Consider the following 137889-nt stretch of genomic DNA (forward strand, 5'->3'; position numbering starts at 1 on the left):
CTCTGCCACTGAGCTACAACCCCAGCCCTAAGACTAGGTACTATGGATGGTGTACAACCTTATGAGTGTAGTGGAAAAAAAAAAAACTGAACTGTACACTTTTCATCATTTCTAAATTACAATTTAGAAAAGGTATGTTTAAAAGTGGAACAGTGGTTTTACCTGGTGCCCCAGATGGTAAAGCAGGCAGTAGGCATTAGGCAAATAAGTAGACAAATGAGTGAACAGGGAACAAGTGGTGGAATGACTGACAGCTGAAACTGACCCTCTCCTATCTGCTTCATGGCGGTCATCACGCCCAGGTGTGTACACACACACACACACACACACACACACGGAGGCCAAGCCCAAGATGAAGACATCCCATGACAGGAACCACAAACCTACCCCGACACAGGCTGGCTCTGTGCCTCCTCTTCCCTCACCCCTCCAGGGAAGAGACACCTAAATGTGACTGGTGATCTCACTCTCCATCTCTCCAACCAGACTAGACTCTACAAGGGCAGGGACCTTGCCTTTCTCTTTCCATACCACACCAAAAAGTCTAGCGCATGGCAGGCACTTAGTGACGATGTGAAAGGAGACCCAGTGCACCCTAAGAAGGATGGAAGTCACACCAACCTCAAGTTCACACCTCTGTGGTACTCAGAGGCTTAGAGAAGCCTTCAAAGATGTGGAAGCTTCTAAGCCCTCCTCCCAAAGACAGGGATGTTGAGGGCTTACGCAGACTAGGGTGAGGGACACTTAGGGCCTAGGGTCATGGGTTATGTCCCCTCAAACATTCTCCCACCCTCCACACCTCCAAACCAGACCTCCGGGCCCCTGGAGCTCATGCAACATCTGGGCAAGGTCCTCCCCAGTGCCATGACCTCCTTGCCAATCTCAGGACATGGAGGGTGGTGGCAGCACAGCAGGGAACTGCTCCAGCAGAAAAGCTCTATCATCTGCTTTTGAAATGCACCTCAGGCCAGAACTACTGGCAGCACAGGTTTTACAAATGAGCCACAGCCTCTTTGGGACCCACAACTCCCTCAAAGCATAAGCACCACCAGCAGTCCCCACTGAGTTCAGGTAGCAGGGTCAAGGGTTAAGGGTTGGAGAGGGGTCCAGGATCCCATGGGGTGGCCTGGTCCTCCTCTACCTCAATGATCAGGTGCTCTTCCAGATACACAGGCACTGCATTAACCACTAACACAGGTGGGAAGTCAGCCTCCCGTGCCACACACACACAATCAGAGGCACAGAGTACCCACACCACTCTACCTGCTCACATCCTACAAGGCCACCTGTTATGAGGGGAACTGTTCCCACACCTAGCCCCTGCACATCCTGACCAACTAGCAAAGCGGGAGGGGGCACCTCCAATTTGAACCTTACTATGCCCTCAAGATGCCTGGCACTGGGAATCAGGATACAATCAAAGTGAGCACCCCCATACCTAGGCCAGACTGGGCCAAGGGAGGAAGAGCTGCCAACAGTGGCCGGCCAGGAGTGCTGCGTCTGGAGATAGGAGGCATGACCGTTCTCTGTGTCTAGCCAACTGAGAAAACTCCCAGCAACCAAGCAGATCTGCTGGTAGAAATTTTCAGAGTGGTTGTGCAGGGAGGGTCTGAGCAAGTGAAGGATACAGCATGAACAACAGGAGAGGAATGTAATTAGCAAGACAGAGGCTGGAGCAGTTGCTGTGTAGCCAATGTGGCTCAGTGCCTGGCCAGCAACAGGTGGCTCCTCCATCAGAAGGTATTCCTTCCCTCATGGCAAACTTCTGCAGAAACTGAGAAACTTCTGCAGTTCTACTAGGCAAGTTGACAAGGAGGAATATCCACCCTCTAAACCTCAACAAAGGAGTACACTGGAGCCCTCTACATATGTGTGTATATGCACTGGCTATCATATGTGCTCAGAAGTCTTTTGTTTTAAATTTATTTTTATTGGAAACAAATGGGATACATGTTGTTTCTGTTTGTACATGGAGTGACAGCATACCATTTGCATAATCATATGTGCTCAGAAGTCTTAAAAACACCAGCTGGACATGGTGATTCTCACCTGTAATCCCAGCTATTCAGAAAGTTGAAGTAGGATGATCGCGAATTCAAGGTCAGGCTGGTAAACTTAGTAAGACTGTCTCAAAATAAAAAAATAAATAAATAAAATTTCATTTTTTTTTTTTTAGGAGTCGGGAGAGTGCGAGGGAAAGGCGACCCGGTGGCCGCTGGGACTTGGGGGTGGGGGGTGGGGGGACAAGCTAATGATCCCAGGGAAAGAAATTGAAAAAGGACGCCAACTCTCCTTTATAAGTTCCTGTATGCCCCCTGAATTTTCTTTGTAATGGTCATGTGTTACCATTGCAACATCACACAATATAGTTTCTGGATCTGGTTGGTGGGTATTGCTGGGAGGTAAAGTGGTTGTCTAACCCACCAGCACCTCAAAGGAAAAAAAAATTTTTTTGTTTTGCTTTGTTTTTTGTTTCAATGCCAAATGAAATACGTCAGGGCTCAACCGAGCAGCCCCACCTCTCCCACCTTCGGTACACCTCCCCGAGAAGAGCACTCTAAAGTTACAGCGAGAAACGGACTCCAGGCAGTGGAAACAGCACGGGCAAAGGACAGGTGGCCAGGGCAACCTTGCGGGACTTGGCAGGTCTGACTCGGCGTGTGCGAGGACGCTCGCACTCCATGGACCGAGGGACAAGCGCGTAGGCGCAGTAGGAACGGGGCCCCAGGGGCTGCGGAAACTATGGACTCCTCATGACGCTAAGACCCGCTCCCGGAAGCCGAGTGGGAAAGCCAGCGGGCTGTGCGCACAGGCCCTCGGCCACGCTCCTCCGCCACCTCGCGGGTCTGCACGCACCCACGTGGAGGCGTGACCAGACGCCACACCCGCGAAGGAACCGCTTCCGGGGCAGGCCCCGTCCTGCCCGCCGGACTCCAAGTCCCAGCGGCCACCGGGTCGCCTTTCCCTCGCACTCTCCGACTCCTAGGGAGCTCGCGGTCTTCTCCGCCCCGCCACCGCACCGAGCTCTCTAGACGCCTCTGGCCGCCCCGCCCCGGTACTCGCCGCCCCTTGGGAGCCACGCGGACCGACCCCGACGCAACGGAACAAGACAGACTTCCCTGAGGGCAAGGACCCGGAGCTTCCAGCCGCTTCACAAGACACTTCCGTCGCTGTGTCCTCCCCACCCCGCTGCTTGCGCGCGAGGCGGACCACGGCTGGTTGTCCCACGCGAGCGCGCAGACTGGTGGGGCGGGGAGCGGCCCGACCTGCCGTATTTCTCCGACAGCCGCGCGAGCTGGCGGCGAGAGGCGCTGGAAGCAGGCTGCGAGCTTTCTCTGCCTGACGTGGTCTTCGTGGGGCGCCGGGCCACCTCGCGCGGGGCTACACCACCGCCCTCGAGGCTGGAGTTGGAGAGGAGTTGCTGGGATGGGTGGTGCTTGGACCTGCAAGAGGGCGCTGATGGAGCGAGCCCTGGACTTTCCGCGGTGCGTTTGTCAAGCGCGGTGTGCAAACCCTGGAGCTTGGAGAAAATGAGTCTTGGAACTTTATGGACCGACATCTGCGTCCTCACTTCCACGCATGCTCGTGTGGCGGCGTGGCTTTCGCATGCTGGACTGTCACCGGCGGCTGTGCCCAATGACCGCTGTTTCCCCTCCTCCTCCACCTTTTGGGACTTAGTGCGATCCCTCCTTCTGCCCTTCTGGATTTGGCTGGTTCCCTGCCCCATTCACCTGCTGTACTGACAGCAGTACAATATCACCCACACTGGTCATAATTTGTTCAATGAATTAATACAATCACCAGGGTCCTAAGAAAACCTCTTTCCCTTCTTAGCCATCCCTCTTGCCAGAAAAGCAGAGTCCTCAACTGACCTTTCTCTCAGTAAGGCCGGGTGCTCAAGCCCCTCCCTTGTCACCAGGCCCATCACTGGGTGTTAGCTGGGACAGAAGAGGCAGGAATCCTTCCTCCCATCTTTATTTCTTATATGCACATAGACACACACACAAGCCTCTCTGGCTTATACACCTGAGCACAAAGACAACATCTCTTAATATCTGGGTGGCCCATCTGGTGTATCTGCAAAGTCAAGCAGACACCCCAAGGTGTCCACTGTTACAGAGCAAGGCCAGAATAAACTGAAATAAGAGGAAATGAGACTGTCCAGGAGGCCTGTCCCTCAGAGTTGGAGCTATGAATCTGGACTTTGGGAAGAAGCTGGGCTGCAACCAATGCACTGAGGGCTGACCTTTGGCCACTAAGTCCCCAGAAGTGGGTTAGGATGGAACTTCCCATGTAGTGGAGACCATTCATCACAAGACTCAGCAGCAAAGATGGTAGAGGCCATGACAGACCAAGGAAGTTATTCCCTGGTATCAAACGCACAATAAGGTGAAGGGTGAACAAGTGCCCCTAGGCTTGGTCAGAAGGTGGGTAGCAAAGACCTTAGATAAAAGAGAGCATGAAAGCCAGAATGGGCAGGATGGAAAGTGATCAGGGAGATGCAGCGTGCACAGAACCCTCATCTGAAGTTTTCTGTCAAGTGTTACAACAGCAGGGAGTGAGAGGTCAGGGTGGCACATGGAAGAGGTGGGTCTGGGCCCTGGCCCCTACCTTACCCCTCATGAAAGGCCTCATTGATAGAAACCATTGCAAGTACAGGGTGTGCCTCTTATGAGTGGCACTTGTGGGCCCTGCAGCCCACCCACTTAGGGAGCATCCTCTTTCTGTTCCCCATGCCTGGTGTTATGTATGAGTCACTGAGGAAAGCTGTAGGACATGATCTAAGAACCATGGAGAAGAAGAGGCAGTGTTTGCTCTCCGGAAACATCACCAGGCAGAGTTCATTAAGGAAGCCCCAACTCAAAATCATACAGAACAACTACAGAGGTCTGTCCTGGGGCTGTGCTCTAAGCCATTTACCCATCTTCTGCAGGCCCCTCCTGTAGTGAGGATAGGCTTCCTTTGAACTCCCTTGCTGCCACCATCATAGGACCTCCTGAGGATGCAGCTACCTAAATCTGCTGTCCCCTGTCAGTACAGCTCCTGGAGATGGGCAGAAATTCTGTGGACATCCCAGGACATACAGACTGCACTCCCAGTTGGGATCATTCTCTACAAGGACCTGAAGGCCAGCAGCAAGGTAGGACAAGGCCAGGGCCAGGTGCTTATGGCTCAGCACTACCACACCAGCTTCCTCAATCCCTGTACCCTCTGTGAGCTCTGGCTCTGGTTTTCTGGAAAACAGACCTTTCCTCTCCTCCCAGGGCAGCCTAGAGCTGCTAGCATCCCTATCCTCTGAGTCCTAGGGTATCCTGCAGGCAAGCAGGCAACATCAACCTCAGCCACATCCCCAAGCCCCACATGGCTGACTAGCACCACAGTGCTGTGGCAGAGCCAGGAATGATATCAGGCTCAGGGATACCAGCAGGCACACTGAGGGCAGAGCTTCCTTCAAGTGCTGTTCATAGTAGTGTGCTGCAGTTCTGCCCAGGCCTTAGCAGTGTTGTCCACTGTGGTATTGACAGTATAGCTGTGCCAAAACTTCCATGCATAGGGTTGGTCTTCACCAGCTGTCTCCTGGATTACCTAAGCATGAAGCATAGGTAATAGGCCTTGAAGGCAGCAGCGATAACCTGGTTCATGAGCTGGATTGGAATTGAGGTGTTCTTGGGCAAGAACTCAACACGCATATGAGCCAAGAGGCCACCCAGGAGTGCAAGGTGGCAAGGTACACCATCCAGGAGCAGTAGGGCATGGCTGCTCTCCACGGTGGGGCAGAAGCATCCAGTGAACCATTCCTGGAAGGTGCTGGGAGTCAGCCAGTAATAATGGTTGGAGTGCCAGACCACAGGCAGGTTGGCCTTGCAGCAGCCCTTGAGGAAGTGCAGATTTTCCAAGGGATACAGCAGCAGGGGCTTTAGCTTGAAATCAGAAGCACTGCCACTCAGTAGCAAAGTTAGATGATTTTAGAGGTCTTGGGCCCAGGCTCAGAGACCCTCTAATGCCAGCAGCATGCACTCAGGTAGTTGCTTCCAGAACAGGCCTGTCTTATCCACATTGAAGACCCGGGTTTGTGAGTAGCAGCCCTCCTCCAGGATGGTGTATAACTAGGGGTTATCAGGCAGCAACCTGGGTGGTCAGCTATGATAGGCTCATCACCTGACAGCAGCACATTGTGGCATGCTTCAAAGTGGGCAAGCCAGCCATTGCTGGCCCCAAAGGTCTCAGTCTGAGCACTGTTGCCCTGCTCTACTGAAGCTATGCAAAAAGCTGGTGTGCCTTGTCCTGGATAAGCAACACGCTGACAGGCAAGTTCTGCTGTCTCTGCTCCTCAGTTCACAAGCTGGCTGTCCATATGACCCATTGCCACACCCCAGCAGTGGGTCAGCTGCATGGCGCTGACTGGAGTGGCCACCTGAGAACTGGCCCAGATTCTATCTTTGTTCACATAGACAGAGGCAACAGTGAAGGTGGCCAGCCCCAGGGCCCGGGCAGTCTATCAGCTTCTCAGCCTCCTCAAACTTCTGCAGCACCTCCACCTTCACATATATTGTGGTAGACTTCTGATTCCTTTTGGCACTGCCTTTTCTGACACCTGTAGGTAAGCGGCTGCCTTCATTTCGCCTCCCTGTGCCATGTGCTTCAGCGAGTTCTCTTCTCCCTGCCTGGCCCCAGCAGCTGCTGTAGTGCCCACAGTGGTAGCCCCTTGCCCTCTCTTGCCACACTCCTCCACCTGTAAGAAGGAAACACAGGAGCTTTAATGTGTGACACATACCTGGCCTTCCCACACTCACACAGACCACCAGCCCTGCCAACCACTGCTCCAGCAGCACACCCAGCCTCTTCTCTCTTCTGCTAGAAACACTGCAAACTCACTTCTCAGCCTTCTTATGACCCAGAGAGAGGTCTTCTGGGGGACCTTGCTTTCTTCTCCCATTGATGGAGGGGGTATAGGAACCTCTTGCAACCCCAAGGGAAAGGCAAGAGAGTTGGGAGACCCTAAACCACCTACAAGACACAGGTGAGCCTCTTGTCTCCACATTTCTCACTCAGAAACATCAAAGGTCAGTGTGGGAGAAGGGCATCTAAAAATGCCTAGATCCTCATCCCAGGAACCTATAAATTACCTTACATGATAAAAGGAACTTTTAAATTTTGTAAATTAATAATCCCAAAATAGGGGGATTATCTTGGGTTATCCAGGTGGCCCCTAAATGTAATCACAGGGGTCCTAAATAAGACACCAGGAATATTTAACCAATGAAGCCTAGAGCCTCAAGGAACTAGCCTTGCTGATAGCTTGATTTTAGTTTAGTGAGAACCACTTCGATATTCTGACTGCCAAGACACTAAGAAAGCTGTGTTGTTTTAAGACACTAAATTTGTAGTAATTTGTTACAGCAATCATTGGAAATTAACACAGAAGGGAACCTCCCAAAACACCTTAGAGTTTGTGCTGTGAGAGAATGGTGGTCCTCCACATGACAGCCAGAGTGACTCAGCAAGACAAGCTAGATCCTGTCCGTCCTCTGGTAGGCCCTCCCAGGCCTCCCACCCCTGGGAGTAAAGTCACCCTTGCATTGGGTTCCTGTGGCATCAAAGCCCTCTTGTCTCCTTCGCTCACTCCTGACCAAGGCCAAAGTTCTTCCCGTTATCTGCATAGCTCGTTCCCCCATCTGTTGCAGGTGTCCTGTTCTAATGTATCCTGATCAGAGAGGTCCTACCCCTTATATTCACTGAGCCTTCTGTAGTGACTCCAGGCCCTTGGCACTTAGCAGGTACCTAGTAGCCATGTTAAACAGAATATTAAATAAAGTACCGTGAGTGGTGGGAGGCCATTTCAGTTTCTCACCCTGTCCCTTTTGCATTCTGAACACTTTGACCCTAGCACCAGATCAAAACTAGATTTTTTTTCCCCAAGTAGTACTGGGTATTGAATACAGGGGCGCTCTACCACAGAATTATATACGCTGCCCCCTTTTCATTTTATTTTCAGACAGATTGAGTTGCTGAGGCTGGCCTCAAACTTGCAGTCCTCCTAGTTCAGTCTCCAAAGTGGCTGAAATTACAGGGGTTCACCATCATCCCCAGAAAAACACTGAAAATTTAAAGGAGTATAAAGGAATGGCTAGAGCACCCAGGACAGTCCCCAAAACCAAAAGTCTGGGGAGTCAGTGGACCTGAGGAAGGCTCCTGCCTGTGTAACAGGGGTCCACTTCATGCTTTTGGCATAACCCTTGCTGTTCTGCCGCTGCCGCTTACTTTTAAACTGACTGTTTTGGTTTGGTTTGGTTTTCTCTTCTCCCTCTCCCCTTCCCCTTCCCTAACCTTGGGGGTAGCAAGATACCCTTCTTCCCATACTAGGCTGCATTATCTGTCCTTGAGCAAACCCATACCACAGCAGTGGAGTAATTCATACTTCAGGGATGGCACCAGAATACCTAAAAAACTGACAAGTGAATTACAGCCCCTAACAGGGCACACCTAGAATGTAGTCTTTGAATCACCTCTAAAAATCCTCTGTTGCCGTACTTAGTGGTGCATGCCTGAAATCCCAGCAATCGGGGAGGCTAAGGCAGAAGGATCGCAGGTTTAAAGCCAGTCTCATCAACTTAGCAAGGCCCTAAGCAACTTATTGAGATCCTGTCTCAAAATAAAATTAAATTTAATTAGGTTTTTAAAAAACGGTCAAGGATGTGGCTCAGTGGTTAAGTGTCCTGCGTTTACTACCAGATACAAAAAAAAAAAACCTCTCTGTTCCCAGAGGGGCAGAGTCACCTCCTCTGGAACAGGAGTCCCTGTGTTTTGCCTATGCTAGAAAAATCAATAAAACTTATTTTTCCTTTTTTCTCAAAATCCTGTCATTATTGAATTGGTTTTGGGGACAAGGACAGAGCTTTTGGTAACACTTGAAAGAGGCCTCATTCCTTCTGTCTTCTGCATCCATGCCTTTGCCTGTTCACGCCAATTTTAAATTAATGTGCTCATTTCCTCCCTCCCTTTCTGGAGTAGCTGCCCAAGCCCCCTTGATGTTCAAGGTCTGAGTGGAAGCTGTATCTCCGAGGACCTAGGAGCCTGTGGCCACCAAGCAGGTACCTGCAGTGGTGGCTTAAGCAGGAGATCTGCCAGCCCAGGATGCTCAGGGGAAGCAGCTGGTCACCCCAGCCTCCCTGCCTCCTTCCTCTCCAGGCTTTGCCTTGGTTTCTCCACCCTGGCTGTCCTTCCAGAACAGGCTCCCTGCAGACTGTCAATGTTTATCTGTAGGACTCTGGGGGAAGGAGGTAAGCCAAGGGGCCAGGTAGCAAGACCCACCCACCCCACACCTCTACCCCATCCTACCCCCATCCTACCCCCAACACCTACAAACACAACTCTCAGGGAGCATCAGAAAAGTTACAAACAGAATTCTCAGGGAGCACCTGTCAGAAACTCAGAGGAACTAGTGGTTCCTAGATGGAAAGAACAAATAAATATTGACACAAAAGCACAAAATCAGACACAAAACTGCTTAGTGACCTACCCTGGGATACACAGGACAGAAAGCATTTGCAGTCTTTCAGCTTTTTACAAGTTAGTCTCTAATGAACAACCTCTAGACCTTTACCAAAAGAGTTATGTGAAGGGTTGTTGTGTCTAGGGAGTCAGATTTCTGAAAGTGGGCTAAGCAGTTAATGCTAGGGAACTTAGGGCTCCCAGTTGTCTTTTTGTCTCTCTCTTTTTTTTTTTGTACCAGGGATTGAACCCAGGTGCTCTTTACCCACTGAGCTACATCCACAGCCCTTCTTATTTCCTATTTTGATACAGGGTCTCCCTAAACTGCTTAGGCCCTCTCTGAATTGCTGAGGCTGGCCTTGAACTTGTGATCCTCCTGCCTCAGTCTTCCACAGCACCTGACTTGCTATCATCTTTTTCCCAGTCTTTGAAAACTGTCAATCCATCTTACTGTATCTCTAATTTCTGTCCCTTTCTTCCTTCTTGTTTGCTCTGTACTCCTGTACATCTCTTGAGTCTGGATGTCATGTCTGCACTTTATTTTTGGAGCATGATATTTATTTAGGTAGTTGAGTTCGTTTTGACAAATGTCATAACTGCATGGAATCTGATTTCAATCCCTGTTTCTCACCCCTTCCCTAGCATGTGGGTGTGACAAAGAGAACGTTCAGTGGTCCATTTTCAGAATATAGTATTTAGCCTAAAATGTTTACATTGGGATGTAAGACAGCTGGAGGGGACAGTAGAATGGAAAATTAACAAGCATGTTAACACCAGAGTGAAAAATTCATAGCCCCTTGACAAACCGGAGATGTCAAGAAAGGGGCATGCCTGACCAATAAAGATAAACTTCATAGGTGCATATCCTAGAAAGGCCTTCCCCCAATTAGAGAACAAAGGAAGGTGGGAAGAAGGACTAAAAGTGTATTTCTTTAAAGGTGTAATTTAGGCAAAGTTCGGGAAGATTGTGCACCCCATAGTACTCAACACTGAGGAACTGTGAGGAAGAACCTTGCGCTCTGGGGGATAAAATGCTGATTGTACCAGCTCTGGGGTGTGCCTGCTTCCCCAGATACTGATCTTGCACGATTGTCGCTTTTTGCTATGCTTGTGTCTCTTAGGCCATTCTTGGGTTGGGACAGGTGAGCGTGTTTCTCACGGTCTGCCCTTGTCTCTTTGTCTCCCTGTCTCTCTTACCTCCATCCTTTTCTGATCATTCAACCTGGTGCTAACTGTTCTGACGCACTGTCTCCCAGGCCCTGATTCTCTGACCCTCTCCAATTAGGAGAAATTCCTCTTTTACTCATACCCATGTTGCTGTTCACTTACTTCCACTGTCTCTCCTCAAGTCGAGCATCTGTCCTCGCAGTCTCTGGGTCTCCCTTCCCTGTTCCCGCGCGTCTTTGTGTCTGTCTCTCCTCACTCTCGTCATATCCCGGCCCCAGTCCCCTCCTACATCCTCATCCCACCAGCCCTAAGGCCTTTCAAACGCACGCCGCTCTGGCTGTTGCCCTGGAGACGGCCAGGTGTATCCCTGGTTACCATGGATAACCCACCCACCATCCAAGAGTACAAAAGCGCCTCATGGCGCTGCGCACGCGCACACAGAGGCCCTGCCGACTACATCCCCCAGAAAGCACCGCGCTGAGCCTCTCCCCATTCCGAGGTCTGCGAGGTGGGGGAGGGGAGCCCCTCCCGGCAGAGGGTTGCCATGGAAACGGTGAGGCTGACGGCGTCCTAGTGAGGGCCGTGATTGGTGCAGAACCCTGCAAATCCCGGGAGGACCCACAGAGAATTGACGAAAATGTGGTGGGGGGCATGCGCGATCTGGAGGGCGGTACCGCCGTTCGTTGCCCCCCGAGAAGCTTACGCACGTCAACGGAGGCCGGACGCCTGGATTCGAGGCGGAGAGTGTGGGAAGAGACGACCAGGAGTGCGACTTCATTACTGCTGCCACCACTATCCCCAGGGGACGGGAAGAGGGAGTAGAAATCCGGGCGAGGGTGGAGGAAGGGCGAGGAGGGCTCGCGCTGTGCGCGGAGCATTCTGGGAGACGTAGTCTCGCCGAAGACGGGGAGGACGGCGACTGCGCATGCTCAGGAGCGCGGAGCGGCCCGCAGAGCGCTGAGGTGAGGGGGGTGGGGCTTCTCAACCTGCAAGGCTCGGGAGGAGACGGGGCGGGGCATGGTCTCGGGGGTTCTAGATATCTACCGTGACAGGGAGTGCAGGGCAGGCATCCGAGCACCCCCTGGGCGGCCCCTGCGCTGAGGCCTGTCAATCACCGTTCACTGTGACAGGCTCTGGGAGCCCTCGCTCCCGGTTGCCATGGCGGCGCCAGGACCTGCCTTGGCACCCCAGAGCGGATGTTGCCCGCTTAGACTGCTGGGAAATGTATTTCCGGAGCCTCCCCAGGGACTTACCGGCTCCAAGAAGACCCAAGTTTATTTCAGGGTTTCAGGTTTACTTGGAACTTTTAAGAAGCCGAGATTTGACCCACGGGATAAGGCGGCCCTCAAAATCTGTACCACCCACGGGATGACTGGGACAACAGCCCGTTAATAAACTCAGATTTTCACAAAGCCCCAACTGCAAAAGGAGCATCTGGAGCGGGGAGGCCAGCCTCGTTTGCAGATGGGGAAAACTGCGGTTCAGAGAGGCACAGCGACCTGAAGTCAGAATCTTGGACCTTCCTTGCATGCTCCTGGTCTGGTGGCCTGGGAGCTTTTGTGGGCCTTAAGAAGTTCCCCAATCATCTCCCAGCCCCACTTAAATCAGGGTGCTGATCTGCCTGCCATGCTGAGTTGGGCTCTGGTGATAGAGCTGAATAGGGGAAGGGTGGTGCCTGGGAGCCATTCCACACAATGACTGAATAGGTTGAGCCAGGGGACCAGGTGGAGCAAGGCTGCCACCTGGAACCAAACCAGGAGGAGTATGATGTTGGGGACCCTAGTGAGGGGCCAAATATGAGAGAGACTGAGGTGAGAGAGCAGACAATACAGTGAGGGGCTGGCTTTGGGTCAAGTAGAGTAGAAAGTAGTGGTGTTGATGCCTAGGTGGTAGGTGGCATAGACACCATCCACCACGTAGAGGGAGAGCTGCAGGCAGGAATGGGTTGCTTGTTTAGAAGAAGAACAGGGTTATCTGGGCACAGTGGTGCACACCTGAAATCCCAATGACTTCAGAAGCTAAGAGAACAGGATTGCAAGTTCAAGGCCAGTCTTAGCAACTTATCAAGACCCTTTCTCAAAAAAAAAAAAAAGGGGGGCTGGGGGGTAGGTCAGTGAGCAACCCTGGGTTGAATCCCCAGTACCAACACTAAAAGAAAAGGAGAAAGGCAGGGTTGGTTAGAGAGGGGTATCTTTTAGGCCTAAAAAGCAGGCTGTTTTTGGAAGAGGTGGGCTACCAAAGCTTCTGCACAGACCCAGCTAGAGAGAAGTCCTGGGGAACAAGTGACTCATCAGGGCTCCCAGCCCAACAGGTACCTGGAGAGTGACCTGCCTGTTGTACCTCAGTTTCCTCATCTGCCTTCCAGGTGGAACAGGTCTGAGGATCAAACAGCACAGTATACCATAGGTACTCAATAAGTGTCCACTGTCATTTCTCCAAGTTCATCCTGTTACTTCCCTAGGGACAGATACTGGCCTGGGAGACGTGACCTGGTGCTCCTGATGAGACCCACTGTGCTGGGCTCCCCAGGCCACATACCCCCAGAAGACGAGGAACCTGTCATGGTGAAGTTAGAGGACTCTGAGGAGGAAGGGGAAGCTACCCTGTGGGACCCAGGCCCTGAGGCTGCACACCTGCGCTTCCGCTGCTTCCGCTATGAGGAGGCAATGGGTCCACGAGAGGCCCTGGCCCAGCTCCGTGAGCTGTGTCGCCAATGGCTACAGCCAGAAGTGCACTCCAAGGAGCAGATGTTGGAGCTCTTAGTGCTGGAACAGTTCCTGGGTGCACTGCCCCCTGAGATCCAGGCCCATGTACAGGAACAGCGGCCAGGTAACCCCGAAGAGGCCGCCGCCTTGGTCGACAGGCTTCGCTGGGAACTGGGCGGGCCTCGGAGATGGGTGAGTCGGTGACCCTGAATGGAGGGTCAGAGCTGGAGCATTGTCCAGCTCTGCCTCATTTTAGGGGTGCTGTGCTTGGTCAGACCCCACAACCCTTTGTGGTAAGGTAGTGGCCACCTGTGTGAGGCTGCTCAGGACAGGGTGTGTTCTCACCAGTTCATTCCAACATCACCTGGAGTCCTGCATCACGTAGATATGTGGGCTATAGGGCAAGGGGAGAGAGGGAGGGTACCAGGCAGCCCTGAGTATAATACAAGCACCTGTAGATTGTGCTTTTCCTCCCTGCTCAGGTCCAGGGGAGGTAGGACCCTAGAGGACCTAGTCAGTAGATCTGACTAGAAAGATCTCTGGGGGTTCTGCAATGGAGTGTGTGCCCATGAACTCCAGGTTGTGCCCAGTCCCACTTTGCTTGATGGGGACATCTCCCCAGGTCACAGTCAAGGTGCAGGGCCAGGAGGTCCTGTCAGAGAAGACGGAGCCCCCCAGTTTCCAGCCTCTACCTCAAACCAAGCCTGAACCTCCAGAGCCTGGGCCTGAGATGCCCCCCAGGGCAGTGCAGGAGTTGCCGCTGGGCCTTCAAGTGAAAGAGGAGCCAGAGGTTACAGAGGATCCAGGTGAGGCCAGGCAGGGTGGGCAAGGCTGACTGGGTGAGGGGGAAGGGGTTTCCTGGCCTAGCCGTCTGAAGTCCACTTGGCCAGGTCCCTCCTAGATGGAATGGTTCCCATGTGCCATTGGCCCCGACTGCCACCAGCCAAGTTCCCCTCCAGCACAGCCAGCATTGTTGCTGTCCAGCAAGCCAAGCTTGACTGCCATAGCTGCATTTCCACAGCTGTCTCCCAGATGCAGCAGACTTTTAGGGTTTCCCTGTGTAAGAGATATATGGAGGGCTGGGGAGATAGCTCAGCTGGTAGAGTGCTTGCCTCACAAGTACAAGGCCCTGAGTTCGATCCCCAGTACCAAAAAAAAAAAAAAAAAAACAAACAAACAAAAAAAAGAGATATATGGATTCACTCCCCATGAGGTCCACTGAGGGATAGCCACTGGTGGCTGGGGAGCAGGCTGGTGTGTAGGCGGGTGCTGCTGCTGAGGAAAGACCCTGCATTGCTAAGGATGTGCCCTCCCATTCACCTCCCAAGGAGGGTACCTGAGCCAGCTATCCCCAGTCCACCATTCCTCTGTGGACCTTGTACAGCCCCTCACATACACATTCACACACATACACATGACCATTCTGCCCCTGGCTCACACAGGGGGACAGTCACAGACCTAGCCCGCTTTATCCCACTGTGGCTTCACCACTGGTTTTCTAGGGTTCCCTGCCTCATCCCACTCACAAGCAGGCACTCAGCTGCCCCCCGCTCCCTAACCCAAGCCCATGCACAGGCCCTCCCCTGCCTGAATCCTGGCACCTGCAAGAAGGGCAGTAGGGTGGGAAATCCCTTGGGCTACCTGACCTACTCTTTCTTCCTAGAGTTCCTGCAGTCTGAGCCTCTACCTGCTGCCCAAAAGGCTGCACCCACCCTCCTACCTAAGGAGGCTCAGGTGAGCCCTACACAGGACATGACCCATTCCCTGCCCTAGAAGCCTCAGGGGGTGGGTGTCAGGTCCCTCTCCAAGCTGGGCACAGGTGAGCAGTGACCACTGTGGTTTCAGGCCTATGGGACAGCGCTGGACCATGCCTCTCCTCGCAGTGAGACTGGGCCTGAAGGGTCCTCATGGAGGGAGCACCCTGGGGCTCTGTGGCATGATGAAGCTGAGGGCATCTTTTCGCCAGGTGAGTGAGACAGGACATGGTGGGGCTGGGTCCTCCTCATGGTCCACTATATCCATCAGCCCCACCCCTGGCCATACTCAGACAGCCTTCTCCAGTGTTCCCCCTCCCCATTCTCTAGACTATCCTTTCCAGTGTTCAACCTGCTCTACATCTTCTGCCCTCACTGACCCCACAGCTCTTCCAACTTCTGCTCCTTAAAATCACAAAACCTGCTGAGATGGAGCCTCAGCGTGTGTTCCCACACCCACATCTCCTAGTCCTGGCATCCTAGATGATCTCCAGACTCAAGGCTTGCCTCCTGCTGCTCCAGCAACAGGGAAGAGAGCAGGTTAGCAGACAGGACAGGAGGGACCTTTGCACAGTACAGGGATCCAGCAAGGACACACCAGGAGCCTACCCAATCCCTCTTTCTTGGCGTACTTCCTTGTGTGATTTTCTTATCTCTTCACTCCAGTTTTCCATCCCTTTGCCCTTCTGCTTTATTTGTGAAATTTTCTTACTTATATCTTCCAGATATTCTGTTGCGATTTTAGTGGCTACCTATTGTTCCATCAGTTGTCACATCTTTCTTTATTTCTGTGAGGACAATAACTTGTTTTTTAAAACTTTCTTTTACCAGTATGGTCTCTTTCCCTTCCAAATTGTTTGCTTACATTTAAGATAGGGAGAACACAGATTTAGCTAGCAGCTCTGAGCAAAAGGGTGAGGGGCTTATGGGTTGTAGCAGGCAGGGCTGGGAGGGAGGCTGGGGTTGTGGCTCAGTGGTAGAGCATTTGGCACTGGCTTCGATCCAGGTATTGTATCCTTCTACAACTAAAAAAGTTTTCAAGGGGCTGGGAGGGATGGGGGGCTTACTCCCTAAGAAGAGCCACTTCTTGGGGATATGATTATGTGTCAGGAATATGAGTAGATGCATTGAGAGATCCACAGGACAGTCTGGTTGGGCCACTCCCTGCTGTTAGCATCCTTGGTTTCTTCCTGAGTCCTCATTCATCCCCCTGCTTGCAGTGCTGCTGGAGATGATAACGTCTTAGCACTTCATCCTCCTGCCTGTCTTAGTGTGGTCCTCCCACCTCCAACACAGCCTCATGCCAGGATGCGAGAAGGATCCAGGAAACAGTCATGGCAGTGCACGCTGTTGGCCCAGAATCTGTGCAGACAGCCCACAGCAGCAGCATGACTGGTATCCCACTCCTTCGCCTGCAGCCAGAAGAACCTGGTATCTCCAACTCCAGAACTTTTAGAAGCTTCTTTGGAGACCAGTTTGGTTTTTCTCAACATATTATTTTTCCCACCACTAGCTTTTCCAGTCTGCTGCAGTTACCATTTGCCTATCTTTCCAGAGCAGAAAATGTCAAATGTTTGTTTGTTTACATCTCTCTTGGACTTTATGTCTTTAAAAAAAAAAAAGCTAAAATAGGCAGGCACAGTGGTGGCACGTGCCTGTGATCCTAGCAACTCAGAAACTAAGACAGGAGGACTGCAAGTTTGAGGGCAGCCTGGACAACTTAGCAAGGCCCCATCTCAAAAATTAAAAAAAAAAAAAAAAAAAGAAAGAAACTGAGGCAGGAGGATCGCAGGTTCAAAGCCAGCCTCAGCAACTTAGTGAGGCACTTAGCAACTCAGCAAGACCCTTTCTCTAAATAAAAGGTAAAAAAGGACTGGGGATGTAGCTTAAGGGTTAAGTGCCCTGGCTTCAATCCCTAGTACCAAAGAGGGGTAAATAAAGCTAAAACAAAAAGAACTTTCTTGTACTCTTTTCTTTTTTTCCAGCACTGGAAATTGAACCCAGGGATGCTGTACCACTAAGCTACACACCCAGCTCTTTGTTGTTTTTTATTTTGAAACAGGGTCTCATTAGGTTGCCAAGACTGGCCTTGAACTTGGGATCTTCCTGACTCAGCCTCCTTAGTCACTGGAATTAAAGGCATGCACCACTGTGCCCAGTTTCTGCTGTTGCTTTTTATCAATTAGGATTCTAGCTGGGTACGCCTATAATCCCAGCAACTTCAGAGGCTGAGGCAGGAGGATCAAAAGTTTGAGGCCATCCTCAGCAACTTGGCAAGACCTTCAGCAATTCAGTGAGACCCTGTCTCAAAATTAAAAAATAATAATAAATATCTGGGGATGTGGCTCAGGTTAAGCACCCCTGGGTTCAATCCCCAGTATCAAAAAGCAAACCAATAAATAAGGATTATAACTCACTCTTTATTCCTAATATCCTTGTTTCATGGATGCTGATCCCTCCTTTTGAGGATTTGGAAATACTCATAGTATCCTTTCCAAACAGGCCAGTTAGCTGTTTCCTCAGGTGTGAGTTCTCCCACTGGTTGGCCTTCCCTCTGAGCTTCTTGTTTCCCCAACTTTAAGCATCATCCTAGGTGAGGGGCTGCTAAAAGGCCCATCATAACCTTGAAGTAGAAGGATCACCTGGGACCTGGACCATTCAAACACCTCTGCCTGCAGCCCAGCCAAAAGCAAGCAGCTATTCCTGGCCAGGTTGGTGAGTAGACAACTAACCCAGCCCATATCCACAAGCCAGCTGCATGATGAAGCCTGGCTTCAGTCCAAAGGTCTCCACAGCCTTAGGGCTTCTTTAGAGTTGACCACACCAGGGTGTTTCATTTCATTTTTAAAAAGTCACACTATATTGCCCAGGCTAACCTCAAACTCTGGGCTCCAGCAATACTCCTGCCTCAGCCTCCCAACTAGTTGGGACCACAGGGTACACCACTATGCCCAGCTAAACCAGGCTCTTGATTCCTGAATCTCACCAACTCCCTTTCTTGCTTCAGTACTGCCCAAGATATTTTTTTTCCATGCCAGATGGGAAATAGGCCAACATCATAACTATGTTTGAAGGAGGCATATCTCATACAATGGCATGAAAACCCAATCAACACGTTTATGAACCACAAAAGACTCTTCCCAAAATAGTTTTAAAGCCCTTCTTTCATTTTGTCTGTATTTTTGGACATTGGAGAAGAAAATAGCATACAGCACATGCCATTTCTGCTGCTCCAGCCTTTAGCTGCTCTACCTAGTGCTGGACTGTGCTGCATGGCTGACCACTTCTTCTTGCTCAAACCTCTTTCTCCTAATTCACAGTCTCTCTTGTCTGGGACTGTCTCAGCGCTGCCTCAGACTCCTGGCTAGTTCCTTCTTTGTAGCCCATTCTCCAGCAGCAGTGCCTGCAGACAACCAACTCTTAGCTTCAGCCACGGATTCCTTGTGGCCTCTTTGGTACTCCTCTCAGGCCTCTCAGCTGCTTCCCTTGTCCCCCCACTGTGCCCCTTTTGGCAGCCAGAGAGTTCTTTTTCTTTTCCTTTTCCTTTTTTTCCTTGGGTCTTATCATCATGAGAATATTTTGAGTAGTTAATGCATTCACATATTAGAAAATTCAAAAGGTCCAAGAGAGCATACAGAGGACTGCTCCCCAAGAGCCAACATTACCAGTTTCTTATGTGTCCTTCCAGAAAGTTTCTGTATGCCAAGGAGCAAACACATATATAGTCACGTGCCACATAATGATGTTTTGGGCTACCTGAACCACAAATCCAGTGATCTTATAAGGCTATATTGCTTACTGGAGTTAGGGAAGTAGCTCAGTGATAGAGCATGTGCTTAGCATACATGATACGCTGGGTTCAGTACACACACACACACACACACACACACAGATTATATTGCCTTTTAACATCACTGATATTCACACAACAAAATCACTTAAACAATACTTTTCTCAGAACCATTCTGAGAAACAGTTAAGCAACACATGATTGTACAGGCACATGCTCACTTTCCTTCTTTAAAACACATGAGGGAAAAAGAAAAAAAATTAAACACACATGGCCAGTCATGGTGGGACACACCTGTAATCCCGCTGACTTGGGAGGCTGAGGCAGGAAGATTTCAAGTTCAAGGCCAGCCTGGGTAATTTAGGAGAACCCTATCTCAGAAAGGTCTGGAGATGTAGCTCACTGGTAAAGAGCCCCTGGGTTCAATCCCTAGCACAGAAGAGGGAATGGGAAGAAAGAAAAGCAAAAAATCGCAAATAGCTTATTTCCACCTATTCCACACTTGGCATTGCCCACTTCAACAAACAGCAGGGGGCACCCTAGGTCTTTGAATAACACATAGAACCCCACTGTGGCTCACTGGACACACCATTCTTTGTCCATCCAGGTTCTTACCAGCATTCCTTTGAGCTGTTTTTCATTTTAACTCTGAAAAACCTTGTACATAGGTAATTTAGCACAGGCAGGAACGCAACTGTTGGAGAACTGTCTAAAAGTAGAATTACTAGGGCAAAGTGTGGGACATTTGCTGTTTTGGTGCATTTTTTCAGTGACTCACCAGTCGTGCATATGAACTCTTGAGTTCCTGCATTGAGAATGTGGGAATGGTGGATGAATTCAGCCCTACTGTGCATTTTTTGTGGGGGATACTACATGTCTTATGGGGTTTATTATTCACATTCCTTGACCATATGTCTGTCAAGTCATTAGTCTTTCTTGTTGATTTATTGAAGCTCTTTACTGAGGAAGTTTATTAGCCTTTTGCCTCTGAAGAGTTTTTCAGTTTGTTTTGACTCTGTATTGGTTTTTGCTGATTTCCTTTGATGCATTCTAATCTCTCTGATGCTTATTTGAGGGCTTACTAGTTTTCCATCACACACTCTAATGCTCACCACTCTGTCTTCTTAATTTAACCTCCAGCTTCCCCTTTATCCAGCCCACGCCTCTCAGTTGCCTTTGCTGACACCTCCTCCCTCACTCAGTCTCTTATCCCTGGATTGTTCACACCCTGGCTGGGACCTACTTCTCTCCTCCATAAGACAGGCCTGTGTTCATCAAATACAGGCACAGGGCTCTGTATGCCCTGTGTATACTCCACGCTCACGTTTCACCAAAGCATGCATGAAGTCTCTTTCTCCTGTGTGCCACAGACAATTCAAGCCAGACACATACAATCCCCAGACCAAAGTTCAGGAGCTTCCCTGCCAGGTCTCCCATCCTTTCCGGTTGGCTCCTCCCAGTCTCTACATGGAAGAGCCCATTACTGTCTACCTAGACAGTGCAAGGGCTGCCTGCCCCACTGTTGCCCTAGGGCCCTTCCAGAACCAAGCTTTTCTTTTTTTTTTTTTTTTTTTTTTTTTTTTTTTTTTTCCTGCTTAAGTCAAGCCTGGAAAGCCTTTTCACATAGCCCAGTCTCTTCTTATTCTGGCCTCTGTCCTGTTGTCACCTCGGGGAACCTACACAGATAGAATCCCTGCTTCCACCTTGTCACCTGCCTGCTTCTTTGGTCTGTTTCAAGCCTCTTCTCTAGTTCACACGGGGTACCCAGGGCTGAAATGGGTTTGGGCAGAGAGGACACTCTCACAAATGAGTGGATCCCCCCCCCCCCCCCGCCCCGTGCAGGGTTTACGTTCCAGATGGATGGTATCTCCACAGAGCCAGGTACTATGAGCACCCACCTCCACCTCCCCTGGGATTTGGGTGTGGCCGGCCTCTCCAGCCGAATGGACCCGCCCTCCCGCGAAGGTGGCTTCGTGCATGCAGTTGTGCTCCCCAGCGACCAGGGAAGTGAGCTAGACCCCACCCCAGAGGATCTCCGTCCTGGCATGGGACCTGCGCTAGTCGCTGCCCGCTGGCGCGCCCCAAGGGGCCGCAGCCGGGGCCGAGGCCGCCCCAGCACTGGGGCCGGGGCAGTGCGGGGCGGCCGTTGCGATGTGTGCGATAAGGTGTTCAGCCAGCGCAGCAACCTGCTGAGGCACCAGAAGATCCACACGGGCGAGCGGCCATTTGTGTGTGGCGAGTGTGGCCGCAGCTTTAGCCGCAGCTCACACCTGCTGCGCCACCAACTCACGCACACCGAGGAGCGGCCATTCGTGTGCTGTGACTGTGGCCAGGGCTTCTTGCGCAGCGCACGGCTGGAGGAGCACCGGCGAGTTCACACTGGGGAGCAGCCCTTTCGCTGTGCTGAGTGCGGCCAGAGCTTCCGGCAGCGCTCCAACCTGCTGCAACACCAGCGCATCCACGGCGACCCCCCAGGCCCAGGCTCTGCGCCCCCTGCCCCTCTTGGCGCACCAGAACCCCCAGGTCCTTTCCCATGCAGTGAGTGCTGCGAGAGCTTCACACACCGCGCGGTGCTGCTAGAGCACCAGGCGGTACACACAGGTGACAAGTCCTTCGGCTGCGTAGAATGCGGCGAGCGCTTTGGGCGCCGCTCGGTACTGCTGCAGCACCGGCGCGTGCACAGTGGCGAGCGACCCTTTGCCTGCGCTGAGTGCGGTCAGAGCTTCCGGCAGCGCTCCAACCTCACGCAGCATCGGCGCATCCACACTGGAGAGCGGCCCTTCGCATGCGCCGAGTGCGGCAAAACTTTCCGCCAGAGGCCCACGCTCACACAGCACTTGCGTGTGCACACTGGTGAGAAGCCCTTTGCCTGTCCGGAGTGTGGCCAGCGCTTCAGCCAGCGACTCAAGCTCACTCGCCACCAGAGGACACACACTGGCGAGAAGCCCTACCACTGCGGTGAATGCGGCCTGGGTTTCACGCAAGTCTCACGGCTTACCGAGCACCAGCGAATCCACACGGGCGAGCGGCCCTTTGCCTGCCCTGAGTGTGGCCAGAGCTTCCGGCAGCACGCCAACCTCACCCAGCACCGACGCATCCACACAGGTGAGCGGCCCTACGCGTGCCCCGAGTGTGGCAAGGCCTTCCGCCAGCGGCCCACACTCACGCAGCACCTTCGCACCCACCGGCGAGAGAAGCCCTTTGCTTGCCAGGACTGCGGCCGGCGCTTCCACCAAAGCACCAAGCTCATCCAGCACCAGCGGGTCCACAGCGCTGAGTAGCTCCAGCCACACACTCACTGCCTAGGAAAACACATACCTCACAGGGCTGTTGTGAGGCCAGCGGTGGCATAGGAGCAACAAGGCCCGACCAGGGCCTGGCCGCCAGTAGGTGCTTAAGAAAAAGTGGGCTGCCGGCATGATGGTGCACACCTGTAATCTAGCTAGTTGGGAGGAGGCAGTAGGATCAAGTTCAAGGCCTGCCTGAGGGCTGGGGATGTAGTTCAGTGGTAAAGAGCCCCTGAGTTTAATCCCCAGTACCAAATAAATAAATAATAAACAGTAGACAGCCATTGGTCTGCCCATTCAGTACCTCTGCACCTGTGCATCCCTCTCTGCTCACCTCCACTCCTGTGCTGGTACACTCCTGCTGCCTCTGCATGCTCCTGTAAAGGCCATGCCTCCCCTATTCCTGAGGTGGCTCCCAAGGCAGGCGCCTCCTGTGGGATAGCCCCTGCACAGTGCCTCTGGCTACACAGTGGGAACACCCAGCAGCAGGTCAGGCAGAGTGACCATGGGTAGTAGCTCTTAATCTCCCAGACCCACAGAGGAGAAAATGTTCTCTGTACGCATCTACCATACAATGCCTGATCGTCCAACAGGGTCTGGGCCAGGACAGCCACAGCAAATGTTTTAACAGAGCTGCTAACAGGTATGAAGTGATTGATGGTGACTGTAGAAGGTAGTCAGGCTCAAGGAGAGGTGGTCCTTGTGGCCTTCTCAGACTCCCGAGTGGAGTCCCAGCACTTCTGACAGCTATCAGCCCAGGATTCATCCTGCTAGGGTTCACCAGGGCTCATTGCCACACACCCAGCTCCCTTGGTGGGTGGCAATGAGCCTGGACTGTGATGTGTGACACCTGTACACCCAGGATTATCAGATGCAGCAAAATTAGCAATTGGCAGGCCAGATCCTACCTGAGGACACATTTCTGAGATTCCTTTATACTTTGGAAGCCCTTTCCTAGATTTGAAAGCCAGAAAGTTTTACCCTGAAATTCAGATGTTTCAAAATTTACCTATTCCCATGTTTACAACCATAGTACTGAGTGGAGAATTCTGTGGGAGGGACTCCACCTAGTGTGGAAAGCACAGACTATAGGCCCAGGGCCAGTTCCTCCATCCTCTGGTGATAATGTTCCAATCACTCCAGCCACAGGAGTGGTTCCTCCCACTTTGGTCCTGTGCACAGCCCCACAAGGCTCCCCAACACTGGAAAGCACCGATCAGGAATGCATTCAGTGGGGACTGGGGATGTAGCCCAGTAGTAGACCATTTGCCTAGCATGCACACAGCCTTGGGTTCAACCCAAAGGGAAGGAGGGAGGGTAAGAGAAATAAAATGTGCATTCAGTGGCAAGTCACAGAAAATGTAGCTGACAGCAGTTTTCATGATAGGGACAGACACTGAAGGTGCACATTCAGAACCCTGCAGTCTTCAGACCTGACACTCCAATACCTTGTGCCATTGCCTCTTGCCCTAGCCAACTCATTGGCCAAGCCCTTGACAGAGCCCCTCCCCGACACCCCCACTGGTGGGTGCCTTGGGTGCAGGTGACATGTTGCAGCATGATCCAGTTTATGCCTAAGTCCCAGTCATGGTCTCACTCTGGGCATGTGTCAGCCTGGCTTTGGCATGGATTTCTGGGAACACGAGCTTGAGGCCTATGTGTCCAAGCCTTTACAGGGGCATAGCTCTACTTTTCCCTGCTACCCTAAGTCATCTTGACCTTCAAAACTGGGACCCTGGCCTCAGGGAAAGCGTATAAGCTAACCCGAACCAGAGGCCACTCTTATGACACAATGAGGCATCACCTGTCCCTATAAGGACACTAACTGTCCCCTCCAACAACCAAAGACCATGGGCAGAATTCAGATCCAAAGAGTTATGACTGGACCCTGCGCAGGCAAATGCTGCCATACTGTCAGCAGGGCCGAGGGCCAGAACAGAACAGCTCAGCTCCACACAGCCACAGCCATAAGAACAATCTGGGAAAGAAGTCCAAAAAGCCCTAGCCAGTGGGAACAGTGATAAAATGCCTGGCCTGCCTGTTCCTGCGTCAGCAGCTGGCCACACTGTTCACTCACAAGCCCAGCACTGCTCCTGTCAGTGCTGCATCCATGCAGTTAGTTTCACCCCAGCCCCCCATCCCACCTCCTTCTCCACTCCTCAGCACTGCCGAGCCTGTTCATTCTGACCTAGGAACCTACAGCCTCCCTTCCCTGCCTGCTCCTGCCCACTCCTGCCCCTTCTCCAAGAGACTTGTCTTCCAAGCTCCCAGAAGCTACAGTAACACCCAAAGTTGCACACACAGCCCAGATCCTGGCTTCAGTTCAACCATCCCCTTCTCCCTGGTCTGGACCCTAGGATAGCATTCTTCCCATGTTGTTGCAGGATTGATGGCCCTCCACTGGATGGTGAGACGCGAAGTTAGAGACCATACAAGTCCAGCTTTGGCTAATTCAGCATCATCTTTCTCCGAGACTATACACCATTACTAGGTAGGTCATCAGTAGATATGCTTCAACAACTAATTGGAGGATGATCACATGAACCAGGCTGGCCAATAAGAACCACCCAGAGACTCAGACCAACTCTTGTGAGGAAATGGTCTCTTTGAAAATAATCAGCAGACAGCAGGGTGGCTAACAATGGTGAATATGAAAGGAGAATAGGGGAGAGAGAGAGGGAAAGGAAGAGGAAGAGAGAAATACTGAGTCTGGAGGGGCCTTCTGAGTCCCAAAACCAGCCATGAGAAGCCTGAGGAAGCTGAGACAGAGTAGAAGTCCTGCTGGCACCAAACCCAAGCTGTCCGAGCGTCCATTCGTGCCCCCCAAGCTCTCCAACACTCAACTCTCAAGGCAAAGGCAAAAAAGGATGCTGAGGGTGTTTGACTGGGTCAACCAGAGGGCTGGGGGAGCGACTCCACTGAGGTGAGGGCTGCGGGTCGGTTCGGCAGGATCGTGCTGTCAGGCGGTGGAGGGCCAAGGAGCACACAGGCCTGACATCCCCCAGGCGGCGCCACCGGGTTTCCTTGGTGACGGCCGGAAGTCGCTGACTAGCCGGGCGCCATTTCCTCCCGCCCTCCGAAGCAGGCTGAGCTGTGATTGGGTCCGAGGTGACCATGCCCACAAGGAACCCGAGAGCCGTGGGGCGGTACCGAGGCGGCGGTGAACCTCTGCCGGTCCCCGGCGAGCCGAGAGTGTCCCATCCCCCAGTGTCCACCCTGGACTGTAAGCCTCCACGGTGCTCACCACTCTGTGGCACGATACAAGTTTGCTTAAGAGACAGGGTGTCGCTATGTCGCCCAAACTGGGCCATAACTTTGATCCCTCCTGCCTCAGTCTCCGAACAGTACGAGTTTTCTGTTAGTTTACCTCAATCGAATTTCCGAGAGGGGAATCTTTGGATTTGCCTTAGGATACTGAGGGTGCTCGACCCTGCACCCTCTGAGTAATGCCCCTGGCCTCGCCCAGGTTCTGTTTTTGTCTGTGACCTCTGGGGGCAAGGATCTACTCTGATCCACTCCTGTTGCGCACCGCTTGAATGCAAAATTAAGTGGACCCACGGAGACCCAAGGGGAAAGCACCTGCCCCACTCAAAGATGGCGACAAGCATCACTTCCTGTCCGGCCGAACGAGGGTCCCAGGAAGTGAGTCCGGGACCGCGGAATCGTCACCTTCACGAACGGAAATACCCGAGCCTAGCCGAAAAAGCCCGAACCCCAAACCCCATCGCTGAGCAACGAAGGCTGCAGGAGCTGCGCAGGCGCACAGCGCAGGCCCGGCAACAAGAGCCGAAGCGGGCAGGCGGCGGAAATATCCGAAGCCGTGGGCGCCGGAGGCCGTTGCCAACCTCCGCGCCAAAGCCGTGGCTACCGCGGAAGCCGAGCCTCCTCCGGTACACGGCTACCGCCACCGTGGCTGCCGCTTCCTCCTTCCATCCCGAGCCGCAATCCCTTGCGGGGGGAGCGAATAAGCGGTGACCCGCAGGACCTGGAAGCCTGGCATCTGCAGCTGCAGCTGGGCCTCGGAAGACCTGAGCGGGCAAGGGGGAGGAGGGAGCGGCCGGGAGAAGGTGGGGCGGGGCCGAACGGGCCCGAGAATAGCCGAGTCTGCCCGAGCGCAACCGAGCGAGACCGAGGCGCTGAGCCAGGCCAGAGCCGGACTACGGGAGCCGAGGCGGGCCGCGCGGTGGGCGCGGAGCAGCGCGGCAGGCCGGGCGGGCGGCGGCAGCAGCAGCAGCGGAGGAGGCCGCGGCAGCGGGTCCGAGGAGCGGAAGCGGCGCGGACGGCGGCGGGGGGCCGGGTGGCCGGGGTCCCGGGCCCCGCGGCAGCGGCAGCGGCGGCGGCGGCAGGATGATCAAGCTGTTCTCGCTGAAGCAGCAGAAGAAGGAGGAGGAGTCGGCCGGCGGCACCAAGGGCAGCAGCAAGAAGGCGTCGGCGGCGCAGCTGCGGATCCAGAAGGGTATTGGTCGGGAGATGGGGGTTGGGGCCGGGGGGTCGGAGGACAAGGCCTGGGGTCGGGTAATGAGGGAGTCAGGAATGGGGAAATGCGATCACCGAGGGCCAGGGATGGTGGGCCGCGGATGTGGAGTGTCGGAGGTCAGGACTGAGGACCGATGCCGAAAGGGGAGTCGGGGTAAGGCGGCCACCGGGGAGGGTCACGTAAGGCATCCGGTAGCGGGGGCTTGGGATGTTCCGAAGGCCCGACGTCTAGTATCAGGGCCCTGGAATCTGAGTTTTGGGTGGGGGTGCGGGGGCTCCGGAGTCTGGAGTTCAGACCGGAACTTGGGCTTGGGCTGAAGGTCCAGAGGGATAGTGGGCACGGAGACCTGGGGAAAGGAGTGAGAGACGGTTTAGTGTTTTATGCTGGGATCATAGGGAATCTGAGTCAGAAAAGGGCCCCAGACTCATGGGTTTGGGGGTTAGAGAGCACTTTGGGGTTTGTGGTGACAGGTGGAGCTGGAAGTGATAGTAGGTGTCGGAGACTAAAGAGGGGAAATTTAGGCTATCATCCTGGGAATCTCAAGAGTCAGAGGGAGTGTGAAGGTGAGGACTTGAGAGTGTGAGGGTCAGATGGGAACCTGAGTTTGAGATGAGGAGAGAGGGGTGTTTGATGCAGAGGAAATGATTTAGGGTATGGGTCCTTGAGTTTGGGTGCATGGGTGAACACTGGAGAGTGCAAGCAGCGACTGGGGGAGGAGCCTGTGGTTAGGATGTTCAGAGGCTGTTAGACGCCAGGGCTTTGAGAATATGGGCCACATGAGAGTGGAGTCACTTGGGAACTGAGTTGGGGGTACTTGGGACTGTGGATTTAGTAGAATTAGGGTTCACCTTGGCCCAGGAAGTGGGACAGTTAAAGATGCATATTTGGAGTGTGCTGTGTATCCAGAAGAGCCCACCTGGAGACTGGAACAGAGAGCAGAGAATATGGAATGGGTTAGAGGTGAGGTGTGGAGCATAGCCCATGACAGAGCCCACAGAGGTCAGTGATGAATCCATCAGGGCTCTTCTGACACCTGTCCAGAGGTCCCTCCTTTCTCTCACGTGCCTCTTTCTTCCTTCTTCTCCCTCTCTCTGGCCTCTTTCTCTGCTGCCCAAATGCAGACATAAACGAGCTGAACCTGCCCAAGACCTGTGACATCAGCTTCTCAGACCCTGACGACCTCCTCAACTTCAAGCTGGTTATCTGTCCTGATGAGGTAAGTGTGGTCCCACTTGTACTGGCCAGACTCCTAAGAACAGAGCAAGAGAAGGGGGACCTTGGCTCTGCAGGATGGGGCCCTACCACCTTCTCTTTTCCCTCCCAGGGCTTCTACAAGAGTGGGAAGTTTGTGTTCAGTTTTAAGGTGAGTCCCAAATGGGCAGAGGTAGCTACATGGACTGAGGAGGCAGCATCTGAGACCCTGCCAGGCACCTACCCACCTCCCTTTTCTTTTCCTGGAGCCAGGTGGGCCAGGGTTACCCACATGATCCCCCCAAGGTGAAGTGTGAGACGATGGTTTATCACCCCAACATTGACCTCGAGGGCAACGTCTGCCTCAACATCCTCAGGTGAGGGCACGGGCCCTCTACTTCCTTTCCCAGCCCTGCCTGCCAATTCCTCTCACAGCCTCCTGCATACTCCCTGTCCCTCTTCTTCCCTTGTGTTCTGCATCCCTCTGTCCCTTTATCTCCAAGTCATCTTTTTAATGGCCCAACCCTGACTTTCTCCATGGCCTGTCCTGCTACCTGCCCCTCCCCCTAGTTTCTCAAGTCCTCACTCCTCCTTGCCCTGGCCCTGACCTGTTCAGTACCACCAGAGCCTGTAGCAGCCTCCCACTCACCAACCTCTGACTGTGATGCTCTCTGCCCACAGAGAGGACTGGAAGCCAGTCCTTACGATAAACTCCATAATTTATGGCCTGCAGTATCTCTTCTTGGTGAGTAGAGCTAGGCATTTGGGGAATGGGGGGGAGGTTGGCTTTCTTCCTCTCTGGCCTGTTGACCCCCACTTGTACTGGCCACAGGAGCCCAACCCTGAAGACCCACTGAACAAGGAGGCTGCGGAAGTCCTGCAGAACAACCGCCGGCTGTTTGAGCAGAATGTGCAGCGCTCCATGAGAGGTGGCTACATCGGCTCCACCTATTTTGAGCGCTGCCTGAAATAGGGTTGGCATATTCCTGCCCCCGCCAGGGCCACCAGCCCAGGCATCCCCTGCAAATATTTATTGGGGGCCACAGGGTGAGGGGTGGGGGCAACCGGTGGGGGAATCCTCTGCCTTGGCCTTGCCTCCCCTCTCTGCTACCTGCCCCTAGTTATTTTTTTTTTTTAACCACCTCGTGATTATGGTCGGAGCTGCCTCCCCCCCGACCTGCTCAGCGATGGGAAATGAATTGGCTTGTCTAGCCCCCCGCTGGGTGCTGTCCAGCCCCCTACTCTGGGCTGTGGGGTGGGTGGGCAAGGGGCCTGGGTAACTTGGCCTAGGCAACCCACCCCTCCACCACTGGAGGTCCCACCAGGCTATTAAAGGGGAATGTTACTGCATGGCCTCTGCCTCTTCCTTCTGTGGGATGGGAGGGGCAGGTAAGGTCCTTCAGGGGGTCTGAAGGGGGTGAGGGCATTGGAAAGTGGATGGTAGCCAGTGAGGTGGCATTTGGTCACCCTCATACAAACTGGCTGGTACCTGGGATAGTCTTGGATTGGGTGGGATTACGCTGGCTCTAGGGTGAAGAATGCAGGACTCTAATATGTGGCTTCCTGGCACCCGCCAGCGCGTAGCATCTCCAGCTTTGCCCCTTTTTACCATGTGCGGGACACGGAGGGGGCTCCCGTTTGGCGCTGTCCAAGGCCTCAGGCAGAAGTCAGGGTTGCACGGATGAACTGTGCCCTAAGCGGTGGCACGGGGACCCTCCAGAATGTCTAGGCTGAAGGCACCCAAAGATGTACCACTCGGCTGCAGACAGGACCCGCGCCCTGGCTCGGATCACTAGGGCGGGACTCCGACCCAGGGAACGCCCTCGGACCTCTGGCAGAGACACGAGAGCTGGTGCGCATGCGCTTGAGCGCAGGGCTAATCCCACTGCGCGTGCGCGCCAGCTACTACCCAGCATTCCGGGTGTGGGTGGGGCCTGTGACGTCAAGTCGTTTAATCCGGAAACGGCGGCGGCGGAGGCGACAGAACCGAGAGGCCTTCGTTGGTGGGTACGCCAGGGATCCGAGCAAGAGGCGCGTGACCCGGAAGCGGAAGCAAGTCCCCGTCCCAGCTCCGGTGAGTGGCCACTGCTGGGCCGCCGGTCCCGGCAGGTGGCGGCGTACGAGGCATCGGGGGGACCCCAACACCGACTCGCCCTCGTTGCGCCGGGGCCCCGACATTCCCAGACCCAGTTCTCGGTGTACAGTGCGTCCCAATCTCCTTCATGTCCTGGGTGTGCAGGGTGTCAGTGCCTCTGGCCGCCCTCCGAATTCTCTCAGCGATCGGGGACCCGGTCCTGATGTCATTGCCCCACCCTCAGAGCTCCCATATCCACCTGGTTCTTGGCATTCAGGACCTTCTCCCATCCTGACCTCTCCTTGGCACTCAGGGTCTTACTTATCCCAGCATACCCTTTCAAAACTCTAGGGCCACACCCCTGGCTCCGGAAAGGGTGGCCAAACTTCCACACCCTAAAATCGTGGGGAAAGGCGAAGGGGCTGGGACCGTCCGAGAGCTACCCTGAAGCCCCCAGCCCTTTGCACACCTCCTGTCCTCGCTGATCCCCCTGTGTGAGCCTGTTGCCTCGCACTCTCCTTCTGGGCCCCACACCCTACAGCTAGGCCTCACATCTGTCCCAGGCCTGCCAGCGGGCTCCAACCACCATGGACCTGTTGTTTGGGCGCCGGAAGACACCAGAGGAGCTACTGCGGCAGAACCAGCGGGCCCTGAACCGCGCCATGCGGGAACTGGACAGAGAGCGACAGAAACTAGAGACCCAGGAGAAGAAAATCATTGCAGACATCAAAAAGATGGCCAAGCAGGGCCAGATGGTAAGTACCAGTAATCAGGGCTGGGACACGGGGCAAGGTGCCATCTTAGTCTGATACTGTTGTGATGACAGTGAACAAGACAGGACACCAGATGACAAGTCCTTTGAGGATTGCTGAGGAAAAGATGTACAGGGCTTCTCTAGTTTGGGAATCTGGAAAAGTCTTCTCTATGGAAGTGCTGTCAGAGCCAAAGCTTGAATGATGGGAGTGGGTCTAAAGATATGACAAGGGAGTGCATCCAGCAGCCATTGGAGAGCCTTAGCGCACTGGGGCAAGACTGCTCAGAATTGTAGCTCTGTGAAGGGTTGACCACAAGAATGACCTTTGGCCAAAAGAGGGAGTCAACTCCTAGGGAAAGCAACAAGAAGGGAGGCAGAGCCTTTGAGGGGCGACTTTCTGAGCAGCCAGACCAAAGAGGTGCCATTTCCTGGGATGCACAGTGAAGATGCTTGGTCTTCCAAACATCTGATCCTTGGATAGGTTTCTAATTTTGGGTTTAGTTTTGTGTTTCTTGGGATCAAACCCAGAGGTGAACGTTTTGAGTCAGGGTCTTGCTAAGTTGCTAGGTCTGGTCTGAAACTTGTATTCTTTTAGCCTCAACCTTCTTAGTCACTGGGATAACAGATGTGCACCACCATGTTTGACTTTGTATATTTCAGGACATAGTCTGCACTGCAGGGATTTTTGTTTTGTTTTGTTTTGTACTGGAAATTGAATCCAGGGGCACTGAATTACTGAGCTACATACATCCCCAGTCCTTTGAGACAGTCTTGCCAAATTGCTGCAGCTGGCCTCAAACTTGCAGTCCTCCTGCCTCAGCCTCTTTATTTGCTGGGATTACACATATGTGCCACTGCACTTGGTTATGCAGGTTATGGGGTAGGAATCCAAGCTGTGTGCGCGCTAGAAGGCAAGCACTCTACAAGGGCTTCTTCCCCAGCCCTGAGGCAGATTCTTTGTGTAGACTGGGGTTAGAAGCCAACAAAAGGTGTCTGACCAATTAGAAGTGAGCCTAGGCCTGCCTTCTACCACTTAGGGATTAGGATGAACTTACAAAGTTTAGCAAGTGGTAGCTCAAGATAGAGGATTAAGATGGGCACGGTAGCACATGCCTGTAATTCCAGCAACTCAGGAGGGTGAGGCAGGAAGATTGCAAGTTAAATGCCATCCTCAGCAATTTAGTGAGACCCTCTCTCTAAATAATGCTTAAAGAGGCACCAATAAAAAAAAACTACAAATTAAAAAAAAAAAAATTAGAAAGGGCTAGGGATATAGCTCAGTGGTAAAGGGCCCCTGGGTTTAAATCCCTGGTAGAAAAAGAAAAAAGATCAAGAGGAAACCAAGTGTAATTTTATGGCCTCATTTTTGATGCTATATTCTTCAGGATGCTGTGCGCATCATGGCAAAAGACCTGGTGCGGACCCGGCGCTATGTGCGCAAGTTTGTATTGATGCGGGCCAACATCCAAGCTGTGTCCCTCAAGATACAGACACTGAAGTCCAACAACTCAATGGCACAAGCCATGAAGGGTGTCACCAAGGCCATGGGCACCATGAACAGACAGGTATCTCTCCCAATTCCCCTTTCCACCCCAGCCCACCCCTCCTCACCCTCAGGGACCAAACTCATCCTACCCACTTCCAGCTGAAACTGCCCCAGATCCAGAAGATCATGATGGAGTTTGAGCGGCAGGCAGAGATCATGGACATGAAGGAGGAGATGATGAATGATGCCATTGATGATGCCATGGGGGACGAGGAGGATGAAGAGGAGAGGTGTGGGGAAAACTGGATGGTAAGGTGGGGGTGATTCCCTGGTCCTCAACCCATGCATGGCTCTCAACAAGTTCCTCCTCTTCTGTAGTGATGCTGTTGTGTCCCAGGTCCTGGATGAGCTGGGACTAAGCCTGACGGATGAGCTCTCAAGTGAGTGCACCAAACCCTCTGATTCCCCACCCATAGTCCTTGACTGTTCTCCCTACTCTAAAACCCTAACTCTTCCCTTCTTCAGACCTCCCCTCCACTGGAGGCTCACTTAGTGTGGCTGCTGGTGGGAAGAAGGCAGAGGCCACAGCCTCAGCCCTGGCTGATGCAGATGCAGATCTGGAAGAGAGACTCAAGAACCTAAGGAGGGACTGACCACCCTACTGCCATGGAGGATGTGGGGGAACAGATACCCAGGGTTTTACCATGCCCCCTCTGCAATAAAATTGGACACTTCTTCCCAAACCTGTGAGAGTAGCCTCACATGGGGCCAGGCCGGTGTCCTTGGGGCCCACATTCCATATTGGTTGGGGTTTGGGACAAGGCTGGACAAGCAACCAACCTGGCACTCAGGGATTTGGGACCTGTGTGTCCTGCTCCACTGTTTGCTGTCTCTAACCCAATGGTACACTCCCTAAACACTGTTAACACCCAACAAGGTTTGACTGAAAATTGGCTTGATGAGAACCCAAGGACAATCCTGGCTTACAGGGATAAGGGGCTAGATAGCACCCCAAGAGTAGCTTGAGTCAGGACAGATGAACTGAGGTCAAGAGGCTAAGCAAGAGAAAGAATCTGGACAAACTGAAGTCTTAACACACTAGGTCTGCTGTGGAACCACACTCCAAAGTACTCAGAAGTAGGCTGCCATGAGGCCTATGGCCCTTGACAACCTCTAGTGTGTACTTCCACCATCCTGTATGACCTCCACAGTTCCAGAAAAGGCCTAAGAGGAGTGTTCTTCCCCACTCCTAGTTCAGGTAAGCTGAGAAAAAGGGCTCTGGGGGCCAACAGTGCTTAGTGCTTGATGGAGGTAAGGAATACAAGCAGGCAGAGAACAGGCCCCAGGACCATAGCCCCCAACCAGCCAAGGCCTGAGGAACTGGTGAAATTTTTATTAAATCCACAGAAGTAAAAACCATTTTGTGAGGGACTGGGGATGGGGCCACCAGGGAATAGGAGTTAGGCCACCAGGGTTGGGGTGGGGATGGGATGACAGGACAAAGCTGGGCTGCCAGACCGTAAGGGCCCCAGCTTCAGGGGCCATCACCAGGGCCTCCAGACAGCTCCTGGGAACTTAGGCCAGCACTAGGCAGGCTCAGCGGCGGGGGCTCCACCAGCACAGCAGAAAACTTGGTGTCACCGAAGGCCTCGTTCATGCGCGTCTCGAAGAAGCGCTGCAGGCCGATGATGGACTGAACATCCGCCTTGTCCTGGGACAGGCAAGGGTGCAGTCGGTGGGTGGGCACTGGCTTCCTTCTCCCACTTCCCTACCCCCACACCCTCACCCTCATTCTATAGGCTCACCTCAGTCAACTTGTTGAACTGCTTGAACATGCGGCCCACATCCTGGGCAAACTCTTGTGGGGAGCTGTAAGGGGGTGACAATTTCTCCTGGAGACGAGCACGGATCAAGGTCAGGTCCAGGGTGCCACCAGGTTGCTCCTGTAGGCAAGAGACAACATACACCTTGAGAGTCAAGATCCAGTATCCTCTACCTCTGTACTCTTGGACTCTAGGAAACAACATACCAGGGAGAAAGTAGAGTCGGTAGCCAGCTGGTGCAGGGGGCGGCAGGGTTCGTGGCAGAACAGGGCCAGCAGGACACGCTCACATTTCTAAGATGGCATAAGAAATGTCAGAGCTATATAGAACATAGCAAAGTCAAACCCACTGTGCCAACCACATCTGAGCAGTTCAGCCCTTACCCTCTGGTTGGCTGGTGAGAGCTTAGCCACCACACCAGTGTTGTCGGCACCATCCAGGCTAAGGCTGCCATCTTCCTCCTTCAGGTCAGGGAGTACATGGCAGAGGGAGCAGCTCCACTCCTCCCTAGGGTAAAAAAGGGAGGGAATGCACAGGAACCTGCCCAGCCCTACACGCACTGCCCAGACCCCACGGACTCATACACACCCTGGTACATCCTGCAGGGCAGGCAGGTGGCAGTCCAGGTGGAAGCAAAACTCACACTGGTTGCACATGACCAAGTCACCTGGCTTCTGGCATACACGGCAAATGGTGGCACTGTCATCCAGGGTACCTGGGCCACCAGCTGGGGCTGAAGTGCCCTCTGGAGCCACCACCTCCAGGCCTGAGCTGGTGCTGCCACTAGGTGAGGCCAAGCGGGGACCCTCAGTGCCAGAGCCCTCAGCCAGAGCCATCAGCACAGGCTTGGTCTCAGGGCCCTCAGTGGCAGCAGAAGGGGCTCCAATGGCGGCCTCTGTCTCTTCCTCCTGCAAGGCAGTGAAGGGTGTTAACAAGACTCCAGACCCCTGTGACAAATGCCACCTTCCAATGGTCCCTTGGGACAAGCTCACCTTGACAATGGCCATGCCAGGCAAGGGTGGCGCACCAGGGGCTCCCGGGGGCACGTTCCCTGGCTGACCAGCAGCTGCTGCAGCAGCACCACGCTCAATAACTATGAGGTTGTAGTCCTCAGTGGTGCTGCCTGGAAAGACTTTGAAGACGGGCGGCTGGCTATCAGCTGTAAGGTCCAGGTCCAGGCGCTCAAGGCTCACCCGTGGCACCTTCCGCATGAGACCGCTCACCTCACCCTCACCTGAGCGGGACCTGTAAGTAGACCTTGACTTAAGCACCCACTTGTCCCTATCCCTCACCCAACACTACCCCACCAAGAACTGCCACTCACCGTTTCATGCCTGACACATGTGGTTCTGCACTTGAATAGGGATCATCTATTAAGAAGACAAATATGGAGATGACAGGGTGGGGTAGACACAGGGCATTAACTGGGGTCCTCTTACCCCGCCCCCAGAAAGACCCACTCACCTGACCCAAAGCCATAACCTTCCTGTACCTCCATTGGCTGCAAACAGAACAGAGCACGTAGACTTCAGTCCCAACTAGACCCTGTGCCCTGCCCCTCCCTGGGTCCTCTCCCCGCTCACCTGACTGCTACCAGATCCTTGTTTGCTCAGAGGCCCTGGGGCTCTTGGAGGAGCCATGGGCGCAGGGCCCGTGGAGTTGCTACCAGGACGCTCCGCCACAATCTTGCCTGAAAAAGAGAGAAAAGCTTAAGTGCTAAGTAGGTGCAGTCCCTAGAGTGGCACCAAAGTAGAACAAGGGCAAAAATTGGGACCCACCGAATGCCTCAGCACTCTTGGTCCAGGCGTTGAGGTCCCACTGAAACTTCATCTCACCATGTGGCTCCACAGGATCCACAATCATCTTGAGGGCTCGGTGCAGCTGGAAATAGATCTGGTGGGACAAGTGGGATATTAACACTAGAAAACGAATAGAGCCCCAGGGTACAAGGGTTCACCCAACTGAAGCCCACCGCCACACACCAGCTTCTTAGAAAGCAGCAGAGCTGTGTTGTTGTCACTCTCCAAAGCCCAAGAGGCAAAGCGCAGGATATGCTCCTGATGCTTCTGGATCTTGGTCATGGTCCAGTGCTGCCGCTCCAGACGCTCCTGCTGCCCTTCAGTCACTTTCTGCAGGTCAAAGGGAACAAGGTCAGCAAGGAAAGCAGTGGGTACCAGTTAGTCCTCCACCTGCACAAGGTTTACCTGGGCATCATTGACCAGCACACGGCCACGCTTGTTCAGCTCCTTCATGATCTGCAGGATGGCCATCTTGACATCCACCTGCACGCGCTTCTGCACATCAGATACCTGGCGGATCCTAGGAGACGCAGTAGGTCAGGCTGGGGTTTGTCTTACCCAGGGTTCCCCACACCCCTCGCATCCACACTTACGAGCTGCGAACCTCCTTGGTGCTCTTCTGCAGTGTGGCATGTTTGTCCCCAAGGCGCTTCACCAATGAGGCCAGGAGCTTACGCTGGTTCCTCACTGCATCCTCCAGAAACTGGTACCTGAAAGCAGAAGAGAGCTTTACCTGCATGCTGAGCCCAAGGTTAAGTGGCATCCACCCACCCACTGTGCTCTGGGACTCACTGATGGTCCTTGTGGGCGTTCAGCTGGCAGTCCCGGCAGGTGAGGGTATCACAGCTCTCACAGAACAGCACAAGGGGTTCATGCTTGTGCACATTGCAATAGACAGTGCGTTCACCATCTCGAGACTTGGCTGGCCCTGAAAGGTAAGAACCATGAGGCTGGACCCGACTCTTGGCCACTTCTGTTTTGGCCAGCAGACAGAGCTTGGGATATTTCCTATCTACCTGGTCTACGGGGAAAACCTAGAGGGCCCATGGCAGTGGCTGCTACTTGCTCCCAAAACAATCTCTCCAATCTATTCAAGAAAAAACAATTCTATCAGCTTCCATGAGTGGCAATAAAAATGTTAAAGATGACAGCCTATCAAGAGAACTCATTATTCTTTCTCCTGGAAACCCGTCTCAGTATTCTGCCTACCTACAAACCATCTCCCAATTGGCTACCTTTCTCTTTCACTGTAGTCTTCTCTCTTTCCTAACAAAAAAATTCCTTATAAATGAAGAACTAATAAGAAGCTCAGCTGAACCTTTTCAAACTAGGAGATAAAATTTTAAACTGGTAACTCTCAAAATGTTAACAGGTCCCCTCTTTGCGTCAAGAGTCCTGGTGCTCAGAGTAATACCACTAAAAACCAACACATCAATAACCCACACCAGTCTCCCCAGTTGAAAAATTACCAAGCATATCAGTCTCTTTCCTCCTAACAAGAATCAAGTTCTGCCAATACTGACCAAGTCTAAATCATGCAATACCCAAGCCCAAATTATGTGGCACACAAGCAGAGATCAACCAGTACTGGGCTTCTATGCAGCCCACTCCATGTACCCTCAACATTGGCCAGGAACCTGAAACCTGTGACCTCTGCAGATCCTTGCCCATTCCTCACGGCTACCAATCTCCACTATCACACAAACCCCTTCCTAAACCAAACCCACATCAGAAAAGCTTACAAATACCTAACTGAGGTGTTTAGGTCAGGCCTCAACAGCTGACTCACCATCAATGATGGTCCAAAACCCTCGAAACTTGTCAAAAAGCTCATCCTAGAAACCCCAGTTCAGTCTAAGACCAAATGCCAGGAATTCCAAATCTAGAAAGACCCTCACATCTTGTTTTTTCCTAACTGCATATATACAGCCCTTCACCAACCAGGGCCCTCTCTCACGCTGGGTGTCTCCAAGATGATCTTCTTGAATCCTCTGTACCCCTGTAGCATGTTAAAGGTCCCTATGCCTCCCCTGGTCATGGCCTTTTTCCTTCCCCCTGGGTCCCCGGAGAGACTGCAAACCAGAGCCTAGGCTTTCCTATTTCTGAGTTCTGCCCTCAGACCTTTCAGGTAGTACCACCCCTAAATACCCATCCACCAAATAAAAACCAGCATTATAAGCAACTGAAGACACAGGGAAGCTCCAGCAGCAACCCCATCACGTACCAGTGGAGCGCACAGTGTGGTCCTTGGTGTACTTCACCCGCTGGTGAGCCTCCACACATGTCTCACATAGTGGCTCCGAGCACTCCACACAATAGCTGGTGGCTGGGGCATTATCCTCACAGCTGGTGCAGCACTGTCAAGGAAAAGGCAGGGTCAGAGAAAGCAGGAAAATCTGGTAGGTCCAGATTTACCTCCCAGGAAATACAGCCCGAGACTATGGTGGGTCTATACCCCAAGCTAGACCACCCGCCCAGAGAGATGGTGTGTTACCTAGAAAGTAACAACTGGAGCTGGTGCTAAGTTCCTCTAAAGCAGAACGCACCTGGTTCGCATCCTGGGCGTCGGAGGAAGACTTGCTGCCACTATCCCGCATGAAGTAGTTCTCCACGATGTCTTTGGAGAAGCATTGTTGCTTGCACACGGGACAGTCCACCACTAGGAGAGGCAGGGGTTTGAGAGCGATGCCCGCTCACACCCGAGCTGCATACCCATTCTCCAGCGGAAGCAGATCCTCCACGCCCGGACCCAGACTGCCTCCAACTTCGGCCCGACGCCCCTCTCGGGGCCCACTCTTCCCACGCAGGGCCCAGAACCCGCCCCGGCCAAGCCCCGCCGGCCCCCGAGCTCCCGCACAGGCGCAGTCCGGGTCTCTGCGCCGAGTCCGGATCGGGGCTGCGGGAGGGGGAGGGGCGCCCGCCACCCGTACTCACCGGCGCCGTCGCCCGCCGCGCCGCCGTCCCCCGAGCTGTTGGGGGCGGCGGGCGCGGCGGGCCCGAGGCAGGCACTACAGGCCGAGTGCAGGCAGGGCAGCAGTCGCGGCTCCCTCTCCGGTCGCAGGCGTTCCCGGCACACGCCGCAGTGCTCCAGCAGCTCCAGAGCCTCGCCACCGCCCCCCGCGGGCGACGACGCAGAAGCCGAGGCCGCGGCCGAAGAGGTGGAGGAGCGCTTCTCGCCGCCCGCCGAGCCTTCGCCTGGGCCAGGGCTGCCTGAGGCAGCCGAGGCCGCCGCCGCCGAGGCCGCCGCCGCCGAGGCCGCCATTCACACGCCGCCGGGGGCACCCAGGGGGGAGGAGGGGCGCGGGGCCCGCCGCGCAGGCGCAGACCCACTCGCCGCCAACGGCTGGGCCGCCGCCGCCGCCGCGAGGCCGAGCGCCGCCACGCGTCTCCTGGGCTGCTGCCTGCCGCGTGCGGGACGCTGCTGAGGCAGGGTTGGCTGCTGCCCGATCGCCTCCCGACGGCGCCACCCGGGCCTTCTCCTCAGCCACCACCGAGACACGCGCCACAAGCCCCACGTACAACCGCTCGACCGCGCGCCCGCTCGCAGAAAGAGCCGCGGCCTGGGGGCGGGACAGAAATAACTGGCGCCGACGCCGATGCGCACGCGCCGTGAGCGCCGAACGCCCGGGGGCGGGGCCGAAGCCGGGCGCCGCGGGCAAGCCCGCGAGTACGCACGCGCCCGCGCGGGGCCCGTCCACCACGGCCAACCCCACCTCGGCACGACCTGCAGGGGGCGTGGTCCCTGTGACGTCACCGCCGCAACTGAATTCGCGAGCCGGGAGTCCGCACCGTTACTGGAGCGTGATTTTTGCCCAGCTCCACGCCCCCACCGAGCGCGCCCGGGCAGGCGGGTGCGCTCACGCGCATGGGCAAAGCGTACCTCCACCTCAATCCCCGCCCTTCGGCCGGCGGTGAGACGTCTGCCGCTGGGTCCCCATTACTTCCGGAGAGGGGGAGGGCCCCGTGTGCAGTGGGTGTGGCCCAGGTGGAGGGGTTCTGGTTGTGTCTGGAGGCGGAGGCGATCGTAACCTCTGTGTGGTTGAACTTTGAAAACACGAAACTCGCAGAAGTCAAACACAGGCCACCAGAAACCGCGGAGCAGCCACTTCGTCAGGTCCCGCCCTACCCCCAGGGACTCCCCATGTTTTAACTGTCCAGCTGTCCTTTTTTTTCCAGGTGGGCAAACTGAACCCCTCAAGTGGGGCGAGGACCGGGCGCGATGGCGCAGAATGTAATCCCAGCGGCTGGGGAGGCTTAGGCAGGAGGATCGTGGGTTCAAAGCCAGCCTCAACAACTTAGGGAGGCCCTAAGCAACTCAGAAAGACCCTGTCTAAAAAATAAAATGTAAAAAGATTGGGTATGTGGCTCAGCCTAAACAGAACCAAAAGAAAAAGGCGGAGAGAGAATCAGGTTCTGTGTGGAGAATGTCTTTTGAGAGAAAAAGGATCAGGGGGAGCAGGGTCTGGGGAGGAGGATTCCGGGCCAAGGCGCGGGCGTGCAGCGAAAGCTATCTGGGGAGAAGCAGGACCCCAGGAGGGGGCACCCCTGCGGGGACGCAGCACGAAAAAAACGGCTGGCGTGGGCCGGCTCTCTGCATAGCGCTGGGCCAAGCTCTCCCGGCCGGCCGCCGAGCGGGCGTGGCCTCTGTCGCAGCGGGGTTGGGGGCCGCGGGCTTGTCCCCGCCCCTGCCTTTGTTCCGGCCCTCCTGGGCTGCCCGACCGCCCCTGCTGCGGCCTGGCCTGGACCCTGGCTGGCGACTTGGACCCTCCAGACACTCGGGCGGCTGAGGCAGGAGCATCCTAAATTCCAGGCCAACCTGAGCAACCCAGCCAAACACTGTAGCAAAAAGAAAAAAAAAAGGGGGGGGGGGGAGGACGATTGATGGTAGTTGCTGACCTAGGAGCTGCTCCCTGCACTGCAAGAACAGGCAAAAACGAATGCACAGGCGTTGAGGCAGAATAGCTTATAAGCAACTGGTAAAGTTTAAACAGTGAAGTGAGGTGGTACGAGTTGCCCAGAGGAGGCTGTACCAGCAGGTCCTAGAGGGAGGTTGGGTTCCCTGGCACCCTATGTTGACCGTATGTTTACAGGCCTTCCTCTGAACCCTGGCAGAGCCCCCCATTCCTCTGCTTAGGTCCAAAATCTTCATCCCCAGTGTGGGGCAACCACATAAGCTGGTGACATACAGCGTCAGTAGCAGGCCCTGGAGCATCCTCTCACCACCAGGCACCAGGCTGCTGTCTCCCTATCTTACAGGTGGGAAAAGTGAGGCTTTGGAAAGTGCCAGGAGGAAGGGAGAGCAGGCAGACCCAGGAATAGCCCAGGGGATATCCAAATAGGGCTAGGCCTTCACTCGGTTCTCTCTGAGGAGCCAGCCAGTCAGAAGTCCAGAAGCACATGACAGGACACGAGTATGCCTTGGCTCTGTCCCCAGGGAACCAAGGCCTAGTCCTTCATACTCCTTCACAACCCTCTAGGACTCACTTCTCGATCCACTAGGAACAACCTGGTAGACAGGGCTTGGAGGGGAAAAGTGTGCAGGGACTGCTCAGACTGCACCCAAGGCAGCTGATGACTGCTCACCACCCCAGCGGGAAACCTGCCCACCTCACCCTCTTCCTTCCCCTGAGGCCACACCTGTGTCTGGTTCTCCCTCCCACCCTTAGGTGGCACCCTCAAACCCATGCTAAGGAGGTCTTGTGACTGCATCACTGAATGTGTCTTTTACACGGACACTCATCATTGGATTTGGGACCTATGTGGATAAAGTGACCTCATTGTTGATATGTTTAATTTTATCTACAAAGCTCCTTTCTAAAGAAGTTTACAGTCACAGGCAGGCATATCATCTTGGGGCATATCATTTAACCCACTATGCCCCTATTGTGTGCTTACTTGTAACCCCCCAAAAGATATTTTAAAGTACCTGTGAGTATAAGTTTATTTAGAAATAGGACCATTGCAGTTTAATAAAGTTATGATGAGGTCATACTGGAGTAAACGAAATTTTTTTTTTTTAAGTACCTGGAATTGAACACGGGCACTTAACACAGTGCCACATCCCCAGCCCTTTTTATGTTTTATTTAGAGACAAGGTTTCGCTGAGTTGCTGAAGCTGGCTTTGATTTTGCAATCCTCCTGCCTCAGCCTCCCGAGCGCTGGGATTACAGGCTTGCGTCACTATGCCTGGTGGAATACAGTAAAACTTAATCCAATATGGCTAGTGCCTTTATAAGAAGAGATGTGCAGGCACAGTGGCATAGGACTGTAATCCCAGCAGCTTAGAGGCTCAGGTAGGAGAATTGTGAGTTCAAAGCCAGCCTTGGCAACTTAGCAAGGACCTAAGCAACTCAGTGAGACCCTGTCTCTAAATAAAATACAAATAGGACTGGGGATGTGGCTCAGTGGTTAAGCACCCTGGGTTTAATCCCTGGTACCAAAAAAAGAAAAAAAAAAAAAAAAAAAGAAGAAGAAGAAGAGATGTGTACACAGGGAAAACACGTGTAAAAAGAGAGGCAGGGCTTGGGATGTAGCTCAGTTGGTAAATTGCCTGCCTCACAAGCACAAGGTCCTGGGTTCAATCCCCAGCACTGGAAAGAAAAAAAAAAGAAGAAGAAGAGGCAGAATCTTGGGCATGGTGGCCCACGCCTTGTAATCATCCCAGCTACTTGGGAGGATGAGGCAAGAGGATGGCAAATTCAAGGCCAGCCTAAGCAATTTAGACCCTGTGTCAAAATAAAAAGGACAGGATGTAGTTCATCCTGGATTGAACCCAGGATGTACTGGGTTCAATCCCAGTACAAAAATAACTAATAATAAAGAGCTGGGGAGGGGCTGGAGAGATAGCTCAGTCAGTAGAGTGCTTGCTTTGTAAGCACAAGGTCATGGGTCCAATCCCCAGCACCAAAAAAAAAAAAAAAAAAAAAAAGAGCTGGGGATATAGCTCTGGTAGAGCAACCCTGTGTTCAATTCCCAGTACCCAGTACTGAAAAGAAAAGGTGGGGAGGACCGAGGTTGGAATTAGGTATTTGTAGACAAAGGATTGCCAAGAGTGACCAGAAACCAGCAGATGGGCATGGAACAGAACTTCCCTCATAAATTCCAGAAGAAACCAACTAACAAAAGCCACAGTTTGGATATCTGGCCTGTGGAACTCAGAGAATAAATTTCTGTTGTTTTAAAAACTCAGTTTGTAGTACTTTGTTTTGAGAACTCTAGGAAACTCACACCCTCCTCTCCCGGTCACTGACACCCATTAATCATCTTTCTGTCTCTCTGGATTAGCCTATTCTAGAGATACCCCTGTGAATTCTTTTCTTTCTTTTTTTTTTTTTTCTTTTCATTTTTTAAGAATTCACTGTTGTTGTTATTGTTACTGTCCCTTGGTTTTTCTTTTTGTTTGGTTTCAGGTGGGGTTCTTGCTGTTTTGGTGCTGGGGACTGACCCAGGGCCTAGTGCTTTCTAAGCCTGTGCTCTACCTGTACCTAAGTACCTAAGCCTGTACTTCATCATGCCATCTTCTTTCCTTAATTGCCTGTCCTGTCCCTACTGCCTTCTTTTCCTCATCCTTCCTTTCTGAACTTCTGAGAGTCCTCTAGCAGGACTGATGCATGGAAACCTCTGAATGGCCATCACTTAGGCTACCTCCTGCCACCTGCCCGGGAGGTTCCCTCACAGGCCTTCCTGGTGGACTCCTTGCCAGTGATGACCCCAGGCAGCCACTCCCTGCACCTGCTTCTGTGATACTGTGACATACAGCCCTACCAGACAAGCACACCCTTGCAGGCACCTCTCTGGGTTTATACCTAGAAAGGGAATTTCCTTGTGATGGCTAATTGTGTGTGTCAATTCCACTAGGCCACAGTCCCCAAGTGTCTGGCCAAATATTATTCTAGATGTTTTTGATTTGGGGGTGGGTTTTGTTTTGTTTGTTTGTTTTTCAAGGGGGGGTGTTCTTTGGTGATTTTGTTTGTGCTACCTTGGTTTTGTTTGTTTGTTTCTGGTACTGGGGATTGAACCCAAGGCTGCCTACTATTGAGCTATTGAGTCCTTTTTATTTTTTGAGACAGGGTTCTATTGCCGAAAGCTCAGCCTTGTCCCAGATGCCAATTCAGTGACGAGGACATGATTTTGAGAGAAAGGAAAAAAAGTCTATTGCTTTGCTAGCAAAGGAGAAACACGGGACTCCTGTCCCAGAGGTTGTGATTCTGCCCATCATCAGGAACAGGGGCTTTTAAAGAGGCGATTCAAAGGCTACATTTCACATGTTCTCTGTCTGGAGTTGTAATTAACTTAATTTGGAAGACAGTCATTTCTGAGATGATCTAGTACCATCCCCAAAGTCTGGATTACTTTGTTCCTATGGTGGGAGTGTACTCAGAGACAGATAAATCTGCCTAAAATGGGGAAGAAGGTAACTCTGTTTCCTCTAAAATTAGGGAGGGGGAGAGATTAGGGAAAGGGGGAGAGAAAGAAACATGTCCATTTTAAAAATAAGTTGCCATGGCAGAGCAGCAAAATAAGCATAAAGTGGGCCCTGTTGGCCTTGCAAAATTGATGAAGCTGGCCTGGAACTAGCAATTCTCCCATCTCAACCTCCCGAATCACTGGGATTACAGGTATGTGCCACCATACCTAGCTCATTTTAGTCATTTTAAAGTCTACATCTAGTGTGATCCAGTGGCACATGCCTATAATCCCAGCAGTTCCAGAGGCTGAAGCAGGAGGATCACAAGTTCAAAGTCAGTCTCAGCAATTCAGCAAGGTCCTAAGCAATTTAGTGAGATTCTATCTCAAACAATAATAAGGGGCTGGAATATCGCTCAGTGGTTAAGCGTCCCTGGGTTTGATTCCTGGTACCAAAATAATTAAAGTATACAGCTAGTAGCATTTCATATATTCACAGTGTTGTGCTGGGCATGATGGCACACACCTGTAATCCCAGCAACTTGGGGCTGGAGGATCGCAAGTTCAAGGCCAGCCTCAGCAATTTAGCAAGGCCCTGTCTTAAAATAAAAAATAAAAAGGGCAGAGGATGTGGCTCAGTGATTAAGTGCCCCTGAGTGGGTTAAAAAATAAATAAATAAATAAATTCACAATATTGTGCCACCACCAACTCTATCCAGTTTTAAAATAGTTTCATCATCCCAAAGGGAAACCCCAGGGGCTGGGGTTCAGTGGTGGAGCACTTGCCTAGCACAAGTAAGTCACTGGGTTTGATCGTCAGCACCATATAAAAATAAATAAAGTAAAGGTATTGTTTCCATGTGAAACTAAAAATAAAAAAATAGGAAACCCACATATCTGTCAGCACTTACTCCCCATTCCTCTCTCCCATTAACCCCGGCAATCCCATTAACCCCTGGCAAATACTACTTTGCTTTGTGTCTCTATTGGACTTTGGGGTGGGGGTTGTTGTTTTCTGGTCCTTTTGGAAAGGTTAATTTTGTTTCCTTCTTTGCAGTGCTAGTGATCAACCCAGGGCAACCCAGGGCATATGCTGAGCAAATTCTTTGCAGTGCTGGGGATTAAACCCAGGACCCTGTGCTTGAACTATCTCCCCAGCCCATGCTAAGCAAGTTCTATCATCGAGCTACAGTTCCACCCTGGGTCTATGAACTACTTTCTTTCCTGTATTTATTATTTTTTCTCCGTACTGCAGGTAGGTGGCTTAGCCTTGAGCAGGTGGGTAGGGGAGGGGATGGACAATGAAGGGTGTCCTACAGGCAGTACCAGACATACACATCAAAGAGGGTTCACAGGCCACAGGACGGGAAATCACAGGGAACTTTATCGAAAAAGACAAACATCTGGAAAATGGGAACTGGTATGCCAAACCTCCCCCAGCAATAGTTGATCACAGCCCCTTAAGGAAACCATTGTTTCTGAGATCATGTCACACCCACCCACAGGTCCTCACAACCCTCCCCTTGTGACCAGGTCATCTGAACCCTTACAAAGGAAATTTTGCTGAGGGCTATACAAAGGGTAAGAAAAGTCAGCTGTGGTTCTCATGCCTGTAATCCCAAGGACTCAGGAGGCTGAGGCAGGAGGATTGCAAGTTCAAAGTCAGCCTCAGCGAAATGAGGCACTAAGCAACTCAGTGAGACCCTGTCTCTAAATAAGATACAAAATAGGGCTGGGAACTTGGCTCAGTGGTCGAGTGCCCCTGAGTTCAACCCCCAATGCCCCCTAAAAAGGGTCAGAAAACACTTCGGGAGAGAATGTGACACTAACGTAAGAAACCAAAGCCCTTAGAAACCCCGGACTCCATGAAAAGCACTCCGTTCTCTCTGGAGGCGCTCTGTGCAGTGCCTGCACTGTACCTCATCTTCATTCTCACTTTTCTAACAAATCCCTTTCGGCACTTGGTGCAGCTCTCTTGAATTCCTCCTATGGGACCACAGGAACTGGTGTTTATGGTCCGCGCCCCCAACACAGTTGCTTTGGCTCCACCCTCTGCAACAGGACCAGGGATTAAACCCCATGTGCTTTACCACTGAGCTACATCCCTGGTTTTCTTTTTTTTTTTTTTCTTTTCCTTTTATTTTTTCTTTTTCTTTTGGTACCACCAGGGATTGAACCCAGGGCATTTAACCCCTGAGCCACATCTTTAGCCCTTTTTAATTTTGAGACAGTGTCTCACAGTTGCTTAGGGCCTTGCTAGTTGCTGAGGCTGGCTCTGGACTTGTGGTCCTGCTGCCTCCGCCTCCTGGGTCACCAGGGTTACAGGTGTGCATCACCGGGCCGGCCATCACTCTTCTTCTGTTTTCAAGGAAGTTCAGCTTTTTTTTTTTAAACTATATTTTATTTAATTTCATATGTGGTGCTGAGGATCGAACCCAGTGCCTCATGCGTGCTAGGCAAACGCTCCACCCCTGAGCCACAATCCCAGCCCTCTTCTTTTTATTTCTTATTTTGAGATAGGGTCTTGCTAAGTTGCCAAGACGGGACTCAAACTTGCAATCCTCAAACCTCAGCCTTAAGAATTGCTTGGGGGGAGCTGTAGTTCAGTGGGAGAGCACCTGCCTAGCACGCGTGAGGCACTGGGTTCAATCCTTTGCACTGAATAAAAATAAATAAAGACAGTCTACAAAAATATAGATTTTTTTAAATTAAAAAAATAAAAATAAATAAAGATTTGCTGGGATTCCAGGCATGGGCCACCACCCCTGGCAACTTTTTAACCTTTTGGTGAAGGTTTATGATGTGTAGAGATATGTACAGTGGGTATCCCAGAAAACCAGCTGATATCAAAAACATCACTGGCTCCTGTGAGCCCTTCAGGCCCCTGTGGGGGCTGTCATCCTGACTCCACAGAAAAATCTGCCTGCCTATTCATGGAAACAGGTGGGGTCTTCACCTCGCTGCCCGGCTTCTATCCCTGAGCCCCCATCCATGTGGCCACAAGTGGCCCTAGTTCCTTCCCTGCCCTGGTTGTACACGGTCTCATTATATGAATACCCTACAGTTTACACTTTAATTAAAAAAAAAAAAAAAAACACACATTTTTTAAAAACTGTCTCAGTGCATTGCCCAGGCTGGCCTTGAACTTTTGAGCTCAAGCAGTCCTCTGGCTTCAGCTTCCCAAATAGCTGGGGCTATAAGCATGCCCCACCTGCACTTCCTTTGACTGTATTTGGGTCTCCTTCCTGCTTGTATTGTTTTATAAATGCAGCTACCATGCACAGCTTTTTTTTTTTTTTTTTTTAGTTGTGGATGGACACAATACCTTTATTTTACTTGTTCATTTTTATGTGGTGCTGAGAATTGAACCCAGTGCTCCACACATGCCAGGTAAGCGCTCCACCACTGAGCCACAAAACCAGCCCCCAGGCACAGCTTTTGACTGAGTAGTTCTTAAGTTGTAATGAGGAGCTGGCAGGTTTTAGCAGAAGGTGGCATATCTGATCACCATTGCAAGGTTCCAGTTGGGAATGGGTGGGTGGGAGCAAGATGGAAAGCAAAAGATCATTGTCTATATAGGTTGCTGGAGAAGGCATTAGCTCTTTCCACCTGTGGTTCCTCCACTCGTTTCCTGTGACTTCTCTAACACTACCACAAACTCGGTGACTTAGAACAAAATATCATTCTCTGACACTCCTGGAAGCCCGAAGAAGTTCTCTCCCAGCTTCTGGTAGCTCCAGGCATTCCTGGCTTGGGGTTGCATCCTCAAGACCAAGGTCTTCAAATCTGTGTCTGACTTGAAGGCATCTCCCTCTGGGTGTCAGAGCTATGGGCTAAACGCATCCTCAGTCATTCATATGGTAAAACCCGAATTCCTGAAGTAATGTTATTTAGAAATGCAGCCTTCGGTGATATGGGGTTAGATGAGGTCAAGAGGGTGGGGGCCCCCATGATGAGAGTAAAGTCTTTATGAGAGGAGACACCGGAAAGTTCTCACCTCCCACTCCAATATAGAAAGAGAAGAATCCTCAGAATCAGACCTACCTTGCCACCACCTTGCTTTTAGATTCCTCTTCCAGAACTGAGTCTGTTTTCTCAGCCTCGTTTCAAGATACTTAATCACAATTATAAAGACCCTTATTTCTAATAAACTAATACTTAAAGGTTCCAGGAATTAGGGTGTGCATGTCTTTGAAGGCCACTTTCAGTTTAGTGTAGTTGCTTTATCACAGATGGAAAACCTAGTTCTAGAGAGGAAAAGTGGTCGATCAGAGCCCCTTAGCCTGTATGAGTACAACCCACTCCTGGACCAGGGGTGTCCTCAGCTCTTCTGTCTGCTGCTTTCCCAAAGAAGTTATGGCTTCCGGGGCTGGGGAGATAGCTCAGTCGGTAGAGTGCTTGCCTTGTAAGCACAAGGCCCTGGGTTTGATCCCCAGCACCCAAAAAAAATAATAATAATTATAAGTTATGGCTTCCACAAAGGGCAGGGATGGAAGGGGACAGTAGACACCCAGAGTCTCATACTTTGCCACGCTGAGGAAGCAGGGCTCCTGGGAGGAAAAGTGTATTCCAGGACTAGCCAGGCAACGTCTGAGGTGAATCTGAAACACCCTAATAAGCAACTAAGTAAGATAACAACTAAGTAAGTAAGCCCAAAGAATGGTAGGGACATGTTCAAAGGACACAGAAGCAAAATTTGAGGTACAATTTGAGCATCAGAAAGAACTGTGACAGAGCTGGGAGCCATGGGGCACACCTGTAATCTCAGGTGCTTGGAGGCTGAGGCAGGAAAACTTCAAGTTCAAGGCCAGTCTAGGCAATTTAGCGGGACCCTGTCTCAAAATAAAAAATAAAAAGGTCTAGGGATGTGGTTCAGTGGTGCCTAGCATGTTCACACCCATCTGTTACCATATGACACCCTTTTAGCTACCCTCACTCTGAGAACTTGGCGTCACTCTCGCCTTTCGGAGGGGAACTCTATTTCAGGGGAACACGTGGCCCGAGTTCTTGCTTACAGAAGAATGCACCCTGATAATTAGATGCTAAAATGTGAAAGACATCATTTCCCAGGCCAAATTCCCCAGAGTAGGCCTGAATTATCTATTTATGTTTACACCAGGAGGCTCCTGGTGTTAATGTGGCTGCCTGAGGGCACCTGAAGAGGCAGAGCACAGAAGTAAGGGTCCACAAGACCGAGATCCTACATGGGATGCAGTAGGTCTCAGCCAACACCCACTGTGAAGGTTCTCACCAGTAGAGTTTGGCCTGAAGCCTGGCAGGTATTTAGACCTGATTTCCTATTCACAGACCCCTACAGGGAATGTAGGAGGGAAGGAGAGAGAATACCACTAGGTAACCAACATACCAGCCCAGAAGGGGGGATGTCCTGCAGATCCAGGATTCACTGACCTTATCAGTCCCTCACAGAAGGGACTGTATATCTCTACAGCCAAGGGCCAGGTCAGTGACTTCTAGGGCTGCACTGGAGCAGAAACGGACACAGACCACACACATGGGAAGTTTTAAAGTGGAAGGAGATGTTCTAGAATTGGATTGTGGTGATGCCTGCACAATGCTGAATGTAAATTCACTAAAAATTGTTGAAGGTGCTGTGCACAGTGGCACATTCCATAATCCAGCAATTCAGGAGGCTGAGGCAGGAGGATCACAAGTTCAAAGTCAGCCTCAGCAATTTAGCAAGTCACTCATTGAGATCTTGTCTCAAAATAAAATATAACAAAGGGAGGGCTGGGGATGTGGCTCAGTGTTTAAGTGCACCTGGGTTTAATTCCCGGTACCAAAAAAAAAAAAAAAAAAAAAAAAAAAAAAAAATATATATATATATATATATATATATATATATATATATATGAGGATACCTATAAATGGGAGTGCTTTATGGTATATAAATTGTGGGAGTGCTTTATGGTATATAAATTGTACTTCAGGGGCAGAGGGTATAGTTAAGTGGTAGAACGTGTGTTTAGCAAGTGTGAGGTCCTATGGTTTCATCCCAGCACCCAAAAAAAATTTTTTTTGAAATTTTAAAAAATTTATTTGTTCTAATTAGTTGCACATGACAGTAGAATGCATTTATACATTTTGATAGATTATACATAAATGAAGTGTAATCTCTCATTTTTCTGATTATACATATTACCAAAAAAAATTTTTTTAAAGTTGTATATAGGACTGGGGTTGTGGCTCAGTGGTAGAGCACTCACCTAGTATCTCTGAGGCACTGGGTTCGATCCTCAGCACCGCATATAAAAAAAATCAAAATAAATAAAGGTCCATCAACAGATAAAAAATTTCTTAAAGTTTTAAAGTCTATACACACATAATAGACTTCACATATATAACATATATGTGTGCTTCATTTATAGTATATGTACTTCACATATACACACATATATGTATGTATATGCACACACACACACACACACACACACACATATATATACACACATACACACATCAGTACAACTATTTTAAAAGGAGAGAGGATCCAAAGACGATATATGAATGGCTAGTGCTTGAAAAGATGTTCATCATTAGTTACCAGTGAAATGCAAGTTGAACAAGAAAATACTGTTTCACGTCCACTAGGAAAGCCATAAAAGAACACAGCAGAAAATAATAAATCTTGGTGAGGATGTGAAGAAATTAGAAATCTTATGCATTGCTGGTGGGAATGTGAAAGGTGCAGTCAGCAACAGAGAGCAAGTCAGGCAGTTCCTCAGTTGGTCCATACCCAAAAAGAATTGAAAACAGGTGTTAAATATCCTGGGGTAAGAATGTTCGTACCAGCACAATTCACAGTAGTTAAAAGGTGGGAACAGGGGCTGGGGAGATAGCTCAGCTGGTAGAGTGCTTGCTTCGTAAGCACAAGGCCCTGAGTTCGATTCCCCAGTACCACAAAAAAAAAAAAAAAAAAAAAAGGTGGGAATAACCCAAGTGTCTATGGAAAGATAAATGTGGTCCCTGCTTATGCCCAGGGGATGTGTCTCAGGATTCCGAGGAGGTACCTGAAACTGTGGACAGTGTCAGTCTATACATTATATCTTTATTATGTCTTTTCCTATACTATACATACATATGTATAATACAATTTAATTTACGGATTGGGCAGAAATTAATAAAATAGAACAATTGTGATAATAGTCTATAATAAAACTGTCAGCATTACTATTTTTTTTTTTTTTCTGTACTGAGAATTGAACCCAGGGGCACTTAACCTCTGAGTCACATCCCCAGTCCTTTATTTTTAATTTTTTACATATTTTTTGTTTGTTTTAGCTATAGATGGACACAATTCCGTATTTTGTTTTATTTATCATTGAACCCAGTGCCTTGCACACGCTAGGCATCCATTCTACACTGAGCTACAACCCCAGCCCCTACTTTTATGTTTTTTTAGACAGGGTCTCACTAAGTTGCTTAGGGCCTCACTAAGTTGCTCAGGCTGGCCTCAAACCTGGGATCCTCCTGCCTTAGTCTCCCAAGATGCTGGGATTACAGGTCTGCACTACTGTCCCCAGCATCAGCACTGCTGATCTTGAGCTTTGGGGCAATTTTTACACAAAACAAAATTATGTGAACAAGTACAGTGATATTGCCACCGATAACCAAGATGGCTATGGGTAACTAAGGGGTGGGAAGTATACATAGCTAAATGTCAGACAAAGGGACAATTCATGTCCCCAGCAGGACAGCTGAATATTTCATCTCACTATTCAGAATGACATTCAATTTAAAATTTATGAATTGTTGCAGCTGAGCATGATGGGGCAAGACTGTAATCCCAGGGGCTTGGTAGACTGAGGCAGGAGGATTGTGAGTTCAAAGCCAGTCTCAGTAACTTAGCAAAGTCTTAAGCAACTCAGTGAGACTCTTTCCCAAAATAAAATATAAAAATATCTGGAGATGTGGCTCAGTGCTTAAGCATCCCTGGGTTCAATTCCTGGCACCAAAATAAATAAATAAATAAATAAATAAATAAATAAATAAACAAACAAACAAACAAACAGATAAATAAATAAATAAAAATAAAATGGTACAAGCAATAATAAGTGTTGGCATGGATGTGGGGAAAAAGGCACACTCATACATTGTTGGTGGAGTTGCTAACTGCTGCAGCCACTCTGGAAGGCAGTATGGTGATTCCTCAGAAAGCTTGCAATGGACCCACCATTTGACCCAGCTATTCCACTCCTTGGTTTATACCCAAAGGACTTAAAATCAGCATACTACAGTGATGCAGCCACATCAATGTTCATAGCAGTTCAATTCACAATAGGTAGATTGTGGAACCAATTGAGATGCCCTTCAATTGATGAACGGCTAAAGAAACTGTGGTATATATACATAATGGAATATTACTCAGCCATAAAGAAGTATGAAATTATGGCATTTGCTGGTAAATGGATGAAGTTGTAAAATATCATTCTAAGTGAAATAGGCCAAGCCCAAAAAACCAAAGGCCGAATGTTTTCTCTGATAAGTGCATGACAATATGTAACGAGGTGGGGGTGACTGGGGGAAGAGAAGAATAAAGGAACTTTGGATGGTGTAGAGGAAAACGGGGTGGGAGGGGTGGGGGACGGAAACATAGTAGAATGAAACAGACAGTATTACCCTATGTATATGTATGATTACACGAATGGTGTGAATCTACATCGTGCACCACCATTGAAATGAAAAGATGCACCCCATTCGTGTACAATGAATCAAAATGCAGTCTGTAAAAATAAAATAAAAAATAAAAAAGAAGTGGTTACTTTTCCCCAGTCACTCTGGAGGCTGGGGCAGGAGGATCATAAGTTCAAGGCCAGTCTCAGCAATTTAGTGAGATCCTGCCTCAAAATAAAAATAAACAGGACAGAGAATGTGGTTCAATGGTAGAGCACTTGCCTGCATGCACAAGGTCCAGGGTTCAATAACCAATACTGAAAAAATTAATAAGAACTAGGGTGGTAGGCTGCAACTTAATTAAATCCCTAGCACTGCAACAACAACAAACAACAACAACAACAAAAAAAAAAAAAAAAAAAAAAAGGAAGGAAGGAAGAAAGGAAAAAACAAGAAAGGGAGGGAGGGAGGCGGGCAGGGCCTGTGGGTCCACCAGGGGCGAGGACCTAAGCAGCTTGGGAGAGGGCCGGGCAGGGCCGACCCCCTGGCTGTCAGGGCTCCAGGGATGTGCACCAGGCACGCTAAGTGGTGAAGACAGTCCTGAAGATGGGCCTCTAGGAACTACCCTTGTTTGTAACAGACGATTTCTGGTTGAAAGCGGAGAGTTAACCACAGCTTCAGCACAGAGGGCAAGGAGCAGGCCTCACCAGCGGGAGTGAATGAGGTCAGGTGTGGTGCACAGGTGGCTTTCCCACTGTGCTGGCTGTGGCTGCTCAGTTGCCCACCTTGGCAGCAAACCACTTCTCAGTCCAATGCCCCCTGAATGGCACAGTGTGAGCAGACAGGATCAGCAATGTCTAGGTGGCACAGGAGCCCAAGGAAAGTGACAGAGCCAGCAAGGGCAGGGGTCAGGACTGCATTGTGTGGCTGATGTAACTGCCCAGAACATGCAAAGCGATAGTGAAGTTATGTTAGTGGGGAACAGCAGTTGGAACAGGGTCTCACAGTAAATGAGTCAAGGGAGCCCACCAGGAGGTTGGAAATGGAGTGCGGTGAGGTTACAACACATGGTAAATTTACCAAGGATGGTTGAATTGTTCATTTGAACTGGGGAAACTGAAACAGCTGTCTAGAGGCAGAAAAGGCAGCTTCTAAGGGTTGTGAAAGTGTGTAAAGGTGCCAGGCCCACATCTAACCGGCATCCAGTGGAGGGGCAGAGGCCAGAGGATAAAATCAAGAAAAGTCTTTCCTGAGTTGCTTCTTTTACATATGAAAGCTCTTTAAACATTCCTTGCCTCCACCCACCTCTGTAGACCCTTAATCTCTGGATGCCTTTACTTTTCTGGTAAATGCTAAAGGCACTAAGCCTGGTCCCACCCATTGCTTTTACCACCTCTGTAGATTTCTCTGGGCCTAGATTTTTTTTTTTTTTTTTTTGCGGTGCTAGGGATTGGGCCTTGTGCTTGCAAGGCAAGCACTCTACCGACTGAGCTATCTCCCCAGCCCCTGGGCCTAGATTTGGGCCCCTTCTCTGGTCTCCTCCCTAAACTACCTGAGGCCATGAAGGACTGTCTACCCCAAGTAAGGAGGCTCTGTGGCTCAACCCTCCTCTGCTGCTACTTGCCTTGCCAGAGACCTCTCCGACCACCTGCGTCTGCCTCACGGGGAGAGGTTTCCATGGAGTGTACTTAGCATGGCACCCTGGGCCAGGTGGAAGCTCCTGGCAAACAGGCGTGTTCCTGAATCCTGGGACCTTCATGCCACATCTGGCACAGTCGAGGTTCACCGGACCTCGTTTGTGGATAGAGACTTGGGTATTAGACTTTTCTGCTAGATAGTAGCAGCCAGAGAGGTGACCCTGGACGATGAGCTGGCCTGGAAGTGATGCAGGATGGAAGAGGCTGTGAGCAAGCACAGCGAGGGATCTGGGAGATGCCACTGTCCACTGATCCATGCCTCTGTCAGCTGAAGAAGCCCAGTCATGCTGGAGCTCAATTTCTTCTACTCCTTTCAGATCTGTCTGGTACCTACTCCTCCCACCATGGACCTGGCCTCAGATTTTCAGTATCTGAAGGCTACATAGCCCTTCCTTGGTTCCTTATACCGGCATCCTCTGCTACACTCACTTATTCCTCACAACATTCCCATGAGCTGGGTTCAGTGGCACATGCCTGTAATCCCAGTAACTAGAGAGACTGAGGCACGAGGATCACACTTTTGAGGCCAACCTCAACGAATTAGTGAGACCCTGTCTCGAAAAAATAAAAAGGACTGGCAATGTGGTTTAGTGGTTGAGCACCCCTAAATCCAATCCCCACTATCTAGTGCAAAGCAAAAAAGCATGGCCACTACAATAAGGTCTTTGGAAAAAGAAGCAATAAATGTTTTCTTAAGGCTTGTGACTCTGGAGGCCACAGTCTTGATGCCCTTGACTGCCTGAGAGGGTCACAGTTTGGTTCCTCCCTCCCAGACCCATCCTGACTTCCAGGGCCAGATCCTCCATCTTCACCTCTTTCTCATTCACCAGACCTCTTCATTCAGGGCTGAGACCTTTGCTGAAGCCACTTGGGTTCTTTCCTTACCTTGAGTCTGTTGGGCTGGGCCTCCTGAGTGTGCCACCCAGTGAGGTCCTTTGTCTTCCCTGAAGCCCCTTTTACATGCCAATGGGACACTCCTCTCTCCACACTGCCATTCTGCAACTCAGCCCGCAGTTCTTCACCTGCCTGGCCGAGGGAGGGCGGCCTCCCTCCGTGCACACCTTCCCCATGCCCTTCCCAAAACTCAGCAAGGCCTCTTCCAGCCCCTCACTTTTACCCCTGAGGCCCCACGCTTGTAGTGACCCTGCTCTGTGAGAACGAGATCACAAAGGTGCTGATGACAGTTGGAAAGGCAGAAATGAAGCATTTAGCAAGAGGGAGGGGAAGGGTTTGGGTTCATCAGACAGAGAACAAACAGGCATTTATTAGGTTCTCCTGTGTGGAGGCCTGGGTCTCCCCAGCCGTGCTTCTTTTCTGTGGCTACTGTTATAGTACCATGAACTCAGTGGCTGAAAACATTGTCCCCGTCAGCTCACTGTTCCACAGGCGCTCTGCTCTGGGTCTCGCAAGCCTGCAACGGAGGTGTGTGTAGCTTGGGGGCGCGGCTAGTGGCCAAATAGAATCGGACAGAAAGCGGCTGAAGCAAGCTTTATTGGAATTTGGCTCTCGGGAGAAATTCCCAGACCCTGGGGGTACAGATCAAGTAGGGACCCAGAGAAAATCGCGGGTGACCCCGGCTGTCCAGGGTCTTTATAGGCCGGAATGGGAGGAGGTCCTGCTGAGTGACAGGTGGATGTTAAGGGTCAGTGGAATTTTCCAGCCCGCTTGACCGGTCACCGTTTGGCAGGCTGGCCTTTGTCTCAGCTGCTCTGCTCTGCCCCCTACAGTCGCCTAAATTCCGACCTAACTGTGTGGGCCAGGTAGGCTCTTATTGGAGGCTCTGGGGAAGAGTCTACTTACTCCAGCTCATTCAGGTGGTTGGCGGGATCCAGTTCCACGAGGCTGCAGGACTGAGGGCCCTGTTTTCCTGCTGGCTGTTGTCCAGGGCTCTTCTCAGACTCCCCAGTCCCACATTTCATCATCTGGCCGGCTCCACCTTCAAAAGCTCTGCCTTTCTTTTCTGACTTTCAGGACCCCTGCAATTACCTTGGAACTACCAAAATAATTAAGGATTATTCTCTATTTTAAGATCAGCTGATTAATAACCTTCATCACAACTGCAAAGCCCCTTTCACCATGTAGTGCAACTACTCAGACAATATGACCACATTTATAGTTTCTGGGTATTTGGGTACAAAATCTCGGCGGATCCTGCAGGTCAAGTTCAGTGAGAGCAGGACCAGGTGAAGCAGCGGCCTGTCCCTGCCTTACAGCAGCAGGAACCCAGGTGGAGGACAGACGACCTTCCGCCCTGCAAACCGCAGGGACAAAAGACGGGGCTTGGTTCGCAGTCAGGCAGGACTCCGGGGGCATCTAAGCTGTGAGAGGGTGCTGCGCATGGAGGGGCCGGTGAGGTTGGAGAGCAATGACTGAGATGAGGGGTTTGTCAAGGTAATGGGGACAGATCCGGTGGGCGGGGAGGCCACAGCGGGGGGCCCAGAGTCCGGCCCAGGAGGCCAGGCCGAGGCCCGTGTTCTTGTTCCTGGGGTTGCGAGCGGCTCCTCGAGCGTGGGGCGCGTGGGACCACCGACTGACATCCCCAACCCTTTTTACGTTTATTCTGAGACAGGATCTCGGTACCTTGCCCGGGCTGGCCTCGAACTTGCAACCCACGAGGCTGGGGTTACAGGCGGCACCGAAGCGCTGGGCCCCACCTTCCACTTTCGCGCGCCCTCGACCGCTCGGCGGACGGCGGGCTGAGTGACAGCTCTGGCCCCGCCCCCTCCCCGTCACCGGGGCGACGCCGGAAGCTTGCACGGGCCCTTAGATTGCTCGCGCCGCAGCCGCCCTGTCTTCTGCGATATTTTTGTTTCTTTCTTTCCAACTCTGACGAGCGCCGGAAGTGCGGCCTGGCGGCGGCGGCCAATCTCCATAGAAACTCGGGAAACGTGCGGCGACCTAGCGCTCCGCCTGCGCCGCAGAGGCCGCGGCCTTGGGTTCCGCAGGTGTCCCGGCCCGGAAGTGCGGCCTTCGAGTTGGTGAGCAGGAGGCGGCCACTGCAGGGCCAGAAGTCGGAGGTGGGGTCGGGCGGGCATCCCTCTGCCGCAGGGCCGGCGGGGAGGCCGGGGCGTGCTAGGGGAGGGGCACCTGCCCTGGGCTCGGAGCGCACGCTGCGAACGCGAGAGGGCGCTGCAGGATCGGGGCTTTGCGCGGGCCAGGGTGCAGAGGCGGGAAACCTAGGCTGGCGGGGGCTGCAGCGCGTGCGGTCGCAGCGGGTCAGAGAGGCGGCTCGGCGCGCAGGGTAGGGCGCGAGCAGTGGTGCCGAGTGTGGGACAGGGCGCTCGGAAAAAAGCGTGTGGGCGAAGGCGTGGCAGCGAGTGTGCTGCGCCAGTCCCGGGAGGGTGGGCCTTTGTTCGGAGGCATCCAGGACCGCCCTGCTACATCTGGGCTGAGGAATCAGAGCCCTTCAGAGAGCAGGGCGGGGGCGGGTTGGAAAAAGAAAGGGTTCAAGCCCTGCGGGTTGGTGCACAGGTTTGTGCCCCGCCCTCCCTTCCCATACAATGGAGAATGATGCTGCTAAAGGAGACAAGCTTTTGTAAATGCAAAGGCTTGGCTCTTTAGAGGAATTAATTCTACGCCTAGAAGCTTCTGAGCTAAGAAGGGTCCAGGTCTGTTAGGTCTGAACAAGCTCCCTCTGGCTGATGCGTTGGGGAATAGACCTGGAGGTGGTGTACGGGAACTAGCAGTGTTACTCCATCAGTGCAGGCCAGTGGTAACTGGTGCATAAGTGGTCTGGGGGTCTGGATGGAGGATGATTTTTTGCAAATGGGGAGGGAAGGGTTGAGTCTGAGACCCCCCCCAATAGATCCTTAGGATATAGGATCTGTGATTGTGACCCTGGAGAGACAGGTTGGTGGAGAGTAGACAGTCTTAGGGTGTGTCTTGTGTCTCGAGTCTCCCTTAGACCAGACATCTGTACATTCTGGGTGCAAGATGAGCAGAGTATATCATCACTGTTCCAAGGACAGAAAAACATGTCCAGTGAGCTCTGGTCACCTGCTTGATGGGTGGAGTTTCTCAGAGTCCTTGGGGGTTCCCCCTTTCTGGTGCCTGAGGCTGGGACGTGCCTGGATCATAGGACCACAGGTTCACAAGAAGCATGAGGATTGCCCAGCCATGCTTCCTGCATGGCTTCACGCAGGCTGTGGCCTGCTGGTGCTTCACCCTCACCCATCCAGTCATGTGGTCCATATGTACCCCCTCTCTATGTCACACCTACATCCTGGGCCCCTTAAACCCCATGGAGATGCCATAAAGAGTGAGGGCCTTGGGTTCATGCCATGGACCATGTTCTTGCCTCTCCTGGGGCACCTGCCCAACTACCCTCAGTCCTCTGTGACCAGGCATGCTCCAAATGGCTCTGTCCAGGAGGCAGATGTGCCATTCCATCCCCTGGGAAGACCTGCATACACTAGTTTGTGTAATCCCATCCTGACTGACGCAGCAGTCCTGGGTCAGCATAGGGCATTAGCTGCAGCAAGGTGCAAGGGAAGACCAAAAAAAAAAAAAAGGAAAGAAAGAAAGAAAAAAGCTACAGGAGTGAGAGCCACAACCAGCTAAATGAAGACTGGCTTGTGTTTCTGCAGGAAGTCTACTGAGTGAGGCAGGGAAATGGGTCCTGAATGGGGGTTCCTGGCTCATTCTACATAGGATTACACATTGGGAGGAGAGTAGAGGCTACTTAAGGATATATATATATATATATATATATATATATATATATATATATATATTTGAACTGAGGATTGAACCACCCAGGGGCACTTAACTACTGAACTATATCCCAAGCCCTTTTGATGTTTTTGGGTTTTTTTTTAGAGACAGGATCTCACTGGGTTGCTTAGGGCATCACTAAGTTGCTGAGGCTCTTTGAATTCGAGATCTTCCTGCCTCAGTCTAATCTTAGTGGCTGGGATTATAGATGTGCACCACTGCACCTGGCTACTTAAGGGTATTTGAATTGGGGTGAAGTGGGCCAAGAAGAGGATGTAAACCCTGCACCTTTGGGTGGGGAGGGAAGTGAGCAGAGCTGGGAACTCTAACCCTTTTCCAGAGATGTGCCAGGGGCCATGGAGGCAGAGGGCATTGCAGAGGACTTAAGGTGGGGCTGTCCTGTGTGTTGTGAACAGGGACTATGAGGGGCTGCTGGGGAGAGGTGGGTGGGTACGACCTGGATTGCAGTGCACCCTTGGTCCTGAACTGCTGTAAGTTAAGGGCTGAGGAGGCCTGAATGCTGGGGAGAGGAGAGTCCTTGGCTGACCTCCTGTCCTGGTCCTGTTGTCCCACGTAGATGGCGGCTGCGGAGGCAGTGCACCACATCCACCTGCAGAACTTTTCACGCTCACTGCTTGAGACCCTCAATGGGCAGAGGCTGGGTGGGCACTTCTGTGACGTGACTGTGCGCATCCGTGAGGCTTCCCTGCGTGCACACCGCTGCGTGCTGGCCGCCGGGTCGCCCTTCTTTCAGGACAAGCTGCTGCTCGGCCACTCCGAGATCCGGGTACCGCCAGTGGTGCCTGCGCAGACTGTGCGCCAGCTCGTCGAGTTCCTCTACAGCGGCTCCCTTGTGGTGGCACAGGGCGAAGCTCTGCAGGTGCTCACCGCCGCATCGGTGCTTCGCATCCAGACAGTCATAGACGAGTGCACTCAGATCATCGCTCGCGCTCGGGCCCCAGGCACCCCTGCACCCACACCCCTGCCAACGCCGGTGCCCCCGCCGTTGGCACCTGCGCAGCTGCGCCACCGTCTGCGCCACCTGCTAGCCGCACGGCCCCTGGGGCACCCGGGTGCAGCACACAGCCGCAAGCAGCGCCAGCCTGCGCGTCTGCAGCTGCCTGCACTCCCGGCCAAGGTAGAGGGTCCTGACGCGGACCCGGCACTGCCGGCCCCTGAGGACAGAGGCGAAGATGAGGAGGACACCGAGGGTGAGACCGATGGCGAGGACGGTGAAGGTGGTGGCCCAGGTGAGGGCCAGGCACCCCCTTCGTTCCCTGACTGCGCAGCTGGCTTCCTCACTGCTGCCGCTGACAGCGCTCGAGAGGACCCGCCTGCGCCTGCGGGCCTCGCTGACTATGGCGCGGGCAGAGACTTCCTTCGTGGCGCTGCGGTGGCCGAGGACGTGTTTCCAGAAAGCTACGTATCTGCTTGGCACGAGGAGGGCGGCTCTGCCGCAGAAGGCTGTCCTGCTGAGACCCCTACCCCACCCGACTGCGCCCTGGCGGGACCCCGAGTGCCTGGCGTGAAAACCTCAGGGATGCCTGTTGCACTTTTCCCCTTTCACCTGGGCGCCCAGGGGCCCCCTCCGCCAACCCCTCCCGCACCCTCGGGGCCAGCTCCTGCACCCCCGCCCACCTTCTACCCCGCGCTCCAGCCAGAGGCGGCCCCCAGCGCTCAGCTCGGGGAAGCCCTGGCCCCGCCCGGGGTGCCTGCCTCGGCCCCTTCGGGCACCCCTGTGCGAGCTAGCGGAGCAGAGCAGCCTGCCTACGAGTGCAGTCACTGCCGAAAGACGTTCAGCTCCCGGAAAAACTACACCAAGCACATGTTCATCCACTCGGGTGAGCTAAGGGGATGGGGAGGACCACCTTTCTGAGCTCCTTGGTCATTGGAGGTTCAAGCCCGAGGCGCAGTTGGCTGGTGTGGTTTTGTCGCTTTTAAGTCTCAAGTGAGCGATAGGTACTCTTGCCTGTGTCTCCTCGTGTTTTGGGGGAGAGGGACTCCTGAGGCTGGCTTAAGGAGCAGGCCCCTTGAGGAGTAGATGGTGGAGCCTGGGGGGCAGCATGGATGGAGCAGGGATTGGGGGCTGGGGGTGGAGCTCCAGGTAGTCTCCTGCATCTCTCCAGATGTTCACTAGGGGATTGGGGCTTGGGGTGAAGTAGGGTGGGTTTTCTGACCTAGGAAGAGTGGGGGAAGCTGGCAGAGAGTTGGCTGAATCAGGGCCTGAGGAGCCCTCTGGGCTGGAGTTGTAGGTGGAAGAGTGTGGGGAACCTCACAGGTCCCTCAGAGGAACAGGGTCCCCAAAACCATGGGGAACTTCTTTCTTATCTTGGTCAGGGAGGTGTCTCCTCAGGGCCAGGGAGGAGCAGAGTGGAAGGATGACCTGGGGTGGTGGTGGGTAGGTCCTGGGTAAGTTTGCTCCTTGGGGACTAGGTTCTGACGGGAGTATGAAAAGCAGAAGCTGGCCAGCAGGCAGAGCTGACTGTTAGTAGGAAAACCAAAAGCATGGTTGGAAGGCCACAGTGAGAGTGAAGTCAGAGGCTCTTCAGGGGCCAGAACTTGGGGTTCGACTGTGAGGGGTGGGAATGCTCTCTGTGTTGTCTGAACTGGGGAGGAACTCAGACGTGACAGTTTAAAATCTCTATCTGGCTGCCCAGGAGTAGAGGGAAGAGCCTGGCACAAGGGGAGCTGGGTGATTGGCATGCAGAAGGCTGCCAGGACCCCAAGGTAGTGCCAACCTTGCAAGACATGCGTAACCTAAATGAAGTGCCCAGCCTGGTTAGTCTGGGGGACCAAAACCACGCCCACCCCAGCAGGCACTGCCCTGCAGCCTCTTGCTGCTTAGAGACTTTGTCACCACATGATGACTGGAGATGCCTCCCCTGTAGTCCAGGGTGATGAGGGCAGTCTCTTACTCTGGGGACATTCTAGTGGCAACAGTCAGGAGTTCTAGGCAACTGGGGCTTCCAGCAGGAAGGGGCAGATGTGTCTTGATCTCTCCTTGTTCAGGCATGCTGGGCCTTGCCAGACGGTGTCTAGAATAGTAACTGCAACACTGGGTGCAGTGGCACACCCCTTTAATCTGAGGCTGAGGCAGGAAAATCACAAATTCTAGGCCAGTCTGTGCAATCTAGTTGAGGCACTATCTCAAATAAATTAAAAAGGCTGGAGATGCAGCTCTGTGGTAAAGCACCCCTGGGCTCAATCCCCAATACCAAAAACATAGCAAGTGGCTATCAGTGTTCAGAAAACTCTACCTGCATGGGCATATTGGAGGCTGCACCAGTGTCTCCCGTTACCTGGCCAGGTAGAGTTGGGGAGGAAGGTCACTAAAAGTCCTGGGAGTTCCTAGTGGGGAGTCCAGACAGGCAGTGGTTGTTCCAGATGGGCGGGGTTCCCTGCTGGGGGGTACCTGTTGGATTTGGGGGTCCCTGCCAGACAGTGGCACCCTTGGATGACGGTGTGGGTTCTGGGGAGGTTTCCCTGACAGCACTAGGCACGTAAATCTCGGGGGAGGGAGAGGAGAAGGTCTGACGCACATGTGCTGCCCCCCTTGTCCGCAGGTGAGAAGCCTCACCAGTGCGCAGTGTGTTGGCGATCCTTCTCGCTGCGCGACTACCTGCTCAAGCATATGGTCACACACACTGGTGTGCGCGCCTTCCAGTGTGCAGTTTGCGCCAAGCGCTTCACACAGAAGAGCTCCCTCAATGTGCACATGCGCACTCACCGGCCTGAGCGTGCACCCTGCCCCGCCTGTGGCAAGGTCTTCTCGCACCGAGCGCTGCTGGAGCGCCACCTGGCTGCGCACCCTGCGACCTGACGCGGGATCTGGCTGCATCCACCGTGGGATCAACCACGCCCCTATGCCGGTTGGCTACTGCTGCCTTGACCACCACCCTACTCCTCTCCCAGTCCTGTCCCCTTCTCCAGGCTGAACCTGGGGCACAGCCCCTTACTCCTCTCTTCTGCATCCTTGAACCCTCCAGGTGGGTCCAAGGCCCAGACAGGGGACAGTCAGAGACCTGGCCACTAAGAACTGGACCATTTCCAGGCTGAAGTAGGCTCACAGGCCCTTGGAACTGGGTCCAGGGTTCATATCTCTGGCATTGATTTGCACCCGCCTCCCATTTGCTGTAGGGTGTGGCTGCGGCTCTGTTTGAGGGTTGGTGGAGTGATGTACCTGGGCCCCCACCTGGCACTACCCCTCCCTCATCCAGGGCCTGAGGAGGCCCAGATGGACCCATCATGGAATGGGTCATACCTTGGGACTCTCACTTCATAATAAAAGACTCTAGCCAGTGCATACTGCCATCATAGACTGGCTGGGCTAGGAACATCAGGCCTCAGCGTCCATTTCTGGGTAGCACCCTGCCAGCCCCTGGAATTCTGGTGTGGGATCTGGGGTGGGTTGCACGTACGACTGAAGGTCAGTTCACGTGGAGCTGTATGCCGGGTCCCCATCTGAAGTCAGGGCGCTACAACACTCACCTAGCAGTCACACGGCTTGCTTCTGCAGTCACAGTGATTTCAAGCCCCACCTTGCAGCCAGACTCAGGGCCTTTGAAATCTCCTCCCCTCCCTCTGTTCTGACGCATGATGTTTGAACACCTTACTTTTGAGGAATCTGGGGGGTGTCCTTTGGGACCAGGCTGCTGTGAGGCTTTGTGAGCCCCAGGACACCTGCCCTTGTTGCTGGGTGCTGAGTACTGGAGTGCACAGCATGAGTTAGCTGGCCCTGTGGGGAGGGGGCAACAGCAGCCAGGGACCCTAGGGCTGGGTGGATGAAGATGGGTACCCAAGGCAAGATGACGTCACAGGACCTGCATCAGACCTCTGCCAACCTAGAGGGGTCATCATCCCCCTTCTCCCACCTCCAGTGCACTGTCGGCTCCTGGGCTCCTGGACTGGGTAACCTGCTTTCAGGATTCGGATACAGTGGAGCAGGTTACAGCCAGGAAGGCCATGCCCCAGGCTACCTGGGTGTGTGGCAGCTCCTGTCCCTGCCGCCATAGGCAAGGGGCAACCACACATCAGAGGAAGAGTTCAGCTTCTCAACTCCAAGGTCGATCCCCATGGACAGGGTGAGACAGTCCCTGTGCAGGCCTGTGGTGGACAGCTAGGTTTGAACTCAGGCAGTGTAAGTGTTTAAGTATTTTCTGAGCTGTTGCTGTGCACCTGGCAGGAGGTTAGGGTCCCCTGATCGCTGGCAGGTGGCTTAGCTCAGCAGAGTCTCATCTCCCCAAGAGTTTAATGAATGCTGCAGGAGGACCACCAGTGAGGTTGGCAGAGCATCGGATGCTTTTCCATTTGACTCGAGTTAAACACTCCCCAGGGCAGGGATTTCTGCCTGTCTCCCAAATGCCTGGAACACAGGTATGGAGGGAAGGGGAGGGAGGCAAGTGCCAGCCCTGGAAAGGGAATTGGGCAAACAGGTCAAGCAGAAAGGAGACTGGTGTTCATGCTTAAGGAGAGAGACCTGGGGACCCTGAGGCCTGCAGCACAGGAGAGGCAGACAGGCCTGGTGAGCAGGCGAGAGGGGCTGGGACTTCCCGGGAGACCAGGCAGAGAAAACAAACAGGAGGTCACTGTCAGGGCCTGGGCCATCACTGGGAGTGGGGTGGACAGGCTCTCTGAGGGCAGAAGGCCAAGGGACAGAGGTTAGAGTGCATTCCAAAGCCACTTCTCCAAGGACAGAGCTGGTGCCATGGGTACTGGGCAGGGGCTAGTCTTTCTGCTGCTCTTGCTGCTGCTGCTGAGGGCTCTGGGGCAGCCCATGTTTCTACCTGCTGTGGCCCTGGCCCTGCGCTGGCTCCTGGGAGACCCGACATGCTTCCTGGTGCTTGGTCTGGTGGTGTTGGCACAGCCCTGGATCAGCTCCTGGATGCCCCACTGGCTGAGCCTGGTGGCCGTGTTCCTGACACTGATTCTCTCACCTGCACGGCCACCCCCAGGGCTTCGCTGGCTGCTGGTGGATGTGGCCTACTTGGTCAAGATCCTCCACCTAGGCCTGAACATCAAGCTACAGCTGCGCCGACGGCCTCCGGACACTTTTGTGGATGCCTTTGAGCGGCAAGCAGGAGCACAACCTGACCAGGTGTCCTTGGTGTGGACGGGGCCCAGGACCTGCTCAGTCACAGCTGGTGAGCTGGATGCCCGGGCCTGCCAGGCAGCGTGGGCCCTGAAGGCTGAGCTGGGCAGCCCCACAGGCCTGGGTGCCAGGAAGCCAGCTGCCCTCCTGGTGCTGACCTCTCAGGCCATTCCTGCTCTGACTGTGTGGCTGGGGCTGGCCAAGCTGGGCTGCCCGGTGGCTTGGATCAACCCACATGCCCGGGGGGCGCCCCTGGTGCACTCTGTACTGAGCTCTGGAACACAACTGCTGGTAGTGGACCCAGGTGAGGGCCTCAGGGCCAGCGGAGGAGGGAAGCGGATAGGGTAAGGGTTGGACTGGAGGTTAGTTCTGGTGGGGGCTGGGAAGAGAGTCCTTTGATCCCATCTACTCATGTCACAGATAATTAGGGCCAAAATAGCATAACTGGAAAGTCATCCTGGAGTCAATGGTTGTAATTTTTCCAAAATGACTGTTTCAGTCCTTCTTGACTAAAAAGAAATAAAATTACTATTTATGGCATTCTTTGCCCAAGAATGCTAGCTGCTCGTCTGCCTGTGGGTCTCAGGTGCCCCTCCTGGACCTCACAGTTAAGCCTTGCCTCAGTTTTTCCTCTGGCTACTCCTGCAGATCTCCGGGAGAACCTGGAGGAAGTCCTTCCTGAGCTACAGGCTGAGAACATCCGCTGCTTCTACCTCAGTCATGCCTCCCCTACGCCAGGCGTGGGGGCTCTGGGGGCCGCCCTGGAGGCTGCTCCCTCCGACCCAGTGCCGGCTCACCTGCGTGCTGACATCACGTGGCAAAGCCCTGCCCTGTTCATCTACACCTCAGGGACCACTGGTGAGGTGTCTGGCAGCCCTAGCCCTAACCTCTGAACTCACCTGAACACCCCCAGCTTTCCGATGCCTGACTCCTGTCTTCTGACACTCACCTCCCTTCTGGCTCAGACATCGAGTCCTGACTCTGATTCCCGGTGTGATCTGGGTGGGTAATGCAGAAACCCTGCCTCTGTCCAACAGATAGAACTGAAACCCCACTGATCCTTTTTCTGGACCTATTACTCCCTGTTGGAATTCACCCTCAGAATACAGCCTAAATTCCCACAATGCACCCTTCTGAGGCCTTAAGCCCAGTGCCTGACTGGAGAGCCGCCTCTCTGTGCTGGTCTCTTCTGTGCTATCCTTTCACCACCCCACCCTTCCCACTCCTGCCTTCCCCAGGGCTCCCGAAGCCAGCCATCCTCTCTCATGAGCGTGTACTTCAGATGACCAAGATGCTGCCCTTGTGTGGGGCCACAGCTGCTGATGTGGTCTACAGCGTCCTGCCTTTATACCATGTGATGGGGCTTGTTGTTGGGGTTCTCAGCTGCTTAGAGCTTGGTAAGCCCTTCTCCGAAAATCCCTCCAATCAGTGGAACCATTGGAGTGGGTGTCAAGGTAGGGTGGCCATAGGTTACCCAGTATTGCAGGTTCTCGTGTGTGTGTGTGTGTGTGTGTGTGTGTGTGTGTGTGTGTTACTTGGGATTGAACCCACTGAGTTATACCCCATCCCTTTTTGGTTTTGAGACAGGTTCTCACTAAGTTGCTGAGGCAGGCCTCAAACTCAAAATCCCCCTGACTTATACTCCCCAGTTACTGGGACTATACACATGCTCCCCGTGCCCAGCTTATATTCAAAACAATTTTATCACAGAAATATATGTATTTTTGAGATGGGGGTCTTGCTAAGTCGCCCAGTCTGGTCTTGACCTCCTGGATTCAAGTTAATCTCCTGCTTCCATCTCCTGAGCAGCTGGGACTACAGGTGTGCACCATAGTGCCCAGCTTCTGGTGGAAAATCTCAGATAGTTTGCTGGTGTCTTGTATGCCTTACCCAACCTCATCAGTTGTCAGCATGTTGCCAGTTTTATTTCATGTGTATTCTTTCTAGATTATTTTAGGGTAAATCCTAGATATTTTTGTTTGTTTGGTTTGTGGTACCAGGGCTCAGCAACTTAGCCAGCCTGAGCAACTTAGTGAGGCCTCAAGTAACTGAGACCCTGTCTCTAAATTAAAACAAAACAAAACAAAACAAAAAAACCAAACCAGTAATCCTTTAGTACTACCTGATGCCTAGTTCATACTCAATTTCCCCAATTACCTTTTTTTTTTTTTTAAATTTATTTTAATGTGGTGCTGAGGATAGAACCCAGTGCCTCACAGGTGCCAGGCAAGCACTCCACCACTGAGTCTCAGCCCAGCTCTCCCCAATTACCTCTTTGCAGTTATGCTTATGGTTACTTGTTAGGTGTCCATTCCTCTTTCCTCCAACATTTCCTGTTCGATTGAAAGGCCTTCCAGAGGCTTTTTAGATTCCGTTTCTACTTTGTTTTGGCATTTGTTCACAGTGCTGGGGTTGAGCCCAGGGACTGATATGCTAGGCAAATTCTCTACCACTGAGCTACAGCCCCAGTACTCATTTCCATTTCTGGCAGGAATCTTGGTGGGAGGTGCCTTGTGATTCCTCAGTTGTCACTCTGGCAGCAGCTCATGCCTGTTACCTGTCTCAGGGGGTTGAGATGCATTGGGACACCTCCCCAACAGCGTTCCCCTGTTGCTGCTTTTGCGATTCAGATGTTTCCTTAGGGATTGGAAACAGCTGCTAATTTGAAGAAGCTGGGATGCATTTTCACAGAGGGTATTATGCTACTTTCTCCCCTAAAACAGTCTCAGAGAAGACACATTTGTCACCTCACCAGGCACACAAGCAGTCACCCCTTCAGGTGCAGGAAAGACGAATCAGATGCCTTGTGCGGATCAGGAGGGAAGGATCACTTTTCTGGAGTGAATCTTATTACTAACCCTTGTGTCCATCTGCCAATACTACATTCCCTCCACCAACCCTCCCATCCAGTTACTCGTCTCCTCCTCACCCATCCGCCCACCTATCTCTCTGCCGACCTACCCGTCCATTCATTCATCCTCACACCTATCCATCTATCCATTTATCTTAATATGTATTTTTTTAGTTGTAGGTGGACACAATACTTTATTTTTTATTTTTATGTGGTGCTGAGATCGAACCTGGTGCCTCAAGTGTTCTAGGCAAGTGCTCTGCCACTGAGCCACACTCCATGCCCTATCCATCCATCTTCCTATTCACCTGTCTCCCCATGTACCCACCCATCCATCCACTCATTCCGCATCCAATTCATCTATCCACCAAGTCACCTTTCAACCCACTCACCATACCCATCCTCCCACTCACCCATCTGCTTCACTGGTCATTCACTTATCAAATTTGAGAATAATTAATCCCCAGCCCTTATTTGGCAGTTTTCACCTTGTACCAGGTACTGAGCTTTGCAGACCTCTGAAAACAAAAGTTGAATCCAGGTCTCCCTATACTCTGCTCATGGGAGTAGTCCTGCTGGGCCAGGGACACAATTAGTTTGATATTGTCCTGTGTTCCAACATGCCACAATCAGGTAATCAAGTAGCTTCCTACAGCTACTTGGAAGCATGATTTGAAACCCACTCCTTCTTTTCCTCCCAGGAGCTACCTGTGTCCTGGCCCCAAAATTTTCTGCTTCCTGCTTCTGGGATGACTGCCGGCAGCATGGTGTGACAGTGATCCTGTATGTAGGCGAGATCCTTCGTTACCTGTGTAATGTCCCCCAGGTGAGGCTCCAAGATTATGCTTCATGTTGAATATTCCAGGGATGAAATCCCAGATAACATCCAAGTGAAGGTCTTAGATAAAGACTCAGGTACTGGTAGGGGTTGGTGGTGGGAACTGGGGGTATGGCTCAAAGGTAGGGCAGGGGTGTAGCAGGTGTGTTGCCCTGGGTTTAATCTCCAGTACCTGAAAAAATTCAAGTGTTATACTCAGCAAGGTCCCTCCGGTAAAACACCCAAGGCAAATGCCCAGATAATGAATTCCACACAAGGTTTCCTAAGGGCTCCTTTGTTGATTATCTGTGCTACCTTGGGCAGGTGACTTTACCTTTCTCAGCCCGTGTCCTACTTTGAAAAGTAGGGATAAGAATAGCCCCTACCTGAAACGGGTACTGTGAAAACAAAGAATTAAGTATATGTAAAGTGCCCAGACAGGATGTAGCTCAAAGGTAAACTCACATCATCCTTACAGAGCAATGAGATAAGGACCCCAGGTATCCCTCCAAGTTAGGAGTCAGGGAAACTCCTCAGGGAAAAGCTCCATGTAACTTCTCCCAGGTAAAGCCCTCAAGATGAGGCTTTGTCACCTCCCTGGTTATCTTCAGGAAAAGATTCCCAAGTAACCCTTCTAGGTGAGGCCTCTAGGTAACCCCTGCCAGGTCAAGAGTTCCAGGTAACTACTCCCAGGTGAGACCCTGCATATTCCCCCCAAGTAAGACCCCAGATAGATGTGGCCTCCTGTCACTCTTAGGTAAGCCTCCAGGTAAGGCCTCAGGTTAACTTTCTCCAGGCAAACATCTCAGGTAACTGCTGCAGGTAATGCTACAGTAACTATTCTTAAGACCCCCAGGCTGGGGAGATAGCTCAGTTGGAAGAGTGCCTGCCTTGCAAGCACAAGGCCCTGGGTTCAATCCCCAGCACCGCAAAACAAAAACTAAAACAAAACAAAACCCAGGTAGGGCCTGGGGTAGTTGCATAGTGGTAAAGAGCTTGCTTAGCTCTTCTGAGGCACTGGGTTCGATTCTCAGCACCACATATAAATAAAATAAAGGTCCATTGATGACTTAAAAATATTTTTAAAAAGAACCTCAAGTAGATCCTGTTGCTATAGACCATCCCCTGGGTAACTCCCAAGATAACACCCATCCCCTGGGGAAAGGTTCCTGGACATGCCCCAAGGGTGTCTCCTCCTCACCCTTCTTGGGATGTCTTTGCAGCGACCAGAGGACCAAACACATACAGTCCGTTTTGCAATGGGCAATGGACTACGGGCAGATGTGTGGGAAACTTTCCAGCAGCGCTTCGGTCACATTCGGATCTGGGAATTGTACGGCTCCACGGAGGGCAACATGGGCTTTGTGAACTATCCCGGGCACTGTGGGGCTGTGGGCAAGACCAACTGCCTTCTTCGAGTGAGTGAGTGGGTGGGGCACCCAGTCACAGTGGCCTTGATTGAGGCTGACCACACAGGACTCTGCCAACGCTCCCTACCCTCCACCCCAGGTGCTATCTCCCTTTGAGCTTGTTCAGTTTGACACGGAGACAGCAGAACCTGTAAGGGACAAGCAGGGCTTCTGCATCCCTGTGGGGCCAGGTATGGAGTAGCTTTCTCTACTGCAGGAGGGGTGGACACCTTAGACTCCTCCTCCTCTGCTGGACAAGCCGCCCAAAGCCTTGAGATTGGTGCCAACCGGGGTTGTCTGCAGCCCTCATCTGATCCCCAGGCCCTGGGCTGCTGACTACCACCTGGGGCCAGTTCCCCTGCCTCCATCTCTTGCTCTCACCACGGGTCTCTAGATGTCTGTCTGAGTCATGCTTTTTGAGCCTTCTGCCGGGTCACATCCTCCTGGGCATCAGTTCTCATCCTGCACTTTCCGTCTTCTCCGGGGCCTTAGAGGCCCTGGCCATGTCTTTCTTCCCACCGCCATTTTCTTTCCTTTTTTTTATTCATATTTTTAGTTGTAGATGGACACAATACCTTTATTTTACTTATTCATTCTACGGGTGCTGAGGACGGAACCAGTGCCCCACATGTGAGGCAAGCGTCTACCACTGAGCCACAACCCCGGCGCCCCACCGCCATTTGCTTCTCGTCCTTTCTTTGTCATGCCCTTGTCTCTTCGGTCTGCCTGTCCCGGTCCCCTCAGGGTCCTGCCCTCTCCCATCTCTGGATCTCCCTGTTTCTCTCTCTGGTGGCTCTTGGCAGGGTGCTCGGTGAAGAGTCCGCCGCCGCTGGAAAGCTGGGGCAGGGGCTGGGCTGGCGGGTTCCTGGTCCCGGTTTAAACCCTAGCCTCCTCCCCGCAGGGGAGGCCGGGCTCCTGTTGACCCGGGTTCTAGGTCGCCACCCTTTCCTGGGCTACCACGGGCACCAGGAGCAGTCGAAGCGGAAGCTGGTGTCGGACGTGCGGCGCGCGGGCGACCTGTATTACAACACCGGCGACGTCCTGGCCCTGGACCGCGCGGGCTTCCTCTACTTCCGCGACCGCCTGGGGGACACCTTCCGGTCCCGGGGCGGGAGCGGGCGGAGCGGGCGGGGCGGGGCCTCGGGGTCGGGAGGCGGGGCAGGGTCGGCCGGACCCAGAGGAGGCGGGGCTTGTGGTGGGCGGGGCTTCCCTCTCCGGGGGCGTGGCCCCAAGCCCTAACTCCAACCCCGCAGATGGAAGGGCGAGAACGTTTCCACCAGGGAGGTGGAGGGCGTGCTGTCGCTGGTGGACTTCCTGCAGGAAGTGAACGTCTATGGCGTGTCTGTGCCAGGTGCGGGGGTTCGCCTATTTTAAACCTCCAAAAGCTTTGTGGGTGGAGGGTTGTTATTGCGATTCTGTGTGTGGGGAACTGCTGGGACACCGTGGTTTAGTGTCCAGTCTCTCAGCCAGTGTGCAGAACTGGGCCAGGTAGGAGGGCCTACCGAGAGTGACAGGTGTGCTTCCTAGGGTGCGAGGGGAAGGTGGGCATGGCTGCCGTGCAGCTGGCTCCCGGCCAGACTTTCGATGGGCAGAAGCTGTACCAGCACGTCCGTGCTTGGCTTCCTGCATACGCTGTCCCTCAATTCATCCGTATCCAGGTGAGCCTGTGTGGGCCGCAGGGAGTAGTGGGTGAGGGATCAGGGCCCAGGGTAGAAGAGTTCCACAGTCGAAGTCACGGTCACCGCCCTGTAGGACGTACTGGAGATCACCAGCACGTTCAAATTGGTGAAGTCCCGCTTGGTGCGTGAGAGCTTTGATCTGAGTGTCGTCGTTGACCCCCTGTTCATACTGGACAAACGGGTCCAGGCCTTCCGGCCCCTGACAGCAGACATATACCAGGCTGTGTGTGAAGGAACCTGGAAGCTCTGACAACCTGGCCAGCCCACGGGACACACGAGGGGACAGAGACCATTACCCACCCCATCCCTCTGTCATCTCCATCCCATGCGAAAGGCTGTGGGCATCCAAGCCGGGAGGATAGTGACCTTGGGCTCCCTAGCATAACAGTGGTCTGCTTCACCTTTTGAATATAGCTCGGAGGCTTATTTTAAAAGGGACTGTTTTCCTTTGCCTCTTCTTCCCCCACACCTCCTCCCCAACCTGGGGGCAGGGAACAAGTGTCCTGAACTATCTGCTCCACAGGATCCTCTGCTGAGGATCTAGGAAGTGAGTATCTCTCAAATTGACAAGTGAATGTTAACACAACATCAGGGCACCCTGAGACCCCCTTTCAGGGCACACCTGGAATATAGCCTTTGAAGAGTTCCTTTTAAATCCCCCTGTTCCTCCTGATGGGCAGAATCACAGCTTCTGGGACTGAGTCTCTTGTGATTCTCTTTTGCTAGCAATAAAACTTCTTTTTCCTTTTTCTCAAAACTGCGTCCTCATTATTGAATTGGCATTGGGGACAAAGACGGAGCTTTCAGTTACAGAATGTGGACATGGAAGTCTGTGTCTAGCTGGCATAAGAAATAGAGAAGTGCAGGGTCGAGCATCCCCAGGACCTTACTACAGTCTTCTGCCCGGGACCTCGGATGTCCCAGGTGATGGCCAAAGTTGTGAGAAAAGCCGGCCAGCTTAGCCGCTACTCCAGGTGGAGACGAGAGCTTCGACCCCATCTGGGTCTTTTGTGACCTCTGAGGCCTCAGGCCTAGGTCGGGATGATGCAGTAGATGTGGACGGACCCCCTGTGACCTGTGGTCTGGAGGATGTGGGGGGAAATGTGGATGGGTGATCAGACAAAAAGTGGAGGGCTCTGGCCTGCGGCAAAGACTGGGTCGATCCCGGCGGAGAGCAGCAACACGTGCAAAAACCCGGGGGCTTTGGAGGTGGGGCGGTGGCGGCCGAAGCCTTTAGAAAAGGGGAGAGCTTCGGGGCGTGGCGGGTGCTGCCGTCGGGCTCGGGGCGCAAGGCTCCTGGGAAAGGGAGTCCGCGCTGTCTAGCGTTGGAGCGGCGCGCCGCCTTTGGCAGGTGCCGGAACCGCAGGAGTCGGTGGGCGCCACGGGCAGGACCAGTCTCCTCCGGCTCGCGGCCACGTGCCTGGGCCTTCCGTCGGCGGCGCGCTGTGAGGCCGTGGTGAGGCGGCCTTCGGGCTGGCTGTCAGGGAAGAGGCCCCCGGGCGGTACCTCTGCGGAGCCTTGGCTTCCGGATCCACCGGCCCTTGGGAGACGTGACCCGGCCCTTGGAGCGGGCAGCAGAGCCAGTAGTAGGTCCACGAACTTCGGCCTGGTAGCGATTGAAGCTCTGCGGGTCAGCGTGGGGAGAGGAACGACCGTGCCTCTCCGAGCTTCTGGTCGTGTCAGTGGGGTCTGGCTCTGAGAATCTGCTATCAGTGCCTGCTGGGCACTGTGATTGACTCCCACTGTTGTCGTAGGCTGTTTCTCTGCCTTTCCCGGCTGATAGTTACATGTGTTCCCCACAGAACCGCAGCTCCTTTACACGACTGGACTTGGATCCCGGTCCACTGGGATCCAGCCCTCCTCCTTTGCAGAGTTAGTAGGTCACTGGATTTTTTCACACTCCTGTCTGTTCCAGGAGATAGATACCCTGACAATGACTGAAGTTATAGTTGTGTGAATATAATAGTAGAGGCCCAGGGTTGTCTCCTGTTGTAAATTAGGTCCTCGAGTTTGGTCACATTTCTTTTCCTTTAGGAGAGACTATGGTCAAAGAGGGAGCTAGAAGTTGTATGAACATAGCAGCAGGAGCTGCTTCCCCTTGGTACACAGTAGGTCTGATCTCGTTTGACAGTGGGTGCCTAGCAACAGAAGCTAGGCTGGTCCCTCTGGATGGCCCAGCTCTCCTGCCATGAACTCAGTAGATCATTGTTACCTTAAGGTCTTTGTACCCTCTGAAAGCAGAGAGCTGCCCAGAGGGAGACTGGATGCATGCATGAGACAGCAGAGGTTGGTGCTGGCCACCTCCAGTGCAGTCCTGCGCCTGTCATGTCTTGTGACCATTCCTTGAGAACTGATGTGCCCTGCTCTCCAGACTTTCCTGAGTTCCTGCACAAGTTGCCCTTGATCTGGTGCCAGCCATTGTCCAGGTATCAGTACTTTTTCCTGCACCACAGTGTGATTGGGTGTAAGCTTGCACCAGCAACATGAGTCATGAACTGCATTCATCTTTACGCTCCCGTTTCATGTCTTTAGGCTTTTGCCCTAAACAGTGTCTCTCAAACCCTGGAATTGACTTGGGTTAAGGGGCCCCATGTGCATTTCTTTTTTTTTTTTTTTTTTTTTTTTTTGTGGGGGGGTTCTGTGAATGGAACCCAGGGCCTCAAGCATGCTAGGCAAGTGTTGAGCTACACCCGCAGTCTGCTCCTATGCGTTTCACAACAAATTCTACAGCTCCCAAAAGACTTTTCTAATTGATCAACTGGTTGATTTACAGGGTCTTGCCAAGTTGCCCAGGCAGGACTTGAACTTGCAATCCTCTTGCCTCAGCCTCCCAAGTAGCTGGAATTATAAACATGTGCGGGCTGGGGAGATAGCTCAGTTGGTAGAGCACTTGCCTTGCAAGCTCAAGGCCCTGGGTTCGATCCCCAGCACCGCAAAAAAATAAAATAAACATGTGCCACTGTACCTCCTTGTAAGCAAAAATAACCAACATGGTTTTGGCACCATAATGAAAATACAAATAACTGGGACAGAATTAGACCTCAAAGGGATCAGCAAGCTTTTTAAAAATTCCACAGCGGAGTCAATCAATCAAGCATGGAAGGCACATTTTCTGGGTACGGAAATGGCCCGCAGGTTACAGGAGCCTTGAATTTCATAGTTTACAATGAGGGTGAATTAATCATTGGAGACTGGCAAGATGTGTTGATTTGGGTAGTCAGTAAGGAATACTAAGTCGAAACACATTGTCACTTCTGGGACCTATTGTTACCTAGAGCTTCATGATTTTCTCCTTCCAGGACTCATCTGCAATGGGAAAGGATAAAAGCCCAGTTTAGTATCTGCCTCCTCCCTTTAGGACCCATCGTGGTTGGGAAGGGGTGAATGTTTGCTTTTGGTGGAGATGCTGGGGATCAATCCAGGAAGGGATGGAAGTTTGCTTTTTCCCTTGGGCCCACTGTTACTGGGAAAGGATGTACTGGGAGAGGTTTAAGGTTTGGCTAATTTCCCCTTCTTCCGCCCAAGTTGCACACTGTCTTTCCATTTTTTCCCTGGGGGCTGTCTTGTAGGAATATTGTTTTCCATAACCCTTCACCTGTCTCTTTTTACAGTCAGGAACCTGGAAAACAGCAAGTAGATTCTACTGCAAGACACAGTCTGAGAATTTTATTATTGTCCTGCTAAGTTAAGCAGAGAACAATTTGCAGAGAAGTATCAGTTCTTTTTTCAGAGTTCTTTTCAGGAGAATACTTGAATTGTTAAATAACTTATTTTTTATAATTTCTAAATTTATTAGATAATGACTAGAAAGACCATCAGAAGGTTAAATAGAGTTACTATATGTTTCACTTTTTGGTAAATTTTCCAAAGCACCTGCACCATTTTACATTCCCATGGGTAGTATGATTGTTTCTCCACATCCTCCCCAACACTTGTTATTGTCTTTTTTATTATAATTACGTTAGTGGTGGGTGAGAAGTGATTTGAAGAGTTTATATAGGATCCAGACCCACTCCCTCTACCACCCATACCGGGGATTGAACCTAGCCATGATCCACTTTTCCAATCATAATCCAATAAATTTACAAATAGAAAGATACTAAAAAAGTTAACTATTTGACAAGATATTTTCCTCAAAAGTGCTCTGGGAATAGAGTGAATGATCAAGAGCTGTAGGAGGCAGTCTTTGTAGTAATAAAAGGCTGGAGGTAGCCTGGTTCTTGCTGGAGAAGGTGACTGGTTTGTTTGAATAACTGTGCAGGATGGAGGGAACTGAGTTCTGCTACTCAGGCATAAGCAGGAAATGTGCCTGGCCCATTTACCCCGTTGCTTGCTTAAGCCCTGTCAATGGGAGCACAGTGGGGAAGGAATGTGCCAATTGTCATTCAAGGACTGCCCTTCTGGTTTCAGATGTCAAGGCAAAACATAATTGTTATGCTTTAGATGTAGTGTCCCCCAAAGGCTCACCTGCAAGACAAGGCAAGGTTTGTAAGAGAAATGACTGGGCTATATCCTTAACCTAATCAGTGAATTAATCCTGGATGGAATTAACTGAGTCGGAACTGAACTGGGGTGTGGCTGGAGGAGGTAGGAATGGGGTGTGGCTTTGGGGTAGATATTTTGTATCTGGAGAGTGAAGTCTCTTTCTCTGCTTCCTAATCACGTGAGCTGTTCCCCTCTGCCACACTCTTCCGCCATAATGTTCTGCCTCAGCTTCAGTCCCGAGGAATGGAGTCTGCTGTCTATGGTCTAAGACCTCTGAAACCAGGAGCCCTCAAATAAACCTTTCCTCCCATAAAATTGTTCTGGTGGGGTCCTTCAGTCACAGCAGCAAAATAGCTAACTAAAACAATTATATTGAGCCTTAATCTTAGCCCTGACACCATAACCACAGATGCTTCCAGAATCAGACAGATCCAGGCCAAATCCCAGATTGCCAATCATGGGATCAGCTCTGGCAGCAGAGGGTGGTGAGGTGTTTCTGGGCCCCAACTAGGCTTAAGCAGAAGCAGTGGCCCAAGAAGTGAAGGGTCCTGGAGGAAAACCCAGGTGGGGAGAAGGAAATGCTCAAGGACTCATCATGAAGATGAGATGAATCACAGGGGGGCCGGTAGAGAACTAGCAGCCAAGATGGTATGGAAAAACACTTTCCCCACAGGGGCACTCAGGGAACAGAAGAGATGAGTGGGCACCACCTCAGATATAGCCTTGCCTAGTTTCTCATGAGATGACATAGATTCTGCAATCTACCCTGGAGGCTGGCAGTACTGCTGAGTTTGGCTAAGGCCCATGCAGTGGACAAATGATTGAAGAAAGGTAATGAAGACATGAATGGATCAACTGCATGGAAATCAAACTAATAACCAAGTATACAGAGTGACACACAGGGTGGCACATGGGAGTCACTGTGGAAGGCCGGGTCTGACTATGCTAATTACCTTTTGTCCACAGAACTGAAGAGAAGAGGAAAGAATGAGAGTTCACAGTGTTGGTTTGCTGGGAACCCTGGTGGATGGAAGGCACTGACCCCAAGCAGGTCTCTGGAACACACTTTTTTTTTTTTTTTTTGAGGAGGAAAAGTTTATTTGAGGGCTCATAGTTTCAGAGGTCTTAGTCCATAGAAGGCCAGCTCCATTCCTCAGGGTAGAGGTGAGGCAGGACAACATGGTGGAAGAGTGTGGCAGAGGGAAGCAGCTCACATGGTGATTGAAGCAGAGAGCTGGAACACTCTGATGTACCCATCAAGAATCTAAAGATCCTGGGCTGTAGCTCAGTGATAGAATGCTTGCCTAACACGTGTGAGGAACTGGGTTCAATCCTCAGCACCACATAAAAATTAATAAATTAGGGTATTTAAAAAAAATCCCAGCCAGGTGGTGGTGCACAACTGTAATCCCAGCAGCTGGGGAGGCTGAGGCATAAGGATCGCAGGTTCAAAGCCAGTCTCAGCAACTTGATGAGGCCCTAAGCAACCCAGTAAGACCCTGCCTCATGAAAATGGGCTGGGGATGTTGCTTAGTGGTTAAGTGCCCCTGGGTTCAATCCCCAGTACACCCCGCCCCCCAAAAAAAAGAAAGAAAGGAAAAAAAAAAAGACAACCCATGTTCCATCATATGACCTTGAATTGGGAGATTAAAGTATCCAGGTGGGCCCAAAGTCATCACAAAGGTCCTCCTTATAAGTGGAAGATGGGCACAAGAGTGTCGGTGCTGCAGTGTGAAAAGACTTGACTGGTCATTGCTGGCCCTGAGAATGGAGGAGCGGGCCATGACCAAAGGAATTCAGGTGGCCTCTAGAAGCTGGATCCTCTCCTAGATTCTACAGGAGGGACAAGCAGCCCTCTTGATACCTTGATTTAGTCCACTGAGGCACGTTTCAGAGGTACGACCTTAAAAGCCATAAGAGTAAGTCTATGTTGTTTCAAATCTCTGAAGTTCGTAGGAGCAGGGGCTGGGAAGCTGATGCTGCAAGTCCTGGGTGCCAGACGGATCTCCTGGCAGCTTTGCCCTTCCGCTGCGTGACCCACTAAGCATGTAGGGATGCAGCCCTGGCTTGGGGTTTTGCATGGCCTCAGAGATCACCCTTGTCCATCTATACTCTCAAAGGACGTCCTCTGTCTACCCAAGCCTAGGCTCAAGAGCTCAAAGGCTGGTGAGTGACATGGGTGGCCAAGGACGAAAGTAGGCTGGGGGACCTGGGATTGTGACTGTAGGGTTGGCAATTCTGGGATCAGTGCCCTGGCCTCCAGCTGCCAGGCAAATTGTGATTCTCTGACCAGTAGAAGTGAGAAGTCTGGATTCTTATTCAGAAACTTACCCATTAAAAAAGTATACTTTGTGCTGAAGATGTAACGTGCACATGGAGGTCCAGGGTCTCACATGCAGGACAGAAGCCCACTGTGCTTTTCTGGGCTACCTGCCACCTTCCACAGAGACTTCTAGTTCAGCCACTGCAAGGAGGGGCAGCAAGGCAGGTTTTGAGCAAGAGGCTCCTGAAGTAGGGAGTGACCTGAGCTTGCCCATCACAGGTGCAGAGACCCACTCAGCTTGGATTTCAACCCAGGTCTCCCGGAGAAGGCAGGGCAGGAGGGACAGAGCAGCTTCTCCTTACTCCTAGGTGGCCTTGTGGTCCAGAGTTTCGCCAGGGTGCTGTATCCAGGCCTAGAGACCCTCAGGCCCCCCAAGGAGGACAGTCCTCCTGTTCAAGGGGCCTCAGGTCGGTGACTCTTTCTGTGGATGACCAGCTGGGACTTCCAGTCAAAGCTGCGGCCACAGTCACTACAAAAGTGGCGCCGCTGGCCAGCGTGGCTTTTCCGGTGAATGACCAGCTGTGACTTCCAGCTGAAGCTGCGCCCACACTCCTCGCAGGTGTAACTCCGTGGACCAAGCAGGCGCCGCGGGGGACGTGCAACCGGCTCCCGGGGCGCCTGTGGCGGCCTCTCAGGACAGGGGCCTCCCGTGTGAGAGCGGTGGTGGATGACGAACACAGACTTCCAGTCAAAGCCTCGGCCACACTGCTGGCACACGTAGGGCTTGGGCTGTGCTGGGGTGCACGGCAGTCCTGGTGGCGGGGACGTACAGACCTGGCTGTGCCCAGGTGCAGCAACCTCAGCTCCTACTCCTGGGAGGCTCAGGCTGTGCTCACCTGGACTGCGACTCTCACCAACCTCGGGTCCTGAGTGTGGTGTCCCCAGTTCTGGCTCCAGGCTGGGCTCTGACTTGGATTCAGCCCGCTCTTCAGCCCGTGGGGGTGGTAGCCCTGCTGGGGTGGGTGACGGTCAGGCAGGGGCTCGACTGAAGGCCGGGAAGGGTGCCCCTGGAAGGGGGAAGGCTGCCACCCAGCCCTGGGAGGCACATGCTAGAGCCCAGCTGGGCCCTGCGTGGGGCGAGGAGCCCGCACCCGAGCCGTAGTGGGAAGGGGCCGGTGGTCCTCACCCAGCGAGACCACCGTCCCGTACTTCTCCAGCATCGCGTCCCAGTACAGCTCCTTCTGCGACGGGTGCAGCAGCCCCCACTCCTCCTGCAGGATGAGGATGCAGCCCGTCATCGTGGTCCCACCCTGCCCTGCCAGTGTCACCCTTACCCGTCACCCAGGGACGCGAGGTGACCTGAGCTTCATCTATGGGCAGGGCAAGACACAAGTGAAATGGGGCTTGGGATCCTGTCGGTCAGCCTGCCAGCATCCATCCCACTCCGCTGCCCACACATGGTTCTGGCCAGAGATTCAGACTGGCTCACCCTTCCTGCTTTCAAGTACCTCCACAGGGTCCTAAAGGGAGCAAGAGGCCAGGGGGCTGCTGGGGACTCAGTCACCTCCTGCCAAGCCTCTGACTATAGGAGCTGCCACAGGCTGAGAGCATGTCAGCACACGGTGATGTGGCTGTGGGAAGGAAGGAGAACCCAAGCTAGAGGTGCAGCCAGGGACCATTGGACGTGAATGGGTAGGCAGGAGCAGCAGCGCAGCAAGTTCAGAGTGTAGGTGCCGGCTGGCTACTGTGCGCTGCTGCTACTGGCAAGGCCCTGAGAGGGTGAAGCTGGTGGTGTGGCAGGGGTCCACAAGGGCCTTACTGAGGAAAGCACTCCCTGCCCCGAGTCCTGCCATCTGGGGCTTTGCTGGGTTGGGGAAAATAATCCTGAAGGACAAGCCAAAGTGAGTCTGGGAGCAGGGAGGTGGCCACCGAGCCTGCAACCTTCCCACTCAGCCTGATTTTTGACTGTGCCATCAGGCTGTGGAAGGAACCCGGAGTCTGAGCCTAGTACATCTCAGCCAGCAATTCTGCTGAGGAAGCTTCCAAGTGGAGGGGCTTAGAAGCAGAAGAACTGGCAGGAAACAAGACCCCCACAGTATATACTTGGGAACCTGGTGCTCAAGATGGCAAGGGCTTTGAATCAAGCTTCTGGGCCCAACTGACTGCCCTTTCAGAAAACCCTACAAGAGAAGGGACTTAAGGAATCTCCCAGGAAGAGTGTTTGCTCTGACCTCAGGTGCTAACGTCCTGCTGGTTTGTCATCTGTCCCCTCCTGACCTGCACAAACAAGTTCAAATCTCCAAATGCTGGCCCTGGGCCTCTAGGTGCTGCAACTCTTCCAGTGACTTCTCTAGAGGTGAGGAAGGCAAGCCCACTGGTTCTAGTCACTCCAGACCAGGTTTCCATGGTCTGAGGCTCAAATCCTTTGCAAGAATAGAGACCAACAGTCTGTTCTTCTACCTCTGGGACTTCAGGGCACCCTTGCTACTTTCTCCACTTCTGTGCAGTAAAGAGCACAAGAAATGAGTGTGGCAGCAAATGCCTGTAATCCCAACAGCTCAGGAGGCTGAGGGAGGAGGATCATGAGTTCAAAGTGAGACTCAGCCACTTAGTGAGAACCTAAGCAACTCAGTGAGACCCCATCTCAAAATAAAATATTTAAAAGGGCTGGGGATTATAGCTCAGTGGTAAAGCACCCCTGGGTTCAATCCCTGGTATGAAAAATAAAAACTAAAAAACAAAACACAAGAGTCACTAATCAAAAAACCTGGAAAAAACCACAGTGCAGAAGGCATGCAATAAGGACATTCCTTCCCCACACTTGGGACCTTTACTCCCCATTACTCACCTGAGTCCTGGGTGGGTGGAAGGAAGTGGAGGCTGTTTCCTGGTGTCTAAGATGCCCCTTGGGAGACTGGGTTGGAAGTAGTGGGCTGGGAGGTGCTGAAAAGTGAGGCAGATGGGAAGAGGCATCAGAAGTTACCCACTCGAGCCAGGCTGGAGGAGGATCTGGTGTTACTGCTGAAGCCTTGGCCCACCTCTGCCCTATCACATGGTGGATGCCAGTCTTTTGCTTCATCAGATCTCCAGGGCTTCCATCCCAGCCAAGGACATCCACGCTCATTTCAGGAGTTCACACCCTGGCATAAAAGTCTCCTGGGGAGCCAGGTGTGGGGTACACCTGTAATCCCAGCGGCTCTGGAGGCCAAGGTAGGAGGACAGCAAGTTGAAAGTCAGCCCCAGCAATTTAGCGAGGTCCTAAGCAACTTAGCAAGACCCTGTCTCAAAATATAAAAATTTATAAAAGGGGCTAGGGATGTGGCCCAGTGGTTAAGCACCCCTGGGTTCAATCCCCAGTACCAAAAAAAAAAAAGCCTCCTGGGACTCCCCTCCAGGAGCTCCATAGCCTTGGTGTGGCGCTCTCCCTCACCCATACCCTGCCCATCAGCACTTGGCTCCTCCTTCACACTGCAGCTGAGCAGGGTAGACCCTTCCGTCCTGGCATCAGGTGGACCCTCTCCAAGAGCTGCCCCAGAAAACTCCACTGTTCCCGAGGGGTGGGGGGTCACTGAGGACTCCTTTGTCTTCTGGGCTGCAGGAAGCACCTCTGGCTTCAGGATGTGGGCTGTGATCTGAGGAAAAGAGGTAAGTCACAGGGGCTCTATATTTGATCTGTCCTACGAAGTTAATGCCACCATACTTACCCAGCCTAACAGCTGCCCAGGGTCGTGCTGTAGCCCTTCAACCAGAGCTGCAGCTTCCTCAGGGCTGCCTGGCCGCTGCCCTTGCACCCAGGCCTGGATCTCAGCGGGCAGTGTGCCCACAAACTGCTCCAGCACCAGCAGCTCTAGCATCTGCTCCTTGGAACATGACTCAGGCCGCAGCCACCGGCGACACAGCTCTCTCAGCCGGGTCAGGGCCTCTCGGGGCCCTGCCACCTCCTTGTAGCAGAATCCCCGGAATCGCAGCCGTGCAGCCTCAGGCTCCTCAAGGGTGGTCTCAGGGTTACTGAGGGGCCGGTGTGGGGACCCCAGTGGAGATGGCATTCTTGTTTTGGACGGTCTTTTTGGAACAACCAAGGGGGACCTGCAGAAAAGGAGAAGTCAGAGTGTTATTCAAGAGGGCCTGGCTAGGGAAAGACAAATACCAGGTCCAGCCCAGAGCCAAGGCCAGGACAGAGAAGACTGAGGCCACGGGTGGGTGAGGGGTGGGGGTTCCAGAAAAGCTGCATGAAGGGAGAGGGTTACAGAAGCTGAGACCAGGAGGATGTCTTGGGGATAAATGCCTGGATGGAAGGAGTCCAGGGAGCTTCCAAGAAAGTGCAAACAGTTCAATCAAATACAGGTGTGCCAGGAACAGTGGTCCATGCCTGTAATCCCAGCGACTCGGGAGGCTGAGGCAGGACTGCAAGTTGGAGACCAGCCTTGGCAACTTATTGAGATCCTGTCTCAAAACAAACAAAAACACACACTTGGATATGACAGACAGGAAGGTGGCTCCTCCAGCCCAGAAAGGAAGGGTTAATGCAGCAGGTGGGTCCAGGGGGATTGGGATCCCTGAGGGTGGAGGGCCGGGCTTGGATGGTCGGGGTCGCTGCCTGAAGACTGGCTCTGGGGGCCGGGCCTGTCCTCGCCGAGAGGAAGCAGAGCTGCATGACTGGGTGCGCTCCGGGCGCTGATGCGCTGAGACCTGGGCTTGCCGCCCACTGCGGACTGCGGAGGCCTGTACCGCCTGGGCCGAGCCGTAAGAGCCCAAAGCAAACGCCAGAGGAAAGGGCGCCACGCGTCGCGTGCACACGTGGGCCCACCGGAAGAGATCCTGGAGTGAAGCGCGCCCACCTGGGGGCCGTCAGGCTTGTCCTACCGAGACCCTCGGACGTCGGGGTCTGTGCCCCATAACGGGAAGGGAAGGAGCAGATCTTTCGCGAGAACCAGGCTCCGGTCTGGGCGGGAACAAAGGCGGCGGGAGCTCCACGGCGCGGGGGGCAGGGCAGGCGCGGCCCTCGCGGGGGAAGAAGCCGCGCCCCGCGCGACCAGAAACGCGCTCACCTCAGCCGCCGCTCCGGGGCCGGAGGTCACTTCCCGGAAGTGGCGGCGCGCGCACCCACTCGCCCCGCCAGCGCGTTGCCCTGGCGACGCCGGCCTCAGGCACCACCTGCTCCCCCAGGACCACGTCTCCCGTGAGCCTCGGAAGCACAGGAGCGCATCTGCAGACTGCTCGCGACTGGCCAGCTCTCCGTAGCTCCCGCGGACGCCGCGCTGCCGCAGCAGAGCACCCCAGCCCTGTCGGCCTCCGCCCCGACCCGGGACGCGGCCACCGCGTACCCGACTGCCCGAAGGGACCTTGCGCATGTGCGCGGCGGACCCGGTGCCCATTGGGTGGTGATGGTGCGCTCTCGGCCAATCAGAGGCGCTCTCCGCCAGGTCCCCCGCGGGGCCGGCTAGGCTCCAGCCATCCCCGCGGTGCAGATGGAGCACGTCCGCGCACCTCGCCTTCTCCCCGCGACGACCCCAGCTGACCCCGTTTCCGCGAGAGGTCGGGGGTGCGCTCCGTGGCAGCCTACGCGGATTCGCAGGCTTTCTCCTCCGCCAACATTTCCCCCTCGCAGAGGGTGCTCGAGACCCTCATTCTACCTGTAACCGGAGCCTCGAGGGGGCGTAGTGTACTGAGAAGGTAACGCTGTATTACCCTTAGGTTATCTGACGTGTCTTCATGTAAACTGCTGCAGATGGAGGATGTCCAGGTTTGTGGGATGTGCTCAACCTTCTGTTTACTTTCCAGAACAGAACTAGACAAAGTGACCCCCTTTTTTTCTCACAATGGGGAATATTATTTAACTGTGGGATAGGGTTCGTTTGGTTCCACATATTAAGTGGCTGAACTGTGACTTAACTCAATATTAACCTTTATCTGCATGTGTTTTGTTTCTTCAGATACCTGCCAACAACTCAGGATGAAGAGCAGTAGTCCTAAACACTGACTGGAACCTTGGAGCTGTGTGTGGGTACAGCTTGTCAACTCTTAGCTTACCAGTGGCTTCAGTCTTTTCTGTGGGACTGCAGATTTCTCTGGGAACAACTTTTCACAGGTGGGGAGCTCTTCTCCAGGCACCTTTACAGGAGGGCACTGTTCCCTTGGATTGCTGGTTACCAAGCCTTCTGCTGTGTTGCAGGGTAGCCTAATTGGACCTTCCCTAATGCCAACTAAGTATCTGGCTTCATGTCAGTGAGTAACAGCTCCCACATCTAGCTCCAGAGTGTCATTGCTCTTAACACCCTTCCCAATCCTCATACTTGTGGATTTCTTTTTCTTTCTTTTCTCTTTTTCTTTCAGTGCTGAGGATTGAACCCAGGGCTTCAGGCATGCTAAGTGTGCACTCTGCCAATGAGCTGCCATCAGCCTCCTGGGTTTGTGTTTTAAACACTCCCTTCTCTGGGGTGTTAGTGGATTTGAGCTGGCTGTGATGCCAGTGTTTGATCCGATCTTTGTCCCAGAAAGTTCAGGTATACTTTTACAGTTACAGTTTGTTCCGGATTAAAAGGGACCAGCCCAGCATGACCACAGAGGTTAGGGAAAGGCAAGATAGAGGGAGGAGGCAGCCCAGGTTGGGGTCCCCAGCCAGTTCTGGGTAGCAGAAGAGGTAGGTTCAAGGAAGTTGGAGCTGAGGAACAAGAGCACAAGTCCAAAGGTGAGAAAGAGCTCAAGGAGAGGCTAGTGGGGAGACAGGTTGGGACACTGAATCCAGCCTGAGGGGTCAGGATGGCTTATGACAGACCACTCCAGGAACTTCTGCCCAGGGCACAGGAAAGGTCTCACTTGAGTGGACACCCGCTTGTTCAGCGGATATCTCCTGAGTTCCCTAGAAGTACCTCTGTGGCAAGGTGAGCTTTGTCTGTATTTCACAGCTTTGCAGTTTGAGTCCATCCAGGAAGGGTGGACAACAGTACAGGGGCCTACAGAGTATCAGGAGGCTTGAAGGGCAGAAGGTGGATATGGCCCAAGTGGTGGGTAAGCAGGACAGCTATGCCTGTGTTTTCTGAGCAGGGGGATGGCCACAAGGTCTTAGGGTGATGGGACTGGTGTACCTACTGGGCTGGTGTCAACATTGCCAGGATGCCACATATAGCCACACCTCCTGTGCCTTAGCAGCAGAAGTACATACCCTGTCTTAGTTTCTCCACCTCTCCCCCTCCCATTGCCTGGATCCCCCAAGGCTCATCTCCCAGGAGAGCTGCTGCTCAGGGGCAGCCCGACCCCACCCAGGTCTCCTGACCTCCTCCACTCAACTGCAACCACCAAGGGGACACAGGTGTCCCAGTCCCACACTGGGCTGCAGAAAGGCCACATCTTTACTTTGTACTCTGTCTAAGGGACCCAGGTTGAAGCTCTGTGCCGATGACACCCTGTTAGCACATCTGTGTTATGTCTGTTTAATACCATCTGCATTGCATTAGGGTGAAACAAGCACCAGGCTACTATTGTTCACAATGTTTAAAAAGAAACCTTTACTAGGAAGCCTCTTTGAACTCTTGTTAAAATCTGAACCACTCCCTGGAGCCAAGAGAAGAGGCTGAGGCTGTAGACTTCCACACTCCTGTACACAAAATTACAACTTACATCCATTTCAAGCTGTAAATGCTACTGATTTTTTTTTCTCTCTCTCTGCTGTTTTTAAATAGACCATGGCCTTCCCTAGCAGTGAGGCCCCAGGTCAGGAGGTGGCCTGGTTTGCTTAACAACATAGGAGTCAAATGGCCCCACTCCACCCATTTGTCCTCAGCATTCAGGGTCATTACACTGGGAAAGGGGGTTTCAGAAGGGCACCACACAGGCTTAGGTAATGACAAGTCCTTCATATTTAGCTGTCTGTCTACTTTCCAACCAGGTCATGTAGCCACCAAACCCAGAAAAATGAGCAGCCTCATCTTGTTTCCTATGCAGTTCCTACCATTGCTTTGGATATGAAGATTCCTCATTAAAAAAAAAAAAAAAAAAAAAATCCTCGTAACATTGACTTTGGTAACAGGAGCTGATGACAGAGTGTAGATGAGAACGTGAATGAGTGCTCCAGGGAAGCCAGCATCCTTGATCTGTCTTTCCAGTGCTGACAGTCATATCGCCTCCCTTGGGCTTCCACTTCTGTCGAGTCTGTTGTGTGGGAAGCCAGGTTAGACCCTCAGGCCTGGCAGACTAGACTGAGGTATGTGAAGCTGAGCCATCCCCCTGGATTCTGGTATCAGCTCCATCTTGGGCAACTTGCTTTCCTTCTCTGTGCCTCAATTTCTGCATCTTTAAAGTGGGCGTACCAGCACAAGGCTCATAGGGCTGACAGGAGGAATTTCCCTGCATCTAGAAGGCTGGCACTGCATATATATTGGACCTCATCAGGTTCCCACCAAAAGAGGACCCTCTATGGGCCCACATCTTTTCCCCTTTCTTTTCCCCAGAGAAGGCAGTTGAGACTCAGAACCCAACCACTTGCCCAAGTCCTACACACCCTAACCCCCATTCCCCTATAGATTCCTTTTTGCTGGGTTAGACCCCAAGAAGCTTGGATGAACTTGGGCTTGGGGGGCAGAGGGAACTGGTCACCAGCTGCCAGTTTCCTGCAGATAGATTTCTGCACACCTGCACTTCCCCTCCTCACCTTAGCATTCAGTCATGAAACAGTGAAAGGGCATCACCATGCAGGGCTGCCTTTTCTGGCCTGGCACCAGGTCCATCCTCTTGATGTGTCTGTGTGTGACCTCTTTAGGACACAGGTGTGTGCCAAAGCTGAACTGGCATATCTTGTCACTGTGTACAAAGGTAAGTGCAGCCAAAGGATCTTCCTATGCCTGGTTCCCTTCTCCCCATGTGATCTGCAGTGGACACAGGCCTTTAGCTGTGAAAGGGATTCACAGGCCAGCAAAGGTCAGAGGTGTGACCTTAGGACTCAGCTGGCTTTGGAGCTGTGGGTGAAACTGAGGAAGGAGAGGCCTTGGCTTCCTTCCCCAGTGCACCTTCTGCTGAGGTCTCCAAAGGAGGCCTGGCCTGGGGACGCATGTTAGCCCTGGGTCGCCGCAAGGCCTTCTCACCAGTGTGGATCCTCTGGTGGTGGAAGAGGGCTGGCCGCTCACGGAAGGCGCGGCCGCACTGTGTGCACACGAAGGGTTTCTCTCCCGTGTGGATGCGCCGGTGGCTAAGCAGCACTGCTCCCTTGGCGAAGGCTTTGCCGCAGTCTCCGCAACGGAAGGGCCGCTCCCCTGTGTGCAGCAGCTGATGCTGTGTGAGGTTGGAGCTATGGCTGAAGGCACGGCCACACTGTGCGCAGGCGAAAGGCTTCTCACCCGTGTGCACGCGCTGGTGCTTGAAGAGCGAAGAGCCCTGGCTGAAGGCGGCGCCGCAGAGCGCACAGGCATAGGGCTTCTCGCCCGTGTGCGTGCGCTCGTGCTGGATCAGATGCGAGTTGCGGCAGAATCGGCGGCCGCACTGGGCACAGGCATAGGGCCGCCCACCTGCATGGATCTTGCGGTGTTGGCTGAGGTTGGATCCGTGGCTGAAGGCCTTGCCACATTCGCCGCAGCGGAAGGACTTCTCTGCCGTGTGGATGCGCTGGTGCCGCACCAGTGAGGAGCTGTGCCGAAAGGCTTTGCCGCAGGCCGGGCACGCATAGGGTGTCTCGCCGCTGTGGATGCGCTGGTGCTGCGTCAGATGCGAAGTCTGACTGAAGGCCTTGCCACACTGTGCACACTCATAAGGCCGCTCGCCAGTGTGAGTGCGCAGGTGCTTGAGAAGGTCTGAACTCTTCACGAACACCTTGCTGCATGCTCTGCATTCAAAGGGCTTCTCCCCAGGGAGCAGACCAGGGCCAGCATGCAGGGCCTCTCCCAGCTCTTTCCAGGTTGGGGCCTCCTGGGTACCCAGGAGTCTCTGAGGCTCGTGCCAGTTTGTGTTCATTCCACGTTCTCCCCCACTGCAAATGGCTCTGCGGTCCGAGTTGCTTGGGAAGGCTCTTGGGGGTGCTTGCTGCACATGTGGCTTCTGTAGTTCTGCTGGCGGTGGCAACTTCCCTGGAGCCAGGCAGTCCGCAAGGACTTTCTCTCTAGACTGGCTCTCCTCAGAAGTCCTCAGCGGGGGTGTCAGTCGCAGGCTGATGCTGGCTTTCCCACTGCCTGAGCCTAGCAGGAGCCTCTCCCAGTAGATCACCGACACGCCTGTGGGTTTTCTCTCCTCAGGCGGGAAGGCACCCCATTTTCCCTCCAGGCTTGGACCAGTAGGTGTCCCAAGGGAGCTGTGCAGGAAGGTCCCTGGTAAGGTCGTTTCTCCAGAAACATCTCTGTCCTCTGCCAGGCAGCAGGAACCTGAAGGCAGAGGAATGATGGCTGCCTAGGGCATCTAGCCAGGAGGTGACCAGAGCAGGCTGCTAGGAAGGTAGGGGGAAACCCAGGGGCTGGACGAGAAGCCTAGGGAGAAAAGCAGAAGCCTGTGCTGGCCCTGCAGGAAGGGGATGGAGGAAGCATCTGCCCTGACAGGTGTGGCACTCACTGTATTTGCACCCACAAGGGCAAAATGAAAGCCCCCAGACAAGCAGACACTGGAGTGTGGAGAACCTAGCAGTTGCCACCTAAGACTCTGCTGGCTGTCCCCACCCCAGATCCCTCCCCACAGCTCACTCCCCAACCTGCTTTTTCTCCTGTTCTGGTTTGCTTTTGAGGCTACAGACTATTCATGAACTGTTTACTGACTATCTCCTCTGGCATCAGCCCCAAAGAGCAGGACAAGGAGTATCCTGGTGAAGGCTGTGTCCCCAGGGCCTGGAACAGGCCTGGCCATAGCAGGCACTCAAGCAACACCTGGACACATGAATGAAGAGAGGAAGGATACCCAACAGATGTGACAACTAGATGTGGAGCCACACCACCCAGCAAGGAGGGACTCTGAACAGGTCTCACCAGTCAGGTGACTTCCTGTGTGAAAGCAGGTCCTGTGCTGTGAGACCCAGGCCACAGCCTCCAGAAGAGGATAAAGAAAGAAGGGAAGAAAGGCAGGTAGGAGGCAAGAGAAGAGAATATGTCTACAGATGGGGAGACAGGGGCTTGGCCACAGGTTGGTCCCAAGTTCACCCCCACTTTGAGCCTCAACTCACCAAGGCTGGGCCTTCTGTGGGCATTCCTGCCCAGGGTTGTCTCTGTCCAACCTGGAACCCAGGGCTCCTCACCACGCTCCAGCTGGATGACTACATGAGGTCGGGAGGCAGAGAGTCCTATGAAGGAGGGGATTCAGGTGAGAAGCTGCCTCAGCTCAGGACAACCCATCCCCCAGAAGATGGCAGGAGTCAGGGCTTCGTAGAAATAGTGCCATCTGTGCAACCATGAAAACCGGGGTCACACCAGGGCAGGGGTCACACCAGGGCAGGGGCTCACAGGGAAGCGCAAGGGTCTCTTCAAGCAGCATGTGCTGGGGCACCTCAAGAAGGAGACAGCTTAGGCACAGGAGACTCGGTCAGACAGAGCCACAGGGTAAAGTGGCTTAGGCACAGGAGACTCGGTCAGACAGAGCCACAGGGTAAGGTGGCTTAGGCACAGGAGACTCGGTCAGCAGAGCCAGGGTAAGGTGGCTTAGGCACAGGAGACTCGGTCAGCAGAGCCAGGGTAAGGTGGCTTAGGCACAGGAGACTCAGTCAGATGGAGCCAGGGTAAGGTGGAGTAGTTAGCCTGCACATCTCCAGGGCCTGACCCCGCCTCATGTGGCCTCTGCCAGAAGGTCCTGCTCTTAGGAAGGTGAAAAGATAGTCCTGAAAACCCACCCAGGCATCCACTTCCCATGGAGGACCCGGGGCTTTACCCAGCGAGGCCACAAGTGCGTAGTTCCCCAGCATCACATGGCGGTACAGGACCCTTTGGGCTGTGTCCAGAAGCATCCACTCTTCCCGGGAGAAATACACAGCTATGTCCTCAAAGGCAATCAGACCCTACAACAGTAAGCAGTCTAAGGTGTGGCTGTGCCCAGAATCCAGATCCCTGTCCCAATGGTCACCCTGCATGGTGCTTTCTGAACTTATTATCTTCCTGAGGTTCTACTCCAGAGCTCTCTTCAGGTGGCACTTCCTCCACTTATCTGGGCTCCCTTCCCTCCACCCTCCCTGTCCAGGCTACAGAAGCTCTCTCAGTCTCTCCACTGGCTATTCCATGTAAGCAAGCAAGAACAATTCTCAGGGTTCTTGGTTGGCATCCACCCCACCCAGCAAGACCATTTTTGACCCTCCCCAAACATGCCCTTCCTGTGCCTGCAACAAGCAACTGTGTTAAGTCCCACCTGTGGACCCACCAGGGTGTGCCTACTCTAGGATCCTCCCCTGCTGTGCCCCTGACATTTCAAGACTGGTCCTTGAAATCAGTTGCCACAGGAGGGTGGCCCCAAGGGCTGCTGGACAACAGGACGTCAATACCCTACTTCTCCTGAGTAGTGTCTATTTCTTTTCCAATCTTCTTCCACCCTCCCCTCCTTCAGCCACCTGCCAGACTCTTGCCCTGACAACTCGTTACTTCCATTTTTCCTCCCTCTAGAGTCCTAACTGAAACTGACCATCCCTTCCTGAGTCTGTGAGATCACACCCTCCTGAGTCTAATTCCCAAACTCTGCTTTGGCTCAGGACACCTACAATGTCAACTTCCCTCTGAGACATGGCAAACTTCTGATCTTTCCTGTGAAAGAAACCTCTTTTCCCTTCAAATTACCATTTCTGAGTGTCTTCCAGGCACTCGGGCTGAAGAGCTTCTGATTGTGCTTCTCTCACGCTTGCTCATAACACACAGTTGATGCAAACGCAGTTCTACACGTAATTGGACTTTCCCCCCACGAACTTCCCCATCCAGCCCAGGAGCCGTCATTTGCTCACCCTGGCCGTGATAGAAGCCTTCACCCTCCATACGGACACACCCCTCCACATCTGTTCTCCACTCAGCGAAAGGTGAGACGCTTTCAAAATGCTAACTGGGAGGATGTCCGGTCTCTGTTCAAAACATCCCGTGACTCCCCCGTCCTGGATAAAGTTCCAGCTCCTCTACCTGCCACCTCAGTCCCAAGACTCCTCTCCCTGCGTTGCACAAGGAGGACGCCGAGCCCCAGAACCAAGGCGTCTCGGCTCCCGGTCGCTGCACGCGTGGGGCCTTCCCGCTGGAACATGGTGCACGCCTCGCCGACCTGGGCTACCGGGTCCCACCCCAGGGCAGCAGGAGGACACAGTCCTCTAGGTAAAGCCCTTCCCTCGATGGGGCTCGGTCCTTGGAAGGGGTCCCCTACTCACCCGCGTCGGGTCTGCAAGCCCCGCCGCCGCCATCGGAACCCGCGGCCGAGGAGGGGCAGGGAGGGTGCACGACAAGGCCCCGCCGATCGCCCGCCGCCTTGCGCGGCCCTCCGGGGCCTCGGTCTCGCGGTCGGCCAAGGACGCCGGAGGCCCGGGAGGCGCTGCGGCGCTGCGGCGCGGGCTGAGGAGCGCGCGGCTCGGGCACCGCCCGACAGCCCCGCCGGGCCGCCCACGCGCCCCGGGAAGCCGCGGCTCGGGGCCAGGCAGCAGCCGCGGCGATGCGCGGGCGGCACGAGGCGGGCCCTCCGCCAGGGCCTTCCTCACTTTCCTCCCCTGGGGACCCCGGGGCTCCCGCAGAGCCAGCCCGGCCTCCAGTGTCCCGGCCCGAACACCGCAGTGGCCTGACGCGGGCGACCGATGACAGTCCGGAGCGCCGGAAGTCCAGCCCCGCCCTCGGGTCGTCGCGCGCGGCGGACGCAGGCGCAGAGCCCTCTGGGAGTTGTAGTTCGCACCGCCTGGCCGCGCACGCCCCCGGGTCCGAAGCCCGCGTTGTCGCGAGTGCTTGGACAGTTTCCGCGGGCGGGGCCGCCGGCTGGGCCGCCTGCGCCGAGGGCCCTCGGGTGCCAGAGCGAAGCTAAGCAGCCCCCAAGGCTAATCCCTGGAGGTTCCAAGGTGGAAACTTCCGGGGCTCCTGGGAGCGACACTAGCAAGGAGCGCAAAGGAGAGAACGTAACGCGAAGTGTGCCTTAGGAGTCAGAAGAGCTTCTGCCTGGAGCTCCGGGTTCAAATCCGGGCGCTTACCCTTTCCTGTTGTGCGCCGAGGAGGGATTTGGAATTCTTTGTGCGTGAGTGTGGTAGAGTTGGTGTCAGTTTCCCAATCTCTACACCAAGAATTGTAGATCCCTAGCCTGCATTTTTTAAAATTCTGGAATTGTTTCTAGGCGCTTGCCCAAACCATCCATTTTCATTGTAGACTTGGATTTCAAAAGTACTTCTGCTGGGGATATAGCTTAGTTGGTAGAGTGTTTGCCTCTCATGCACAAGGCCCTGAGTTCAATGCACGGCAAAAAAAAAAAAAAAAAAAAGGTTCTCTCCCAGTCTTGTCTGTAGAGGCCCTTTAGTTCTTGCCTTGCCCACACATCACAATGTTGATTCTTTGTTCCTTTTCTCTCAGCACCAATCTAAGTGCCTCACTGAACACCAAAGGCAGAATACCCTGACCCTATTTCTGGCAGAGCATAAAAAGGTTGTGTTTTAAAAGAGCTCTACAGGGGGCTGGGGTCGTGACTCGATGGTGTAGCACTTGCCTAGCACCTGTGAGGCACCAGTTCGACCCTCAGCACTACATTAAGGGGGAAAAAAAAAAAAGAGCTCCACAATCTGGGTATGGTGGCTTATGCCTATAATCCCAATGACTCAGAAGGCCGAGGCAAGGAAACCTAAAGTCCAAGGCCAGCCTCAGCAACTTGGTGAGACTCCATCTCAAGATTGAGAATAAAAAGTGCTGTAGCTGTAGCTCAGTGGCAAAGCACCCATGGGTTCAATCCTCAATACCAGAAAACAAAAACAGTAGTTGCAAGCCCTGGCACTGTCGGGGTACCGCGGACCCCACCCTAGTCTGGCACTGAGCCGGGGTGGCCCAGTTTGCAACATCGAGGACCTCAGTCTGAGGCCCCTGGTTTGCAACAAACAGCTAACACTGCTGACTCATGCTCGCTGCGTGCCCTCTTGTTGCCCTTATTGTATTACATTGTTATCATGCTCTCCCCACATGCTCAGTAACTCTGATTGGCTGCTGTATATGAGGTGATTCTCGTAACTGCCTAGAGACTGATCTCAGGCTGACTCTGATTGGCTTATGCTTGCTATATAACCCAGACACTTCCTCGAATAAAGAGCATTGTTTGTTGGGCATTGTTCGTCGTTCATTGTTCGTCGTTCATTGTTCGTCGTTCATTGTTCGTCGTTCGTTGGTCTTTGTTTTTTGGGCCTTTTTGTTCGTGTGAAAAGGAAGCGTACGCGTTATCATTGCCTCCGCCGGCGGAGGGCAGTGATAAGTGGTGCTGAAACCCGGGAAACTGAAAACTTTATAAAGAAAACAAGGTAAGATATTTTAAAATTTTTTAACAAGTTAAACCGGTTATAAAAAGGTCAAAAAATAAACAGGTGAAAGGCAGCCTTGACGTTCGTGGTACGCGACTATCCAGAAGCAAAAGTAAACAGGTGAAAGGCAGCCTTGACGTTCGTGGTACGCGACTATCCGGACTAAGTGAAAGGCGGTCCATATTAAAGTGAAAGTAGCACGCGAAAGGCGGCTACACCCTGGAAAGGCGGTTCAAGGACTAGATAAGCACGTGGAACGCAGCTTACATTGTACAAGATGGGGTCTGAAAAATCAAAAGTTCGTATGCAACAACCCTTACAGGAACTGCTTAAGGCCAATGGTACACCTTTAAAAATTAAAACTGCTAGAACATTTTTAGATACAATAGAGAAGGTAGCTCCTTGGTTTTTAGATGAAGGGTTATTAAATATTCCACAGTGGGAACATCTTGGAGAGGATCTTCATAGGGCAGATCGACAAGATCCACTGCCTGTTGGAACTATGGCTATATGGTCTTTAGTGAGAGGGTGTTTAGACACAAATAAGGAAAAATTTGTTGAGCCCCTTACAGAGGGAAGTCAAGTTTTGGAGGAAATAAAAGCATTAGAAAGGGCGTCAATAAGATCAGAGACAGACAAGGAAAATGAAACTGTATGTGAGGATAGTTCAGATGAAGAGGAGGATTTACTGTGTAGACTAAAGAAGAGATGGGGCAAACACACACCACACATGGTGACCCTGCACTCTCAGCTCTTAGAACCAGCCCAACAATCAGTGGCATGTCCTAGTAAGGAGTATAATATAGTAGCCCCAGTCCCCACAAATATTGGGAGATAGTTGTTTCACAATTTTCTGCGTCCAAACCTGAATTGATTACTAACCAGGAACGGCCGTATCATTTTTCCAGGACTTTTGTTCTTTTTTAATTATGTTTTTTTTGAGCTCATGATTTTTTTTGATTCAACTGGAGTTTTTGAACATCTGTTACATTGCAATGGAGATTCACCTATAAAGTTTCAAGGCCTTTGATTTTGTGTTATATGTATGTTGTGCTGTCTGATGTCATGTTTTGTCTGTATCAAAACTGAGCGCTCCTAAAATTAAAATTTAAAAATGGATCCAGATACTTTTAATTCACGTGATTTAAAGGTTCAATTCAAATCAGGTAAACTAAGAAAAGTAAAATGTCTTTGAAAATAACTTGCAAGTCTCTAGGTGGTCAAGCTAATAAAATATTGATGTTAATAAAATGTCTAATATCAATTGTTTCTAGGACTTTTCTTCAACAGGAAAAAGACAACAAATACTGTTCAGGACACTTGTCTGATATCTTGGTTTTTGCAGAATAAGTGAATTAGAGTTAACATGTATGGTATTACTCAAATGTTTTTGTAGAGACATCTGATTAATTTACAAAGTTAAAATGCTAATTGTTAAATAACATCGAGTACTTTTAATTGGAGTTAATCCCCGAGGTCTTTTGCCAAATCATATATGGCAAATGGATGTAACTCATATATTAGAATTTAGTAATCTCAGATATGTACATGTGTCTACTGATACCAATTCAGGAGTTATTATGGCTTCTGCATTATCTGGAGAAAAGGTTTCCAATGTAATTCAACATTGTTTGCAAGCCTTTGCCTGTTGGGGCATTCCAAAAATCATTAAGACAGACAATGGACCTGCCTATACATCTAAAAGTTTCAAACAGTTTGCAGACACATTCAATATACAATTAATTACCGGAATTCCTTATAATCCACAAGGTCAAGGTATTGTAGAAAGAACCCACCTTACCCTAAAAAATTGTTTAATAAAACAAAAAAGGGGAATAGGGGTCTCCTTTAGATCCCCCAAAGATAAATTAAATCTAGCTCTTTTTATTCTAAATTTTTTAACTTTTGACAATGATGGGCGCTCAGCTGCCGAGCGTCACACCTCGCCCAACCCCACTCCACAGCATTGGGTGCGATGGAAGGACGTGTTAACTGGAGCATGGAAAGGTCCGGATCCCGTCTTACGTTGGGTCCGAGGATCTGTTTGTGTCTTTCCACAGGATCAACAAACTCCGGTCTGGATTCCCGAGAGACTGACCAGAACAATACAACATGAGAGTGACAACAATAAGGATACAACTGGACAGCCAGACTCGGAACTTATGGGCTATAGTTAGAGCTTGGCCATATCCTCTGCCTTTAACTAATACCTCCTCTTTATTCCCTCCCATATTTAGCACTAATGCTTCTACGGGATTGCCTATACCAGCTTCTCCTGTTCAACAAGGGTTCTTCTTCACTCCCAATTTTAATGATAATTTTACAAATAATGATGTTCATTTAGGCATGAGACGTGTCAATCCTTCTACAGCTGGCTACTCTTCACTTAGACCTCAGGATATACTAACTTACAACCTTTCTTTGCTCTCTTAGGAGGACCAGAAATATTATGTTTCCACCTACGCCAGTTTGTGTTTTCTCCCCTTTTATGTTTCAGCTAACAAACAAAAAAGATGTTTCTCTCAATCTCTCTCAATGTTGGAATGCTTCTAGGTTCTCACAGGCAGTCTTAATGTGTGTTCCTACCTTCCTACCAGTCCCAGTCTTTGTTACAGGTACAGAGTACTATTATCAAGAAACAGGAGAGATTTTGGCATCATAACGGCCGTAATCGCCACGGTAGCTGTCACCGCACCAGCAGCATTGACGCAACCATACAGACCATACAGACAGCAACAACAATCACTTGGCCGAAAATACAGCTGCAGCCTTATAGACTAAAGAGACCCTAAACCAACATCTAACAGCAGGCATACTCCTTGTAGATCAGAGAGTGGACCTATTACAAGAACAAGTGGACATATTAGAACTTTTGGGACTGGGATGTGTTTACTCTTTAAGAGCTGTCTGTGTTACTTCCATTGTATATGATAATTCCAGCACCATAGCTGGGTTATCTAGAAAATTGCCAGCCTACTTGATCGTCTCAATTTGATAATATTACCTCACAGCTTAGGGCTGAAATTGTCAAAGTTAATTCTACCAGGGTACAAATTGCTTCTATGTCTGAGCTGGCTAAGTGGTTTTCTTCTGCTTTCAATTTTGTACAACAGTGGGCAAGCCTTGATACTTTGGGGTTTTTACTCCTCCTTGGTAGTTGTACAACTACGAGCCACCCAACAAAAAGACCGGATTATTTTTCATCAGGCCATGACCGCCCTAGAGGCTGGCAGTTCCCCTCAAGTTTGGCTTTCTATGCTGGACCGGTAGTCAATGACGGGTAATGAAGGAGGTGGTCATGTACCAACCTAAGACAGAAGCTGTAGCATGCTCTACAGTCTTTGATGATGGGTAAGGACGTGAGCTGACCCCTCAACCTAAGACAGGCACGGTCTCAAGCCTTTTCTTTTAATAAAGGAAAGGGGGAGCTGTCGGGGTACCGCGGACCCCACCCTAGTCTGGCACTGAGCCGGGGTGGCCCAGTTTGCAACATCGAGGACCTCAGTCTGAGGCCCCTGGTTTGCAACAAACAGCTAACACTGCTGACTCATGCTCGCTGCGTGCCCTCTTATTGCCCTTATTGTATTACATTGTTATCATGCTCTCCCCACATGCTCAGTAACTCTGATTGGCTGCTGTATATGAGGTGATTCTTGTAACTGCCTAGAGACTGATCTCAGGCTGACTCTGATTGGCTTATGCTTGCTATATAACCCAGACACTTCCTCGAATAAAGAGCATTGTTTGTTGGGCATTGTTCGTCGTTCATTGTTCGTCGTTCGTTGGTCTTTGTTTTTTGGGCTTTTTTGTTCATGTGAAAAGGAAGCGTACGCGTTATCATTGCCTTCGCCGGCGGAGGGCAGTGATATGGCACCATGCTGAAAAGACTCTATGTCCTTTATGTGTCACATGCCATTATTGTTGGACATGGAAAATGACAAACCCCCAAATAGTGTGACCCATGGAAAGGGAATAAGGGAGAAGGCAATACATTGATCCTTTCCCAGTGGCAAGACAAACCCTGGGAAGGAAATATCCATCCAACCTAGAAAGACAGTCTCCAGGAAGAGGCCAAAGCATTGATCTTTCCCTAAACAAATCCTTTTCCAGCTACCAAACACTGACCCCAGGCCCTCCATTAGGCCCAGTAAAGATAAATCCCAGAGACTGAACCCAGACTCCCTTCCATTTCACCCAGTAAAACAGATCCAAATTCCTGAGTGCCCAAACTGACACGCTCATTAATTCACTTCTCAGTGTAACTAATATAAGCCCAGTCCCCTCCTTTGTTCAGGAAAGTGAGTCCATCAGAGGCATGAAACTCCGTTCCTGAATAAACAGATGAGATGATCTGTGAAGTTTGTGTCCGGCCTGGTCCTTTTGTGCTAACAATTACTACACCCATTTTAACACTGGAGAACATGAGCCACATATGTCAGTATGAGCTGACTATAGGCTTGGGGAACATGTGAACCTACACTGTGGAGAGTCCTTGGTAACTCCTATGAGAACCCCGCAAAGTTGGAGCCATTAACCAGGAATGCCTGGCCTCAGGAACTCACATCGGATATCCACTGTTCTGGAACACCTGAGTCCTGTGGTATCCTGTGTTAGCTCACCACTCAGGTTCAAATACAAGCAATGGAGATGGGAGAGGTAAGCTAAATGGCCTGCTTACCTCCACCCTCTATCCTTTTTCGTGAAGAAGCACCTACTGATTCCCTTTGAACTGTACTGATGTAAATAAAGCAAGCACGGGCTCCTTCCTTTGTTAGAGCCAGACCTTGTGGGACGGTTCAACTCCTAAGATATTTTTACCTTCTGTCTGTTGAGGACAGGGTGGTATTTGTGCTGCTAACTGTCTCAATCACCCAGATGCAGGCAATACAGGACAAACAGGACTGGGGCTGTAGCTCAGTAGCAGAGTGTTTGCCTAGCATGTATGAGGCACTGCGTTTGATCCCTAGCACTACATAAAAAAATAAAGGCATGATGTTCATCTACAACTACAAAAAATTTTTTTAAAAGAGAAAGAACTGGAAATGTGGCTCAGTGGTTAATTACCCCTGTATGTCTAACAATTTTGGCACCCACAGTGGGGATCCTTCATCACCTAGGGAGTTGTAGGGACTCCCTCTTTAGAGGAGATGTGCCCCACTGCCTTGTGGCCTCAGAGTGGGGGAGGAAACCTGAGATCCCTGAGGCCAACAGAGGACCCAGAATTGAAAGTGGATCAGCAACACAGGGAAGGGGCCCTCGCAAGCCTCACATCAACCAGGTAACTGTGCACAGAACAAGGTGAGGTAGGAAAATTTATTCTCAAGAAAGAAGCACTGGGGCTGGGGTTGTAGCTCAGTGGTACAGCACTTGCCTCGCACGTGTGAGGCACTGGGTCCAGTGCTCAGCACCACATAAAAATAAAGATATTGTGTCCATCTACAACTAAACAAAATTCAAAAAAGAAGCACCACCTTGGTGGTCAGGACCTCCTGGAGTTTGTGTGAGTGTTACTGAGCTGTGAATGCAAGAAACCCCCCAAAGGGAGGAGTTGACTGCACAACACACTCAGGAAGCGGGATGGGATGTGGTGGGCGAGAGACCCCCCCAGTAAAGGGGATTGAGCAAATGGGGGGGGTGGGGTGTACAGGAAACCTCCAGTAAAGGGGGGTTGTTACAGGAACCTACAGAAAACGAGGAATAAACATTGTAGGTCTAGGGACAGGGAAGGATAATGGAAAGGTCCCACGTAAATGAATCTTCTCTTCCTTTGAAGAGTCCTAAGCAGGGAAAATAAGCAGTGGTGACAGTGGTGACAGCGGGAGTAAGTCTGCCCCATGGAGGATGAGTGGCCCCTGAGCCTTTGACTTCAGAGTCCCTCGTGGCTGGCAGACTATTCCTAATGTTCCCCACTGCCCTCGTCATGTGTCGGTCTTGCTGTAGAAATCTGTCACAGGCTCTATTTTATTTTCTGAAGGGTTATTTTTTTTGCCTTCTGCCTGTAGGGATTTAGCACCTGGTAAAGAGCTAGCCAGTCTTCGTGCCTGCTTTATGTCTGCTCGTGCACCACCTGTGTGTTGTGTGCCATGTCTGCATGCACGCTTCTGTCAAAACTGGCTTACAGATAAATGGGTACTGAAGTGTAATGAATGGATCCAAGTGCCTTGCAGCTAGCATGACTTAAAACTTTAACAAAAAGGGTCAATCTAAGTTGGTAAGAGTAAAGATGGCTTTGATGGGCTGGGGCTGTATCTCAGTGGTGGAGCACTTGCCTCCCACGTAGGAGCACCACATAAAAACAAATAAAGGTATTGTGTCTATCTATAACTAAAAAAAATTTTTTTCAAGATGTCTTTGAAATTACTAACCTACATGTTTTTCTAGGTGGCTGGCCAATCAAGAAAACATTAGTTTCTATAAAATATTTAAAGTGCAATGTCCATTGCTTTTATAGATTTTTCTCTGGCAGAAACAACTAATTTGAAGTGTCAACTAGACTTGCCTGATACCTTGGTTTTCATGGGTAACCTAAGTTAAACATAGATAAATTAGATTTAATATAAATGGATAAACATTTCTAAATGTGTTGGTTAGAGGAGATGTCTGATTAATTTGTAAAGTTAAAACATCAACTAAACATAAATTCAAGTACTTTGGCATCTTGAATTCCATAAGGTAACATATTTGGGTTTATTAAATGTGTTTTTATAAATTAGTAAATTCTTAAAAGTGGCTTAATATTGCTTGTTTCTGGATCTTAACCCAAAAGTAAGGTTACTATGAATTAATTACACCTGTAAGAATTAACAAAAAATTTCAGCTGTGTTTTTTTTTTTTTTTTTTTTTTTTAGCGGTGCTGGGGATTGAACCCAGGGCCTTGTGCTTGCGAGGCAAGCTCTCTACCCACTGAGCTATCTCCCCAGCCCTCAGCTGTATTTTGACTAAAGTACTGTAAAAAAGTGAAGTACTTCTTATTAATAAGGAAGGCAGGTTCAGTGGCACATGCGTGTAATCCCAGCAGCTTGGGAGGCTGAGGCAGTGTGGGCTAACTGTTAGTGGGCTAACAGATCTGGCTCCATGAGAACGTTACAGGCCAGACTCTAAGGGAGATGACTAAACAGACTCCATTTTGCTCTGAGAATCCATGTTATGTAGGAAATAAGCTTCTCCCATGGGAACACCCCGCCTCTGTGCCCATCATCAGTTACTTAGTGTGACATGTTTAACAATACAGAATGACAATTCCTATGACAAGAAAAATTGCTCTCTTTTGATTCTTATTGCTCCTAAACAATGTTCCATGTGAACAGTTGTTACGGGGCGCAACTTAAGAGCAGACCGATCACCACTGAGAAGTCCAAATCTGAGAGTCTTTATTAAGCCGGTCCGCTGACTGTCTCACACAATGCCCCAAAAAATGGCTATTGGGAGAACAACCCCGACCACAGGGTTGTAGGGGTTCTTATACTAAAAATCACATCAATCATAAGTGTCTGTTGCTATGATTCGAAATTACACATTAACATCATGAGATCATCAACAGAGGGGGAAGTGGGTCAAAATGACCCTTACCTAGGTACCAACTAAAGAATGGTTGCTAACATCCACACAATCACTGTTCACATAGTACATTGCTTAGGAGCAATAGGAATCAAAAGAGAGCAATTCTTACTACATAGGAGTTGCCATTGTATATTATTAAACATGTCACACCAAGTAACTGATGATGGGTACAGAGGCGGGGTGTTCCCATGGGAGAAGCTTACTTCCTATGTAACATGGAGTTTCAGAGCAAAATGGAGTCTGTTTAGTCATTTCCCTTAGAGTCTGGCCTATAACATTCTCATGGAGTCAGATCTGTCAGCCCATCACACAGTGATTGTGTGGATGCTAGTAACCGTTCTTTAGTTTGTAAGGGTCATTTTGACTCACTTCCCCCTCTGTTGATGATCTCATGATGTTAATGTGTAATTTCGAATCATAGCAACAGACACTTATGATTGATGTGATTTTTGGTATAAGAACCCCTACAACCCTGTGGTCAGGGCTGTTCTCCCAATAGCCATTTTTTTGGGGCATTGTGTGAGACAGTCAGCTGGTCAGCTTAATAAAGACTCTCAGATTTGGACTTCTCAGTGGTGATCGGTCTGTACTTAAGTTGAGCCCCATAACAGCGGGAGGACAGTAGGTTCAAAGTCAGCCTCAGCAACTTATCGAGACCCTGTCTCTAAATAAAATATTTTTTAAAAATGACTAGGGATGTGGGGAGTGTTTGCGTGCCTCTGGGTTCAATCCCTAGCACCAAAAAAAAAAAAAAAAAAAGAGTAATTTGTGTCTAAATTCAGAAATAAGGATTGTTTCAGAATGTTAATTTAAGAAAGGGTCTGAAATTAAAAAAAGATAGGAAAGTTATAGGTACAAGTTGTAGAAGATCTAAGTAAGTTGCACAATGTTTGTGGAAGGTAAATCTCAAAACCTATATGTATGATTAAGTTGGCTATAATCAGCATAGTTAAAATTATTTGAGGTTTATTCTCCCTAAGGTTAACCTTTAACATGCTAATTCTCTGTGTTTAGAAACAAGGGCTCCTTAAAACATTGATCTGCTCTTACCTATCAGCATAATTTTTTTTTCTTGTGCCAGGATTGAACCTGGGGGTATTTAACCACTGAGTCACATTCTCAGACTTTTCTTTTTTTTAAAACAGGTTCTCACAAAGTTGTTTAGGGCCTTGCTAAATTGCTGAGGTTGGATTTGAATTTGTGATCCTCCTGCCTCAGCTTCCTGAGTTGGTGGGATTATAGGCACGCACCACCATGTCCACTCAAGATAATTTCTTGTGTGTGTTAGATTTGATTACTTAGGGAAACTAACTCTTAAAGGGATAAGGATTTGTACCTGCTTTTAAAAATTTTTTAGTTGTAGATGGAAACAATGCCTTTATTTTATTTAATTATTTTTATGTGGTGCTGAGGATTGAACCCAGTGTCTCACACACGCTAGGCAAGCTCTCTACCACTGAGCCACAGTCCCAGTCCCCTAAAGTCTTTTAGATAATTACTTCATAACTGGTTAAACAACTACTATGTATACATTGGAGAATTGTTTGAGACTTGTTTAAGTTTTATTATAAAAGTTAAATTTAGTTAATAAGGACATCTGTGCAGTTGTGACCCTAACCATTACTGCTTTTTCTGTATATTTGATGTATTCATGTTCTTCATGTTTACAAGTCTTTTAAAATGTAGAGCTTAGGAGAACACTTTACCAAGCTGGCGTTCTCTAAACTAATGTTGTCTATAGTGGTAATCTCTTGTAGATTAAAATAAAATAAAAGTAAAAATAGCAAATTTACTTGGGGATTTATGTCATTTAATGTCTTATAATTGAATAAAGGTAAGCTTTTATCAACAAGATATGTATGAAAATTTGTGTTACTTTTTTACACTAGGATGGAAACAAATGTATTCTTTGAAGAGAATAAGGAGAGCCTAATTTGTTTAAAAGTTGACAATGTGGAAGTATTTTGCCATTTTCCCCCACAAAGTTAGAAGGTCTCTTAGCTTTTGTTTGATACATGTTTCAATGTAATATGTGTTAACTGATATTTGTATAGTCTCTGGAAGCAATAAATGAAAATTTGGTAAAGTTTTAAGAAAGAGGCAAAGATCGGCTTCAGAAATAAAGCACTTTACCTAAGATTTGTCAAGAGCCCTACCTCACCTGAGATAAGGCTCTGCATCTCACCCTATTCCATGTTAGGATGGCTCCCAAGGAGGCCAGAATTAAGCAAATTTAAATTTATTTTCAAAAAATATATTTTTTGTTGTAAAGATTATTGCAATCTCAAAAATAAACAAGGGATATGATACAAAACTAAGTAAGGGTTTGGGCAAATTATAAAAGGTATTAAGGGGCTGGGGCTGTATCTCAGTGGCAAAGCACTTGCCTAGCATGTGTGAAACACTGGTTTCAACGTTATTGGTTTCACCACATAAAAATAAAATAAGTGTTTTTTTAAAAAATGTATTTAAGGTTATAAAAGAGTTTCAAAGGAAAGCAAAAATTTTAAAGAATTTTATATATAATTGAGTTGATAAATTTATGGATCTTTGTGGAGGCAAATTATATCCCAAAGATATGTTAGTGTTATGATAAGAATTACATTTCTTGGTTCAAAGTTATTATACAAACTAAATATGTTTTTGGTTTTATTAATTTCATTTTTTATTTTCCTTACAGAAATACGTGTTTCCTGTTAATGCTTTACAGAAGTGCTCCCTCTAATAGAACAACCTGAGTTAATTTCAGATAATAAGCCATCACCTACAGGAGAGAAAAACTGAAGCTGGCTTCCAGTACTAATACTGATCACAGTTAAATAGAAGGGGTAACTATAAAATTATAGACATTGAAGTTTAAAACTCAGTACTCCTATTTTTTTTTTAAATTTTTTAGTTGTAGATGGACACACTTCCTTTATTTATTTATGTGGTGCTGAGGTTTGAATCCAGTGCCTCACATGCACTAGGCAAGTGCTTTATCACTGAGCTACAACTCCAGCCCTCAGTACTCCTATTTCAAGACTGGTAAAATTGACCTGATGGATGTTTACAACCAAAACTTGGAAACCAAAGTCAAGGAACTGAAAGTCAGGGAAAAAGCAGCCAATATTTGGCTCTTGCCCACTAAGGTCGACCAGGATCCAGGGAGTAATTGGACTCCCCCTAAGGGCCCTGCAATTCCAGCGAGTCACCTGACCTCCCAATCAGGAGGACTGAGAGGACCCTAGAGACTAGGAAGCCAAAAGGTGCACATTTTGCAAAGAGAAGGTTCAATGGAGAGGGAAATGTCCCCCAGATGCTTCCAAGGGAAGCCACATGTGGTCAGCAAGACCCCAACCCAACATGGCAGATGGCACAACTTGTAGAGGAACTGCTAAAGGAGCCAAGAAGCTTCTCACAGGTTTCCAAGGGTGAACTCGGAAAAATCTCAGCTGACTCTAATGGTAGATAGGAAAAAGATCAATTTTGACCAACTTGGTGTTAAACATTTGGCATGAGAGTAAAACCTAAACAAACCATACATGCACATTTTTTTTTGTACTGTGGATTGAACCAAGGGCTGCTTAACAACTGAGCCACACCACCAGTACTTTTTTATTTTTTTTATTTTGAGACAGGATCTTGCTAATATGCTTAGTGCCTTGCCAAGTTGCTGAAGTTGGCTTTGAACTTTCTGTCCTCCTGCCTCAACCTCCCAAGCTGGTAGGATTGCAGGCATGCACCACTGCACCTAGCCATACATGGACATTTAAAAGATAAGACAATGGTTCTGTTATTGTTACCTGAGATGCATATTTGTATCATTCCTCCTGAAAATAAGTAAAACTGCAAGGTTATAAGGAAGGGTTTTTCTACAGGAGTGCCTGATAAATATCACAAAATGCTCTGAGTCACAAGTTTGTTCTGAGTCAGTTGGAGACCTACAAATCTTCCTAACCTCTTCTAAGGCAAATTTGATCTGTGGCTCTGGTTTGGTTTGGTTTTGGTTTTGGTGTTTTCGCTAGCATGATTATTATGAGCTTCTGTTCAGACTCCTCTTCTGTAGTTCTCAATTCATCACTTCAAGCCTGGCAACTTGATTTTAATCAAGACCTGAAAAGAAAATAAGCTTCAACCAAGTAAAAGCACTACGCTTACCAAGCGCTCCTGACCACCAGGATGGCTATCACAGCTGCTAAAGAGTAGAGAACTCATTATCATGGCCAGTTTCTGCCTCAAACAGTTGACAAGGCTAGAACAGATGGCAATGCCAAAGTGTACAAGAACAAAAATGAAAATGAGACAAAAAGGTACAAAAAGGGAAAAAAAAAAAAAAAAGGAGACTTGTGAGAAATAAAGTGTGGTGGTCCGTTTCTCAGAATATAGTGTTTAGCCATAATTGGGATGTAAGATACAATTGTAGCCATTTTAACTTCAGCCTTTCCCTTAACTTGCCTCAATTTAAAAAATTAGCTAATCATGTGGATTGTAACTTTGAGCTCCTTCTATAGGGCCAGGGGGATAAAAGCAGGCTGACTACCCACTGAAGTATGCCTGCTTGCCAGACTCTGGTAACACACCCTTCTGTAGAAGTAAATTTTGCCTGCTGAACTACTTCCAAGCACATGTTTGATTGCTTGAGAATGTTTGAGAGCCCTTTTCATCTTACAGTGCTGAAACTCTATTCTAATTAAACATTATTTCCCTATTGTTCCTTCCCACAACCCTGGGCATCCGCCCTTCCATTTTTTGTCTATGAATTTAACTACTTAAGCTACATCCTATTAGTAAAATCAATTACCAATAGCTTTTTTAAAAAACTTGTTGTAATTGTAAATGGACAGCATGACTTTATTTTGTTTCTTTTTGTGTGGTGCTAAGAATCAAACCCAGTGCCTCACACATGCTAGGCAAGCTCTCTGTCACTGAGCTACAGCCCCAGCCTGCCAATACTTTTTTTTTTTTTTTTTTGGTACTAGGGATTGAACTCCAGGACATTCAACCACTGAGCCATATCCCCAGCCCTATTTTGTACTTTATTTAGAGATAGGGTCTCACTGAGTGGCTTAGTGCCTCACTGTTGCTGTGGTTGGCTTTGAACTTGCCATTCTCCTGCCTCAGCCTCTTGAGCTGCTGGGATTACAAGCAAGTATCACCACACGAGGCTCCACCAAAACCTTTTGATACTATCCTGAATCTGTGGTTAACGTGCCATCAATTTTGGAAAATTATTTGTCATAATTGCTAAAAATATTTATTTGGCTCCATTCTTTCTTTAAGGTATTCCAAATAGGAATACATTACAGCTTTTGGGATTGTTTCAGTTCTTAGATATCTGGATTTGTTTCTTTTCTTTTTTAAAAATTCTTTTTGGTAGTTCTAGATGGACGGCATGCCTTTATTTTGTTTATTTTTATGTGGTGCTGAGGATCGAACCCAGTGCCTCACATGCACCAGACAAGCACTCTGCCACTGAGCTATGGCCCCAGCCCGCTTTCAATTCTTTGTGCATTTCAGCATGGGAAGTTTGTTGCCATGTTATTTGTGGGGCACAAACCCAGGACTTGTGCATGTTAGGCACACCACCATTGAGCTGTACCTCCATGCCAACTTCAGAAGTTTGTTGTTGTTGCCATTGTTACCAGGCCTTAACCACTGACCCACATTCCAGCCCCTTTTTACATTTCATTTAGAGACAGGGTCTCACTGTGTTGCTTAGGGCCTCGCTAAATTGCTGAGGCTGGCTTTGAACTCAGCCTCCCAAACCACTGGGATTACAGGCGTGTGCAGTGGCTCCACTTGGGAAGTTGGCAGCATCAAGTCTGCTGATGGAAGATGTTATATGGTTTGGATTTGGTCTGAATGTATCCTGAGGGTTCAAGTGTTAGAGGCTTGGTCCTCAGTGTGGTAAGATCCAGAGCTAATGGAAACGTTAAGAGGTGGGGCCTAGTGGGAGGTAGTTAGGTCTGTGGACATCAGTCTCAAGGGGTCTGAGGGATGCCTAACCACCCAGCCACATCCCAGCTCTTTTTTAATGTTTTGGGACAACTGCTTAGGATCTCACTGAGTTGCTGGGATTACAGGCGAATTCCACCACGCTGGCCTGATTGTTTCAACACCTGTATCATATTTGTGTTGTTCACCATGATTGCTCTGTATTGAGATTGGTTTCCTTTCCCTTTGGCACGCCTGTTGCCACTGCTGCTTCTGTCCAGAGTCAGACATATCGCATTGGATAACAGGAGCTAAGATAATCAGACCGTGTGGGGAGTATATGGAAGTATAGCTAGGAGATGGGTTGTATTTTAATTTAATTAAAAATTTTTTCACTACAGAGGATTGGATGGGGACAGGGATGGCTCTACCTCTGAGTGAGATCTCTAGCCTTTCTTATTTTTTAAATTTCTGGTCAGGGTCTTCCTAATTGCCCAGACTGTTCTTTTTTTTTTTTTTTTTTTTTTTTTTTTTTTTGCGTTGCTGGGGATCAAACCCAGGGCCTTGTGCTTGCAAGGCAAGCATGCTACCAACTGAGCTATCTCCCCAGCCCCCCAGACTGTTCTTGAACTTGTGATTCTCCAAGTCACTGTGATTAGAGGTGTGCAACACCATGCCCAGCAAATCTGTTTTTGGTTTGCTTTTTTAAATTATTTTTTAATGTGGTGCTGAGGATCGAACCTAGTGCATCACATGTGCTAGGCAAGTGCTCTATCACTGAGCCACAACCCCAGGCCAAATCTGTTTATTAAAGGCCTGGGTCACCAGAGTGTTTCTTTCATGAAAGGGCTTGCCCCTAAATGCCATGGACTAAGTAAACTCTCTGCCACTGAGCTATATCCTCAGCTCTTTTAATTTTTGAGACAGGATCTCACCAACTTGCCCAGGCTGACCTCCAACTTGTTCTGCTCCTGCCCCAGCCTCCCAAGTGGCTGGGATTACAGGCATGCAGTACCATGCCCAGCCCAGCTTTATTTTCTTTATGTTGACCTTTGAAAATGTATGATTTATCAGCATTTCGATTTATAATATTTGCAAGAATTTATTTTCCTCAGTGGTTCAGTGGGGATGTGAGATGACCTTTGAAAAAAGTGATCTTTTTAAGTCCCTACCACATGAAGATTTCAGACTAAGTTCCTTAAGGCAAGCACGAGGAAGCTCTGGGTCTTGCAAGCTCTTGGCTTACAGTTTGTCCTTGCATTTGGGCTACAAATTTGGCTCACAAAGCTCTTCAGTATTGTCCAGAAAGAATCCTGCATTCCACCAAGACCTCTGTCGGGTATTCCCTGAAGTTGTTTCCCTCTTTCCATACATAACAGCCCACTTCCATGCTCAACTCACCACATGAAATGGGCAGAAACCCATTACCAACAGCCACTTTCAAGAACACCTTTATCCTCACATGACCTAGATCAGTCCTAGACAGGTGTTTCATGTTGTCTGATTTGTGGGTTCAACCAAGGCAACATGACATCTATAAAACAGGAAGGGCTGGGGTTGTGGCTCAGGGGTACAGCACTTGCCTAGCATGTGTGAGGCACTGGGTTCGATGCTCAGCACCACGTATAAAACAGGAAAACCCTTCCTAGGAGCACCCCGGCATACACTCCATCAAGAGTACTGTGCCCTGAACTGGGTCATATCCATGTTTAACCCAATGGTGGAACAGGGGAGCCATCTCTCCTGAATTTCTGGGGGGATACTACTTGAGGGCACAGTCAGGAAGGTGGAAGGACAAGTTTGCTACAGGTGCCATTAGTGAGGCAGCACTTTCCAGGTTTCTAAGTAGGTCAAAAAGTCCAGTGGGAAGCTGGTGTGGTGGTTCCCACCTGTAATCCAGTGAATCAGGAGGCTAAGGCAGGAGAATTTAGAATTCAGCCTCAGCAATTTAGCGATACATTGTCTCAAAATAAAAAGGGCAGGGAATGTAGTTTAGTGGTAGTGCACTCCTGGGTTCTATTCCCAGTATTGGGGGGGGACTACTTACTTTGGGTTTTTCATTCTTTTGATTCTTTTTATACTTGACGATGTTAGAGACAACTTTGACTAGATATTATTTCACATTCACTGTACTCAAGATCTTTCAGTGTGAGTGAAGTAGAGTGAGGCAGAAGCAGCTGCTGAAGCCTTCCTAAGTTCATTTAGTGCATGAACATGGAATTTCTCAAACATGAGCATTCTTGTGCTGAGTTAAATTTTAGGCTGAAAGTTTCCCACATTTGCTGCATTTCTCCAGTGTAAACTCTCTGGTGTCCAGCAAGCATTGGCTTTCACCACAATCACTGCACTCAAGGCCTTTGTGCTTGTGAGGCAAGCACTGTACCAGCTGAGCTATATCCCCAGTCCAGTGGGGACTTTCTTCTGCTTAACAAGGATGGAATTATGCCTGAAGGCTTTTCCATATCTGTAAGTAATGTCCCACAGGCATACTTGGCAGCAGTCACTGAGTCAACGGTGTGAGCAAAGGTCCGCCACTCAGGCTGGATTGGAATGCCATCCAGTGGACTTGTGATGCTTGCCTGGGAACATCCGGGACAAGCAGAGTTAACGACCTTTTCATCGGTTGATGCAGAAGGAGCCTCTCCTCACGTAAGCTGCTGCATAGTCTACATAACCAAAAGCTTGGTGCATGATAAACGGATTTGCTTCACCACCACCTCCAGCGAGTCCCCGGTGTCTGTGTGTAGGTGACTCCGTCGCCCTCACCCCTCCAAGGCAGAAACCCGTTTCAATAAGTATCTTCTGGTACAAACTCTAGCGCTTAACAAGATTAGAGCTTTGTGTAAACTTTCTTGTGTAATTGCTGAATTCGCATGACCTTTCTCCAGTATGTTTTTTTTTTTTGATGGTACTGAGGATTGAACCCAGGGCCTTGTACATGCGAGGCAAGCACTCTACCAACTGAGCTACATCCCCAGCCTTCAGTATGAATTTAATAGGCCAAAATACCTTAGTGCTATAGCTGAACATCCCTGATTGAAGCTGCCTAAGATGTTAAAATTGTTCTCCTGCAAAAGCTGCTTTTTGCTTTCCTCCCGTTGTTTCTTAAACTGCAAGGTCACTTATTTAAGAGAGAGAGAGAGAGAGAGAGAGAGAGAGAGAAGAAGAAGAAGAAGAAGAAGAAGGGGGAGGAGGGGGGGGAGGAGGAGGAGGAGGAGGAGGAGGAGGAGGAGGAGGAGGAGGAGGAGGAGGAGGAGGAGGAGGGGGAGGAGGAGGAGGAGAAAAGAAACTCACTTGCCTATCCAGGGTGAGTCCTGGGTTCCTTCTCAAGCACCACAAAAACAACAAAAACCTCCTAATCAGGGACTGCTCTGTAAGAGTTACAGACCCAGACCATTTGGTGACTTCTAGCGCCCCCTGGAAGATTTCCAACCGCAGCTATCCAAGACTGAAAGCATACCTCCCCACAATCCTACGCCTTGCCGTGCAGCCACCGAGCCAGACGGCGTCCGACCTGCAGGCTGGCCTTATCTAGGGCAGCGAGTCTGACCTTTCCCCACCCGGCGTGAGTAAGAGACTCGGAGAGGGAAGATGATAAAAACAGCCGTAGTCCTCGGGCCCGGGTGGCGATGTGGCACCCGCCAAGCATCGGAAAGGCCCAGCGTTCAGGCCCAGAGCTGCAAAGAGCAGGTCGAGGGGCTCTCGCACAGTCCAGACGCCGGGGGCCCTCACGGAGCTCTTTGGCGTCACCTCTCACGCGGAAGGCTGCAATCTCATCGAATGTACCCAGACTTGGGACTGCAGCCGAATCCCGGAGGCCCGTGGGAGCGGGGCTCGGCGCGCCCACGGCTCCGGATCCGGGCGGCCGCCAGGAGTCTGACGGCACCCAGGACTCAGGTCTGACCCGCCGGCATCCGCGGAGGCAGCAGAGCGCGGGCCACACCCCGGCCACGCGGAACTCCGGGGCTCCAGGCCCAGGGCCGCCCGCTCCGCCGCCTGGGGTCCCACGGAGAATGAGCAGCACGCGGCGGCCGGCCAGACGCAGCGCGCACCTTACCCCGAGCGGAAGTCCCCGCGGGACTCGGGGCCAATCACGGCCCCGGCGACCTCTTCCGGCGGCGCGCGCCCCTGGAGGCGGGACTTCCGGCGTGGCCGCGGCGGCGCTCTTTTAGCCCTTGGCAGGACGCAGCGTGCTGCCCTTGGGGCCGGGGCGCTGGGTCGGTGGTCCCGCAGGCGCGTCCTCAGGGCCCTGGGAAGGGACAGCGAGGAGTGCGGCACAGACCTCCGCACCTCCGTACGCGTCGCGATCCTTGCCCTCTGTACCCGCCCCCGGAGGCGGCGCCCGGGTCGGCTCGGGCCACCCGGCCCGGTGCGGCGCGGGGTCGCTGGGCCCTCGGCGCCCGTCTGTCGGATGGCGGCGGAGCCGGCAGACCCCGCGCGGGTGCGTGGAGGGTGCGGGCGGCTCCTCCTCACTCTGTACCCTGTTCCCCTTCGCCCTCCGGCCTTGCGCTGGGGAGCCCGGGTCACGCGCGCTGCGCAGGGCTTCGCTCGTCTGCAGTCCAGTGCTGTGGGCAGCCGCGGAGCGCAGGGCCAGGGCGTGCGCGTGCGCGGACGGGGACCGCCTGCGTGGTCGCGGTCGCTCCGTCCCGGGGTCCGCGCGTGCTGGCAGAGGGGCAGCCTGGAGCTTGGCTGTGATGGGGTAGCGAGGATGTGGAAGGCTTGTGGTGGAGTAGGAAGGGATCCCAAGCCCCTGTGGCTACAGCGGGGAGAAGAGATGGCTGGGGTGAGGGTGGAATTCTACATAGACCGTGTGAGTGGCAATGGCCGCTTGACAAAGCGGTGAGGAGGTCGCAGACGTGGATTCACTTGGAACTGTGTTAGAGTTGGCCTGACGGATTTTACGATGTATCAGGTGAGAGAAAGGAAGGCAGTCAGCAATGTCTTCGTGGATTTTGGCCTCAGAAACTGGAAGATGGAAGTGCCATCCACTGAGATGGAGAAGTCTGTGGGTTTCAAGGAATGTCAGGAGGTGAATTTTTAACTGTGTTAAACAGACTCCTGGGTGAATGTGTTAAGTGAACAGCTGGGCACATAGGGCTGAGTTCTGTAGAGGGATTCTGCCTAGAGCTGCCTAGTCAGTAGCATCCAGCCTATTAACTGAGGTGGAACTTTGGTCGTATTCGGGAGCAGGGATCCCGGATGTGATCCCGCACACGGAGTGTGTGGAATAGGAGAGTCCCGAAGGTGACTAGGTCCCTGGGACCTAGGCTGAGGCAAATTTAGACGGAAGTGGGATGACAGTGGGACCAGGACTAGTGTTTATTCACCTGCTTTTCACCTGCTTTTGGGTTCACCTGCTTTTCTTGACCACCTGTTGGTTTCAACCAGGTTGGTGGTACAGCTCAGTGGCAGACAGAATCAACTGGGAGAGTTCCAGACCTGAGATGGAAATCTGTGGGCTGGGCTTTGAATTTGTATAAGGAGGAGAGATATTGCTGCTGGCAGGGGATGACATGCAGAAAGGCACAGAGGCTTGGAGATTTATGTGGTTCTGAGTGGCTGAGGGTTGAAGGCAGGAACAGGGAAACCCTGAAGTAAAGGCTGGGTCTGCCCATCTCTCACAGGAGGCACTTGTGGAGGTCTGGGGCAGGATAGGATCCTGATTGTCATCCCCAAGTAGTCAGCCTCTGACACCATTTGTAGAAGCATGTGAGGAGGATGGAAAGTGCTGGTTGTGTGGGCCATGGGGGCCTGGAGGGTGTTATCCAAGGAATGGTGTTCATTTGCAGAAGAAGTGTGAGGCAGTGGACCAAGACCTAAGGGGGAAGATGAACCCCATCCTCCTGTTTCTGGGAGGGAGCGTCTGGGGACCCATTTCACCTACCTGTCCGCCTGCTTGTTGTTGTAGGAAAGACACAGGGATCAATGGGTCATGAAGTGAGTGGTACCTTCCCCTGGGGATTGGGGCAGAGGGCTACCTGGGAGTTTGTTTGTAGAGGGGATCTAGGAGTCATGGAAAAAGAGCTTGGATCTAGAGAAGTGGTCAGATGTGGGGCTGAGACCCAGATGGGTTCATCTATATTTTTTCCACCATTTTTCTGACATCTTTGGTCTGGTTGACTTAGTTGTTACTGTCATGGCAGGGCCAGGTGACCTTTGAGGACGTGGCTGTGTACTTCTCCCGGGAGGATTGGGGGCTCCTTGATGAGACTCAGAGGCACCTGTACCATGATATGATGCTGGAGAACTTTGCACTTGTGGCCTCACTTGGTAAGGCCCGCACGTCCATTTCAGCATCCTGCTCTATGTTCTTGTTTTCTCCAGAAGTAGTTCTCTTCCCACGACTGGAGCATGGGAGCTGCTTCCTCACCTGGACTAACTGCTGTGTGTGCAGTGCTGGGCTGTAGGCATGATTTGCTTCTTTCCCTGAGGAACCCTGGCACTGTCTGAAGCCCTCCTGTGATGGGATCAGGGTTTGGAGGCTTAGACTGGCTGTTTGAGATTTTCCAGGTTGATGATACCTCTGGTAGAGAAAGGAAGCAGAATCTGGGGCACAGACATTCTCAGGATCCTGACTGTAGTAGGGACTGCAGGCACTGACTTGGTTGCCGCTTCTGGGAACCATTAAGCTATTCTCTATGACGCTTCTCAGAGGCTTATTTTCTAACATTGAATTTTCTTCCGGGTTGCACAGGTGAGATGAGCTCCCATCGGTATGTCATGTGGGGGATTGCTCTGAGCTGTAGGCAGCCAACTCACCTGACCTATCTTTCTCCCAGGACTTATATCTTCAAGTCCTGTGTGGTTGCCCACCTGAAGCAGTGTAAAGAGCCCTGGGTACCCAACAGGGTAGATGTTTCTCCAGCCACAAGAGAGATCTAAAGAGAACCCAGCCCTGGTGAGTGGGAGCTGGGGTAAGGGTGACACTGGAGGTAGCATTGTGTTGGGCACCTACCCTGTACCTTCTACTGTTAAGTTGTTAGAGCCAGTAGCCACAATTTACTTCTATCTTTCCTTCCTCATTCTGTCCTCTCCAACTTCTTGCTATTTCTACCCTGACTTTTGGCCCCTGGATAAGGGATGACCCCACTGCTTTGACTTCCATCCTTTCCCCATTTCTCTCCTCTGCTCCCTTTTCAGATTGGCTCTGAATTACCCTACACTCAGTACACACATCCTCGTATAGACTGACCACAAGATGTCTAGGTGCAGCTAGGTTTCCCTGGGTTTATGCCCACCATTTTGTGTCCCCTTTTCCTACTGGATATCTGGGACCTGCCTGTGTTGGGCCTGCTGGGAGCTGAGGTATGAGTTGGAGTCCTTGCCTCTTCTCCCAGCCTCACCCCACCCCTGTGCTGTGGCACTTGATGAGGCATCTCCTGTGCCTTCTCGGGCCCAGCCCTGCACTCCTGGCTTTCATCCTGACTTAATTCCTGTCTTTGTTAGACATGGACATATAAAGAGTCTGCCCACCCAAAAAAGCCCACATGTACTTCGCCAGCATTTCTCTACTTTCAGGTTGCTGGCATGGAGAGGAAGAAGCCTCTCTGGAGCACAGCGTTTCTGTAGGGGTGTTCTGGTTTGGAACCCCTAAGTCAAGTCCTTCTCCCCAGAAGGCCAATGCCTGTGACATGTGTGGCCTGGTCTTGAAAGACATTTTACATCTTGCTGAATATGAGGGAACACACCCTGGGCAGAAACCTACATGTGTAAGGCACGTGGGAGAGGCTTCTGGGTAGGCGTAAACCTTCACAAGCCTCAGAAGGACAACAGTGCTGAGAAACCCTTCACATACCCAGAGGGTAGGAATGACATCCTGGAAGGCCTTACTCTCCACCAGGCCACCCCTGTCAAGGGGAAGCTGTGTAAGAGCACCAAGCATGGTGCAGCCTTTCCACTGAGCTCCAGCTGTGAGCAGCATCAGGAGGCCCATGCCGCTCAGAAACCCTTCAAGTGCAGTGATTGTGGGAAAAGTTTCTTGAAGACCTTTGCTGTCCTTGATCACCTAATAATTCATTCTGAAGAGAGACCAACAGATCTCAAGAGGAACTCAATCCATGTTAATTACCAAAAGTTTCATACTGGAAAAACATCTCGTGTGCAAGGAATGTGGGAAGGCCTTTACCCTCACACACTCGCTTGTTCAGCACCAAAGAGTTTACAATGGAGATAGACCTTATAAGTGTGGCCAGTGTGGGAAAGCCTTCACTCGGAGCTTCCACGTTCATCACCAGAAAGTTCACAACACAGAAAGGCCTTATGAATGTAGACAGTGTCGGCGAGTCTTTAGTTGTGTCTCCAACTTTGTTGAGCACCAGAAAATACATACTGGAAAAAGGCCTTATGAGTACAATGAATGTAAGAAAAGCCTTCATTAATAGCTCCCATCTTGTTTGTCATCAGAAAGTTCATGACACAGAAAGGCCTTTTGAGTGCAATGAGTGTGGAAAAGCCTTCTGGCAGATTTCCAAACTTGTTCTGCATCAAAGGAGTCACACTGGAGAAAGACCTTATAAGTGTAGCCAGTGTGGAAAAGCTTTCAGTTGCCTCTCCAATCTTGTTCCACACCAGTGAATTCACACTGGAGAAAAGCCTTACGAATGTTCAGAGTGTGGAAAAGCCCTCAGCCAGAGCTCTGCCCTTATTCAGCACCAGAAAGTTCACACTAGAGAAAGACCTTATGAGTGCAGTGAGTGTGGGAAAGCCTTCAGCTATAACTCTAACCTTGTAAGCACCTGAAAGTTCACATTGGAAAGAGGCCTTACGAGTGCAGCCAGTGTGGAAAAGCCTTCAGTGAAAACTCAGTCCTCAGTCAGCACCAAAGAGTTCACACTGGGGAAAAGCCTTATTAGTGCAACAAATGTGGAAAAGTTTTCTGCCATAACTCTGACCTTTCTAAGCACCAGAAAGGTCATGCTGGAAAAAAGCCTTCAAAGTGCAGTGTACATGGGAATACCTTTAACCAAAACTGCAGTTTCTTTCAGCCATCAGAAAGGTCACACTAGAAAAAGGCCTTAGGAGTCTCGTCAGTGTGGGAGAGCACTTAGCTGGGGCTTTCTTTTTCGATATAAATGGTCTCACAAAAAATTTCTGTGACGCTGGGTGTGGTGGTACTCACCTGTGATCCCAGCTACTTAGAAGACTGAAGTAGAAGAATCACAAGTCTGAAGCTGGTCTGGACAACTTAATGAGATCTTATCTCAAAATTAAGCAAACAATAACAATGACAACAGCAAAACTTCTTAGAAGAATCTCTATGAGGAAGCCATCAATCGAAAACGGAAACATATATCCCAATGCCTCTTACCAAGAAATTACTTATGAATGTCCACTATTGGGAAACTTGAAGGAGCTGTGATACTTAATACTTTGTAACCTGCCCAGGTCCTTCATCACGTTATGTCACAGATGCCATCTCACTTCTACTGTGGCAGGCCTCCACAGCATGTGCCTGCCACACTCAGGGGAGGCACACTTCTCTGCTCCCATCCCTGAAGAGCATGATGGGAGCTCTTTGGGGTCACTACAGTTCCCACTTCTCCCCTGTCTCCAGTGGTTTAGGCATCACCCTGACTTAATTCTCTCTAAGAGGATCTGAGCTGGGCTCTAATTAGGATCAGAGAAAATTCCTTTGCTGGTTCATGTCAAAAATCAATTTTTTCAGCCTCCAAATCATCCATCCCTGCAACTGCCTGCCTGCACAGTGTGGTGATAAAGTCTTATTGTTGAAACCATTTTTTAATCTGTGGGGGGGCTGCACACTCTTTGGGTAGAGACTGAGCAGATAATTGGGCTCCAGCAGTGCAAAGGGGAAGGTTTTTGTTAGGGGTGTGTGGCTTCATTTACCTTAGAGAGGTAAACCTCAGCTCTCAGTGCAATCTAACTCCTTGAGGCCTTCTGGGACAGACTAATGGTCTCTGTAGTCCAGTTCTGTGTCTTACCGACTGGATTTCTTGTGGGGCCCAGAGCTTTGGAAATTTGGTGTGTAGTGTGCCAATCTTAAGTACATCTGGGGCACCAGGAGTCAGTCCTCTTGCTTCCGGGGATGTCCCCAGCATTGTGGAGGGCCCTGGGTCTCCTGGGACCTACCCATGAATAAAGTCAGCAGGTGCACTGGTTGTAAGACTTGCAATGGCCAGGTGTTTTTTTGCATGCAGAAACACTGGCTCTGAGGTGAGGGAGTGAAGGAGACTGGTAAGCACAAGAGACAGACTGTGGTGTTCCCGAGCCAGATCATAGCTGCTCAGAGTTAGTTATGTTCAACTTCACAGTCAGTGACATCACGTGGGTAGGTCGAAATTGACCACAGTGGAGGAATTTATACCACAAAAATTAGCAAGCAGCAGTTCTTTGAAAAAAATAAAAGACCTGATTTTCAGTGTTTATCAAGTGTGTTATGACAATGACAATGAGAGATGACTCAGCAGATTTTAAGAAGTCCTACACACATTTATCTTGCACCACTATGGTCTTTAGAGCAAATACAGATGCCTCTTTAGTGTGAGTGTGACCAGCAGCAGGCTGGTCATTGGTAGAGCTAAGGATCTAAAGTTTTGTAGATTTCAGTAGTGTCTCAAGAGTTATTCATTTCAAAGCCATCCCTCCTTGGGAAGAAAGCCCAGGACTCAGAGAAGGGAGGGCCTAAATCCAAGGGTGTGACTTGTGTCCCAGCCAGTATTCCTAGTTAGTGTTGAATAGCAATGGCCTTCATCTGGGTTTTGCTGTCACTGAGGTAGGACCTCCTTTGGAGTAGTGGGTTTGTCGCACAAGTTCCTATCCTACTCATAATAAAATACGAGTTGTACCCTAGCATACAGTGTCTGTATATAACTGGTTTCTCAAAACACCAGCTTATTCCTGCCAGGGCATCAATACCATGGTTCCTTCTGTGTGGAGCACTATGCCTCCTTGGAGAAGTTTTCTGATCCCTAAACTGAAATGATTCTGTTACTTTCATTTCCTTCAAAGGTCTTTTGGAAATAGCAGGATCTGGAGTTATTGCGTCCTTTTCTCTGCTTGATTTGTTTGTTTTTGCGGTGCTGGGGATTGAACCTAGGGCCTTAGTGCTTGCAAGGCAAGCACTCTACCAACTGAGCTATCTCCCCAGCCCTCTCTGCTTGTGTTAGATCCCTATATTCCCCATCTCATGAAGGTAACCTGTAGTGAAGAACACATCCATCCCATTGCACGTGGCTCTGTTTACTATAGGCCCCAGCCAAGGAAGGGCTTCCAGAGGGTTTCGGGAAGCATCTGCTAATGAGCCACCTCCACACCTACAATCATAGGTGTTTTTTGTGGAGAGTGGGAGAAGGAGCATCATGACAGGAAAAGCAAGAGCGAGTACCTTCACTATGGGAAGCTTCCTTCATACCTGATCATGTCCCATGCTGTCTCCCTCTGCACTTAAATAAGGAAACCGAGTCTCTTTATTTAACCAGTGCCTTTAAGTAGCCACTGTCTGCTGGGGACTGCACTAGTGAAGCAGTAAACACACAGGTGCCCTTCTCATTAAGCTGCCATTCTAAGAAATAAACAAGCATTCCTTTCAAAAAATCAAAATACAATTTGCTTTCAGTCCAGGGGGAGTGTGAAGGACAGGATTTACCCTTCCACTTGAAATAAAATAACTAGACAAAATTTAAGAAACAATGTTTTTCATACACTGTACAGTAGACAGCATAGACCAGTGATCCCTCACAAAAGAGGTGAGTGCTGGCTGGACATGGGGGCCACACCTGAACCCCAGCTACACAGGAGGCTGAGGCAGGAGATTGCCAGTTAAGAGGCTAGCCTCAGCAACTAAGTGAGACCCTGTCTCAAAGTGCTGGGGGGTTATCTCTGTGGTAGAGCACTGCTGGGTTTAATTTCCAGTACCATTTAAAAAAAAAAAAGTGAAGTGAGCTCTGCGATTGCTTCTGGTTTCTTCCTGGAGAGAGCTTTCAGGCCCCAGTATAAGGAAGAAAATCCAGATAGAAACCCAGGGTGCTGCTGAGTTGAAGAGATTGGCTGATAGTCCAGGAAAGCCAATGCGGAGACTAGAGAGAAGAGAGCAGCATAGCCCAGAATGGGCAGTCTTCTCTGAGTTTCTATCAGCTGATCAGCAAATGAATGTGAGGTAACAGCTGGGGAAAGAACCACCCAAGAGGAACAGAGAGGAAAATCTCCAGACTGTAAACTGTTGATTTTTCATTTTCTCACCAGCCAGGGAATAAAAGCTTGCGACTCACAGGTTATGATGTTCAGATGCATACTGCCTTAGTAGTGGAGAAAATCAGCCCTCAAGTGCCCACCATCAGCTTGAAAGCAAACCTCAAAATGACCTAACTACTAGCAATAAACAATTAGAAATTGTAGCATGAAATAAAGCCAGGCATAGTGGTGGATGCCTGTAATCCCAGCAACTCAGGAGGCTGAGGCAGGAGGATCACAAGGTTAGTCTCAACAATTTTGCAAGACCAGGTCTCAAAATTTTTAAAAAAGGGCAGTATTAGAGCACCACTGGGTTAAATCCCCAGTAACACAAAAATAAAGTAGTATGAAATTTGAATATTTATTATTTTATAATATTTATTAACATTATTAAGTTTATCTATCCCAAACTGACCTGGAGATATACCATGATCCTAATAAAATTTCCAGTTGTGTGGATTTGGGAAACTACAAATTGACAAGTTAAACCTTAAAATTCATATGGAACTGCAGAGGCCCAAGAACAATGAAAACAAATTTTAAAACTGAAGAACAAAGTTGAAGGACCTCTGCCACCTGATTCCAATCATTTATTTTTATTTTTTGGGCCCTGGGGATTGAACCCAGGGATGTTCTACTACTGAACTACATCATGCCCTTTTTGTTTTCTATTTTGAGAGAGTCTTGCTAAGTTAGGAAGGAAGAAGTAAAACTGTCTTTGTTTGCAAATGACATGATCATTTATGTAGAAAATCAAATAACAAAATACTGGATTTAATAAGCAATCTCAACAAGGTTGTAGGATACCAATATATGAAAGTCTGCTTTCCTGTGTATCCAACAATGAACAGGTACAAATAGAAACTAAAAAACAATGTTACTTGCATTAGTATCTCCAAAATGAAATAGGCATAAGTCTAATAAAATATACCAGATATATATATATATATATATATATACCAGATATATATGAGGAAAACTGCAAAATTCTGGTGAACAAAGTCAACAAAGAACTGAATAAAAAGAGACATTCCATGTTTATGTATGGACAGTAAGATTTGTTAATATATAGATATCGTTATTCCCAGTTCGATGTATAATGATGCATTCCCAATCAAAATCTGTATTAGGTTCTCTAGAGGAATAGAATCAACAGGAAGTATGATTATAAAAAGGGATTTATTAGATTGTCCTACACGACCAGAAGTTGGATAGTCCACGATGGCCATCTGCAGGCTGGAGAGCTGGAGGAACCAGCAGCTGCGCAGTCCAAGAGGCGGAAGCCCAGAACAAGAAGGATCAACAGTGCTACCCTAGTCCAAGACCAAGGCTTCTGGAAACTACCTGGAGAACCACTGGCGGGGTCCTCTTTGGAAGAGTGAAGAAGAGAGTCCAATATCTTCAGATAATCGAAGCAGCAATCGAGAACCTGTTCCAGAAGAGCTGAGCCTGAGCCTGCATCTGCTTCCTTGTTCTTCCAACTTTTATTCCATCCAAGCCACCATCCTATTGGGCAGTGCTGCCCACACTTAAGAAGGGGCTCCACTGCAGTTCACTATCCCACATTCCAAGCATTCCTATACACACCCTTGTTGATACACACAGAAGCCTCTTAATCATGGGCATCTCGATCCAATCAAGTTGACAATTCAAATTAACCATTACAAAATCTCATCAAGTTTTTTTTTTAATGGAGGAGGGATTACTGTGAATTGATCCCAGGAACACGTCACTGAGTTACATTACAAGCCCTTTTTATCTTTTGAGACAGGGTTTTGCTAAGTTGCTGAGGCTGGCCTGGAACTTGTGATCCTCCCATCTCATCCTCCTAAATTGCTAGGGTTACGGGTGTGCACCACCATGCCTGGCCTCAGCAAGTTATCTTGTGGGTATCAATGTACTGATCTAAAGTTTATATGGAGAGATAGAATAGCCAACTCAAAGTCTGTATTAAGATGACTTAAAGATTTAATACAAACAGGGTGCATTGGTGTGCACCTGTAATCTTAGCTGCTTAGATGTCTGAGGCAGGAGGATCACAAGTTTGAGGTCAGCTTGGGCAACTTAGTGAGACTCTGTCTCAAAATTAAAAGGGCTGGGGATGTAACTCAAAGGTAGAGTACTTGACTAGCATGCATGAGGCCCTGGCTCGGGCCCCCAGCACTGCAAAATAAAATGCTTAAATCTACAGTAATCAAGGCAGTACAATATTGTCAAAGATCTACAAATAGATTAATGGAACAGAGCAGAGAGCTCCAAAACAGATTCACCTGAATAGAGCCAACTAATCTTTGGCAAAGGAACAAAAGCAATATCAGGGAACAGATATAATTGTTTCAATAAATGTATGTTCTTCTGGATGTGGCCAAGTCTCCTGGACACCCCTGTGATGTGTTCAGTGAGCCCACAAATCTTCGTCCCTGGAAACACCTGCTTTCTATACTGCATGATAATGAAAACTTTATTGATCAATTCACATTTAATCTTAGAAGTTTCCTCAGGGTAAACTGAGAAAAGGAATGGGTAGAATAGGGAACGACTTTTGAGGACAACAGCAGCCTTGGCCTCAGGGCTCAGGAGGGCAGAGAGTTGTTATCTAGTTGTGGCCTGCTTTGCACTCCTGTCTAAAGAACTGGGAAAGGGTGGGATTGTAACTCAGAGGTAGAGCACCTGCCTAGCACGTGTGCAGCACTGAGTTCAATCCTCAGCACCACATAAAATTTTTTTTAAAAATGAAGGTATTGTGTCCATCTACAACTAAAATCTTAAAAAAAAAAAATACTGGGAGAGACTGAAAATCTCTGTGGAATAAACATAATGGCCTATGAGTATCACAGTTACCTGAGGGTACAGAGCTCACCCTGAGTAAAAGAAAGTTGCTCTGCAACACTAGAATGATTTATTGTATCAGGAGGCAAGTCCCTGATTATGTAGGAGAAGTCAGCTCTCCCCAGATGTCTGAAGGTAATCTGGCTTCTGGTTCCTAATAAGGAAACCAGGTCAAAGACCTAGAGGGGCCCAGCGCGTAATATACACAGACAGAAAAACACTGGGTGTGGAGTAATAAACAGGGTGTTGGGGAGATTGGGAAACTATATGCCATCCTAGAAAAAGAATCAGCTACAGCTCTCCATCAAGGTGAGGATGTGAGGAGCAACTCAAGAGCAGAGACCTGTGTCATCTTCCATGGCAGAAGCCCAAGTTGAAGCAAATAAATGCAGCTTGTGTGCATTCATCTTACCTCTCCAGCTGTATCTTGGCATCCGGCACCCTCCAGCAAGAATTCAGGCTGAGAGGAGTGATGACCTGCAGGCCAGTAGCTTTAGGTGGAGTCCGTGATCTGAGCAGGGTTTCTGAGTCGCTAAGACGCTGCTTTCATGGCTTTGCGATCTTGTGTCCAGCAGAAGAGTGGGCACAGGGAGATGGGGGATTGAATACACAGTTGCCAGACCTGTTATTTCAGAAGGAACTTGAGCCAGGCACTGAGGTTCATGCCTGTAATCACAGCAACTTGGGAGGCTGTGGAAGGAGGGTCACAAGCTCAAGGCCAGCCTGAGCAACTTAGCAAGGATCTAAGCAAATTAGTGACATCCTGTCTCAAAAAATAAAAGGGCTGGGAACGTGGCTCAGTGATGACGTGTCTATAAGTGGTAAATTGTTAAAATCCCCAGTACCAAAAGAAAAAGGCGTTTGAGATCCAGAATACTGAAGAATATGATGTTTAAAGTTTGTTGCCTATTAAAATTTTTTTCATGATCCTGTTATTTCAGCAGAATCTATATGATGTAAGCTGTTGATGGTTCTTTGTGCTATGGATTCTGACCCTCAAACTGTGGAGCACTCTTCATGGGAGAACTGGCTGGGATGTGAACAGAGACTCCATAAAAGGGCTGGGCACACATCACTGAATGGTGGTATCAGCAGTCACTGCTGCCACCCGTCCCAGGTGCCTCTGCTCTCCCCACCTTTGTGTCACCCAGCTGGCTCAATAGTGGGGTGACTGCCCTTGCTCTCACTCTGACCATGGCACTCTGGCCCTGTCAAAGACACTAGGGACTCTCATGACTGAATGGTAGGCAACGAAACCTACCCAGAGTGGATCAAGCCACCACCCCAGGACTATTCACAGTGTAGACAGCCTTTCCATATGGACATGGTGCAGAACTCATTTGTAAAGAACACTCTTCTGTTCATACATGGCAGAGCTCACTGGAGAGAGGACCCTGCTCAGGGCCGCTGTTTGTGAAGCCGTTCCAAGGTGACCACCCTCTTCCAGCACTGGAGCATCCAGAGTAGTGACAATCCCTAAAGAGAACGGCAATGTTGGAAGTCCTTTACTTCCCAACACCAGAGCACCCACAGTACAGGGGAGCCACACAGAAAAACTAAGAAGGGAAGACCTTCCCAAATAAATCCAATTGGAGACAGGCAGCCATGCCAGACAGAAACCCTCCAAGACAGTGGCTGTGGTGACACCCCACAGCCCCTTGCCCCTTCGGCCACCTGAGGACACACTGAAGAGACTTTAAATACTTGGTGTGCAGAAAGGCCCTGAGGAGGAAACCAGCCCCAAACAATGACAAAAAAAAAAAAAAAATTCACACTGGAGAAACATTCTCTGGGTATAAGGAATGGAGGAAGCTCCTCAGCCACCTCTCCATTTGAGACGACTATAGAAAGTTCCCAGGGGAAAGAGGCACCACCAGTTTGGTAAACAATGGGAGAATCCTTTCATCACCAGAGGATTGGCCACGAAGTATACAGGAGCTAACACGAGGCAGTCCCTGCACACGCCTGCCTTCTGGGTGCAGGTCATCCACACCGCTGTAGGAGAAGTACGCATTCCTCTGTCCACTGCCATACTGGGTGGACACAGGAACCCCATTCATCTCTCCATGCCTAAGTGGGTGGACACAGGAACCCCCATTCATCTGTGCACTGCCTTAGTGGGTGGACACAGGAACCCCATTCATCTGTGCACTTCCTTAGTGGGTGGACACAGGAACCCCCATTTATCTGTGCACTGCCTTAGTGGGTAGACACAGGAACCCCATTCAACTGTGCACTTCCTCAGTGGGTGGACACAGGAACCCCCATTTATCTGTGCACTGCCTTAGTGGGTAGACACAGGAACCCCATTCATCTGTGCACTTCCTTAGTGGGTGGACACAGGAACCCCCATTTATCTGTGCACTGCCTTAGTGGGTAGACACAGGAACCCCATTCAACTGTGCACTTCCTCAGTGGGTGGACACAGGAACCCCCATTTATCTGTGCACTGCCTTAGTGGGTGGACACATGAACCCCCATTCATCTGTGCACTGCCACAGTGGGTGGACACATGAACCCCCATTCATCTGTGCACTGCCTTAGTGGGTAGACACAGGAACCCCATTCAACTGTGCACTTCCTTAGTGGGTGGACACAGGAACCTTCATTTATCTGTGCACTGCCTTAGTGGGTGGACACATGAACCCCCATTCATCTGTGCACTGCCACAGTGGGTGGACAAAGGAACCCCATTCATCTGTTCACTGCCTTAGTGAGAGGACACATGAACCCCACTCATCTGTGCAGGCCTTAGTGAGAGGACACAAGAACCCCATTCATCTGTTCACTGCCTTAGTGAGAGGACACATGAATCCCCATTAATCTGCTCACTGCCTTAGTGGGTGGACACAGGAACCCCATTCTTCTGTTCACTGCCTTAGTGGGTGGACACAGGAACCCCCATTCATCTGTTCACTGCCTTAGTGAGAGGACACATAAACCCCATTCATCTGTTCACTGCCTTAGTGAGAGGACACATGAATCCCCATTCATCTGTTCACTGCCTTAGTGAGAGGACACATGAATCCCCATTCATCTGTTCACTGCCTTAGTGGGTGGACACAGGAACCACCATTCATCTGTGAACTGCCTTAGTGAGAGGACACATGAACCCCATTCATCTGTTCACTGCCTTAGTGAAGGACACAGGAACCCGATTCATCTATGCACTGCCTTAGTGGGTGGACACAGGAACCCCATTCATCTGTTCACTGCCTTAGTGAGAGGACACATGAACCCCATTCATCTGTTCACTGCCTTAGTGGGAGAACACAAGAATCCCATTCATCTGTTCACTGCCGTAGTGAGAGGACACATGAACCCCTATTCATGTGTTCACTGCCTTAGTGGGTGGACACATGAACCCCAATTCATCTGTTCACTGCCTTATTGAGAGGACACGTGAACCCCATTCATCTATGCACTGCTTTAGTGTGAGGACACATGAACCCCCATTCATCTGTTCATTGCCTTAGTGGGTGGACACAGGAACCCCATTCATCTGTGAAAGCCTTAGTGGGAGGACACAGGAACCCCATTCATCAGTGCACTGCCTTAGTGAAAGGACACATGAACCCCATTCATCTCTGCACTGCCTTAGTGAGAGGTCACATGAAAACCAATTAATCTGTTCACTGCCTTAGTGGGTGGACACATGAACCCCATTCATCTGTTCACTGCCTTAGTGAGAGGACACATGAACCCCATTCATCTGTGCACTGCCTTAGTGAGAGGACACATGAACCCCATTCATCTGTTCACTGCCTTAGTGAGAGGACATATGAACCCCCATTCATCTGCTCACTGCCTTAGTGAGAGGACATATGAACCCCCATTCATCTGTTCACTGCCGTCGTTAGTGAACACAGGAACCCCATTCATCTGTGCAGGCCTTAGTGGGTGGACAAGGAACCCCCATTCATCTGTGCACTGCCTTAGTGGGTGGACACATGAACCCCCATTCATCAGTTCACTGCCTTAATGGGTGGACACATGAACCCCATTCATCTGTGCACTGCCTTAGTGGGTGGAGAGAGGAACCCCATTCACCTGTGACACCTTAGTGGGTGGACACATGAACCCCATTCATTTGTTCACTTCCTTAGTGAGAGGACACATGAACCCCATTCATGTGTGCACTGCCTTAGTGAGAGGACAAATGAATCCCCATTCATCTGTTCACTGCCTTAGTGGGTGGACACAGGATCCCCCATTCATCTGTTCACTGCCTTAGTGAGAGGACACATGAACCCCCATTCATCTGTTCACTGCCTTAGTGGGAGGACCTATGAACCACCATTCATCTATGCACTGCCTTAGTGTGTGGACACAGGAACCCCATTCATCTGTGCACTGCCTTAGTGAGAGGACACAAGAATCCCATTCATCTGTTCACTACCGTAGTGAGAGGACACATGAACCCCTATTCATGTGTTCACTGCCTTAGTGGGTGGACACAGGAACCCCATTCATCTGTTCACTGCCGTAGTGGGTGGACACAGGACCCCATTCATCTGGGCAATGCCTTAGTGGGTGGACACATGAACCCCCATTCATCTGTTCACTGCCTTATTGAGAGGACACGTGAACCCCATTCATCTATGCACTGCTTTAGTGTGAGGACACATGAACCCCCATTCATCTGTTCATTGCCTTAGTGGGTGGACACAGGAACCCCATTCATCTGTGAAAGCCTTAGTGGGAGGACACAGGAACCCCATTCATCAGTGCACTGCCTTAGTGAAAGGACACATGAACCCCATTCATCTCTGCACTGCCTTAGTGAGAGGTCACATGAAAACCAATTAATCTGTTCACTGCCTTAGTGGGTGGACACATGAACCCCATTCATCTGTTCACTGCCTTAGTGAGAGGACACATGAACCCCATTCATCTGTTCACTGCCTTAGTGAGAGGACATATGAACCCCCATTCATCTGCTCACTGCCTTAGTGAGAGGACATATGAACCCCCATTCATCTGTTCACTGCCGTCGTTAGTGAACACAGGAACCCCATTCATCTGTGCAGGCCTTAGTGGGTGGACAAGGAACCCCCATTCATCTGTGCACTGCCTTAGTGGGTGGACACATGAACCCCCATTCATCTGTGCACTGCCTTAGTGGGTGGACACATGAACCCCCATTCATCAGTTCACTGCCTTAATGGGTGGACACATGAACCCCATTCATCTGTGCACTGCCTTAGTGGGTAGAGAGAGGAACCCCATTCACCTGTGACACCTTAGTGGGTGGACACATGAACCCCATTCATTTGTTCACTTCCTTAGTGAGAGGACACATGAACCCCATTCATGTGTGCACTGCCTTAGTGAGAGGACAAATGAATCCCCATTCATCTGTTCACTGCCTTAGTGGGTGGACACAGGATCCCCCATTCATCTGTTCACTGCCTTAGTGAGAGGACACATGAACCCCCATTCATCTGTTCACTGCCTTAGTGGGAGGACACATGAACCCCCATTCATCTATGCACTGCCTTAGTGTGTGGACACAGGAACCCCATTCATCTGTGCACTGCCGTAGTGAGAGGACACGTGAACCCCCATCTGTCTGTTCATGCCTTAGTGAGAGGACACATGAACCACATTCATCTGTTCAATGCCTTAATGAGAGGACACATGAACCCCATTCATCTGTCACTGACTTAGTGGGTGGACACAGGAACCCCATTCATCTGTGCAATGCCTTAGTGAGACGACATGTGAACCCCCATCCATCTGTTCACTGCCTTAGTGAGAGGACACAAGAACGCCATTCATCTGTCACTGACTTAGTGGGTGGACACAGGAACCACCATTCATCTGTTCACTGCCTTAGTGAGAGGACACATGAACCACCTTCATCTGTTCACTGCCTTAGTGAGAGGATACATGAACCACCTTCATCTGTTCACTGCCTTAGTGATAGGACACATGAACCACCTTCATCTGTTCACTGCCTTAGTGAGAGGACACATGAACCACCTTCATCTGTTCACTGCCTTAGTGAGAGGACACATGAATCCCCCTTCTTCTGTTCACTGCCATAGTGATAGGACACATGAACCCCCATTCATCTGTGCACTGCCTTAGTGAGAGGACACATGAACCCCATTCATCTGTCACTGACTTAGTGGGTGGACACATGAACCACATTCATCTGTTCACTGCCTTAGTGAGAGGACACATGAACCACCTTCATCTGTTCACTGCCTTAGTGAGAGGACACATGAACCACCTTCATCTGTTCACTGCCTTAGTGAGAGGACACATGAACCACCTTCATCTGTTCACTGCCATAGTGATAGGACACATGAACCCCCATTCATCTGTGCACTGCCATAGTGAGAGGACATATGAACCCCCATTCATCTGTGCACTGCCTCAATGGGTGGACACAGAAACCCCATTCATCTGTTCACTGCCTTAGTGAGAGGACACATGAACCCCATTCATCTGTTTACTGCCTTAGTGAGAGGACACATGAACCCCCTTCATCTGTTCACTGCCATAGTGAGAGGACACATGAACCCCATTCATCTATGCACTGCCTCAATGGGTGGACACAGAAACCCCATTCATCTGTTCACTGCCTTAGTGAGAGGACACATGAACCCCATTCATCTGTTCACTAACTTAGTGGGTGGACATATGAACCCCCTTTCATCTTTCACTGCCTTAGTGGATGGACACATGACCCCTATTCATCTGTTCCTTGAGTTAGTGGGTGGAAACTAGAATCCCCATTCTTCGGTTCACTGCCTTAGTGGATGGATACATAAACCCCCATTCATTTGTTCAAACTTAGCGGGCGGATGCATGAACCCCCATTCATCTGTTCACTGTCATAGTGTGTGGACACATGAACCCCCATTCATCTGATCACTGCCTCAGGAGGAGGACAGAGGAACCCCCATTCCTCTGTTCACTAACTTAATGAGTGGACACATGATCCACCATTAATCTGTTCACTGCCTTAGTGGATGGGCACATGAACCCCTACTCATCTGTTCACTGACTTAGTCGGTGGACATATGAACCCCCATTCATCTGTTCACTGCCTTAGAGGATGGACAAATGAACCCCTATTCATCTGTTCATTGACTTAGTGGGTGGACACAGGAACCACCAATCATTTGTTCACTAACTAGTCAGTGGACACAAGAACCCCATTCATCTGTTCACTGCCTTAGTGGGTGTAATCAGGACCCCTGTTCATCTGTTCACTGACTTAATGGGTGGACATATGAACCCCATTCATCTCTTCACTACCTTATGGGTGGACACATGAAGCCCCATTCATCTGTTCTCTAACTTAGTGGGTTGACACATGAACCCCATTCATCTGTTCACTGACTTAGTGAGTGGACAGATGAACCCCCATGCATTTGTTCACTGCGTCAGTGAGTGGACACATGAACCCCCATTCATCTGTTCATTAACAGAGTGGTTGGACACATGAACCTCCACTCATCTGTTCACTGCCTAGTGGGTGGACACATGAACCCCCATTCATGTGTTCTCTGACTTATTGCCTGGATACAGGAACCTCCATTCATCTGTTCACTGACTAAGTGGGTGCACATATGAACCCCCTTTCATCTGTTCACTGACTTAGTGGGTGGACACATGAACCCCCATTCACCTGTTCACTGCATTAGTGGGTGCACACAAACACCCACTCATTTGTTCACTGACTTAATAGGTGGACACATGAACCCCGATTCATCTGTTCACTGACTTAGTGGGTGGACACATGAACCCCCGATCATCTTGTCTCTGCGTTAGTGGTGGACACATGAACCCACATTCATCTGTTCAGTGACTTAATGGGTGAAAACATGAACCCCCATTCATCTGTTCACTAAGTTAGTGGGCGGATGATGAACCCCAATTCATGCGTTCACTGCCTTAGTGGGAGGACACATGAATCCCCATTCATGCGTTCACTGCCTTAGTGGGTGGACACATGAACCCCATTCATCTGTTCACTGCCTTAGTGAGAGGACACAGGAACCCCATTCATCTATGCACTGCCTTGGTATGTGGACACATGAAACCCATTCAACTGTTCACTGCCTTAGTGGGTGGACACAGGAACCCCATTCATCTGTTCACTGCCTTAGTGAGAGGACACATGAACCCCATTCATCTGTTCACTGCCTTAGTGGGTGGACACATGAACCCCATTAATCTATGCACTGCCTCAGTGGGTGGACACAGAAACCCCATTCATCTGTTCACTGCCTTAGTGAGAGGACACATGAACCCCATTCATCTGTTCACTGCCTTAGTGGGTGGACACATGAACCCCATTCATCTATGCACTGCTTCAGTTGGTGGACACAGAAAACCCATTCATCTGTTCACTGACTTAGTGAGAGGACACATGAACCCCATTCATCTATGCACTGCCTTAGTGAGAGGACACATGAACCCCATTCATCTGTTCACTAACTTAGTGGGTGGACATATGAACCCCCTTTCATCTTTCACTGCCTTAGTGGATGGACACATGACCCCTATTCTTCTGTTCATTGAGTTAGTGGGTGGAAACTAGAATCCCCATTCTTCGGTTCACTGCCTTAGTGGATGGATACATGAACCCCCATTCATTTGTTCAAATTTAGCGGGCGGATGCATGAACCCCCATTCATCTGTTCACTGTCTTAGTGTGTGGACACATGAACCCCCATTCATCTGATCACTGTCTCAGGAGGAGGACAGAGGAACCCCCATTCCTCTGTTCACTAACTTAATGAGTGGACACATGAACCACCATTAATCTGTTCACTGCCTTAGTGGATGGGCACATGAACCCCTACTCATCTGTTCACTGACTTAGTCGGTGGACATGTGAACCCCCATTCATCTGTTCACTGCCTTAGAGGATGGCCAAATGAACCCCTATTCATCTGTTCATTGACTTAGTGGGTGGACACAGGAACCACCAATCATTTGTTCACTAACTAGTCAGTGGACACAAGAACCCCATTCATCTGTTCACTGCATTAGTGGGTGCACACAAACACCCACTCATTTGTTCACTGACTTAATAGGTGGACACATGAACCCCGATTCATCTGTTCACTGACTTAGTGGGTGGACACATGAACCCCTGTTCATTTCGTCTCTGCGTTAGTGGTGGACACATGAACCCACATTCATCTGTTCACTAAGTTAGTGGGCGGATGTTGAACCCCCATTCATCTGTTCACTGCCTTAGTGGGAGGACACATGAATCCCCATTCATGCGTTCACTGACTTAGTGGGTGGACACATGAATACCATTCATCAGTTCACTCCCTTAGTGGGTGGACACATGAACCCCCATTCATCTGTTCACTGACTTAGTGCGAGGAGAGATGAACCCCCATTCATGTACTCACTGCCTTAGTGGGTGGATACATGAACCTCCATTCATATGTTCACTGACTTAATGGGTGGACACATGAACCTCCATTCATATGTTCACTGACATAGTGGGTGGACAGATGAACCTCCGTGCATTTTTTCACTGGGTCAGTGAGTGGACACAGGTACCCGCATTCACCGTTCACTTCGTCAGTTAGTGGACACAGGATCCCCCATTCATCTGTTCACTGGCTTAGTGTGTGGATACATGAACCCCCATTCATATGTTCAATGACTTAATGGGTGGACATATGAACCCAATTCATCTCTTCACTGCCTTATGGGTGGACACATGAACCCCTCTTCATATGTTTACTAACATATTGGGTGTACACATGAACCCCCATTCATCTGTTCACTTCCTTAGTGGTTGCACACATGAACCTCCATATATCTCTTCATGAATTAATGGGGGTTGACACATGAACCCCCATTCATTTGTTCACTGACTTAGTGGGCGGACACATGAACCCCCATTCATATGTTCACTGCCTTAGTGGGTGGACACTGGAACCGCCATTCATTTGTTCACTGCTTTATTGGATGGAAATGGTATCCCCCATTCATGTGTTCACTGCCTTAGTGGGTGGACACTGGAACCGCCATTCATTTGTTCACTGCTTTATTGGATGGACATGGTATCCCCCATTCATGTGTTCACTAACTTAGTGGGTGGACACATGAACCCCCATTCAACTGTTCACTGTCATAGTGGATGGACACATGAACCCCTATTCATTTGTTCACTGATACAGTGGGTGGACACATTAACCCCCATTCATTTGTTCACTTCCTTAGTAGGTGGACACATGAGTCCCCATTCATCCGTTCCCTTCCTTAGTGACTGGACACATGAATCCCTATTCATCTCTTCATTCCCTTAGTGGGTGGCCACAGAATCCCCATTCATATCTTCACTAACTTAGTGGATCGACAAATGAACCCCCATTCCTGTGTTCACTAACTTAGTCAGTGGACACATGAACCCGCATTAATCTGCTCACTAACTTCATGGGTAGACACATGAACTCTCATTCATCTGCTTACTGATGTAATGGGTGGACACATGAACACCCATTCATCTGTTCACCGACTTAGTGGGTGGAACATGAACCCCCATTCATCTCTTCACTGCCTTAGTGGGTGGGCACATGAACCCCCATTCATCTCTTCACTGCATTAGTGGGTAGACTCATGAACCCCCATTCATCTGTTCACTGCATTAGTTGGTGGACACATGAACTCACAATCATCAGTTTACTGCCTTAGTGTGTGGACTCATGAACCCCCATTCATCTGTTCACTGCCTTAGTGGGTGGGCAAATGAACCCCCATTCATCTGTTCACTGCATTAGTGGGTGGTCACATGAACCCCAATTCCTCTGTTCACTTCCTTAGGGGGTGGACACATGATCCCCCATCCATCTGTTCACTGACTTAATGGTGGAAATATGAACCCCCATTCCTCTGTTCACAGACTTAGTGGGTGGACACTGAACCCCCATTAATCTGTTCCCTGCCTTAGTGGATGGACACATGAATCCCTATTCATCCATTCACTGCATTAGTGGGTGGACTCATGAACCCCCATTCATCTGTTCACTGCCTTAGTGGGTGGGCTAAGGAACCCCCATTCCTCTGTTCACTGCCTTAGTTGGTGGACACATGAACCCACATTCATTTATTCACTGCCTTGATGAGAGGACACAGGAACCCCCTTTATCTGTTCACTGCCTTAGTGAGAGGACACATGAAGCCCATTCATCTGTTCACTGCCTTAGTGAGAGGACACAGGAACCCCCTTCATCTGTTCACTGCCTTAGTGACACGACACATGACCCCCATTCATCTGTTCACTGCCTTAGTGGGTGGACACATGAACCCCCTTCATCTGTTCACTGACTTAGTGAGAGGACACAGGAACCCCCATTCATGTGTTCACTGCCTTAGTGGGTGGACACATTAACCCCGTTCATCTGTTCACTGCCTTAGTGAGAGGACACATGAAGCCCATTCATCTGTTCACTGCCTTAGTGAGAGGACACATGAACCCCCTTCATCTGTTCACTGCCTTAGTGAGAGGACATATGAACCCCCATTCGTCTGTTCACTGCCTTAGTGAGAGTACATATGAACCCCCATTCATCTGTTCACTGCCTTAGTGAGAGGACACATGAACCCCCATTCATCTGTTCACTGCCTTAGTGAGAGGACACATGAACCCCCATTCATCTGTTCACTGCCATAATGAAAGGACACATGAACCCCCATTCATCTGTTCACTGCCATCATGAGAGGACACATGAACCCCCATTCATCTGTTCACTGCCATAATGAGAGGACACATGAACCACCATTCATCTGTTCACTGCCATAATGAGAGGACATATGAACCCCCATTCATCTGTTCACTGCCTTAGTGAGAGGACACATGAAGCCCCATTCATCTGTTCACTACCTTAGTGAGAGGACATATGAACCCCTATTAATCTATGCACTGCCTTAGTGGGTGGACACAGGAACCCCCATTCATCTGTGCACTGCCTTAGAGGGTGGACACATGAACCCCCATTTGTCTGTTCACTGCCTTAGTGAGAGGACACTTGAACCCCCATTCATCTGTTCACTGCCTTAGTGAGAGGATCTTGAACCCCCATTCATCTGTTCACTGCCTTAGTGAGAGGACACATGAATCCGCATTCATCTGTTCACTGCCTTAGTGATAGGACACATGAACCCCCATTCATCTGTTCACTGCCATAGTGAGAGGACACATGAACACCCATTCATCTGTTCACTGCCTTAGTGGGTGGACACAGGAACCCCATTCTTCTGTGCAGGCCTTAGTGGGTGGACACAGGAACCCCATTCATCTGTGCTCTGCCTTAGTGGGTGGACACAGGAACCCCATTCATCTGTGCAGGCCTTAGTGTGTGGACTCAGGAACCCCATTCATCTGTGCACAGCTTAGTGGGTGGAAACAGGAACCGCATTCATCTGTGCAGGCCTTAGTGTGTGCACACAGGAACCGCATTCATCTGTGCACTGCCTTAGTGGGTGGCCACAGGAACCCGATTCATCTGTGCACTCCCTTAGTGGGTGTACACAAAAACCCCATTCATCTGTGCACTCCTTTAGTGGATTGACACATGAATCCCATTGTTCTGTGCACTGCCTTAGTGGGTGGACACAGCAACCCCATTCATCTGTGCAGGCCTTAGTGTGTGGACACAGGAACCCCATTCATCTGTGCACTGCATTAGTGGGTGTAGACAGGAACCCCATTCATCTGTACAGTGCCTTAGTGGGTGGACACATGAACCCCCATTCATCTGTTCACTTTCTTAGTGGTTGTACACATGAACCCCATTCTTCTGTTCACTGCCTCAGTGAGAGGACACATGACCCCCATTCTTCTGTTCACTGCCTTAGTGGGTGGAGAGAGGAACCCCATTCATCTGTGAAACCTTAGTGGGTGGACACGTGAACCCCATTCATTTGTTCACTTCCTTAGTGAGAGGACAGATGAACCCCATTAATGTGTGCAGTGCCTTAGTGAGAAAACAAATGAATCCCCATTCATCTATTCACTGCCCTAGTGGGTGGACACAGTATCCCCTATTTATCTGTGAACTGTCTTAGTGAGAGGACACATGAACCACATTCATCTGTTCACTGCCTTAGTGAGAGGACACATGAACCACATTCATCTGTTCACTGCCTTAGTGAGAGGACACATGAACCCCATTCAACTCTGCACTGCCTTAGTGGGTGGACACAGGAACCCCATTCATCTGTTCACTGCCTTAGTGATAGACCACATGAACCCCATTTTCTGTTCACTGCCTTAGTGAGAGGACACATGAACCCCCTTCATCTGTTCACTGCCTTAGTGAGAGGACATATGAACCCCCATTCATTTGGTCACTGCCTTAGTGAGAGGACATATGAACCCCCATTCATCTGTTCACTGACTTAGTGGGTGGACACATGAACCCCCTTCATCTGTTCACTGCCTTAGTGAGAGGACACATGAACCCCCATTCATCTGTTCACTCCCTTAGTGGGTGGACACATGAACCCCCTTTATCTGTTCACTGCCTTAGTGTGGGGACACATGAACCCCCAATCATCTGTTCACTGCCTTAGTGATAGGACACATGAACCCCATTCATTTGTTCACTGCCTTAGTGAGAGGACACATGAAGCCCCATTCATCTGTGTACTGCCTTAGTGAGAGGACACATGAACCCCCATTCATCTGTTCACTGCCTTAGTGAGTGGACACATGCACCCCCATTCATCTGTTCACTGCCTTAGTGGGTGGACACATGAACCCCCATTCGTCGGTTCATTGCCTTAGTGAGAGGACACATGAATCCCCTTCATCTGTTCACTGCCTTAGTGAGAGGACACAGGAATCCCCATTCATCTGTTCACTGCCTTAGTGAGAGTACATATGAACCCCCATTCATCTGTTCACTGCCTTAGTGAGAGGACATATGAACCCCCATTCATCTGTTCACTGCCTTAGTGGGTGGACACATGAACCCCATTCATCTCTTCAGTGCCTTAGTGAGAGGACACATGAACCCCATTCATCTGTTCACTGCCTTAGTGGGTGTACACATGAACTCCCATTCATCTGTTCACTGCCTTAGTTGGTGGACACATGAACCCCATTCATCTGTTAACTGCCTTAGTGAAAGGACACAGGAACCCCATTCATCTGTTCACTTCCTTAGTGGGTGGACACAGGAACCCCAATCATCTGTTCACTGCCTTAGTGAGAGGACACATGAACCCCCATTATTCTGTTCACTGCCTTGGTCTGTGAACATAGGAACCCCATTCATCTGTGCACTGCTGTAGTGGGTGGACAGAGGAACCCCATTCATCTGTGAAACCTTAGTGGGTGGACACAGGAACCCCATTCATTTGTTCACTTCCTTAGTGAGAGGACACATGAACCCCATTCATCTGTTCACTGACTTAGTCGGTGGACATATGAACCCCCATTCATCTGTTCACTGCCTTAGAGGATGGACAAATGAACCCCTATTCATCTGTTCATTGACTTAGTGAGTGGACACAGGAGCCACCAATCATTTGTTCACTAACTAGTCAGTGGACACAAGAACCCCATTCATCTGTTCACTGCCTTAGTGGGTGTAATCAGGACCCCTGTTCATCTGTTCACTGACTTAATGGGTGGACATATGAACCCCATTCATCTCTTCACTACCTTATGGGTGGACACATGAACCCCCATTCATCTGTTCATTAACAGAGTGGTTGGACACATGAACCTCCACTCATCTGTTCACTGCCTAGTGGGTGGACACATGAACCCCCATTCATGTGTTCTCTGACTTATTGCCTGGATACATGAACCTCCATTCATCTCTTCACTGACTTAGTGGGTGCACATATGAACCCCCTTTCATCTGTTCACTGACTTAGTGGGTGGACACATGAACCCCCATTCACCTGTTCACTGCATTAGTGGGTGCACACAAACACCCACTCATTTGTTCACTGACTTAATAGGTGGACACATGAACCCCGATTCATCTGTTCACTGACTTAGTGGGTGGACACATGAACCCCCGTTCATTTCGTTTCTGCGTTAGTGGTGGACACATGAACCCACATTCATCTGTTCACTAAGTTAGTGGGCGGATGATGAACCCCCATTCATCTGTTCACTGCCTTAGTGGGAGGACACATGAATCCCCATTCATGCGTTCAC

The 137889-nt window shown here is 50.7% G+C and overlaps 9 protein-coding genes and 1 non-coding gene across 21 annotated transcripts; 6 read left to right on the forward strand and 4 right to left on the reverse strand.

The window, feature by feature from the left end:
- The first annotated feature begins 11209 nt into the window (after nucleotides 1–11209).
- Mzf1 (myeloid zinc finger 1) lies at nucleotides 11210–24949 on the forward strand. Of its 3 annotated transcripts, XM_047528326.1 has the most exons (7): nucleotides 11210–11621; nucleotides 13121–13556; nucleotides 13987–14170; nucleotides 15028–15098; nucleotides 15210–15330; nucleotides 20751–22013; nucleotides 24580–24949. In XM_047528326.1, the coding sequence occupies exons 2-7, from the start codon at nucleotides 13161–13163 to the stop codon at nucleotides 24684–24686; spliced, it is 2142 nt and encodes a 713-aa protein (XP_047384282.1). In that variant the 5' UTR covers nucleotides 11210–11621; nucleotides 13121–13160; the 3' UTR covers nucleotides 24687–24949. The 3 variants fall into 3 exon arrangements, with proteins under 3 accessions (XP_047384282.1, XP_047384280.1, XP_047384281.1); XM_047528324.1 differs by lacking the exon at nucleotides 24580–24949 and having other exon boundaries at nucleotides 20751–22420; XM_047528325.1 differs by lacking the exon at nucleotides 24580–24949 and having other exon boundaries at nucleotides 20784–22420.
- On the reverse strand, nucleotides 18151–18254 carry LOC124967646 (small nucleolar RNA U13). The gene has a single exon (XR_007105568.1). It is a non-coding gene; the product is annotated as a small nucleolar RNA U13 (small nucleolar RNA).
- A 1077-nt stretch (nucleotides 24950–26026) lies between the features above and the next one.
- Nucleotides 26027–29213, forward strand: Ube2m (ubiquitin conjugating enzyme E2 M). The gene is made up of 6 exons (XM_047528405.1): nucleotides 26027–26651; nucleotides 27794–27888; nucleotides 27997–28035; nucleotides 28137–28240; nucleotides 28545–28608; nucleotides 28696–29213. Exons 1-6 carry the CDS (start codon nucleotides 26543–26545, stop codon nucleotides 28834–28836), a joined length of 552 nt encoding a protein of 183 aa, XP_047384361.1. The 5' UTR covers nucleotides 26027–26542; the 3' UTR covers nucleotides 28837–29213.
- A 169-nt stretch (nucleotides 29214–29382) lies between these two features.
- Nucleotides 29383–32920, forward strand: Chmp2a (charged multivesicular body protein 2A). Of its 2 annotated transcripts, none has more exons than XM_047528400.1 (6): nucleotides 29383–29937; nucleotides 30501–30692; nucleotides 32077–32256; nucleotides 32337–32467; nucleotides 32556–32617; nucleotides 32703–32920. In XM_047528400.1, the coding sequence occupies exons 1-6, from the start codon at nucleotides 29722–29724 to the stop codon at nucleotides 32828–32830; spliced, it is 909 nt and encodes a 302-aa protein (XP_047384356.1). In that variant the 5' UTR covers nucleotides 29383–29721; the 3' UTR covers nucleotides 32831–32920. The 2 variants fall into 2 exon arrangements, with proteins under 2 accessions (XP_047384356.1, XP_047384357.1); XM_047528401.1 differs by having other exon boundaries at nucleotides 29820–29937; nucleotides 30479–30692.
- A 634-nt stretch (nucleotides 32921–33554) lies between these two features.
- Trim28 (tripartite motif containing 28) lies at nucleotides 33555–39370 on the reverse strand. Its single transcript, XM_047528321.1, has 17 exons — nucleotides 38734–39370; nucleotides 38346–38458; nucleotides 38024–38156; nucleotides 36592–36727; nucleotides 36393–36509; nucleotides 36205–36319; nucleotides 35983–36129; nucleotides 35779–35893; nucleotides 35584–35690; nucleotides 35465–35501; nucleotides 35325–35370; nucleotides 34993–35245; nucleotides 34589–34908; nucleotides 34384–34507; nucleotides 34207–34293; nucleotides 33983–34120; nucleotides 33555–33888 (listed from the first exon to the last, which is right to left on the reverse strand). Exons 1-17 carry the CDS (start codon nucleotides 39059–39061, stop codon nucleotides 33712–33714), a joined length of 2493 nt encoding a protein of 830 aa, XP_047384277.1. The 5' UTR covers nucleotides 39062–39370; the 3' UTR covers nucleotides 33555–33711.
- Nucleotides 39371–57214: 17844 nt separating this feature from the next.
- Nucleotides 57215–64384, forward strand: Zbtb45 (zinc finger and BTB domain containing 45). 3 transcript variants are annotated; one of them, XM_047528365.1, is made up of 3 exons: nucleotides 57215–57550; nucleotides 59824–61087; nucleotides 62810–64384. In XM_047528365.1, the coding sequence occupies exons 2-3, from the start codon at nucleotides 59824–59826 to the stop codon at nucleotides 63064–63066; spliced, it is 1521 nt and encodes a 506-aa protein (XP_047384321.1). In that variant the 5' UTR covers nucleotides 57215–57550; the 3' UTR covers nucleotides 63067–64384. The 3 variants fall into 3 exon arrangements, with proteins under 3 accessions (XP_047384321.1, XP_047384320.1, XP_047384322.1); XM_047528364.1 differs by having other exon boundaries at nucleotides 57248–57511; XM_047528366.1 differs by lacking the exon at nucleotides 57215–57550 and adding an exon at nucleotides 57722–57774.
- A 424-nt stretch (nucleotides 64385–64808) lies between these two features.
- Nucleotides 64809–72841, forward strand: Slc27a5 (solute carrier family 27 member 5). The gene is made up of 10 exons (XM_047528328.1): nucleotides 64809–65638; nucleotides 65983–66192; nucleotides 66573–66731; nucleotides 68887–69011; nucleotides 70226–70420; nucleotides 70512–70602; nucleotides 71313–71511; nucleotides 71665–71762; nucleotides 71939–72069; nucleotides 72164–72841. Exons 1-10 carry the CDS (start codon nucleotides 64951–64953, stop codon nucleotides 72338–72340), a joined length of 2073 nt encoding a protein of 690 aa, XP_047384284.1. The 5' UTR covers nucleotides 64809–64950; the 3' UTR covers nucleotides 72341–72841.
- A 5249-nt stretch (nucleotides 72842–78090) lies between these two features.
- On the reverse strand, nucleotides 78091–90076 carry Znf446 (zinc finger protein 446). Of its 6 annotated transcripts, XM_047528371.1 has the most exons (7): nucleotides 83677–83805; nucleotides 83124–83281; nucleotides 82543–82924; nucleotides 82275–82470; nucleotides 81687–81781; nucleotides 80025–80109; nucleotides 78091–79851 (listed from the first exon to the last, which is right to left on the reverse strand). In XM_047528371.1, exons 3-7 carry the CDS (start codon nucleotides 82882–82884, stop codon nucleotides 79292–79294), a joined length of 1278 nt encoding a protein of 425 aa, XP_047384327.1. In that variant the 5' UTR covers nucleotides 82885–82924; nucleotides 83124–83281; nucleotides 83677–83805; the 3' UTR covers nucleotides 78091–79291. The 6 variants fall into 6 exon arrangements, with proteins under 6 accessions (XP_047384327.1, XP_047384330.1, XP_047384325.1 ...); XM_047528374.1 differs by lacking the exons at nucleotides 83124–83281; nucleotides 83677–83805 and adding an exon at nucleotides 89967–90076; XM_047528369.1 differs by lacking the exons at nucleotides 83124–83281; nucleotides 83677–83805 and adding an exon at nucleotides 83887–84173.
- On the reverse strand, nucleotides 86255–92566 carry Znf324 (zinc finger protein 324). 2 transcript variants are annotated; one of them, XM_047528340.1, is made up of 4 exons: nucleotides 92127–92566; nucleotides 90665–90791; nucleotides 89967–90083; nucleotides 86255–89181 (listed from the first exon to the last, which is right to left on the reverse strand). In XM_047528340.1, the coding sequence occupies exons 1-4, from the start codon at nucleotides 92157–92159 to the stop codon at nucleotides 87767–87769; spliced, it is 1692 nt and encodes a 563-aa protein (XP_047384296.1). In that variant the 5' UTR covers nucleotides 92160–92566; the 3' UTR covers nucleotides 86255–87766. The 2 variants fall into 2 exon arrangements, with proteins under 2 accessions (XP_047384296.1, XP_047384295.1); XM_047528339.1 differs by lacking the exon at nucleotides 92127–92566 and adding an exon at nucleotides 91558–92048.
- Nucleotides 92567–110331: 17765 nt separating this feature from the next.
- Nucleotides 110332–118504, forward strand: LOC124966241 (zinc finger protein 213-like). The gene is made up of 4 exons (XM_047527275.1): nucleotides 110332–110354; nucleotides 111603–112146; nucleotides 113849–113975; nucleotides 114485–118504. Exons 1-4 carry the CDS (start codon nucleotides 110332–110334, stop codon nucleotides 114520–114522), a joined length of 732 nt encoding a protein of 243 aa, XP_047383231.1. The 3' UTR covers nucleotides 114523–118504.
- The last annotated feature ends 19385 nt before the right edge of the window (nucleotides 118505–137889 follow it).

Source organism: Sciurus carolinensis, chromosome 16 (genome assembly GCF_902686445.1).
Source record: "Sciurus carolinensis chromosome 16, mSciCar1.2, whole genome shotgun sequence".
Taxonomy (NCBI): Eukaryota; Metazoa; Chordata; class Mammalia; order Rodentia; family Sciuridae; genus Sciurus; species Sciurus carolinensis.

Excerpts from the sequence above, each read along its gene's own strand:
- Chmp2a (XM_047528400.1), top strand. The coding sequence starts at position 29,722 with ATGCGCTTGAGCGCAGGGCTAATCCCACTGCGCGTGCGCGCCAGCTAC. Across the intron at positions 32,257-32,336 it reads TGGGCACCATGAACAGACAG|CTGAAACTGCCCCAGATCCA; the intron begins GTATCTCTCCCA and ends ACCCACTTCCAG. Across the intron at positions 32,618-32,702 it reads CCTGACGGATGAGCTCTCAA|ACCTCCCCTCCACTGGAGGC; the intron begins GTGAGTGCACCA and ends TCCCTTCTTCAG.
- Ube2m (XM_047528405.1), top strand. The coding sequence starts at position 26,543 with ATGATCAAGCTGTTCTCGCTGAAGCAGCAGAAGAAGGAGGAGGAGTCG. Across the intron at positions 26,652-27,793 it reads GCAGCTGCGGATCCAGAAGG|ACATAAACGAGCTGAACCTG; the intron begins GTATTGGTCGGG and ends GCCCAAATGCAG. Across the intron at positions 28,036-28,136 it reads AGTTTGTGTTCAGTTTTAAG|GTGGGCCAGGGTTACCCACA; the intron begins GTGAGTCCCAAA and ends TCCTGGAGCCAG.
- Slc27a5 (XM_047528328.1), top strand. The coding sequence starts at position 64,951 with ATGGGTACTGGGCAGGGGCTAGTCTTTCTGCTGCTCTTGCTGCTGCTG. Across the intron at positions 66,193-66,572 it reads CTACACCTCAGGGACCACTG|GGCTCCCGAAGCCAGCCATC; the intron begins GTGAGGTGTCTG and ends TGCCTTCCCCAG. Across the intron at positions 70,421-70,511 it reads AGACCAACTGCCTTCTTCGA|GTGCTATCTCCCTTTGAGCT; the intron begins GTGAGTGAGTGG and ends CCTCCACCCCAG.
- LOC124966241 (XM_047527275.1), top strand. The coding sequence starts at position 110,332 with ATGCAGAAGGAGCCTCTCCTCAC. Across the intron at positions 112,147-113,848 it reads AGCCGGCAGACCCCGCGCGG|GGCCAGGTGACCTTTGAGGA; the intron begins GTGCGTGGAGGG and ends CTGTCATGGCAG. Across the intron at positions 113,976-114,484 it reads TGCACTTGTGGCCTCACTTG|GACTTATATCTTCAAGTCCT; the intron begins GTAAGGCCCGCA and ends TCTTTCTCCCAG.
- Znf446 (XM_047528374.1), bottom strand. The coding sequence starts at position 82,884 with ATGCCATCTCCACTGGGGTCCCCACACCGGCCCCTCAGTAACCCTGAG. Across the intron at positions 80,110-81,686 it reads TCCACCCACCCAGGACTCAG|GAGGAGTGGGGGCTGCTGCA; the intron begins GTGAGTAATGGG and ends CTCATCCTGCAG. Across the intron at positions 79,852-80,024 it reads CGGGACGGTGGTCTCGCTGG|CAGGGCTACCACCCCCACGG; the intron begins GTGAGGACCACC and ends CACCCACCCCAG.
- Mzf1 (XM_047528324.1), top strand. The coding sequence starts at position 13,161 with ATGAGACCCACTGTGCTGGGCTCCCCAGGCCACATACCCCCAGAAGAC. Across the intron at positions 13,557-13,986 it reads TGGGCGGGCCTCGGAGATGG|GTCACAGTCAAGGTGCAGGG; the intron begins GTGAGTCGGTGA and ends ACATCTCCCCAG. Across the intron at positions 14,171-15,027 it reads AGAGGTTACAGAGGATCCAG|AGTTCCTGCAGTCTGAGCCT; the intron begins GTGAGGCCAGGC and ends CTTTCTTCCTAG.
- Trim28 (XM_047528321.1), bottom strand. The coding sequence starts at position 39,061 with ATGGCGGCCTCGGCGGCGGCGGCCTCGGCGGCGGCGGCCTCGGCTGCC. Across the intron at positions 35,246-35,324 it reads CATGTGTCAGGCATGAAACG|GTCCCGCTCAGGTGAGGGTG; the intron begins GTGAGTGGCAGT and ends GTCTACTTACAG. Across the intron at positions 33,889-33,982 it reads AGTTCAACAAGTTGACTGAG|GACAAGGCGGATGTTCAGTC; the intron begins GTGAGCCTATAG and ends TGCCTGTCCCAG.
- Znf324 (XM_047528339.1), bottom strand. The coding sequence starts at position 91,749 with ATGGAGGGTGAAGGCTTCTATCACGGCCAGGGTGAGCAAATGACGGCT. Across the intron at positions 90,084-90,664 it reads CGCACTTGTGGCCTCGCTGG|GACTCTCTGCCTCCCGACCT; the intron begins GTAAAGCCCCGG and ends CCTCCTTCATAG. Across the intron at positions 89,182-89,966 it reads CCACAGAAGGCCCAGCCTTG|GTTCCTGCTGCCTGGCAGAG; the intron begins GTGAGTTGAGGC and ends CTCTGCCTTCAG.
- Zbtb45 (XM_047528365.1), top strand. The coding sequence starts at position 59,824 with ATGGCGGCTGCGGAGGCAGTGCACCACATCCACCTGCAGAACTTTTCA. Across the intron at positions 61,088-62,809 it reads GCACATGTTCATCCACTCGG|GTGAGAAGCCTCACCAGTGC; the intron begins GTGAGCTAAGGG and ends CCTTGTCCGCAG.